The following is a 144,179-nucleotide window of genomic DNA, read 5'->3' as shown; positions in this document are numbered from 1 at the left end:
CGAGTTCAATTATGGTTTTGAAAGCTTAATTGAAAACTTACTTTCTTACTTTCGCGCTGTTAGTTTTATTGTCTCCTGTGCCTGTTTGATGCATTCTCTTCCCTTTCTTACTGTTTTATTATGATTTTATTAGAATGTAAGCCTATGTGGCAGGGTCTTGCTGCTTTATTCTTTTACTATGTACAGCACCATGGACACCGATGGTGATAAATAAATAAATATAATAATAAAGGTGGCTTACAAAATCATTTAAACTAGATAAAAACAATAAAACACATGGAAATACAATAACTCCCTTGGCCCTTTGGAAAGTCAGCAAAACCTACGTGGACTTACGTCGCTTCAATAACCACACCGACACCAGCAGGCTGCAAGGCTTCTGTAATGGCAACTGCTATTTGTTTTGTGAGACGTTCCTGAACTATAACAAGAAGTTGCAGGGAGGGGAGAATGAGGACAGGTTAACGACTAACATGGGACATCTGTAAAGTATCATCATCATCATCATCATCATTAAATGTATAAACTGCACCACATCAAGAGATATCAGAGAAAGCGTACAAGAAACTAAAATGCAAAACTGGAAAAAAATACAACAAAAGCAGAAATCTCACAAGATCTCGGCTGGGAAGTCTCACGGGAAACCGGAAGTCTCACCGGAAGTCTCGCAAGACTTCCAATTTCCTGGGGGAGAAGGCCGGGCCGACGGGGAAAAGAAGGCCTAACACAACTGCAGGGCTGCGAGCCCCCATTTCAAGGCCCAGCTAAAGGATGGGAGCCAACACACTCAAGGCCCAGCTAAAGGGTGGGAGCCAACACACTCAAGGCCCAGCTAAAGGGTGGGAGCCAACACACTCAAGGCCCAGCTAAAGGGTGGGAGCCAACACACTCAAGGCCCAGCTAAAGGGTGGGAGCCAACACACTCAAGGCCCAGCTAAAGGGTGGGAGCCAACACACTCAAGGCCCAGCTAAAGGGTGGGAGCCAACACACTCAAGGCCCAGCTAAAGGGTGGGAGCCAACACACTCAAGGCCCAGCTAAAGGGTGGGAGCCAACACACTCAAGGCCCAGCTAAAGGGTGGGAGCCAACACACTCAAGGCCCAGCTAAAGGGTGGGAGCCAACACACTCAAGGCCCAGCTAAAGGGTGGGAGCCAACACACTCAAGGCCCGGTCCTGCATATTTCTAAGTAGACATGCAGAAGCCTTGCCCAGCTTATTTCTGAGCAGGCTTTAAATGGTAGTGAATCCATCCAGCCTCACCCACGCTGCCTTTGGCCCCACTCTCAGATGGAACGGGGGCCCGGAGACCTTGGCCATTTCGCAATTTGGCCCTTCAGTTGAAAAAGATTCTGCAGCCCTGTTCTAAAGAAACACAGAAGAAGTTTAAGCAGTTTAAAAAACTGCTTAAACTACCTGCGTATTAAACCCTACAAGCTGTTACAGAGCAGACTGAGAATGTTCTGAATCTCAAAATGGGGGGGGGGGACAACCATATTTAGGGAGGTGCCTATTGAATCATGAAGGAGGAGGAGTTGTTGCAGCCAGCTGCTAAGGCATAAGAACATGGGAAGAGCCCTGCTGGATCCGACCACGGGTCCATCTAGTCCAGCATTCTGTTCACACAGTGGCCGACCAGCTGTCCTAATGGGAAGCTCACAAGCAGGACATGAGTGCAACAGCCCCCTCCCTCCCATGTTCCCCAGCAGCTGGTGCACATAGGCATATTGCATGTGGTACTGGATGCAGCACATAGCCATCAGGACTAGTAGCCACTGATAGTCTTCTCCTCTAGGAATGTATCCAACCCCCTTTTAAAGCCATCCAAATGGGTGGCCATCACCACATCCTGTGGCAGTGAGTTCCATAGTTTGACTATGCGCTGTGTGAAGAAGTCCTTCCTTTTATCTGTCCTGAATCTCCCACCCATCAGCTTCATGGGATTGACACCTTTGGGTTCTAGTATGATGAGAGAAGGAGAAAAATGTCTCCCTAACCACATTCTCCACATCATGCATAATTTTGTACGCCTTCTAAAGTATACAAACTCCAAGGCGGAGTTTGGATTTCAAAATGGAATTTGAGGGTCTCGGACCAATCAGGCCAGCCTGTTCACTCAACCAACACACATAACATTGTGTACTCCTGAATACAAAAACAATATATTTCCATGCAGTTAACCTGAAAATGAGGGAGAAGACGAAGCTAGAACCCATTGCCTGACATGCTAGTTTTCTATGAGGGGGGAGTTTTTTTGTATGGAGGGGGATTCCATCCCGTGAGTCCCACCTGTAGTCTGAAAGCAGTACAGGTCTCACAGAGGCTTACCACCTCAGTAAGAACTAGGCCTCAAATTCTTGGAGGAAGAGCGGGGTACAAACAATAATTGTGTTCAGCATAATAATATCCTACACCAAATTCTACTAGTGTGGTAAAATTATATTTCACTCACTAGGTAGAGCACAAAGAAGATTACCTACCCTGTAATCTTCTGCTGTATATTTCCACAATCCTAGAAGAAGAAGAAGAAGAAGAAGAAGAAGAAGAAGAAGAAGAAGAAGAAGAAGAAGAAGAAGATTTGGTTATTTATATATTTCATTTCATATTCAGCCCAATAGTTGAAGCTCTCTGGGCGATCCACAGACATCACTTTCTGGGGTTAAATTTTAAGCATTTTCACCAAGTGAAAGCAAAGTTTAATTTTACAAACATACCCAAAAAAGCCAGTTGCAAATAAATGAAAACTCATCCTGGCAGGATAAAATGAGACGCAATAACGGAGCAGGCCGGAAAAACCCAAGGACCTATTTGTGAAGACGGGCAAGCTGGCAGACAAGCATTGTTTCTTGAAAGACGGCAGAGGATAACAGGACTAAGAGATGGATTGATTCAGCCAGGGGAGTGGGTATAATAAAAAAAATGTCAGCCCAGATAATTAGCTGGGAGGTATTGGGCACTCTTAAAGGATCTAGGGGGGATAAAATAGCTTTGCTTATCACAAGGACTTTAAAAGTTCTTCATGTGGATTTGAATGTGCCTTATGCTCATGCCATGTCAGTCAACAAAGACACATCACCAACTTGGTCATCTTGAAGAAGGGGTTCTGCAAAGTGGCAGATGCTTCATCAGATAGGGTGACCATATGAAAAGGAGGGCAGGGCTCCTGCATCTTTAACCATTCAGATGAAAAGGAATGTCAGCAGGTGTCATTTGTATGCATGCAGCACCTGGTGAAATTCCCTCATCACAACAGTTAAAGCTGCAGAAGCCCTGCCCTCTTGACCAGATATAAAAGAAGGCAGGGCTCCTGCAGTTTTCACTGCTGTGATGAAAAGGAAATTTCACCAGGTGCTGCATGCACACAAATGACACCTGCTGAAAATCCCTTTTCATCATAACTGTTAAAGCTGCAGAAGCCCTGTCCTCCTTTCCATATGGTCACCCTACATAAGAAGAGCTCACTGATTAGCAGGGTCAAAAAGTTACTGGAGCAATCTTTTCTAGCCTGCTAGAGAAAGGCAGGACTCACAAGACACATTTCCACTTCACCTCTTAAAATGTTCCTTATTTAGACGGTGGTCCACCTGCCATATCACTTTTGGAGGGGAAAATCTGCAACTTTTTGTTTTAGACTGAATCATTTGGCACCACAACACTGCAACCTGCGTTTGGTCACTCTGTGGAGAGATACGCCCCCATTGGATGGCCACCTGTCAGGGATGCTTTAGGGTGGATTCCTGCATGGAGCAGGGGGTTGGACTAGATGGCCTTAGAGGCCCCTTCTAACTCTACAATTCTATGATTCTATGATACATTTCTTTTCCTATTGCAAATTTGTCACAGGTATTGCTTTAGTATGGAGAAGAGGAATACCAGACGACGCATTGGATTCAATTATAGCTCTGAAGCTTACCCACATGAAAATCCAGAGACAAAAAGTGTTTACTCTGCCGGGGTCATGCCTCCAGTATACAAACCCCAACACATTAGAGAAATCCTATTAGAAGAGATTATTGTTCCAACAGCTTGACAAACCTGGATCTGAGCCTCAGGTAGCTCTAAGTAAAATAGGACAAAGAAAATGTGTCCCTTTTGGCAAATTTATCTGGCCTGTCTCATCAGATATATCTGTGTCTGAAGTGAAAGCTGTATTTGGATAATCAGTTATAGCACTTACAAGTGAAATAAGAAATTAAAGCCCAGAATTTGCATGAGTTTGCAGAAGGAAAAGTGGCTTTTCAAATCTGCCCACCACCATAATCAAATAAACTCAAGTCAAAATGCAGGAAACAACCTTTGAAACATCCATAGTGACTGTGAGAGCTCAGTGTATTGAAATAAAACAGCTTTCGGTCATTGGCTCAGTGGTTGAGACATTATGGAATGTTCAGGAATATTCCAATTTCTGAGGAAAGAAGATAAAAAGGACTGTCTAACACATTAGGCTGGAGTTCAGATGATTCGGTTGGTAGAATGAAATGCACAGCAGGAAGGAAAAACATTTAGATGCGTGTGCAATGAATGATACAGTGATGGGGGTGTCTGAGAGAGTGATGGGAAATGAGTACAGCAGGCTCCATTCACCATAACACAGCTAGGCCTCTGGACTACTCTGTTACATTATAGCCTCGCAGAGGTTACACAAAGTAGTTAAACATTACAAAACAGACAAACAGGTGAAAATGCAGTATTTCATAGAATCATAGAATCATAGAATAGCACAGTTGGAAGGGGCCTACAAGGCCATCGAGTCCAACCCCCTGCTCAATGCAGGAATCCACCCTAAAGCATCCCTGACAGATGGTTGTCCAGCTGCCTCTTGAATGACTCTAGTGTGGGAGAGCCCACAACCTCCCTAGGGAACTGATTCCATTGTCGTACTGCTCTAACAGTCAGGAGGTTTTTCCTGATGTCCAGCCGGAATCTGGCTTCCTGTCACTTGAGCCCGTTATTCCGTGTCCTGCACTCTGAGAGGATCGAGAAGAGATCCTGGCCCTCCTCTGTGGGACAACTTTTTAAGTATTTGAAGAGTACTATCATGTCTCCTCTCCAACTTTTCTTCTCCAGGCTAAACATGCCAAGTTCTTTCAGTCTCTCTTCATAGGGCTTTGTTTCCAGACCCCTGTTCATCCTGGTTGCCCTCACACATTTCTGTTCTTTTTTGATGACAGGGAAGTACCAGCCATTCAAGGAGGCTCAGCTGGTCAACATCCTGTATCACTTAAGCTAAGCGATTTATCGACTGGCAAGAAACGGAAAGAAAATGACATGTTTCTAGGGCCATTATTAGCAGACACAAAGAGTGTCATCAGAGGCGTGGGACAATTCTAGTCCTTTCTGCATCTCCACAATTTAAAGATAATTGTGGGCAAGCGTAGCGATGGAAACCCATTGATCGCCTCTGTCAAGGCGACCCAGTGCAATAGGGTGGTCATGGATCTCAAGCGTCACCCTCTGAGCATGGAAAAACACCACAAGGCAGGCAACAATATTTTCAACATTGGCTCACAGAGACATGGACAAAACCTAGCAATTACAAGAGAAGCCCTCGGTGCCTCTGCGTCTGGAAATCCAGCCATCAAGGTGAGTGAATCATCAAATGCTACAATTCCAGAAGGACCTCACTGATGTAAAGGTAGGGTGACCCTATGGAAAGGAGGACTGGGCTCCTGTATCTTTAACAGTCGAATAGAAAAGGGAATTTCAGCAGGTGTCATTTGTAGGCCTGCAGCACCTGGTGAAATTCCTTCTTCATCACAGCAGTTGAAGCTGCAGGAGCCCTGCCTAGTGTGGCCGGATACAAAAGAGGGCAGGGCTCCTGCAGCTTTAACTGTTGTGAGGAAGAGGAAATTTCACCAGGTGCTGCAGGCATACAAATGACACCTACTGAAATTCCCCTTTCAATACCACTGTTAAAGATACAGGAGCCCTGTCCTCCTTTCCATAGGGTCACAATATGAAAAGGGCAACGGGGGGGGAGGTGTTTAAAAAAATCCAACGTCTTCCGTCCCCAACCTGGTGCCCTCCAGGTGTGTTGGATTACAACTCCCAGTTTCCCCAAGACAGCAGTTGTAGCCCAACATTTCTGGCGGGGTCCAGGATGACGTAGGCTGGTCAAGACAAATAAGAGGCAGAACACCACAAGCTCTGCTTGAACAGAGACTGAGATGCTGCTTTCCTCACTCCTATCTTCAGCCCAGCTTCTCTGAATCCAAGAAGCATGGGAGATTCTACCCCCACCCACCCTGGATCAGCTGGCGTTCGGATCAAGCTTAGCTTTGAATCTGCTGGCCTAAGCAAAGGTAGGGTGACCATATGAAAAGGAGGACAGGACTCCTGTATCTTTAACAGTTGCATAGAAAATCACGTGAGGTACTGGTTCCTCTCTATTCGGCCCTGGTTAGGCCTCATCTAGAGTATTGCGTCCAGTTCTGGGCTCCACAATTCAAGAAGGACGCAGACAAGCTGGAGCATGTTCAGAGGAGGGCAACCAGGATGATCAGGGGGCTGGAAACAAAGCCCTTTGAGAAGAGACTGAAAGAACTGGGCATGTTTAGTCTGGAGAAGAGAAGATTGAGGGGAGACATGACAGCACTCTTCAAATACTTAAAAGGTTGTCACACTGAGGAGGGCCAGGATCTCTTCTCGATCCTCCCAGAGTGCAGGGCACGGAATAACGGGCTCAAGTGAGAGGAAGCCAGATTCCAGCTGCACATCAGGAAAAACTTCCTGACTGTTAGAGCAGCACGACAATGGAATCAGTTACCTAGGGAGGTTGTGGGCTCTCCCACACTAGAGTCATTCAAGAGGCAGCTGGACAACCCTCTGTCAGGGATGCTTTAGGGTGGATTCCTGCATTGAGCAGGGGGTTGGACTCGATGGCCTTGTAGGCCCCTTCCAACTCTGCGATTCTATGATTCTATGAAAAGGGAATTTCAGCAGGTGTAATTTCTATATATGGAAAACCTGGTGAAATTCCCTCTTCAGCACAACAGTTAGAGGTGCAGGAGCTATACTAGAGTGGTCAGATTTAAAGGAGGGCAGGGCTCCTGCAGCTTTAACTGGTGTCATGAAGAGGACATTTCACCAGGTTCTCCATATATATAAATGACACCTGCTGAAATTCCCTTTTCAATACAACTGTTAAAGATACAGGAGCCCTGTCCTCCTTTTCATATGGTCACCCCTAAGCAAAGGTCCTGGTGGCTTAATGAAATGCAAAGTAGTGAGCTTTAACATCAGCTTATGGTAGACTGATCAACGAAAGCCAATTTAGTAGCCCTACAAGTTGTATTTCACTGAATTGCCCTCAAGGTCTTTCCCTTTTAAAGTAATTTCCCACTACACAATGAGGACTAGCAACTTGTTTTTCAGTTGGCAAAAGGCTTCACAATGGCATGTTTAAAGATTGGATTCCATCAAGGTGGAACTTATCATTTTTACAACTACATATAACTACATAATCTAAAGACAAAGTGGGGGGGTGGGTTTTGGAGTCAACAAGCCTCTACCCTCCAAGCGAAATGGTATTTCTCAGACACACACAAAAACAACGTTTTCATGGAGTGAATCATAATTGCTTTGAATTCGTCTGTGACGCTCATACATAGGGCTTGATCCCTGCAGGTTACAAAGGGACATGGAAAGACAGATTTAATTGAGATGCCAACTAAACAAAAGGTCATTGGGGACTCAAGATGAGAACAGACCATTTCAGCCGGAATTCTGAGTACAGGGTTATGTCTATATGATGCCACTTTGCCTCTGGATTTCTCCCCACAAATCCTGCAGCAGCGATAGAAATACACGCAGGAGCAAGCACGGTCTAGCCAGCCCAGGAAAAACCATAATGCCAGGGGCAATCTGGCTTGTCAAACCCACTCCCTAGCCTCTGCCCTGCGTTCTTGCGCTGCGCTTGAATCCGCCCCTAGCAATGGCCACTGGCTTAACCCGAACCAAGGCCACCACCAACAGATGAAGAAACAACACGGTGACCTCGGAGGAACTGAAAAAGTCACGGTAAAACAACACTGCGAAAAAACCCGATGTAGCTGTGAGTTGGAGGTTGCATCATAAAAGCATTGCGCCACGATGCAGCAACAATGAACATAAGAACAGGAGAGGAGCCCTGCTGGATCAGACCCAGGGTCATAGAATCATAGAATAGCAGAGTTGGAAGGGGCCTACAAGGCCATCGAGTCCAACCCCCTGCTCGGTGCAGGAATCCATCTAGTCCAGCACTCTGTTCATACAGCGGCCAACCAGCTCTCAACCAGGGACCCACAAGCAGGACGTGGGTGCAACAGCACCCTCCCGCCCATGTTCCCCAGCAACTGGTGCACACAGGCTTACTGCCTTGAATACTGGAGATAGCACACAACTATCAGGGCTAGTAGCCATCGATAGCCTTCACTTACAGGAATTTACCCAACCCCCTTTTAAAGCCATCCAAATTGGTGGCCATCACAACATCCTGTGGTAGTGAGTTCCATAATTTAACTATGTTACTGTGTGAAGAATACCCTTCCTCTTATTTGTCCTGGATCTCCCACCAATCAGCTTCATGGGATGACCCCGGGTTCTAGTATTTAGAGAGAGGGAGAAAAATGTCTCCTTGGGGACAAGCCCCAGGATTTAATATTTCAGAAGTGGCGTTTTTGTTGCCGTATCAGCCAGTTGCCAAAGAAAAATGTTCCTTTGTTCTGCCTCAAGGGTGTAAACTTTAGAGGGGCTGCAGGGTTCATGCCTTCTTCTCTAAATTTCATCATAGGGGCTCAGCTCCCCACCCTGTGATTGCAATGCCAGGCAACCTTGGCAGGCTCATATGATGAGACCAGTCAACATTATCTTGTCTAGGACTTCATCTGCTGTACCCTGGTATTGTTAAAACCTGTTGTAGAGTAAAAATCCTGGCCTTCCCCAAAGACCATGGGCTAACGTGTGCCAAGAACCATGTACCTATGTTTTGATGGCTCAGAGTGCCTTCTGGTTTGGACTCCTAGTGAATATTAAGATTGTTGTTTTGCCTTGATGCCGGATTTCCAATGCAGACTCTGGGGATGGATTTCATCTCTGCTCATGTGCATGTATTTCTAGCCTTTCTAAGTTTCAAGCCTACCTCCAGAACCAAGATCTGCAAAGGGCCTTTTTCAGGATAAGTTCTTGGGACCCTACTGCTCCAGAACTCCTTCTTCATAGATAGAAGGGTTGATACGCAGGAGCAGGGCGGGGAAGAGAGAGAGGCGAATGAATAACCACGAAACAGAGTCCTCCCCCTCCTCCTCCTCCTTCACTGTTTTTATATCAAGCTTGTAAATAGCTCCTCACAAATAATAAGTAAGAAATCATCTCCAGGTGACCAAACAGGGAATATATATTTATGCGAAGGTGTTGATGGTGCTCCCTGCCTCCTCTTTCTTTATGTGTTGGAAGTCAGGGTAGTGAATTCTTATTTACATAGGATCATAGAATAGTAGAGTTGGAAGGGGCCTACAAGGCCATCGAGTCCAACCCCCTGCTCAATGCAGGAATCCGCCTTAAAGCATCCCTGACAGATGGTTGTCCAGCTGCCTCTTGAAGGCCTCTAGGGCGGGAGAGCCCACAACCTCCCTAGGTCACGGGTTCCATTGTTGTACAGCTCTAATGGTCAGGATGTTTTTCCTGTCTAGTCCATGCCTGAATTCCTAGGTCAAGTTTGACATGGCACCCTGCCACGTGAAATCCTGAATTGTGGAACGCCTCCCAACAGGCCAGGATTTTGCCTTGTCACAACTTAGTTCTTGTAACCTTGAACCCAAGTTCAGCCTAGTTTGTTCTCAAACCCCTGCACGTAGTTCAGCTGGGACCCTTCCCAAGTAGCAATCATGTTAAAAGGGGCTACCCCAAGAGCAAGGACTCTGCCTAGCTACAACTATTCCTAACCCTGAACCCAAGTCAGCTTGGACTCCTGAGCTTGGAGATCTAATGGTTGGGAACTGTCTCCATTTTTGCCTGGGACATTTTTGCCTCCTCCTAAATTGTGACCCAAAGCCTGTTTTTGAATCATGTATCATGAACTTGAATCTCTGAGTGTAATGACAACCCAGAGTATGGGTTAAGTATGGGTTGTCATTGAATCATGGGTTGTTGTTACTTGTGAACCCTGCATTGTGGTTTAACTATGGACTGTTAACCACTAACATCCCGAGAAGAGAAACCAGGGTTTGCTGTTGAGTTGTGAACGCTGAGTGGTTCACGGTTAACAACTCATCGTTAAACTATAGTAAAGAGCTTGTATGTAACAACAATCCACAATTCAACAACAACCCATTATTATTATTATTGTTGTTATTATTTACATTTATATACCGCCCAATAGCCGAAGCTCTCTAGGCGGTTTACGAAAATTAAAACAGTGAACATTAAAAACAAATATACAAAATTTTAAACCTTAAAAAGCATAAAAACAGACAATATCCCTTTAAAACAACTATTCTGGGTCAGTTAAAAAACTCAGCATTTGCTGTTAAATGCCTGGGAGAAGAGAAAAGTCTTGACCTCGCGCTGAAAAGATAGCAATGTTGGCGCCAGGTGAGCCTCATTGGGGAGATCATTCCATAATTGGGGGGCCACCACTGAAAAGGCCCTCTCCCTTGTTGCCATCCTCTGAGCTTCCTTCAGAGTAGGCACCCAGAGGAGGATTCAACAACCCATACTCAACCTGAGCTGCCGTTACGTGAAAACCAGGTCATTGTCTAATTGGAAGCAGCTTAAGCACAGGTTTGTCTTGTCCAAAATCCGAAAGGCTTACCGATAATAATGCAGATCGCTGGAATTTAGAGAAGGGTCAGCTTATGCACCTTAATATACTTCATACAGGATAATCTGTTTTACTCATCTGCATTACTTTAATTACCTGTGGACCTTACCTTGCAAGTTTGCTGAGTCCTAGCACTTGCTTGTTAGGGAGATACCCGATGTGCACCTGGAGCAGAGGGAGAAAAGGCTATGAAACACATCACAAAATGCTATTTGACAAGACCAGAGGTTCATGCGTGTGCATCCATGCTGTATCATCCATGACCCGGAAATGTGCTTTTTAACATGTGGAAGGAGCAAACGGGCATGCAGTTGGGCAACGGCAAGCAGAAACTCAACATGCTTTGATGAACTCACTTCCCATTTTTCTTTCCTTCCTGTAAATAATGGAAGAAGTAATGCAAGATCTTGAGATGTTTAAAGTTTATTAAGCTTATTTCAAAGACTAACAATGGCTACACAAATCCATGTAGAATTTAACACCACATCATCATCATCATCATCATCATCATCATCATCATCATTATTATTATTATTATTATTATTATTATCCCGCCTTTTGCCCAATGTTGGGCCTCAAGGTGGCATCAAAAAATTTAAACATATACATTCAAAACCTATAAAGAAGGATATACAAAAGTTAAAAGTATATTAAATATATTCCAATATTAAAACATTTAAACATTTAAAATGACAATTTTTAAAAAATCCTTGACACAGACAGAGGTCTAGTTCATTCACCAAAGGCCAGATGGAACAGAAAAGTCTTTGAACTTAAGAACATAAGAAGTTCCCTGCTGGATCAGACCAAGGGTCATAGAATCATAGACTAGCAGAGTTGGAAGGGGCCTACAAGGCCATCGAGTCCAACCCCCTGCTCAATGCAGGAATCCACCCTAAAGCGTCCCTGACAGATGGTTGTCCAGCTGCCTCTTGAAGGCCTCTAGTGTGGGAGAGCCCACAACTTCACCAGGCAACTGATTCCATTGTCGTACTGCTCTAACAGTCAGGAAGTTTTTCCTGATGTCCAGCTGGAATCTGGCTTCCTTTAACTTGAGCCCGTTATTCCGTGTCCTGCACTCTGGGAGGATTGAGAAGAGGTCCTGGCCCTCCTCTGTGTGACAATCTTTAAGTATTTGAAGAGTGTTATCATGTCTCCCCTCAATCTTCTCTTCTCCAGGCTAAACAGGCCCAGTTCTTTCAGTCTCTCTTCATAGGGCTTAGTTTCCAGACCCCTGATCATCCTGGTTGCCCTCCTCTGAACACGCTCCAGCTTGTCTGCGTCCTTCTTGAATCGTGAAGCCCAGAACTGGACACAATACCCTAGATGAGGCCTAACCAGGGCCGAATAGAGAGGAACCAGTACCTCACGTGATTTGGAAGCTATACTTCTATTAATGCAGCCCAAAATAACATTTACCTTTCTTGCAGCCATATCGCACTGTTGGCTCCTATTCAGCTTGCGATCTACAACAATTCCAAGATCCTTCTCGTTTGTAGTATTGTTGAGCCAAGTATCCCCCATCTTGTAACTGTGCATTTGGTTTCTATTTCCTAAATGTAGAACTTGGCATTTATCCCTATTCAATTTCATTCTGTTGTTTTCAGCCCAGTACTCCACCCTATCAAGGTCACTTTGAAGTTTGTTTCTGTCTTCCAGGGTATTAGCTATCCCACCCAATTTTGTGTCATCTGCAAATTAGGGACCAACAAAGCAGGACATGGTACAACAGCACCCTCCTACCCATGTTCCCCAGCAATTGGTGCACAGTCTTACTGCCTCCGATACTGAAGATAGCAGCCTTGATTTGAAAGTTTGTTTACAGGTTTGTTGTATTTTTATTGTTAGATCATTTTTGTGTTACTGATTTTTGATATTGTTTGATACCATTGTATTTGTTTCTGTTTGCTGTTGTTAGCTGCCTTGGACTCCTTTTGGGAGGAAAAAGTAGGTTGCAAGTAAACGGTGACGTCGACAGTGCAAATGCACCCCACAACCTGTTGTGTTTCTAAACCCTCTAAGGAAGATGTGATACAATAGAGGTGTGCCATGAAATCTATAGAGATATAAATATACATCTTTTCACGCCTGATGGGAGTGTGAATGCTAGGAGCTATCCTCTAAGTTTAATTAGCCTAATAAAGCAAGGCAGTTGCCTATCAATTAAATAGACAGTTTGCCACAGTGCCCAACAGGCTTTTACGGAACCCCTCCTTCAGGGAGGGTCTTCAAATTGAAACCTCTGGTGAGCAGCTAACCTAGCAGACTGTCTCCCTCTTCCTCTCAATTTCATACGCTCGATCCTGTGGCAGAGTCTGGGATCTGTCAACTCGGATGTTTCCTTCCCTATGACAAAGACTGAGTTCCCAGGATGATCTCTGAGCCTGGGCATCCTGTCCGGTAAGCTCCTGGGAAGATTCCACCTTGACTCCTGGAGAGTCTTGGGGCTTTGCTAGACCTGCCGGGATAAGCTGGCAGGGAGGCGGGGCGACGGCGCGCTGATGTTAGCGCACGCTGCCCAGGCTTCCAGACGCGGGACGCGCAGGGACATCGGGATCCCTGCAGCGTCCGCCATTTTTTTTTTAAGTTTAAAGGGGCCACGTGCGGCCCGAAGACTGCGGAGAAGGTAAGGGGTTTTTTTTAGTTAACACCCCCAGCCGCTCCTGATCTCTTCCTGATCTTTCTCTCCCTCCGTGTCCCGTGTGTTGTCTCTCCTCCTTCTCCCTCCATGTGTGTGTGTGTGTGTGTTCTGTGTTGTCTCTCCTCCTTCTCCCTCCATGTGTGTGTGTGTGTTCTGTGTCGTCTGTGCTTCTTCTCCCTCCGTGTGTGTGTGTGTGTGTGTGTGTGTGTGTTCTGTGTCGTCTGTGCTCCCTTCTCCCCCCCCAGGGATCTCCCCTCCCCCCCCCCCCCGGCCGATGGGCACAGTGCTCAGCGTTGTGCCCAGTCTGCGGCTTTTTGCGGCTACTCGCGAGTAAGCGAGTAGCCGCAAAAAGCCACGGAAGTCTCTAGACGGAGGCCGGAGCTGCGGAAAAGGCGCGCCATAACCGACTTCGCTTATGGCGCATTAGAGGAGGTTTCAGTGCGGCCTGGAGCCGGATTCCCCTGTGCGTCATGTGGACGCACAGCAGGGAAACCGGCTCTCAAGGCGCGCTAAGGCCTTGTCTAGGAACGCCCTTGGAGAATTTCCTTCCACGCTTCCTATCTTTGCTGGTCTATTTCTTCAGCCTCCAAAACCCAGTCCAACACATTAGGGAGAACAAGCCTGATGCTGACACCACCCCTGTGACATTCCAGAGGATTCTGGAGTTCACTTGATTCGCACGGAGTGCTGGCCATGTCCAATACCTTCGGCTATTGGGCAGTATATAAATGAAATAAATAAAAATATTAATTAATAAAGATACATGAGAACCTGGACTCATGCATTCCTATGGGCATGATACATATTCCAGGATTGCCCTAAGCAGCTGCTGAGCCCAGATCATATGGTTGCACTGGCCCTGACTAGGCATTAATAACTTGCTCTAACCCATTGTCACGCATTCTGGGAAGGTACAAACAAGTTCACTTCCCCTGTTTTAAAAGAGGCATTTCTGATGGCACGTGCTTCTGAGTTACGCTTTCTGTTTGGGGCACTCTTCCATTCTACCTGATGATGGAACTCTCTACCACAAGATGCAGTGATGGCCACCAAGCTGGATGGCTTTAAAAGGGGGGTTGGCTAGATTCCTGGAGGCAAAGGCTATCCATGGCTACTAGCCTGATGGTTGTGTGCTATCTCCAGTATTCGAGGCAGTAAGCCTGTGTGCACCAGTTGCTGGGGAAAATGGGTGGGAGGGTGCTGTTGCACCATGTCCTACTTGTTCATCCCTGGCCGATGGCTGGTTGGCCACTGTGTGAACAGAGTGCTGGACTAGATGGACCCTTGGGCCGTAGCTAGACCTAAGGTTTATCCCAGGATCATCCCGGGTTCACCCCTGCCTGAGCGCTGGATGCCCTGTGTGGCACTTAGATGAACAGGTTTGACCCCAGGACAATCCTGGGATAAACCTTAGGTCTAGCTACGGCCTTGGTCTGATCCAGCATGGCACTTATGTTCTTATGAGTTCGTGTAAAGCTCAAAAAACTGCAGGCTCCCATCAAGAAGGGCGCGTGATTAAAGAAAACACAACAGCTTTTTTACCTATTCTGCATTTCATTGAGACCTACCCTGGAAGAGTAAAACTAGAACCCTGATCCCATTAATTAACAAATGCAACGTCCAAGTCTTCTCTCTGAATGGGTGTGTGTGTGTGTGTGTGTGTGTGTGTGTGTGTGTGTGTGTGTGTATATATATATATATATATATATATATATATATATATGATCAAAGGACTGATTGGAGCTTAGCAGAACATGGAAAGTGATTCCTTCAGTGCAGTAAGAAGGGACACGTTGTGCCACCTCACATGAGCTGAAACTACTTAGCAAGAAAAACAAAACAAAACAGAAATACTTCGAAAAGCCACAGAATGTGCTGTCTCCGGAGAGAAGAATCTTATGGGCGTCACAATGTCGTAGGCTTATGAGGGAGGGTCAGCACAGAGAGTCAACTCCATAGGGCAGCTTTGGGGGGGTCATCCAGTTGGAAGAACATAAGGAGAATACACCAGCTCTTCTTCCGTAGGTTCCGGGGAAGGCGTCGGCCACTGTCAAGTCTCAGAGGACCAAAAACATGGACTCTAGGCTGCAGCTGAAATTCTCCCAGAATATGGCCTCAGTGGCAAGATGCTTCCTCCTCAAGCCCCAAGTCTAATGGCACACTTAACAGACGGGAGGAGGTGGTGGTGGTGGTGGTGGGATGTTTACTCACACACTGTGCGCTGAGCTTCATGGACCCTCGTAAAAACTGGGAGTGTAGGATCAACCAGGATCATCAGGGGTCTGGAAACAAAGCCCTATGAAGAGAGACTGAAAGAACTGGGCAGGTTTAGCCTGGAGAAGAGAAGATGGAGGGGAGACATGATTGCTCTCTTCAAATACTTAAAAGGTTGTCACACAGAGGAGGGCCAGGATCTCTTCTTGATCCTTTCAGAGTGCAGGACACGGAATAAGGGGCTCAAGTTACAGGAAGCCAAATTCCAGCTGGACATCAGGAAAAACTTCCTGACTGTTAGAGCAGTACGACAATGGAACCAGTTACCTAGGGAGGTTGTGGGCTCTCCCACACTAGAGGCCTTCAAGAGGCAGCTGGACAACCCTCTGTCAGGGATGCTTTAGGGTGGATTCCTGCATTGAGCAGGGCTTTGGACTCGATGGCCTTGAAGGCCCCTTCCAACTCTGCTATTCTATGATTCTATGATCTCAGACCTGTTTGCAGTCCAAATCTGACCTGCCTGCAGTCCCCAGGTGACTACACTCACCCCCTTTCCTCCCAACGCCAATTGTTGGGTTTCCCAGATTTGGTGGGATGGGGTGGGGTTTCCCAATCCAGTAGGCTGAAATGCTAGAAAATGTGGTATTTTTGGAATTTTGACCCTGCCCACTACTGGAATCCAGCCCCTGAGAGAACTGGATTTCAGCCCATGGAATGAAAGAGACTCAACTCCTCTAATATACAGGAGAGATCTGGAGCAGGCAACCCAGTTGCCATACCTATCTGCAATTCAGTTTAAGGACGTGTAACTGAAACAAGTGCCTATTACTTCCCTGTCGCTCATGGCTTCCATTTTCCTTTTCTTCCTTTGTTTCTCCCCACAAGGAAGTGAGGCAGGGGGCTACCAGGAGGAGCAGGGCCTTCTCTGCTGTGGCACCCCGGCTGTGGAATGAGCTCCCTAAGGAGGTTCGCTTGGCACCTACATGATATGCTTTTAGACGCCAGGTGAAGACCTTTTTACTCTCCCAGTATTTTAAGTCTATAAATTAATTTTAACTTTGCTGTTTTAAATTTGTATTTTAAATTGGTATTTTTGCATTGCTGCTGTTTTTATCTTTGTTGTGCTTTTATGTTGTGTTTTATATTATGGTTTTATACTGTGGTTTTATACTTTCAATTGTCTTAATTTTGTAAACCACCCAGAGCTTCGGCTATTGGGCGGTATAGAAATGCAATCAATCAATCAAAATAAATTTTAAATTGTCCTCCTCTACTCTAATGAACCCTGAAGATGCTATGGGCCCATTCAGTAGACACCTTAAACCATGGCTTTAACCACAGTGGTTAAGCCAGAAAGCCAGGCTGTGTTCAGAAGACACCTTAAACCACAGCTTTAACCGCAGTGAATAAGGTTTTTTGCTTTATTCACCATGGTTAAAGCTGTGGTTTAAGGTGTCTTCTGAACACAGCCCAACTTTCTGGCTTAACCACCATGATTAAAGCCATGGTTTAAGGTGTCTTCTGAACGGGGCCTATATAAATAAAATAAATACAGCATAATAACAAATCAAATCAAACTGAACATGCAAGAACTTATGGAGATTTGTGGCACTATGCTGATTCTTTGCCCATCTTTGCTTCACCTATGGGTGCTGGGGGAGAGAAAAAGAGGGGCACTGTGCCCCTAGTGTGTTGGAGAACCTGGAAGGAAAGGGTGTTTGCTCTCCCAGTTTCTTTCTCCTCTCGCAAGGCACAACAGGCATCGACGACCGAAAAGACACATCTCTGGTCTTTCATAGAATAGCAGAGTTAGAAGGGGCCTACAAGGCCATCGAGTCCAACCCCCTGCTCAATGCAGGAATCCACCCTAAAGCATCCCTGACAGGTGGTTGTCCAGCTGCTACTTGAAGGCCTCTAGGGTGGGAGAGCCCACAACCTCACCAGGCAACTGATTCCATTGTTGTACTGCTCTAACAGTCAGGAAGTTTTTTCTGATGTCCAGCTGGAATCTGACTTCCTTTAACTTGTGCCCATAATTCCGTGTCCTGCACTCTGGGAGGATCAAGAAGAGATCCTGGCCCTCCTCTGTGTGACAACCTTTTAAGTATTTGAAGAGTGCTATCATGTCTCCCCTCAATCTTCTCTTCTCCAGGCTAAACATGCCCAGTTCTTTCAGTGTCGTTCAGTTCTTTCAGTCTCTCTTCATAGGGTTCAGGTTCAGAACTGTCATCAAAGTAGAAAGCCTGTTTCTGCACATCTTCTATTTCAAAATGAGAAAGACTAGGCACGGGGGTCATGGAAGCAAAAGGTGAGCTTGACAGAGAATCGTTCACAGAAGGTCCTGTGCTGCGCAGAGGGGCTTTTCAAACGGGCCGCGTGACCTGGAAGAGATCAAAGCGTATGTCCAGGGCGATCAGATTTAATGCGCAGACGCCTTCCCGCAAGGCAGGCCACCGGGGCCCCTGCACGGAGGGCTTTGAAATGAAATGTCAGAACCTATTACCGCCGAGGCAAAGCCGACGCAGCGAGAGCAGAGCGGCGTTTCAAGAAGGAAGCCGGCAGAAGACTTTTGCTACAGAAAGGTCTTTGGAAATCGCATCTGGAAGATTCACTGGCAGACGCCGGAGAGCCGTTCTCCCTGCTGCGCCCCCGTCACTCTGAAAAACCGCATCAAACGAGCAAGACTTTCCGTCCTAAGAGGCAGCGATGTGAATCCTCCCGTCTCATTTTTCGTCACCCTGCTCTTTGCCACCCATGAAATTCCAGTGCTTTGCTAGCCATGGAATCTCTGAAACACAATTAAAAACAAGACGCTCAAAGCAGATGCATTTATTCTAGTAAATGGAGTTGGATTCCCTTGCCTCCTAGTTTTAATTTTATTTTATTTTTGCAGGAGCAGGGGGGGAAATGGAAAAAGTTTGCTACCAATACTAGCATATTTGAATCCCCTACCTAGTTTGGGAAACCTGTTGAAAAACGTGGGGAATAGTGCTTCTACTTTTTTTCTGTATTATTTAAAACAACAACAACACACATCACAGCTACTGATGAGGGCAGAAGCCGAAACATTTAGCTCTAAATATATTTTGAAATTACTCTGTTGTTAGTCTATATATCTTTCTTATATATTTTAACTTAAGAACCTCCTCATTGCTTTGCTGTTGTGCTATTTTACACTCTCTCTCTCTCTCTCTCTATATATATATATATATATGTAATAAATATATAATTTATTACATTACGAAGCTCTCTAAGTGGTTTAAAAAGATTAAAAACCATTAACACATTATACATAGCATAACAAACCATTTACATACAAACATATAAACAGGCAGCATACACACAGACACACATATATCTAAACAATTTTATGCATTTAAGGTCCCTTCCCTCTTTGCCATAATTTGTGGTTGGTGGTCCAGAAATAGTAGGGTGACCCTATGAAAAGGAGGACCGGGCTCCTGTATCTTTAACAGTTGTATTGAAAAGGGAATTTCAGCCGGTGTCATTTGTATATATGGAAAACCTGGTGAAATTCCCTCTTCATCACAACAGTCAAAGCTGCAGGTGCCCTGCCCTCTTTTAAATCTGGTCACTCTAGTATAGCTCCTGCAGCTTTAACTGTGGTGATGAAGAGGGAATTTCATCAGGTTCTCCATATATACAAATGACACCTGCTGAAATTTCCTTTTCTAAGCAACTGTTAAAGATACAGGAGCCCTGTTCTCCTTTTCATAGGGTCACTCTAGAAATAGTATAGGAAAAAAAGAGTATGGTCCTTAACAAAACAGGCTAATAGCCAAAGACAAGAGTTAAGGGAAATGGTTGTATTTACAAAATATAATCACCAAGCATTGGTGATTATACTTTGTAAATACAACCATTTTCCTTAACTCTTGTCTTTGGATATCACCCTAGAAATAGCCCAGCCTGCTCTGGTCTTGGGTCTTTAACAGGTATACAGAAATCAGCAAGTGACATTTTCCTTGGCATAGCTGATCGTGGCCTCCTTCAGTATAGAACCCTGCCTTACAGACTATCCCTCCAACGAGCGTAGAACCATCTTCTCTGACTGGCAGCTGTTCTCCATCCAAGCTGTCAGATAGGGAAAGGCCGCTCACGTCATTTGCTCCCAGACCCCTTTTTTAAACTGGACATGGTGGGGTTTGAACCGGTGATCTTCTGCATACAAAGCAGCCGCTCTGCGACTGAGCTATGGCCGCTTCCCTAATTTGCTACAGATCAAGGTGCCGTTAAGAGGGACTGCTAGAGAAGCCCGTTCAAATGGTGACAACCCAATATGCCAGGGTCATAGAATCGTAGAATAGCAGAGTTGGAAGGGGCCTACAAGGCCATGGAGTCCAATCCCCTGCTCAATGCAGGAATCCACCCTAAAGCATCCCTGACAGGTGGTTGTCCAGCTGCCTCTTGAAGGCCTCTAGTGTGGGAGAGCCCACCACCTCCCTGGGTCACTGATTCCATTGTCGTACTGCTCTAACAGTCAGGGAGTTTTTCCTGATGTCCAGCTGGAATCTGGCTTCCTGTCACTTGAGCCCGTTATTCCGTGTCCTGCACTCTGGTGTCAGGTGTTAAGAGCCGCCACACTGATGGCAACTCATGCCCTTTTATTTAAAAACGCAGAACGTTCACTGGAAATAATAATGATTTTCTCACCTTTCCAAATTATTACTAAGCTGCTTTTTGTGTTCCTTCTCAGATTTTTCATTACTTTTGAGTGTGGCCATGAAGGATGGAAGGAAGGAAGGGTATGTGTATGTGTATCATGTAATTGAGCTTGGAGGACAGGGGATAGCAAAGAGGCACAAAAACGAGACAAACCTCCTATCTCTTGGTTCCAAACACCCTAGACATCACCACCCACCACCCATGTGTGTTCATCCATGAGGACTAGTAATTTGTCCAAAAACAAGAGAATAACCTGAAAAACCTGGCCTGCCAATTCCTTGCATGGACCATAGAACTGGAGAGATGTAGAATATCAACGGTCATAATAAATAAGAGCTCCATCAGATGAGCGTTTTATTTCACACTCGTTGCTGGGCACTCACAGATTTTCGCGGGTCCCTCTCACGATGTCGCCTTCTAGCCTTCTTTGCGTGACAAATAAACACCCCAGTACGTCCGACTTATTTTTAAAGGCGGAAGTTGCCGCTATCTCCTGCTGTGTGCAGGAAAAGCAGCGGGACCCAAACGGCCCACGGGCACGTTGTTTACTTCCTCTTTCAAAAGAGGAAGTAATGAGGGACAAACACACGGGCGGAGAAGCGACGGTAAGGAAACGCGGTTTCCCCCTGTGTGATGACGCTCATAATGGGACTATAGAAGTATTGATACGAGATGACAGCTTCGCTCGTTTAAAGATCCAACTGTGAGAGGTGGGGTAAAGAAGGAGTCAATATAAAACATAATTGAACAGGACATGAGGGCAGGCGTAAGAGAAGATAGAGAATAACAGACCTGGATTATGTGAAAGGAGAGACCATACCTATTGCCGCTGAGTAGTGATGTACAAAATGATCATTCCAGAAAAGAAAAGGGGCAGAATCTCATTTTTTTAACCGATCCACTTTCCCTGTAGTCACATTTACTACTACTCCCTCTTCCTTGATTCACAATATTTTTTGTAAACTGCCCAGAAAGCATCGGCTATGGGGCGGTATATAAACGTAATTAAATTAATTAAATAAATAAATATTTTACTTATTTACATATTTAGTACATTTATATACCACCCAACTGGTAAATGCCCTTGGAGTGGTTTACTATCATACAAACCAACAATAAAACATTGTCCCACCACACAAATAATAAATACAACAATGAAAGTAGGGTGACCATATGGAAAGGAGGACTGGGCTCCTGTATCTTTAACAGTTGAATAGAAAAGAGAATTTCAGGTGTCATTTGTAGACATGCAGCACCTGGGGAAATTCTTTCTTCATCACAGCAGTTAAAGCTGCAGGAGCCCTGCCTAGTGTGGCTGGATACAAAAGAGGGCAGGGCTCCTGCAGCTTTAACTGTTGTGATGAATTTCAACAGGTGCTGCATGCCTACAAATGACACCTGCTAAAATTCCCATTTCAACACCACTGTTAAAGATAAAGGAGCCCTGTCCTTCTTTCCATATGGTCACCCTAAATGAAAGTATCAAAATAATAAAATATTAAAACACCAAAAACCCTACAAATATCAAGAATATTTAACAGCCAGCAGTAAAGTTAATAATCAAAGCAGCCGATTAAAGACGAAATGCCTATTAAAAGAGGAAGGTCTTAACCTGACCTCTGAATGTATACAATGAAGAGGCCAGGCGGATCTTCCTTGGAATGACGTTCCACAGACAGGGGGCCGCTACAGTGAAGGCTCTTTCTCTGTTAGCCACCCGTCGTACCACTGTAGGTGGCAGTAATCAGAGAGGAGCCTCTAATGATGATCTTCCCAAACGGGCAGGAACACACGGAAGGTGTACATATAATGATCCCCACACATAATGCACAAACTACACTAGTCCCACAACAACTTACAAGTACATAAAGGGCAAGCAGGTGGCCAGCCCAGGAAAGAGGTTCACATCCACTCTCTGGAAATGAGCTTAGTTGGAGGCACATTCAACTCGTCGTGGAGGTTGCCACATGGACAAACCATAAGACACCCCACTAATAATAATAATAATAAAAATAATCCGCCTCTCCCTCTGGATCGAGGTGGAGAACAACATGGAATACAAAATATTATAAAATACATAAAACTGATTAAAACATATAAAAACTAATACATTATTAAAATAACAGCCAGAGGTCTTAAAAAGCTCCACAAAGTGTTTTATATCTTACTTTGATAGCCTTACTTCCTGGCATAGTTACTACCTCCCCAATGACATACTGGCCGTAGCTAGACCTAAGGTTTATCCTAGGATCATCCCGGGTTCGTCCCTTCCTGAGCGCTGGATGCCCTGTGTGACACTTAGATGAACAGGTTTGACCCCAGGACAATCCTGGGATAAACCTTAGGTCTAGCTACGGCCACTGTCTCCACTTCTGGTAACTCGCTGATTAATCCCAAATAGCTTTTGTGAACCAAACATTTCGAATCACCGGCGTATTCATAAAGGGGAAGAGGGTTGGAGTTAGTTAAAATTACCTTGCCGACAAATGGAACCAGGTGATGTTCGCACATTGAGAACATGTCTATGTCCTTCACAATCACCATCTCATCGTGGTCTTCATCAAATATGGCGTCATTTAGTACATCTGAAATCAAGCCAGTCGTATTAGCAGCAGTTGCAAAACACAACAAATGAGCAATTGTGGTCTATGCCGGCTTCTTCCCAACCCCACTCCCAGTTTATTTACTTGAAGAATATATAGATGGCACCTTTATTCAAAAATGGCACTCAGGGTGCTCACATTGTTGTCAATGAAGTTTACTCCTGAGAATGTCCACATGTTGCATTTGGGATGACTTTTTTTGTGTGTAAAACTCCACACGCATCATGGCACCTGCAAAGCTTAACGAATGTGCCCCCCACACACCAAAAAAGGAAGGACGCTAGTTAATGTCCCCAGATGGTGAGAAATTATTAACCTAAGTGCTGTTTATACGGTGGCAGGTTGCCACTGAAATGAGCTCAAACCCCGCCCTTTTGTTGCTGCGGGGCGGCGAATCCCAATGCCACAGGGAAAGAGGGTGACCATATGAAAAGGAGGACCGGGCTCCTGTATCTTTAACAGTTGTATTGAAAAGGGAATTTCAGCAGGTGTCATTTGTATATATGGAGAACCTGGTGAAATTTCCTCTTCATCACAACAGTTAAAGCTGCAGGTGCCCTGCCCTCTTTTAAATCTGGTCACTCTAGTATATTTATTTATTTTATTTATTTATTTATTACATTTTTATACCGCCCAATAGCCGAAGCTCTCTGGGCGGTTCACAAAAAGTTCCTGCACTTTAACTGTTGTGATGAAGAGGAAGTTTCACCAGGTGCTGCATGCATACAAATGGCACCTGCTGAAATTCCCTTTTCAATACAACTGTTAAAGATACAGGAGCCCTGTCCTCCTTTTCATATGGTCACCCTAAAGGGCAAGTGCAGGGTTTCCAGCACCAGGCCTACACCCCTGTCCTCTGCCCGGGCAGACGGACACCAATCAGGGGTTGTCATTTGCCCAGCCATGCCTCTGCTGCGACTCTGGAGCAAGGCTAGATGGCAGGTGTGCCATACTTGCCTCGCTCTAGGGAAAAAAGTCAAGGCTCCTTTGGCATTTCAAGGGAAAGCCCTGCGGTGGCTGTGAAACTGCAGCTGCATCATATAACTGATGCAGCCCAGATTGACAGCCACCACAGGGCTTTGGGTGCGTATATAGGGCGACCATATGAAAAGGAGGACAGGGCTCTTGCATATTTAACAGTTACATAGAAAAGGGAATTTCTGCAGGTGTCATTTGTACGCATGCAGCACCTGGTGAAATCCCCTCTTCATCTCAACAGTGAAAGCTGCAGGTGCCCTGCCCTCTTTTGCATCTGGTCAATAGGATAGGGTTCCTGCAGCTTGAACTGTGGTGATGAAGAGAGAATTTCACCAGGTGCTTCATGCAAACAAATGACACCTGCTGAAATCCCCCTTTCTATGCAGCTGTTAAAGATACAGGAGCCCAGTCCTCCTTTCCATACGGTCACCCTATGCATATAGAAGGCCCCCCATTCCTGCAATGCTGATTCCTCTCCTCCCTCTTTTGAAATAAATAAAAGTTTGGAACGTCTTTTCTTTTCAAGCATTCCCAATTCTCCCCTTTGTCCTTTTTATGTCTTTGCCTCAAGGAACAACTAGTTGAATAGGCGTCGATACACATGTCTCCTAAGAAGTAAGTCTACGTGTCTCCTCAGAAGCAAGTAATAACAGCCTGCCTCACATGCCTAATGGGAGGACAAGGAAACAGACTGGGAAGCAACTGGGAAAATTAGTTAACAAGTAGCACCAACGTAATACGTTTCCAGTCTTGGTTATCTGCCTCAATCCCTCGGGATAAAAAACACGGACGAAAGAAAGTCTATAAATAAAGTCGTAGTGTGACCTCATTGCTACATGGTTCCTGGACACCTTAAAAAGAGCCAGTCTGAATAAGAACAAAGGGTTTGAGGGCATCAAAAGCTTTGTTCTTGTCTCCAAGTGACTAAAAAGCTAATATAAAATCCCAACAGCTGTGCCAGCCGCCTTTTCTTTTACAGCTTCCTCTGACACACACAGACGCATCTCTCCCGCCCTCACAGACGCAGGCATATGTACCTACGAGCTGCCATTTGGAGCCGATAGCGATATGCTATCACGGGTGGTTTTAATTTCCTGTGCGCTGCCAGGCTGATGCAGGTAACCCTGGCGACCATGGCTGGAGGCACGCCGCGGTTTCGTTGCGTCGTGTCCGTCCCCAGGCCGGGTGTCTCGAGGAGGCAGCGGCGGGGGAGAGGAGAGACCGCGCAAACAACCAGTGCTCAGAAGGGCACCCATGACTGAGGCCTTAGTTAGATCTACCTTTATCCCGGGGCAAACCCGGGATCGTCCCTGTGCGTCCAGATGTTGCACAGGGGATCCCGGGATCATCAACTCTCCCTGGCCCTGGGATACAGCCCTACACTTTGGGCCTGCTTTTTCCGCAGTCCCGGGCTGAGCCCAGGGCCGCGGAAAGTGTGGCCCGTTGCCGCAGTTTGAGACGGCTCCACGCAATTACTCGCGTGGAGCCAGGGCTGCACCCACTGGGGGTAGGATGGGGGGAGCGAGGAAATTATAATTTTAAAAAAACCCCTACCTCTGCGCACAAGCGTTCGTGCGCACCTCTTCATTTAAAAATTAAAAATTAAAAAAATGGCGGGTGCAGCACCTCTCTTCCTGACGTGTAAACGAGGGTGAGATCTCACGTTAATTCCAACACGAGGTCTCCCCTCCTCATCCCCGGAACAAAAGCTAGGTCTAGCTAAGGCCCCAGATGGTCTTTCAATACTTCTCTTCCAATAAGCCAAACTTCATTTACCGCCCAACAAAAAAACCTCTTCCCTAAACCCATCTGCAAGCGGCCAAAATCATTCCCCAATACAGCCCTCAAGAGTCCAAGTCCCATCCAGGCCGTGGGGTGTAAGAACATCGCTGTGTGAGGGATGATACAGAACAGTAACAGTGCTGGCTTCTTTTGGAAGGCCCTTGGGCTGTCTATTCGCTATCGGTCCAGGTTTAAGGTTTTGCTGATAGTGTATAAAGCCCTAAACAACTTGTGACCAGGATACCAGAGAGAGTGCCTTCTCCCTTACCAACCTCCCCGGTCACTGAGGTCATCAGACAGCATACTCTTAGAGGTTCTGCATTAACCGACAGCCCAACTGGAGTCCCACCAGAGTAGAGCCTTCAGTGTGGTGGCCCCCTTTCTATGGAATTCCCTGCCACTGGAGGCTAGGCAGGCAGCAACATTGTGTGTTTTTTGGTGCCTGCTGAAGACATCTGTATTTCAAGAGGGCTTCTTCAATTGACCGGCCAGGTTTTTTTATTGATATTCTGTTTTGTTTTGATTTTAAGACAGTAAAGCAGCAGTTTCTGCAGCTGAAACTCTCCCCACGGCCTGAGTTCGATCCCAGCGGAAGCTGGTTTCAGGCAGCCGGCTAGGGTCGACTCAGCCTTCCATCCTCCCGAGGTCGGTAAAATGAGTACCCAGCTAGCTGGGGGAAGGTAATAATGGCCGGGGAAGGCAACGGCAAACCACCCCGCTATAAGGCCTGCCAAGAAAACGTCAATGAAATGACTCAGTGCTTGCACAAGAGGTTCCTTTCCTTTCCTTTATTCTTTTTATCTGCTATTTTTCACCACTCTGGAACCTGTTTAGATGTGGAGCAGTATATAAATGTTGCAAATAAATAAATAAGAACATAAGAACATCAGAAGTGCCCTGCTGGATCAGACCAAGGGTCCATCTAGTCCAGCGTTCCGACCACACAGTGAACATGCATAGTCCAGCATTCTGTTTCCATGGGCAGTGACCCACCACATGGGAAACCCACCATCTTACCCTTCATGGGGCTCTACACACCATGAGTCTACCTTCTCACCACCATTGTCACCAGCTCTTCTTGCTCTCTCTCTCTTCATGGCTACTACTTGCTTGCTTCTCAGGCACAGGGCCAGAGAACAAGGAGGCCGCGACATCTCTTGCTCTCCTAGGAGATTCAGGACGCATAAAAGGACTTCTTCACACTGCGCATGGTTAAACTATGGAACTCACTACCACAAGATGTAGTGATGGCCCCCCATTTGAATGGCTTTAAAAGGGGGGTGGATAAATTCCTGGAGGTGAAGGGTATCGATGGCTACTAGCCCTGATGGTTGTGTGTTACCTCCAGCGTCCGAGGCAGTAAGCCTGTGTGCACCAGTTGCTGGGGAACATGGGTGGGAGGGTGCTGTTGCACCATGTCCTGCTTTGTTGGTCTTTGGCCGATGGCTGCTTGGCCACTGTGTGAACAGAGTGCTGAACTAGATGGACCCTTGGTCTGATCTAGCAGGGCTTTTCTGGTGTTCTTATGTTCTGCTTGCTGGAGCCAGAGGAAGGCAAACAAACAGGTTCCCTTGGTGAAGAGGAAGAGCTACGCCAGGGTTTTTTTGACAGGCCCTCCCTACTGGAATCTGGGCCATCCATGTCTACCCTTGATGCTGACCCTATTCCACTAGGTACTGTTATATTTACTCTGTGGTAAATCTGCTCTTCTCCACCAGCAATCTGTTGGCTTCCGCCAGCCACTTCAGAGGTAAATCACCATTTTAAATCAGGCAGTCGTACGCAAACTAAACTTTCCTGGCCCAAACTGAAACAGTCCTGTTTTCTTTACAGGACCTGACACGCTTTTTTCCTGGGGGACAAAATGTGAATGAGCACGCCTACCCAGGGGTTGGTGAAGATTTGGAGCACAGAATTCTGGCCTCTAATCGGCGCTCAGTTATGCACATCCTGGCCGGCCTTGAGAAGGTTCATTCTCTCGGCCTCAGTTCCTCCTCTTGTCAAAATGGGGCTACGAACAGCCTACCTCGCACGGCTGTCGTGAGAGTAAATGAAACAGCGAGAATGAGTTAGTTATTTCTGTAACAGGATTATTATTATTATTATTATTATTATTTATTTATATAGCACCATCGATGTACATGGTGCTGTACAGATAACACAGTAAATAGCAAGACCCTGCCGCATAGGCTTACAATCTAATAAAGTTGTAGTAAACAATAAGGAGGGAAAGAGAATGCAAACAGGCACAGGGAAGTGTAAACAGGCACCGGGAAGGGTGAAGCTAACAGTATAGAGTCAGAACAAGCTCAAAGTTTAAAAGCTATAGGGAAAAGAAAAGTTTTTAGCTGTGTTTTGAAAGCTGTGATTGAGTTGGTAGTTCTCAAGTGTTCTGGAAGAGCATTCCAGGCATGAGGGGCAGCAGAGGAAAATGGACGAAGCCGAGCAAGGGAAGTAGAGGCCCTTGGGCAGGCAAGAAGCATGGCATCAGAGGAGCGAAGAGCACGAGCGGGCAATAGTGTGAGATGAGAGAGGAGAGATAGGCAGGAGCTAGACCGTGAAAAGCTTTGAAGGTCAACAGGAGAAGTTTATATTGGATTCTGGAGTGAATTGGGAGCCAATGAAGAGATTTCAGAAGCGGAGTGACATGGTCAGAGCGGCGGGCCAGGAAGATGATCTTAGCGGCAGAGTGGTGGACAGAGACCAGCGGACTGATGTGAGATGAGGGGAGGCCAGAGAGGAGGAGGTTGCAGTAGTCCAACCGAGAGATAACCAGTGCGTGAACGAGAGTCTTGGCAGAAGAGACAGACAAAAATGGTCGAATCCTGGCAATATTATACAGGAAGAAACGACAAGATTTAGCTACTGCCTCGATATGAGGAATAAAGGAGAGCGAGGAATCAAATATAAAGCCGAGGCTACGAGTTTCCTTGACCGGAGTAAGTCATGAACTACGCTGCCAACACCGTATTAGCTATGGCAAAACGCACAATGTTTTTGTTTTTATTTTAAACAGAAGTTTTAGGAAACAGAGTTAATGAGAGTAGGAAAGGAAAGTTCCAGCCAAACTTAAGTCCAGCTGAAGTTAAATACAACATATTTACGGGCCGAACTACAGAACTACTACTCACAACTACTTAGCAGTTAAGTCCCATTGAGTTCAATGCCCACTCCAAATGCACAGTTGGTATTCTATACAAGAGAATAAAGGGATAATTTTATATTGCTGCTCTTGTTGCAATTTAATGTGTATTTTTTATCATTATTATTGTAAAACACCTAGAGACATTTATTTTATGATGTGCTAAATTAATAAATACAAATAAATACAAATCAGACATAAAAATTGCAATATTCAGAAATGAGTGAAAACATTTCAAATCTCCCAGGGCGTCATGTTACTGATCTGAATACTCTATTTCTTCGATTCTAAGACTCACTTTTTTCCCCATATAAACATCTCTAAAAACGGGGTGCGTCTTAGAATCGTGGGTGTGTCTTAGGGGTTTTTTTTCTGTTGGTGGTACTGAAATTAGTGTGCGTCTTACAATCGATGGCATCTTACAATCGAAGAAATACGGTATCACCAATTCTTCAAACAATGTAAATTCAAAGAAAGACGCCTACATGAAATTGCTGGACTAGAATTAATTAATTTCATTCTGTTTGTTTAGGTCTCAATAGAGACAAATATTCTCTTCTGCTACAGGTATTACATTAGTACAGCAAAACAAAGATGGCTGTTATTGTCTATTGCTACTGTCATAAATGTTCATCTTGTACACACATTTAAGCTTGATGGAATTACGGCAGACTGTACTGGTTTTATGCCGTAACTAATCTGCTAGTCTTTAGGATGGTAAAAGCGCCTGGTTGACACTCCCACCGAAGCTAGTGGGATTTAAATGCACATAACTTTGGTTCGATCATCCCTTCATCTTTTCTTGCAGAGGCAAAGGTCTCTTTCGACCCATAATTAAATGACTGAGGAACTGTCACATGCACCGAACGCCACGGGCACTGCCCTGTGAGATGAACGGTTAAGAACGTGCAAAATCGCAAATCAACAGAAGTGGTGCTGCGTGAAAGCAAGGAGCACAGAGAGAAAGAGAGAGAGAAAGTGGAAAAGATAAAACCCCTGAATATGAGGAGGAAGAAAAGACGGACACCAATGAATTTCAGACATGGCGTCAGTGGTAAGAGATCCTGTTGCTATAGAGACTATTTGCATGGCTTTAATGTCACTCCGGCAACTTCTGACAACCACAGTCATCTTGACAACTAGGAGGGCAGGTCAACAGAATGCATGAGGCGAGGTCTGCAAGGGTCTCTGAGCATCTGAGGGTTTCCATCCTCCAACCGGGGAGTTTATTAAGTTCCGACAACATTGATGTTTCCGCTCTAGCCATGGATGGTCCTACAGACTGCAAAAACCCACATGCCACTGAGGGGCTTGCATCAGAGGCGTCTCCTCTAGGTTTTGGCCACAACCCCCTCCCACCCCCTTCATTTCCTCCAAACTAATAAAAAGACCACACAACACACATAAAAGCAGTGTAGTGTAGTGGTCAGACTGAGGGCCTTGCTAGACCTACCTGTTAATCCGTTGGGGAGTAGGGGCGAGGGCTAGCGCGGGCCGTCGCCCCAGTCTACACGTGATACAAATGTTTTAACAAGTAAATAAATAAATATTGCATATAAAGGATATACCCAAGGCAGCCTAAAGATTATTTTAAATAAATCATAGAACAGTAGAGTTGGAAGGGGCCTACAAGGCCATCGAGTCCAACCCCCTGCTCAATGCAGGAATCCACCCTAAAGCATCCCTGACAGAGGGTTGTCCAGCTGCCTCTTGAAGGCCTAGGTTGTGGGCTTTCCCACACTAGAGGATACTATCATGTGTGGATAGTATCCCCTAGATAAACAACTGTTGAGTTAATTATTACCCCACTATTGACTATCGTGTTGTCCGAACACAGCATCAGAGAAACAAATTGTTTGGGTTGCTATTATTATCATGATGTATTATTGCAGTCAATGTATTGATACGCATTCTTGGTTTTAGTGTTGCTCTTCTTCTGCTGTGAGCCGCTTTGGTTACGTTGCGTGGAAAAGTGACATGCAAATTAAAGTGATGCTGATGATAATGAAGCAATGTATGTATCTGTGGCCTTAGCTAGACCTAAGGATTATCCCAGGCAAATGGAAGGGTCGCCCCTGCCTGCTCCCGGGATCCCCTGTGTATCATTCGGATGCACAGGGACGATCCTGGGATATAGGCCTGGTCTAGCCATGGCCTTCGAAAGAAACAAAGGACAAACCTGAAATTTGAGAGAGCGAGGTGTGGAACCACACAGAGAGGTGGCTCTGAGCTGTGTAACTCCAACTCCTAGCCAGCTGGGGGATGCTGGGGGTGGTAGGACTTCTTTCTGTCTAAACATGCATAGGATAGCACGGATGCAGACGTTTTCCAACCCCCTGTCACTGTGTAAGATTTATACGTATGTATACACCTCTCCAGTGTTTGCACCACATGGTCGCTGAGCAGCCAATTCATGCGGGAATGTGTGTCTTTCTAATTCATTTTAGATTAAGCAAACTTTCCCCATGCACTTCCTGCCGGTGTAGGGGAGGGAAAGCTCCCTTACCTGACAGAAACCAAAGAACTCAGCACCTCACAAAACAATAGTTCTTAGGATTCCTTCTCTGCTGGGGAGCTGTGACTTTTAAAGTGGTGTAAAACCAAGATCGGCGTACCCTTTTGGCTCCTCTGCCATGGCTGATGGGGAAACGGAAAGGCACTGTGGCCAGGTGCATCACCTGCATGCCTGCTCCGTCATGCCTCTTATTATTATTATTATTATTATTATTTATTTATATAGCACCATCGATGTACATGGTGCTGTACAGATAACACAGTAAATAGCAAAACCCTGCCGCATAGGCTTACAATCTAATAAAGTTGTAGTAAACAATAAGGAGGGAAAGAGAATGCAAACAGGCACAGGGAAGTGTAAACAGGCACCGGGAAGGGTGAAGCTAACAGTATAGAGTCAGAACAAGCTCAAAGTTTAAAAGCTATAGGGAAAAGAAAAGTTTTTAGCTGTGTTTTGAAAGCTGTGATTGAGTTGGTAGTTCTCAGGTGTTCTGGAAGAGCATTCCAGGCATGAGGGGCAGCAGAGGAAAATGGACGAAGCCGAGCAAGGGAAGTAGAGACCCTTGGGCAGGCAAGAAGCATGGCATCAGAGGAGCGAAGAGCACGAGCGGGGCAATAGTGTGAGATGAGAGAGGAGAGATAGGCAGGAGCTAGACCGTGAAAAGCTTTGAAGGTCAACAGGAGAAGTTTATATTGGATTCTGGAGTGAATTGGGAGCCAATGAAGAGATTTCAGAAGCGGAGTGACATGGTCAGAGCGGCGGGCCAGGAAGATGATCTTAGCGGCAGAGTGGTGGACAGAGACCAGCGGACTGATGTGAGATGAGGGGAGGCCAGAGAGGAGGAGGTTGCAGTAGTCCAACCGAGAGATAACCAGTGCGTGAACGAGAGTCTTGGCAGCATCTCATAAGAAGAGCTGAGCTGGATCAGACCAAGGGTCCATCTAGTCCAGCATTCTGTTCACACAGTGGCAGACGAACCACTCATAGGAAACCCACAAGCAGAGCATGAACATTCTCCCATCCATGTTCCCCAGCAACTGGTGCACACAGGCTTACTGCCTCTGATATTGGATGTAGCACAGAGCCATCAGGTCTAGTATTTATTTATTTAATTATTACATTTTTATACCGCCCAATGGCCAAAGCTCTCTGGGCGGTTCACAGAAGCCTTCTCCTCCATGAAATGTGTCCAGTCCCTTTTTGTAGGGTGACCCTATGAAAAGGAGGACCAGGCTCCTGCATCTTTAAAAGTTGCATAGAAAAAGGAATTTCAGCAGGTGTCATTTGTATATATATGGAGAACCTGGTGAAATTCCCTCCTCATCACCACAGTTAGAGCTGCAGGAGCTATACAAGAGTGACCAGATTTAAAAGAGGGCTGCAGCTTTAACTGTTGTGATGAAGAGGGAATTTCACCGGGTTCCCCATATATACAAATGACACCTGCTGAAATTTCCTTTTCAATACAACTGTTAAAGATACAGGAGCCCTGTCCTCCTTTTCATAAGGTCACCCTACCTTTTGAAGCCATCCAAATCAGTGACCATTCCTTATCATGACTCCATTATTATTATTATTATTATTATTATTATTATTATTATTATTATTTATATAGCACCATCAATGTACATGGTGCTGTACAGAGTAAAACAGTAAATAGCAAGACCCTGCCGCATAGGCTTACATTCTAATAAAATCATAATAAAACAATAAGGAGGGGAAGAGAATGCACCAAACAGGCACAGGGTAGGGTAAAACTAACAGTATAAAGTCAGAGCAAAATCAAGTTTTAAAAGCTTTAGGAAAAAGAAAGGTTTTTAGCTGAGCTTTAAAAGCTGTGATTGAACTTGTAGTTCTCAAATGTTCTGGAAGAGCGTTCCAGGCGTAAGGGGCAGCCGAAGAAAATGGACGAAGCCGAGCAAGGGAAGTAGAGACCCTTGGGCAGGTGAGAAACATGGCATCAGAGGAGCGAAGAGCACGAGCGGGGCAATAGTGTGAGATGAGAGAGGAGAGATAGGACAGTCTTGGACAGGACGGTCCTTCAAATAGAGGCCATCTTCTAATAGTGGTTCCACGTGGACGCTACCACAAGGTGCCATTTGAATGCAGACTCTGCATCTGTAGCCAACATCAAGTGGAAGACATTGTTCACTACATGTTAATTTGCCCTCTGTATAGGGACCCAAGAGAGTCCCTATACAGTCCTAACACACGGATATAGGAATGCCCTGGCAGAAACGGTTCTTTTTCTTCTGAGTGATACCAACAGTTATGTGACACATGAAGTGCCTTTGTTTGCACTGGCAGCAAAAAAGATCAGGAAGAGAGAACTAGACAAAATTGCCCTAAACTACTATGGAGATTCAGACTGCTGAGTGAAAGCTGAGTTTTAGTTAAGGTAAATTTCAAGTTATCTGTGTAATTTCGAGGTATTTGTATTACTGTATATATGTATGGATACTTTCTTTTGTTGTATTTGTCATGGCCTTTGGCTAGTACAATAAACTTTGGATTGATTGATTAATAGTGGTTCCACATGGACCTCTGGCCCAATTGGAGTCCACCTGGAGTAGATCCTTCAATGTGCTGGAGATATATTCCTTTATGGCAAAAAAAAAAAATGTTTTCGGTGACTATTAACCTTACAAATGAATCATAGAATCATAGAATAGCAGAGTTGGAAGGGACCCACAAGGCCATCGAGTCCAACCCCCTGCTCAGTGCAGGAATCCACCCTAAAGCATCCCTGACAGATGGTTGTCCAGCTGCCTCTTGAAGGCCTCTAGTGTGGGAGAGCCCACAACCTCCCTAGGTAACTGATTCCATTGTCGTACTGCTCTAACAGTCAGGAAGTTTTTCCTGATGTCCAGCTGGAATCTGGCTTCCTTTAACTTGAGCCCGTTATTCCGTGTCCTGCACTCTGGGAGGATCGAGAAGAGATCCTGGCCCTCCTCTGTGTGACAACCTTTTAAGTATTTGAAGAGTGATATCATGTCTCCCCTCCATCTTCTCTTCTCCAGGCTAAACATGCCCAGTTCTTTCAGTCTCTCTTCATAGGGCTTTGTTTCCAGACCCCTGATCATCCTGGTTGCCCTCCTCTGAAGGACCTACTGTTCCCGTGAACACACCATGTGTCCACCATATTGTCAGAATTTCTAAATGCTATCATTTTGAATAAAAAATAATCATAGAATCATAGAATAGTAGAGTTGGAAGGGGCCTAAAAGGCCATTGAGTCCAACCTCCTGCTCTATTCAGGAATCCACCCTAAAGCATCCCTGACAGATGGTTGTCCAGCTGCCTGTTGAAGGCCTCTAGGGTGGGAGAGCCCACAACCTCCCTAGGTAACTGGTTTCATTGTCGTACTGCTCCACTTCCCCACATTTTTCCTCCCAAGATAAGGGAAACCTGTTGAACTTCTGCCCCTCAACAGCTGTTAGCAGCATAGGATCCTTGCCAAAACGTCTCTGGCGAGGCCACCAGTGTGGGAGGAAGCAACAGCCAGGCACCTCTCCACCGTGCCTGGGTCCAGCTCCAGCTGAGAGCACCCCTCCCTCCTGCTGTCACCTGTAACTGCTGAACTTTCCAACTAAGATTGTAGTGCCTGAATTTGCTTTCCTTTTCCCCCTCCTCCTCCTCCCTCCCAATCCCCTTTCCTTTTGTGTCATGTCTTTTAGATTGTAAGCCTGTGGGCAGGGACTGTCAAGAAATACTTTTGTAAGCCACCATGAGAGCCTTTTTTGGCTGAATGGCGGCATAAAGATCCTTAAATAAATAAATAAAACGTGAAAAAGTGATCAATCTGTCTTTTGCACATTATGTACCTCATTAAACATGTCCACAGGGACGTCTTATGGTTACAAATATAGATCAAGCACCAGAAACCTGCTTTCAAAAAAGTACAAAGGAAAACAAGAAGTATGTACCATTCCCAACAAGGGGCAGGATAGAGTGTAATGGTATCAAAACAACTTGTACAATTCTTCCCAATCCCATTTGAGAGGGAGCCAAGACCAAAATTAAATTGTATCCGTGGGACCCAACATAAAGCACTTTCCTTGAAGTACTAACAGATGAAGCAAGGTGGGGAAAAAATGGCAGGATATACAGAGAAGCAAAAAGAAAAGGGGGGAAAGGTTCTAAGGGACACCTGCAACTAACTGCAGCCTTCTCCACTTTGTTTCCCTGCCAGAACAGTATTTACATGAAAGGTGACGTACAAGAGCCGACAAGGTTTGGTTCTGTCATCACTGTCTCTAATGAGGTCTGGAATCATGTGCACCATCGCAAATGTATTCGAACGTTTGGAAAGCATCTGCTAGTTCCTCCATCAACAGCAGAGGAGAAAAAAGGGTATAATTTAATCTTCATTATGGGGTATTGGAAAGGGATGCTGAGCTATATTCTGCCACTTTCAAGATGGATTCACACACAACAGCTTTTCTATTTTACACAAAGCTTTTGGTATGAGCCCTGCTCCTGTGCTACACTTGCAGCCCAACAGCCATGCATGTGGCTGTCAGGTGCTCGACAAACCCTTGCTGTTCAAATCCTGAGCAGGGTAGTAAATAAACCCCCAAAACACAGGAGAGTCAACCAAGCCCTGCATGGAATGCTCAATTGTCACGGATCAGGACCCCAAACCCTCATCCTTGGAGGATCTCAACCTCTTGTCCTCTGAAGAAGACAAGGTGTCAGGATTAGAGAGGCATCATGAGGATTTCACTTCCACAAGACCCAATTCATCCTAAAATCCTAGGGATCAGCTCCCCTGTACTCAGAGGACTCTTGCCACGAGGACACTTGCATGCCTCAGCCACTCCCATATTATCACAGCTTGAAGCTCCTAAAACAGGTTAGGACCCTTTAAGAGACAAAGCCCCAATTAGTGTGAAGGTGGAGCCAACCAGCCTAAATCCAACCAAACTCTTTTTTAAGGCTGTCTTGTGTTGCTCCTTGTTGGAGCAACATATAGAAGAGTTTGTCTCATTTCCAGCCTCATGTGGAGCTTTCCATGGTGCTGATCTCTTACCATCTTGCGTCCCTGTGAAAACTAACCCGACGCCTGCTGAAGATCTGATCGATAGCAGAACCCTGCAATCCGGGCTGCAATGCAAAGCACTGATAGAAGCTACTGTCTGAAATGGTACGCAGACATGATTGGTGAGGAAGCTGAGATTACGGAGTTCCGTTCAGTATATCAAGGCTTCAGGATTCAGAACAGGACCCATTGAAAACACGAGACTGAGAGAAATTGAAACAAATAAAAAATGAGCAAGTATTCCCTGATGACTGCTCTAGGTTTAAAGATTTTAAAAGGGCGGGAGGAAAGGCAGAGAAAACAACAGCAGTGGCAACGCCATCACCCTCCATATGCAGGCAAAGGTAAACAAAAAAGTTAGAAGATGTTCAGAGCTGTACCTAATATAGACCACATACATGACTAATTTAATAGAAACATTATTATTATTATTTATTATTATTTATTTATATAGCACCATCCTCATATACAATTACTTCATAAAATCAAGTATTGTCAAAACCAATTCCATATCTGATTGTAAGTGTACAATGCATCCTCAGATAAGAGCTTCATATATTGTTCAGTCAGGCATGCATGGAACCCAGTCTTCAGGATTCTTCCTATTTATCCCAGGCAGTTAAGATTTAAGCATGGAGAATGTGGATAGGGAGACATTTTCTCCCTTTCTAATAATACTACAACCCAATGGAGTCGTCCCATGAAGCTGATTGGTGGGAGATTCAGGATAGATAAAAGGACTTCTTCAGACAGCACATAGTTGAACTATGGAACTCACTACCACAAGATGTAGTGATGGCCACCAATTTGGATGGCTTTAAAAGGGGGTTGGATACATTCCTAGAGGAGAAGACTATCAGTGGCTACTAGTCCTGATGGCAAAGTGCAACCTCCAGTATCACAGGGAGTAAGCCTATCTACACCAGTTGCTGGGGAACATGGGTGGGAGGGTGGTGTTGCAACATGTCCTGCTTGTGGGTCCCTGGTCGAAAGCTCGTTGGCCACTGTATGAACAGAGTGCTGGACCAGATGTACCTTCGGTCTGATCCAGCATGGCTCTTCTTGTATTGTTTAGCCATCAAAATATCCCTTAAGTGACACAGTTCCTTCACCTTATTAATTTTTACCTGGACAAAATATCCAGGGCTCAATTAATTGCACTCCAATTCAGCTGGACGCCTTTAATGTTGGAGGACACCCTCAGTTACCTGAGTCTAAGAACATATTGGCTCACATTCCCTCCTTACAAATTAAAGCAAGGTTAAGCTCAACACACTACTATGATAGTGGTGTGTTGGACAACCAACACACCACTGTGTTGATAGTGGCAGCTGGACAACCGTCTGTCAGGGATGCTTTAGGGTGGATTCCTGCATTGAGCAGGGGGTTGGACTCGATGGCCTTGTAGGCCCCTTCCAACTCTGCTATTCTATGATTCTATGATTTTGGAACCTCTCTCCCCTTATATAACCAGCATATCCAAAACAAAATCTTTTGCTGCGCTATTCTTACAGATTTGATCTAGCCTTTTCAATATTCTGTAACGACCGCTTCTGTCGTTGGCTCTAAATTTCACTTTGTTGACCATTTTATTTTATTTTAAACATCAACACGGGGGGAACTACCAGCTCTACAACTCTATCATGGGGCGAGGGAGGTGGAGAGATGGTGTATTGGTCTCCCCAAGGTGCTCAAGCAATCTGTAGGTGAGCAACAGCACCTTGAACTGGGCTTAGAAACAAATCGGAAGTCAATGTCCGTCAAAGAGATAGGAAGGCCTCCAGATTATTGAGAGTAGTGAAGATGGACAAGCAAAGGCCACAGGCAGAGATGTCGCAGGATACAATAGTGGGAAGGGAAGGGAAGAAAAGGAATTTTTTTTAATTTAAACTGATTTTTTAAATTATTGATTTTTTAATAAATTTAAAACAGATTCCAGTGTTGCCAGTAGAGTCCTAACCATGCCAACGCCAGTTCATGTGTTCTGTGCCCCTTCCTAAACCTAGAGGTACGATGGTTTTCCAAAGCAAGGGCATTTCAATTTATAATAATGAGAAGTCGCCCAGGGAACAATCGACCAATATGAGAAGAAGTTACAATGGCTGCTACTCCCTGCAGCTAGCTGATCCATGAGTCTAGAGTGTTTCTGTACACCCTGATAAAGCCGAGGGTAACATCAGTTGCCCTAAACCAGTGGTTCCCAAAGTGGGCGGTATCACCCCCTTGGGGGCAGTGGGATTGCATAGGGGGGGGGTTAAGAGGCAAGGGGGCAGCAGGGGGGCGCTCGAGGTGGTCTTTTCCGAGAAGTGCTTCTCCAGAAGGTCTTAAAACCCAGGGACATTTTTATGGGAGAAGGTAGTTTGGTCCCAAGCCATAGAGGGGAAGAATCCACACATGTATTAATGCCGTTTAAGAAGAGCCCTTTTAACGGTGAATTGAATGTTTCAAAAGCACCAAAACACTAATGAAAAAACATACCCCTGCTTGGTGTACCCTGCCACGCCAACTGCAAAACAGATCACTAAACGTGGTGATTTAAGTCTCATGTTAAGTGACTTTAAACTAGACATTGAGAAACTGATATCACTTCATCAAGCCCATCCATCACATTAAGAATTTACACAATAGTGAGGTACTCTACTATTCTACTAAATAGTAGAGAGAGAGCTTTGGCTATGGGGTGGTATATAAATGCAATAAATCAAATCAAATCAAATCTACCCTAGTTACTAAATGTGATATCTAATATTACTTGCTAAATGACTATCAGACTTTGAAACAATGATATCACTGGATCAAGTTCATCAGTTATGTTTAATTGAATAAACTAAAAAGATGTAATTGGATTTTGAATAAATATTCAATTCATTGTTACTGTTTTGAATTTTAGTGTTATTATCTTCCTTAGTGGGTCGTTGAAAACCGCTGTTCTGAATAATGATTTTTATAGGGTAGGGTAGGGGGCGCTGGGCATGCGTTTGTGGAACCAAGGGGGCGGTGACCTGAAAAAGTTTGGGAACCACTGCCCTAAACTATGAAAAGAAAGTCTGTTTTTGTAGGTTCCTTCCCACCCAATGTGTCTTTTACTAATCCAGAACCAAATTTCTAACTGATAACTGAAAACAAGGGAAAAGGCCAAGCAGGAAAGTTTAGGGGAGTCAGTGACTCCAAAACCAACTGCCCCCTTTGAGATGGATTTTCTTCACTTCTTTCGTTTTCCTTTTTTGGGAAGCAGTAGTTTTTGCTAACATAGTTTTGCTAGCTTCAGTACCTTTGGGGCTGTTGCTTGAACATTTCCGAGAGAGAAAACAAGGGACTTCTTACTTTGACCATGTCACTTCTTCAGGCTGCAGCTAGCCATTGTTTCTAAAATAGCTTTTGGGGGCTTGATGCTTAGCTCCAGGGGAATTTTAGGCCTATCCAGGGGAATTTTAGGATGTTTTTAGGATGTTTTTAGGATGTTTTAACAATGTATATTATGTTCTTAATTCAGATTTATGTATTTTATATTTACTGCTGTTCCCCACTTCGATCAGAATGGAGAGACAGGTAAGAAATTATTATTATTATTATTATTATTATTATTATTATTATTATTAGCTCATGAGCAGCTTGATTCAGTTTTTTCACACTATTTTATTTTACTCACTGGTGAGGCTCAAGCTGCACTGACTTTTTCATTCTTAAAACATTTTCTTCACTTCTAGATTAATTTTCCCATTTGGACTTGGCTGAGTGCTACATCTTGGACCCTGAGAGAGGTCTTCACCAATCCTTCTTTGGGTCCACAGGGACTTGTTCTTCAGATCTCTGCTTGAGACAAGTAACTGTAATTTCCCTTTTCCCTTTTCCCTACTAAAGTTTGAACTCCACGGTTAAATTGCATTTAACTTGTTTGGACTGGTGGGAGTTTTAGAGTTTAATTAAAACCGCTTGTTTGGCCTGCTGTAACTTTTGCATGCCACAACTATTTCCTTTGATGCTCTCATAAAGTTCTCCAAGATTATGGCAACCAGCTTGATTGATAACTGGCAAATAGAGGGAGAAAATGTGGAGGCAGTGACAGACTTTGTATTTCTGGGCGCAAAGATTACAGCAGACGCTGACTGCAGCCAGGAAATCAGAAGACGTTTACTTCTTGGGAGGAGAGCAATGACAAATCTTGATAAAATAGTTAAGAGCAGAGACACCACACTGACAACAAAGGTCCGCATAGTTAAAGCAATGGTATTCCCCGTAGTAACCTATGGCTGCGAGAGCTGGAGCATAAGGAAAGCTGAGCGATGGAAGATAGATGCTTTTGAACTGTGGTGTTGGAGGAAAATTCTGAGAGTGCCTTGGACTGCAAGAAGATCAAACCAGTCCAGACTCCAGGAAATAAAGCCAGACTGCTCACTTGAGGGAATGGGATTAAAGGCAAAACTGAAGTACTTTGGCCACATAATGAGAAGACAGGATACCCTGGAGAAGAGGCTGATGCTAGGAAAAGTGGAAGGTAAAAGAAAGAGGGGCCGACCAAGGGCAAGATGGAGGGATGATATTCTGGAGGTGGCAGACTTGACCTTGGGGGAGCTGGGGGTGGCAACGGCCGACAGAAAGCTCTGGCGTGGGCTGGTCCATGAAGTCACGAAGAGTCGGAAACGACTGAACGAATAAACAACAAAAATAAGCCCCTGCAAAATTTAAACTGCAGTTTACTTTGCACGGTGTAATCTATGCACATAACAGCCACACAGATTTGTCGCTGATGGGTACAAATGTATTTTCTTTGTAATCATTACGTGTTTCACATTTTACTTCAAGGTCTCATTTCCCTATATATCTCACTTCTTTCTGTATCATGCTAGCCTAGCCGCTTCTGCAGACAACTGCACTAACGTTATAAAGCCATGAGGATTTACGCAACCGCGTTCAAAATGCGTAGGCACCTGGCACTTTAATAAACCTTTTACTAATAATATTATTGTAGAAGATTACTTGGTTCTGCCCTTGCCTTTGGCTATTTTTTACTCACATTTTACTTCTGCATGTGACGCTCCTTGCATTTGCTTTCCCCCCCTACAAATCAGGGTGGATAAAAATCAATGATTTTTTTAAAAAATAATTTTAAAAAATCAGATTTTTTTAAATTTAAATCGGATTTTTTTTAAAAAAAATGCTTTTTGAGGAAAAAATCTATCTAAAGATAGTTTTCTATTTAAGATACATTATAGTCCAAAGGTTATTCATCATGAAATAAGGATTAGTTTTTAATTATGTACCATGAGGCTGGATATTCATGCAATGTTTAAATTTTGGGGTAAATTAATTCCATTAATCCATTCACAATGTCATGCTCTTCCAGAGGTTTCTAGAAGATTATTGGGCAATTTTTCTATCTAGAAGATATTATCACAGCTGCTTGGTTTCACAGTTCTCAAAACTGTGAATTTGTGTCTGCAGAGATCACAATCGCATTGTGCCTTTGCAAATCTATGTACACAGACTCAACCCCTTACCTCTGAAGTGCTAAGTTTCAAAACATTCAATGAATAGAGCGCACTTTTTGGGGGGGGGAAGTCACATGATTAAATTGAGTCTTTCTGAGTAGTGATTTAAATGATGATTTAAATCAAATCCACCCTGCTACAAATCATTCATATCTTTATACATCTTGTGTGGCATGCTTTCACTTGGTTAGTAAGCTGAAGGGCATTCACTGTTTTCCTTGCTTGAGTTTTTTTTTTTTTAAAAAAAAAAATCAAATATACTGAACTTTTAGTCTTACGTCTGCTCTGGCTACACTCTCTCATCCACGATTTTTCAGTGCAGAGGCTGCAACAGGGAGGAAAGAGGTATAAAGTACAGCAGCTCTGCAATGTAAGCTAGCATTATTACCTCCCACATTGCAAACTGAGGCTGAGAAAGCGGGGTGGGTATTTGCCCAAGAGAATTCATAGCAAAGGCAAGAGTCAAATCCATCTCAGCCACTACACTAGAATCATAGAATAGCAGAGTTGGAAGGGGCCTACAAGGCCATCGAGTCCAACCCCCTGCTCAATTCAGGAATCCACCCTAAAGCACCCCTGACAGATGGTTGTCCAGCTGCCTCTTGAAGGCCTCTAGTGTGGGAGAGCCCACGACCTCCCTAGGTCACTGATTCCATTGTCGTACTGCTCTAACAGTCAGGAAGTATTTCCTGATGTCCAGCCGGAATCTGGCTTCCTTTAACTTGAGCCTGTTATTCCATGTCCTGCACTCTGGGAGGATCGAGAAGAGATCCTGACCCTCCTCTGTTTGACAACCTTTCAAGTATTTGAAGAGTGCTATCATGTCTTCCCTCAATCTTCTCTTCTCCAGGCTAAACATGCCCAGTTCTTTCAGTCTCTCTTCATAGGGCTTTGTTTCCAGACCCCTGATCATCCTGGTTGCCCTCCTCTGAACACAGACCAGCTCTGAACAAGGGCCATCTTAACAGCTCTATAGGCCCCCGGGCAAAGCAGTGCACTGGGCCCTGCCTACACAACCACTCACAGGAATAAAAATGTAAATTATCGATAAAATAAACTTATATTTATTGGCACCTCCAACTAAATCAATGTTTGGACATTTAAAAAAACATGCTGTACAGCAAAGATTAATCAATACAAACGTTTGGACAATATAACATGAGCCTTGAACTTGAAAAACAAGTTTCATTTCTGCAAATGTTAAAATTAGTGTTAAATTCTGGTCTGTGCAAAGATTAGCATGGGGCCCCTATGCTCGTGGGGCCACTAGGCAACTGCCCAGTATGCCCATGTGTTAAGATGGCACTGCTCTGAACACTATACCAGTTTTCTCAAATGTACCTGAGTCAGAGGTGAGCAGACAGGGTCATGTTTATGGAGGACGCCCACGGGATGGAGAAAATCCAAGCAGACTCGGCCAAAGAGCTCCTAAAATAGGGTGACCCTATGAAAAGGAGGACAGGGCTCCTGTATCTTTAACAGTTGCATAGAAAAGGGAATTTCAGCAGGTGTCATTTGTATGCATGTCGCACCTGGTGAAATTTCCTCTTCATCACAACAGTTAAAGCTGCAGGAGCTATACTAGAGTGACCAGATTTAAAAGAGGGCAGGGCACCTGCAGCTTTTTAGGGTGACCCTATGAAAAGGAGGACAGGGCTCCTGTATCTTTAACAGTTGCTTAGAAAAGGGAATTTCAGCAGGTGTCATTTGTATGCATGTCGCACCTGGTGAAATTTCCTCTTCATCACAACAGTTAAAGCTGCAGGAGCTATACTGCAGTTATAAGTGTGACCAGATTTAAAAGAGGGCATGGCACCTGCAGCTTTAACTGTTGTGATGAAGAGGAAATTTCACCAGGTTCTCCATATATACAAATGACACCTGCTGAAATTTCCTTGTCAATGCAACTGTTAAAGATACAGGAGCCCCTGTCCTCCTTTCATAGGGTCACCCTACCTAAAAGATCTCTCCAAACTGGGTTGAATATGTAATAAAATGACCAATGGATGGAGCCTACATGTGGGAAACAGTGCTTGGATTCAGTCCAGAGCTCTGAAACACAGGCAGTGTACAACTCAAGGAAGAGTGGAGAAGGCCACATGAGGTTGTGCCTTCTGACTTGTTAATTTCACTTGCTTTAAGGAAAACACAGTATGCAACAGCACATTAGTAATGCCGTGCTGACAGGGAGGAATTCTGGAGCCCGGCAGAAAGACGACACTACGTAGCATCAATCAGGTAATCAAGACTTGCAAAAATGCGCAGAAAAATTCAGCAATATCTTGGACTAACAGAATAGTCCTCCCTTATCACTACAGAAGTCCCATTTGCGGGGAGATCTTAAGGTGTGCAACACGTTTGCATATAGAAGTTGCATTCAGCACCCAAGAGTTGGTATGAACAGACTTTCCCCACCCTCGAGATGGGTTGGACTGCAATTCCGGTTATCCCCAGCCAGCACCATCGGGGGACAATTGGAATGGTAGTCCAACTCGTCCAGAAGCTGGGGAAGGCTCTTTGTTGATTTGGCTCGGCCACTTAAGCTAGGGTGACCCTATGAAAAGGAGGACCGGGCTCCTGTATCTTTAACAGTTGTTTTGGAAAGGGAATTTCAGCAGGTGTCATTTGTATATGTGGAGAACCTGGTGAAATTCCCTCTTCTTCATAACAGTTAAAGCTATAGGAGCCTTGCCCTCTTTTGTAGCTGGACACCCAGGGCAGGGCTCCTGCAGCTTTACCCATTGTGATGAAGAGGGAATTTCAGCAGGTGTCCTTTGTATATTATTATTATTATTATTATTTATATAGCACCATCAATGTACATGGTGCTGTACAGAGTAAAACAGTAAATAGCAAGACCCTGCCGCATAGGCTTACATTCTAATAAAACCATAATAAAACAATAAGGAGGGGAAGAGAAAGCAAACAGGCACAGGGTAGGGTAAACAGGCACTGGGTAGGGTAAAACTAACAGTATAAAGTCAGAACAAAATCAAGTTTTAAAAGCTTTAGGAAAAAGAAAAGTTTTTAGCTGAGCTTTAAAAGCTGCGGTTGAACTTGTAGTTCTCAAATGTTCTGGTAGAGCGTTCCAGGCATAAGGGGCAGCAGAAGAAAATGGACGAAGCCGAGCAAGGGAAGTAGAGACCCTTGGGCAGGCGAGAAACATGGCATCAGAGGAGCGAAGAGCACGAGCGGGGCAATAGTGTGAGATGAGAGAGGAGAGATAGGAAGGAGCTAGATAGGAAGGAGCTAGATAGTGAAAAGCTTTGTAGGTCAACAGGAGAAGTTTATATTGGATTCTGAAGTGAACTGGAAGCCAATGAAGAGATTTCAGAAGTGGAGTTACATGGTCAGAGTGGCGAGCCAAGAATATGGAAAATCTGGTGAAATTTCCTCTTCATCACCACAGTTAAAGCTGCAGGTGCCCTGCCCTCTTTTAAATCTGGTCACTCTAGTATAGCTCCTGGAGCTTTAACTGCAGTGATGAAGAGGGAATTTCACCAGGTTCTCCATCTATACAAATGACACCTGCTGAAATTCCCTTTTCTGTGCAACTGTTAAAGATACAGGAGCCCTGTCCTCCTTTTCATAGGGTCACCCTACTTAAACAGCCGTATTAACAGAGAAAACACCGCCATAGCCTCACACACACCCCGCCCCAAGTCTAGAAACAGTGCAAAGTCCCAACAATACACCGTTTTGATTTCGGCAGCATCAGCTCAGAACATAAAGGGAAGGAAAAGGAACGAAGTGCTCTATTTCGTGCCTGTAGGCACTGAGTTAGGGTGACCCTATGAAAAGGAGGACAGGGCTCCTGTGTCTTTAACAGTTGCATAGAAAAGGGAATTTCAGCAGGTGTCATTTGTATGCATGGAGAACCTGGTGAAATTCCCTCTTCATCACAACAGTTAAAGGTGCAGGAGCTATACTAGAGTGACCAGATTTAAAAGGGGGCAGGGCACTTGCAGCTTGAACTGTGGTGATGAAGAGGGAATTTCACCAGGTGCTGCATGCATACAAATGTCACCTGCTGAAATTCCCTTTTCAATACAACTGTTAAAGATACAGGAGTCCTGTCCTCCTTTCCATAGGGGTCACCCTAACTGAGTGGCAGCACTGAGTGGCAACACCAGACCATTAGACAAATTCTTCGCCCCGGGGACGGGATCCAATCAGCCCCTAAGCACGACTCCGCACTTCAGTGACAGAGGGTTCAAAAGCGCTTTTATTGATTATTAATCAAGGTCTGGTGGAGTCATTCTTAGGGGATCCCCTTAGGGGATCCCGTCCCTGGGGTAAAGAACTTGTCTAACAAGACCATGATACAACTTTTAAGGTGCCAGAGGGGGCAAAACAGTTATGCGCTGATCAGAGAACAGAAGATCTATAATAATAAAGATAATAATAAAAAATAAAAGATAATAATCTATCCAATCTATGGCTTAGACCAGCCTTCCTCAACCCGGGGCGCTCCAGATGTGTTGGACTGCACCTCCCAGAATGCCCCAGCCAGCTGGCTGGGGCATTCTGGGAGTTGTAGTCCAACTCATCTGGAGCGCCCCACGTTGAGGCAGGCTGGCTTAGACAAATAGACGCTTAGACCTATGCATGTTTATGACCCCTTGATTTCTATGAATAAGGATACACTGACACTGCCTCAGCCGCCCAAAAAAAGGCGAGCCTGCCTACCTCACAGGGTTGTTGTAAACGTGAACTTTTTTAAAAAATACCTGCCCCCGCCAGGCACCCACCTGTGATGGTCTCCTGGTAGCCTTTGGTGAAGAACTGCATGGCGGTGGCGGCGCGCCAGGGCGTCTTGAGCAGCCCCTGGCGCTGGGGGTCCTCGCCCAGGGCGCGCAGGATGGTGGTGTAGGCGGCGGCCAAGCCGGGCAAGTTCATCTCGTTGTCCTCCTCGCTGCGGGTGCGCTCCTCTTTCCAGTTCTCCAAGGGGTGCCCGCTGGCGCCGGCCTTCGCGCACCGGGAGGGCTCCCCGGGGCGGCTGGGCGCCGGCGGCGGAGGCAACGGCTTCTTCTCCGCCAGAGCGTAGCCGTTGTAGCTGGCGCCTCGCAGGGGCGGCTTCATGTTCTCCATCTCCCCGAGCGCTCGCGCCCCCGAACCGGGCAGCCCGTGCGCGCAGCCCCGCGGGCTCCGGTGCCAACGGGTGGGGAGGACGGGGGTGGAACGCCGGAGCTTGGATCGGGGACCCCAGGAGCCGCCAAGTTCAGAGGCCCGGCGAGGGCTTGGTGCGTAAAAGGAACTTTCCCAACCTTGGAGAGGCTGGCCAGGCGCGCAGAGCCGGGCGCGCCTTGCCCGCCGAGGACTGTCCCCTTCGGAGCAGGACACCGCACGGAGAACCGGGCCCCCCACCCACCAAAAAACGGGCTAGGGGACGATCGCCTGCGGAACGGGGAACGGAGACCATGCGCCCTGGAGCGCCTGCCTTGCGCCCGGCAAAGGATGACGCCTCGACGGGAGGCGGAGAGGAACCGGGTGGCTCTCGCCGGTCCACTCCTAGGCTCCCCGGTCTCACTTTTTCCTCCTGCTGCTTCCAGCCCCCACTTTATACCGCGCCTGGCTTCGTCCATGGCCTCGGCGCCGCTCTCATTGGGCCCCCTGCCCGTGCGTCACGCGGCCCCGCAGCCTGTAAGAGGATCAGGCCGGCGGTCGGCGAGATCAACAGGCGGAAGCGCCGGGCAGGCAGGCAGGCAGGCAAGCAAGCGGTGAGCGGCTCTTGGGGGGGCGGAAGACGAAGACCGGCCGCTGCCACACCTCCGGCGGGAGCCGGTCTAGGGTCGGCAGGCGGGGACGCGCCCTTCCCTCCCGGCGCGGGGAAGTCGGCGGGGCCGCGCTGGAGACTTGATGGCACACAGGTGGCCCCTGCCCCTTCCAAGCACTGAGAGGAGCCGTGCTGCATCAGACCACGGAGCCATCCCGTCCAGCATTTCGTTCACACGGTGGCCAACCAGATGCCCCCCCTTTGGAATCCCATAAGCAGGACAAGAGGGCAGCAGCACCCATGTTCCCCAGCAACTAGTGCACATAGGCATATTGCCTCTGAAGGTAGCACATAGCCATCAGGACTAGTAGCCACTGGAAGCCTTTTCCAGGAATATATTATTATTATTATTATTATTATTATTTATTTATTTATTTATTTATTTATATAGCACCATCAATGTACAATATATCCAACCCCCTTTTAAAGCCATCCAAATTGGTGGCCATCGCTTCATCTTGTTGTGAATTCCATAGTTTACCTATGCGCTGTGTGAAGAAGTCCTTCCTTTTATCTGTCCTGAATTTCCCACCAATCAGCTTCATGGGAAGACCCCCTTAGTTTGAGAGAGGGAGAAAAATGTCTCCCGATCCACATTCTCCACACCATGCATGACTTTGTACAGGTCTCCCCTTTCCCTCCTTTTTCCAAGCTAAACAATCCCAGCTACTGTAACCTTTCCTCCTAGGGGAGATGCTCCAGCCCCTTCACCATTTCCTTCAACAAAGTTAGACCTTCGGTCTGTCTTACCTGGTAGTATGGGCCTAGTCAAGACCAGCCGCAGCTTTAAAGAAAGAGAAGTTTCCTTTCCCTGCCACACCCCACCCATAACATCATAGAGTTAGAAGGGATCTATTCTATGATTCTAAGTGGCTACCAGCAGTAAATATAAAACCAAACAAAAGCAGCTTTTAAAAGCAGCTGAGAATTGTCACTATTATGTCTGGGGAGAACTGTAAAACAAGCATAACCTTAAAAGCTTGTGGGAACAGGATGAATTTCACCACTATACATTGTTTATGAAGAGTTATGGGTGGGAGAAGTATTAATAATTTGTGGAGCAGTTATTGATTTTCAAAATTCTTTACTGTGTCAACCCAAAGTGAGGCTGGAAGGGAGGGATGGAGCACCATATTTCCAGTAAAAAAAGAATTAAAGTGATTTAGGCTGCAGTCTACTTCTTACTTCTAAGTTGACATGCGTGAGATTGCAGTTTTAATACACTGCAAAAAAAAAAGGGGACAACTCAAATTTTTAGGAAAACGGATTATCATATGTAGAACAAAACGGTTAAAACCAACAGACTTTTTAACATGGGGGAAAGATGATTGAGAACGGATGTGAAAGGTTAATATAAAATATAAAGATGGAATATTTTTGCTCCCAGGGAGAGGCGCATGTGGAATTTTCTTTTTCAAATGGAGGGGTGGGGCGGGGTGTGTGTGCACCGCTTGCTATTCTGGCCCTGGCTGTGATGATCTTATGTGGTTGCAGCTCTTTGTCTTAGCTGGGTTTCTGTGAGGTGACGTTGCTTCAAGCCCTCCTCTGAACACGGAGCTGCTGCGTTGTGGCTGTTTTCTCTTGTTTTTAATGTCATTAGTGTCCAAGGGGGCGTGGAGGAAATGAGTCACTAATGTGTATTTGTGACATGTTTCCCTTTCCCCTGCCTTCTCAGCAGCCTACAATTTCCTCTCTTCCATGTGGGAGACGGTAATACTGACCACGGAGCTGATGGACGGGCAAAGAAGGTTTTCTCGGTCAAAGCCTAAAACCTTATGGCAGCTGTAAACCGCAGGGAACTTCTGTGAAGAAGTTCACAGGATGGGTGTGCATTGAAATAAGGATTCTCTATGACAAGCTGCAGGACTGTGATATTCTGATATCTGTAAAAGTAAATATTTTAAAATGAATGAGAGGGTATCGTAAGAGCCACATGGCTTGATCAGACCAAAGGCCTCTTTAGTCCACCGTCTTGTTTACAACAGCTCCTAACCAGAAGCCTCCAGGAAGGCCACAAATCGGACAGGAGCACATTCACATTCTCCTGCTTGTGTTAAGGACATCAGAAGAGCACTGCTGGATCAGACTGAGGGTCCATCTAGTCCAGCACTCTGTTCACACAGTGGCCAACCAGCCATCGGCCAGGGATGAACAAGCAGGACATGGTGCAACAGCACCCTCCCGCCCATGTTCCCCAGCAACTGGTGCACACAGGCTTATTGCCTTGGACACTGGAGGTAACACACAACCATCAGGGCTAGTAGCCATCGATACCCTTCAACTCCAGGAATTTATCCACCCCCCTTTTAAAGCCATCCAAATTGGTGGCCATCACTACATCTTGTGGTAGTGAGTTCCATAACTAGTATTCAGGGGCTGAATGGATGGCATAGTAGGTCATGGCATAGGTCATGGCTTAGTAGCAGAGGGCAGGTGCTGCATCAATGCACCCCAAGGCTCAGTTCCCTGGCAAATCCAATCAAACATTTCCAGGAAGCATTTAGCAAAACCAGCTAGTAAAATGTGGGCTAGACAATGCCCTGGAATACGCCCACCCTCCCCCAGCTAAAGCCCTCCTTAAGAGCTATCACCCTGCCAAGTTTGATCTCTTTATATTCAAAACTTATGCAGATGTAAGCATTTTGGTGACCTTGGAGCAAAGGAGGGGACCTGACCAACTTTACAAAAGAAATTAGTTAAAATAGCTTTTCATCTGCCCACCCTTTGAAACGAGCAAAACAAACCTTCGCTCCTCCTCTCCATTAAACCTTTCCCAAGACAAGGGTCAGCAACAGTCTCGGCCCATGCGCTCTCTCCTGCTTCCTACAAACGGCCTCCTTTCCTTCAGGTTTGTTTAATATGATTTTAGGGGAAAGTATAGGGTGTTGTTTTACCATAATTGTGCAGTTTCAGGCTACTGTACAATTGTATATTAGGCAGAAATAAAGAAAAGTTTTTTTTAAAAATAAATAAACAACTACAGGGAAAACAGGAACATAGGGGGAGGGGAGGGAGATTTTGCCACATAGTAGCACTCCAGGTGATAAGATACATGAGCTGAAAGAGCCCAACAATGCACAGATGTGAAAGTGCCCAGCGCTTGACTCGCTAAGGAAACGGAGGTGGAAACCGCGGATGAAAACTGGATAAAAAATGAATTGGAAGGGGCCTATATGGCCATCGAGTCCAACCCTCTGCTCAATGTAGGAATCCACCCTAAAGCATCCCCGACGGTTGTCCAGCTGCCTCTTGAAGGCCTCTAGTGTGGGAGAGTCCACAACCTCCCTGGGTAACTGATTCCATTGTCGTACTGCTCTAACTGTCAGGAAGTTTTTCCTGATGTCAATCCGGAATCTGGCTTCCTTTAACTTAAGCCCGTTATTCCGTGACCCGCACTCTGGGAGGATGGAGAAGAGATCTTGGCCCTCCTCTGTGGGACAACCTTTCAAGTATTTGAAGAGTGCTCTCATGTCTCCCCTCAATCTTCTCTTCTCCAAGCTAAACATGCGCAATTCTTTCAACCTGTCTTCATAGGGCTTTGTTTCCAGACCCCTGAAAACAAACTACTTTGAGGCTTCAGTAGTGCAGTGGGATACACAATTAGAAATAAATATGTTAACATTTGTTCAAGCTCTTCCTTCTGGCTTAGTGTGGTTTCCCATCCATCTGACTGGTTACTTTTTTGCCTGCTTCAGTAAAACTGCAGCATCTGCTGTTCCTAGGCCATTCACTGGGACTTGTATTTATTCAGAATATTACCGTAGAGGAAAAGTAGGTAATACTGCTTGATGTAAGTGCCAGAATTCTTTGTATCTCACCTTTCTTCGGTGTATGGAATACATCTGTCTGCCTTTGTATTTCTTTATCGACCTATGTCAAAGATGGCATGTTGTAACAGATAAACTTTGAACCTCGCTTTCAGAAAAAGGCTACTCTAAGGTCAAATATTATTTAATCTTGTTTAATCAATAGACAGAAGAGCTCCTGTTTCTAAAATGTCAAAACTTCTCAAAAACCAAACACTGAGGTTTCCTTTATTCTTAGGTTCCTCTTACACAAAAGGTCAAAGTTAATCAAAGTCTCCTGTTTGCAGGTCCAGCACATTTTAATTATTGATAGAGGTGTACAAAATGATGCATGGGGTGGAGAATGTGGACAGGGAGACATTTTTCTCCCTCTTTCAAAATACTAGAACCCAATGGGGTCATCCCATGAAACTGATTGGTGGGAGATCCAGGACAGATAAAAAGTATTTCTTCACACAGTGCATAGCTAAACTATGGAATTCACTACTATAAGATGTAGTGATCGCCATCAATTTGGATGGCTTTAAAAGAGGGTTGGATCATTCCTGGAGGAGAAGGCCATCCATGACTACTAGCCCTGATGGAGGCAGCTGGACAACCCTCTGTCAGGGATGCTTTAGGGTGGATTCCTGCATTGAGCAGGGGGTTGGACTCGATGGCCTTGCAGGCTCTTTCCAACTCTGCTATTCTGTGATTCTATGATGGTTCTGTGCTACCTCCGGGGTCTGAGGCAGCAAGCCTGTGTGCACCAGTTGCTGGGGAACATGGGCAGGAGGGTGCTGTTGCACCATGTCCTGCTTTGTTGGTCCCTGGTCGACAGCTGGTTGGCCACTGTGTGAACAGAGTACTAGACTAGTTGGACCCTCGGTCTGATCCAGCAGGGCTCTTCTTATGTTCCTGAAGAAATTGCCAGTGTCAGTTTCTGTTCTCTCTCTCTCTCTCTCTCTCACACACACACACACAGAACTATTTTGCTCTAAAATAAAATGAAAGTAAAGGGTGGGAAATTTAATTAATTCCTCCTTTCACCACCTGTGGAAATAGAAACTGACATTGGGACAATTGGGAGAGGCTATACAAGGGGAACTCATCATTGATCCCCAGCTGTGATCGACAGGAAGAAATAAAATAGGATGACCTTTTAAACAGGAAGTGATGAATTAACATCACAGGAGCTCACAAAAGCCTCAGTAGCACTTTGCTGTTGATATTTGGGCTTGATATTTATTGTGAGGAAGAAAAAAAAGCCCTGAAAACACAAAAAGACCAACCCTGGCCCAGTTTGGATGTCATGAACAACCCATGGATTCCTTAACCCATGGGTTGTCAGGGCTGCACAGGAGTGAGGAAGCGTGCTCCTTTCCACCTGTTCGTCACTTTCCCTTTGTTTCTAGATTACAAAACAACCCAGGAATGTCCCATTCCTGGGTTGCACGTGTGACTGTGACAGGAGAACCTAGAACTCTGGGTTGTTGTGGAAGAAACATGCAAACCAGGTCATTGGAAAGTTGAGTATCATTATCATAGTCATGAAGACCCTTTCCCTGTCTTTTTTTTTAATTAGAGAAAAGATTTCCTTCAGAAAATGGGAAATCAGCTATCTCCAACCATGGCCCCTCAGATGCTGTCTAGGGCAATGGGATTGCTCCTTCCATGAGGTTAACAGCAATATTTACCGCATATCTCCTTAAGAATGTTCACATAACTTCAGTAACCTTTATGGTAGCTCTGAAGAGCAGGCCAATATTATATTCCAAGTTGAGTGGCAGAGACTGGAGAGGTGGCGGCCACACGCAAGCCACATGCGTGAGCTTTGAATGTGTGAGATTTGAGCTGGATATTTCTAGCTCACACTAAAGTAGCAAACTACTCTTTGCTTTTTAAAATGGCAATCTTCTCAAAACCCCTCCGAACGAACAAGCAAAGTGGCTCAGGTTTTGATTTGTGGTCCACAACAGCTATGAACAGCTGTGCTCCTGCATCCTTTTGCTAATTTACCTTGAGACGTCTTTACCCTGGGATCAATGATGCAATTTGTTCTTAAACACAGTAGCCTTGCAATAAACATCTTGAATTTCTTTAGTCCAACAAAACCTACCATTGAGTGGCAATTATAACCCTGTTGAATCATAGCCACTTAGGTGCCGGTTGGGTAAAAGTGGCGTCGTTTTATAGATTTGTAGCCCTTTATTTCCGGAACTCAAAAGCACCGTCAAATGAGCTGACATGAGAGAAAAAAAGAAAACAATGGCATTTCCTTTATAATCATCAAGTTAGAAGGGGTGAAAAAGACCCACCCAGAACTATCCTTTCAGGACGCAACCACATGCCAGCAACCAGACACCAACTTCTCTGCAGTAGTGTGCGCGCCCCTCAGAGAGCAGATGTACCATGTAACAGTAATATTTCACATGTATCTTCCACTTCTTTTTTGTACGCTCAGTGGTTCACATGCATTTCTCCTGATGTAATGACAAGTCTGTGCAGTCAGTCAAAGGACAGAAAATCCCATAGCCACTCCTTAAAGCAGCCTTCCTCAACCTGGGGCGCTCCAGATGTGTTGGACTGCACCTCCCAGAATGCCCCAGCCAGCCGAGCTGGCTGGGGCATTCTGGGAGTTGTAGTCCAACACATCTGGAGCGCCCCAGGTTGAGGAAGGCTGCCTTAAAGGACTATGCAACGCCTTTTATCATTTGACTTTTCAGACTATATTGCGCCCTAGGCAGGTGCGTTCTGAACCCGCCACCACCCCGCTCGCTCACTCACTCACCGCCCCCTCACTCGCCTGCCCACCCACCCGCTCGCTCACTCACTGCTCCCCACCGCCTGCCGCCCCCCGCCCGCTCGCTGCTCTGGCTCCCCCCATCGCTCGCCCGCCCCCCCGCTCGCTCACCGCTATGGCTCCCCCTTTGCTCGCCCACTTACTGCCTGCTCCCTCCAGCTCCCGGCTTTGAAGCCAGGATGCTGGGGTTGGGGGGCGGGGCAGAGACTTTGAAGCGGCACGCCTGGAAGTGGCTTCCTGGCGCCCCGTACTGAAGCCTCCGCCTCCAACCCCAGCATCCTGGCTTCGAAGGAGCCAGGATGCTGGGGTTGGGCGGAGGCTTTGGAACAGCACACCCGGAAGCCGCTCTAGGAGAGCAGCTTCTGGGTACGCTGTTCGGCGCCCTCGTTTGCTTGGCACTCTAGGCGGCCGCCTGAGTTGCCTCTATGGCAGCACCGGGCCTGATCAGGATGTTGGTCCATCCAGCTTAACAGTGTGAACGTTGACTAGCAGCGACGGCTCTCCGGGATTTCAGATGACAGCCTCTCCCAGCCCTACCTGGAGATGCCAGAAATTGAACCTCAGACACTGCAGATGGAAGGCAGAAGTTCCACCACTGAGCCCTCGCTTTTGCGGTCGACTCTGTGCTGCAGCTCCACTTGGTCCAATTCTGCCTCTTCCCATTTAATTTGGAAGCACAGTCAGAAATGTAGACTGGAGTATTCTCCCCTGTGTGAGATCACATGATCACCACAGCCTACCATGGCTTATGTAAGCCACGGGGGCTGCAGTGCCCACAGACACCGATTTGAGCCTCCATCATGGTGTCTTGTGTCGCCCAAACCCAATGCAGGTGGCTTCCAAACCACCACGCAAGACTACAACAGCCCATGGGGTTTGTTAACCACCCCAACAAGCCACCCTTGCTGAGTTCAGACAACATGAGACGCAGTGCCTGGCGAGGGTAATTATGTAAATTGGGCCGGCCCATGCAGCTTGGTGAACAAGCCACAGTGGCTTATTAATGGTCATGCAAACCAGCCCACTGAGCTAAAGTCACAAGGAAGATTCTCAGGACTTTTTGGCTGGTGGAGAAGAGGAAACCGCTCAGAGAGCTTCAGCTATGGGGTGGTATAGAAATGCAATAAACAAATAAATAAATAAATAAATGGCAACTCATTCAAGAGAGGCTGCCAATGGATTGCGTCTTTCCACATATTGGACAGGAATGTTTGGTTAAACCAAACTGGTTTCTCTGGAAAAATAATAATAGCTGGAGCGTGTTCAGAGGAGGGCAACCAGGATGATCAGGGGTCTGGAAACAAAGCCCTCTGAAGAGTGACTGAAAGAAGTGGGCATGTTTAGCCTGGAGAAGAGAAGATGGAGGGGAGACATGAGAGCACTCTTCAAATACTTGAAAGGTTGTCCCACAGAGGAGGGCCAGGATCTCTTCTCGATGCTCCCAGAGACACGGAATAATGGGCTCAAGTTACAGGAAGCCAGATTCCGGCTGGACATCAGGAAAAACTTCCTGACTGTTCGAGCAGTACGACAATGGAACCAGTTACCTAGGGAGGTTGTGGGCTCTCCCACAGTAGAGGCCTTCAAGAGGCAGCTGGACAACCATCTGTCAGGGATGCTTTAGGGTGGATTCCTGCATTGAGCAGGGGGTTGGACTCGATGGCCTTATAGGCCCCTTCCAACTCTATGATGCTGTGATTCTAAGTTACAGGAAGCCAGATTCCAGCTGGACATCAGGAAAAACTTCCTGACTGTTCGAGCAGTACGACAATGGAACCAGTTACCTAGGGAGGTTGTGGGCTCTCCCACACTAGAGGCCTTCAAGAGGCAGCTGGACAACCATCTGTCCGGGATACTTTAAGGTGGATTCCTGCATTGAGCAGGGGGTTGGACTCGATGGCCTTGTAGGCCCCTTCCAACTCTACTATTCTATGATTCTGATTCTACGTTCCTGATTTTCAAAGGCTCAGCAAACAAAGGTTACTTGTGTGTAAAGCATCTGGAGGGGCGACAGCATAAGGTGCCGACAATGAAATAGTGTAAAAACAGCCAAGTTCCAAAAAGACCATTGTTTTATTTAGTAATACCAAGAACATAAAAACTATAGTATTCTAAGATTCTTTTCCTGGACGATGTAGGTTGTGTGAATCCTGTTCAGCTTGGCCATTTGGCAAAGGGATTACAAGATGGCTCCATTTTGGATGAAAAGTGAACCAAGCAAGTCACAGTGCCTGACAAAGGCTTTGCTACACTGCATAACTTTTTAAAAAATGTAAGGAACACCTAGAACAGCAACTCAGTGTTAACCTGGAGCACAGGTCATCTCCTGGACTGCGAAAGCTACCGTTTCTCCTTCGTCACGCCTGCCTTTGCCTGCTGTGGGACACTGTCCAAAAGGCAACACACTATTAGAAGAACAAACCTGATTCGTGGAAAACTTGGTCCTGGCTCCACTAAGGAGACCTAATGAGACCAACTCCCGAGAAGCACCGCGTAAAAAGGCAATACCTCAATGCCTACAGTGGTAAACTCGATTTACAACTACCCTACACAACACAGATAAACATTAAGCTACATGCAACAGGTGTGCAGCAATATTTCCAGGAAGAGGTTCTCTGCCTCGAAGCTCAGCACGACCGCACTTCCTTTGGAGGGCAGGCAGGTTGCTTCGTACAACAGTCTAAAGTTAATCGACACGTGGCCTTAGGAAGGCACCAGTGAGTCTAGCACCGCTTGTAGGCAAATGCTGATAGCTTCGTGATGGCAGACTGCTCAAAGGACTTGGGCTTTTTGGCTGAGCTTGTATCCTCTCCTGATGTTTGTACTCCGCTTTCTTGCCCGTCGCCGTCAACAGCTTCCAGGCGCTTCCGCTTTTTCCCTTCAGCTGGACCACCGACTTCTCTTCCTTTGGCTTTCTCAGTCCAAGCCTTAAGTGAACAGAGACAACAACAAACAATGAGCTCTACTGTAATTGGGGCCGTAGGATTTGTCAATCCTTCACATACAGGAGAATATAGGAGCAAAATGTCAGAGTGGTATCCAATGCTGGCCATCATAGAATCATAGAGTTGGAAGGGGCCTACAAGGCCATCGAGTCCAACCCCCTGCTCAATGCAGGAATCCACCCTAAAGCATCCCTGACAGATGGTTGTCCAGCTGCCTCTTGAATGCCTCAAGTGTGGGAGAGCCCACAACCTCCCTAGGTAACTGGTTCCACTGTCGTACTGCTCTAACAGTCAGGAAGTTTTTCCTGATGTCCAGCTGGAATCTGGCTTCCTGTAACTTAGAATCACAGCATCATAGAGTTGGAAGGGGCCTCTAAGGCCATCGAGTCCGACCCCCTGCTCAATGCAGGAATCCACCCTAAAGCATCCCTGACAGATGGCTGTCCAGCTGCCTCTTGAAGGCCTCTAGTGTGGGAGAGACCACAACCTCCCAAGGTCACTAATTCCACTGTCGTACTGCTCTAACAGTCAGGAAGTTTTTCCTGATGTCCAGCTGGAATCTGACTTCCTGTAACTTAGAATCACAGCATCATAGAGTTGGAAGGGTCCTATAAGGCCATCGAGTCCAACCCCCTACTCAATGCAGGAATCCACCATAAAGCATCCCTCTCCTGCTGGCTCTTGAATGGGGAGAGCCCACCACCTCCCTGGGTCATTGGTTCCATTGCCAGTGCTAAACACACTGCCCAAGTGGGAATGCCTGCTAGTGCAACAGGCAGCTAGTTTCCCTTCTGCGAGCTCTACTGACATGTCACATTCTGGAAGCATCAGTTTCCGCAAGTTTCCTGGGTTGTGGCAGCTTCCTGTTCTGCTTGCTAGTGCAGCAGCAGAAGCACTGGATACTGGCCTGTCAAGTGCAGAAAGCGACATGCTCTTTTTTCAACTAGGATGCTCTCATTCAACGAGGAAAATGATGGATGGGATAGTCCTGCAGCAATATCGCTCCTGGCTTCTCCCACGCAGCACTATCAGTGTCCCACACTTCAACTGCAGTACAGTTGGCTTTGGGCACATGGTGCAGTGCAGATAGAACTAAAGTATTAATAAGTCTCAAACTAAGATTGGAGACCCAGGTTCAAATCTCAACTCAGCCGTGAAGCTCACTGGGTGGTTTGGGGGCAGTCACCAATAGTCAGCCTAACCTATTCATAGAATAGCAAGAATTGGAAGGGGCCTACAAGGCCATCGAGTCCAACCCCCTGCTCAATGCAGGAATCCACCCCTGCTTTAGGAATCCACCTAAAGCATCCCTGACAGAGGGTTGTCCAGCTGCCTCTTGAAGGCCTCTAGTGTGGGAGAGCCCACAACCTCCCTTGGTAACTGATTCTATTGTCGTACTGCTCTAACAGTCAGGAAGTTTTTCCTGATGTCCAGCTGGAATCTGGCTTCCTTTAACTTGAGCCCGTTATTCCGTGTCCTGCACTCTGGGAGGATCGAGACGAGATCCTGACCCTCCTCTGTGTGACAACCTTTTAAGTCTTTGAAGAGTGCTATCATGTCTCCCCTCCATCTTCTCTTCTCCAGGCTAAACATGCCCAGTTCTTTCAGTCTCTCTTCATAGGGCTTTGTTTCCAGAGCCCTGATCATCCTGGTTGCCCTCCTCTGAACCCGCTCCAGCTTGTCTGCGTCCTTCTTGAATTGTGGTGCCCAGAACTGGACGCAATACTCTAGATGAGGCCTAACTAGAGATGTAAAATTTCCGGAAATTTTGAAGCCATGGAAAACCCCCCGGTTTTTCTCAGTTTTTTTCGGAAAAAAACCAGAAATATTTGGAAAGATTGAAATAATGCAATATTAGCACTTTTTACAGATTGAAAGTCACTTTGTTACTTTAGGAACATAAAATGTAATTATGTCCAAGTTGGTTTGGCATAAAATTATTACATTTGGTATATTAAAGTAGTGTATTCAAACAATTATTACAAATTAAATTTACTTTTTTTTACCTTTTTTTGGTAACAAATGGAGCTCCAAGCTCCTGAACTGTTAGAAACACCTGAACTGTAAGGAACCTTTTTGGTTCTGCCAGTTTATAAGGAGCAGGCAAAAAACCATTTTAAAAAACAACAACAGAAGAACCCACCAACATTAGTAATAAAGAAAATTATTTATGTCTCCGCTAGTCCTGCAGTGTCAAGACATAAAGCGCCCATTCCCATAAAAAGAACTGAGAAAAATGGGGGGGGGGGGGGGGGGGGGAGAACCAAGATTCAATGAATATGAATGAAATTTAACCAGACTCATTTTCTGACCTATAGCCATCACTATCAGTTTCAGTCTCTGCTTCAGTGGCAGTGCTGCCCCCTAGAGGCAGAAATGCATCTTGCTCTTGCATTTGAGAGTTGTAGTCTCAGTTTGCAACCTAGGACTTGCTTGTCCTTGGTGCACAGACATTGTAATAATCTGATCCTGTACAGTTTTTAGAAATCATTTGGAGAAGTAAATATCTGAACACCTTGTCTTAAACATTTTATTCATCATGCTAAAATAAAACATCCCGTAATCCATTTTTTCTTCATTTTTTCCAATTTTTCGGAAAAAAACAGGAAAAACCCTTTTTTCCCCGAATTTTTCCGGTTTTTTTCTGGGCCTTCACAGCTCTAGGCCTAACCAGGGCCGAATAGAGAGGAACCAATATCTCACACAATTTGGAAGCTATACTTCTATTAATGCAGCCCAAAATAGCATTTGCCTTTCTTGCAGCCATTTTGGGGAGGTAAAAGGGGCTGGGAGGAAGCCCCTATGCCCCAAGTTCATAGAATCATAGAAGAGTAGAGTTGGAAGGGGCCTATAAGGCCATCGAGTCCAAGCCCACCCCCCAGCTCAATGCAGGAATCCACCCTAAAGCATCCCTGACAGATGGTTGTCCAGCTGCCTCTTGAAGGCCTCTAGTGTGGGAGAGCACACAACCTCCCTAGGTAACTGGTTCCATTGTCGTACCACTCTAACAGTCAGGAAGTTTTTCCTGATGTCCAGCTGTCCTGCACTCTGGGATGACCAAGAAGAGATCCTGGCCCTCCTCTGTGTGACAACCTTTCAAATCGTGCTATCTTGCCTCCCCTCAACCTTCTCTTCTCAGAACTAAACATGCCCAGTTCTTTTAGCCTCTCCTTATGGGGCTTTGCTTCCAGACCCCCTTGGCGGAAGAGTGGGATAAAAATGTAACAAACCCAAATAGATGTAGATCCCAACAGTTGCCAGGGTTGTGCCCAGACTAGGATCTTTTTCACACAATGCTGCAAAGAGCAGCTGTCCGTTGTTTGCGTTCCGCTTCCTGCTCTTTCATGTTAATTCCTGTACTTCATTAAAAACAGAACAAAACCTGCTTTTGAGCAACGTGTCTAGACAGAATGCTTGCGCTGTCTTTCTAGGTCAGGGGTGGGGGGCCTCCGCTCCCCATATGTGGTTGGACTGCTATTCCCAACAGCCCCAGCCAACATAGCCAATGGTCAGGGATTATGGGAGTTGTAGTTCATCCTCATTTGGAAGGCCACAGGTTTCCTACCCATGTTCAAGGTAATTTTCCTGACCCTTCTCCATTACTGGAGCCCTTTTCCAGGGTAAATGTTAACCATTACACTTGCATGCCTTTCTAAGTCTATCTCCTAAGTTTTGGTTCTGGCAGATAGGTTGGTAGATTAGTGTTATATGATGCATATAACACTAAAATGCAGGCCGTATTGTGCTCAGGGATTGTACAGACTTTGTTAAAGCCCTTCCGTCTGTGTCTTGCATTGACTGAACAGGATTTATTTTTTTAGGGATGTGCGAGGATTTAGTTCCAGTTGCGCAAATGTGCATTTGTGTAAGTCCCCCTCCCCAAAGTAAAAATTCCATCCGTAAGTTCACGGAATCCACGTGACTTGGAAAAAAGCCGATCCACAAGCCTGCAGAATCCTCAGGCCAGATTCACAGAAAAGCGAACCCATTTGAATCCGTTGTGGATTTCTCCGACACCCCTAATTGTTCCACAAACACGAGACCAACGTTCTCCAGCACGGCGCCCTCCAGATTTGTTGAACTAAAGCCCCCAGGATGCCCTGCCAGCTGCGCCCCTTCCTAGAGTTAGAAGACCTAACGTTAGAAGACTGCGCTGGTAACTTCGAGGCTCGACTTCTGCAATGCGCTCTACATAGGGCTACCTTTGTGCCTAGTCCGGAAACTTCAACTAGTTCAAAACAGGACAGCCAGGCTGGTCACCGGTACACCTAGGGGGGAACCACATTATGCCAGTTTTAAAATCTCTTCACTGGCTGCCAATTAGTTTCCGAGCGAAGTATACAGAACATTCTAGGGCAGAGTGAAAAAAATTAGGGTTTCTAACAGGACCAACAAATAAATAAAAGACAAAAGCCTTCACAAGGGGATTCCGTTACCATCCTTTCTTCAGCGGAAAGCGCTCTGAACCGACTCATGCCTTCTTTTATTATCTCCGTTTCTTCAAAGTGAGGATTATCTGTCAGAACAGAGCTTCTGTTCTCTTCTAGCCACATCTGGAATCCAGTCTTTGGCCTAAAAGGAACGTAGGAGGACTTCAGTTCAGGAAAATATTCTCAAATGAAGCGTTGGCACTGCCCAGGAATGTGTCGATTCCCACACCTGGATTTGCCAGGGAGGAGGAGGAGGAGGCCGCCCCACAATGGCGCACTGACCTTTTACTGTCGCTGTCTTCAGTCGAAGTTTGGGATGGAGGCGGTACGGCTTCAGCTTTTCCTCCTCTCTCTTCTGGGGCTTTCTTTTCACCACGGGGTTGGAAAAATGCAGCTGCTGCAGCCTATAGAAAGAAAATGCATTTTACTAAAATTCACAATAAATGCATTTGAGACTTTAAGGTCTTCAGGGCAGGGAGCACTCATGTTAACATGCCCCTCTATAACTTTTTAACCCTGGCTGATAGTTTTAAATGCACCATTCATTCGTTACGAGGGAAGGAGATTGTGAGATTAAAGGAATTCATTTGGCTGTACGGTGTCTTCTCTGGCATGCATGGCATCTAGGTGTATCTCTGAGCGTTTTCTCTGCACCCTTTTACATCCAGGGACGGGACTTGGACCCTCTCAAGGCCTCTGTTCTTGGACATAGGAACCGCAGCTCATTACAGCAGAGTGTTGAGGATGTTCTATCCCTCCAACTAACAGTTCCCAGCGTCTTTTGTTTCCAAGGCTGACATTGCTACGTCTAAGCAGCAAAGAATGCTGAGCAAGGCAGAGAGGAGGAAGAGGACTTGCACGTCACAGAGAGCTATCGCTCTCTGTGACGTGCAAGTCCTCTTCCTCCTCTCTGCCTTGCTCAGCATTCTTTGCTGCTTAGAAAGCAAAGGCCGCCCCACCCTACGCATCACACACCTTGGCTTTTGTACCACCGCCCTTATCCAGTTCACTTGGACTTAAATCGTACCCACTGCCACGGGCGGGGAGGCAAATCGTATCACCCTTGGACTCGCCACACAAAAGATTTATGAATGACACACCGAAAACGGAACCTTAACCCTCAATGAGCTAGGAAAAAGTTTACTGAAGTCCACCCAAGGCATTTCAAATATAAAACCCTTCTTCAGCAGGAACAGGCAGTAATTCAGACGCAAACACTTCAAAATTTGTACCATTAAATTAAAACAGAACAATGTGCTCGAACCTATCTGCATAGCCCAGTAATACAGATTAGATCATGAATTGCTCATGCACTGCCTCCAAATCATCTTAAAATTCACCTCAGGAGCACTTGCAGAAGAGCCTTTATTTATTATTTAATTTAATTTAAAACATTTCTTGTCCGCCTTTCAGGACGGAAGCCCTCCCAGGGTGGCTTTACAATAATACACAAAAACAGTTTAAAACATTAAAAGCAATAAATACACAGTAAAATAGCAATGAAAACAATAAAAGCTAGCAATAAAATCATCAAGGACAGCAAGGGTAATAGCAGCAATAACAATACTCATCATGGGAAGGCCACGGTGAAATAAAATGTTTTTAAGGCCTTCATTGGCTGCCAGTCCAGGTCCGGGCCTGATTCAAAGTGCTGGTATTAACATTTAAAGCCCTAAACGGCCTGGGGCCAGGCTATCCGAAGGAACGCCTCCTCCCGTATGTATCTGCTCGGACCCTAAGGTCATCCTCAGGGGTCCTTCTCCATGAGCCCCTGCCAAAGGAAGTGAGGTAGGTGGCTACCAGGAGGAGCAGGGCCTTCTCTGCTGTGGCACCCCGCCTGTGGAATGAGCTCCCTAAGGAGGTTTGCCTGGCGCCTACACTATATTAATAGAGACACCAGGTGAAGACCTTTTTATTCTCTCAGTATTTTAAGTTTATAAATTTAATTTTTAACTTTGCTGTTTTAAATTTGTATTTTAAATTTGTATTTCTGCAAATTTTATCCTGGTTGTGCTTTTATATTGTATTTTATATCATGGATGATATAAAACACAAATGCTACTGTTTTAACTCTGTATTTTAACCTTATATCAATTGTGCTGCGTGGTTTTATCCTGGTTGTGCTTTTTATATTGTACTTTGTATTTGTATTTTTAACTTGTTGGTTGTTTTATGATGGTTTTAATTTTTGTGAACCGCCCAGAGAGCTTCGGCTATTGGGCGGTATAAAAATGTAATAAATAAATAAATAAAAAGAGAAATCAACTCTGGTGCTTCATAAACATATTAAAAACTATTTTATTCTGGGGGGGCGGAGCTTGGCAGCCTGAGCGATGGCGGGTTTCTTCTGAGGCTCTGAACGGCGCTTGCCGGAAAAGGCAATTATCTCTCTTTTAATGGGCATGAATCTTTGAGCAACTGACAGAAAATGATTATAAAACCAACAGGAGCCGGGAAAGTGGAGAGATTTGGAGAAGGGAGGTGAGATGAACTATGATTAATGCAATGTCTGTCTAAACGGCAACTCTATGAAAAGTGAAAGTAAACGCTGACTGACGCAGTTTAAAAAGAAGGAATTTATGTTTGCTGGACATTGATCTGTGATATAACCTCTCATCTTTATCTCACATGGGAACGATTGGAATGCTGGCTTTCTAAGGTTAAAGTGGTTGACTGGATTTATTGGCGTGGCGAGAAGGGGGGTGAAGGGGTGAAAAAAGCTGCATTTGGCATTCGGTGAGGGAGATGTGGGATGTGAGAGACTTTGAGTGATTAAATCTGATCCCCTCTAGTGAATGCTGTTGTGAACTGGATTTTTCCCCCCTCCTCGTGAAGAAGGAGCTGTGAGTGCTATATAATAGAGAAGCCAGCATAAGTTGCTAAGGAAGAGAGTTGGACTCTAAGATTTATGCCCTACCCAGAAGGGACCCATGCCCAACGTTAAAAAAAAGATCAAAAGTTGGGAAAAGCTTAATAAACAAAAAAAGAAACCTTCAAATCATAATTTGGCTTACCTCTCCTTCCTGGGAAGTACAGCCCCTGGACTTGAACAGGAAGAGGAAGATATAGACCCAGTCTCTTTGGATACAATACCAAATAAAGAAGGAAACATGGCAGAAGGGGGGAAAGAAAGTGGTAGTAACCCTCCCTCTTTAATGGAAATCAAGGCTATTATAGCAGAAAATAACATGATTATTTTTAAAAAAATGGATCAGCAAATGAGTGAATTCAGAAAACAAATGCGTACTATTATGGATAAAACGATGGAAAATTCGGATAAGATCAAAAAGATAGAGGCTAAAGTGGATCTGGACCAGAAGAAACAAGAGGCTTTCGAAAAATCAACTAATATACAATTTAAAGAATGGGAATTGCGTTTGATCGCCTTGGAAGATCAATCTCGTAGATCTTCGCTTCGAATAAAGCAGCTGAAGGAGACGCAAGGAGAAGATCTTAGAGAAATTATCGTGAACTGGTTCAAGGAGCTGACGCCTGACATTCCAATAGATGGATCGGATCTGGACCGAGTCCACCGTGTGGGGGGGGAAAACTACAAAGGGACTAGAGACATATTGGTGAAATTTGGCAACTATTACAAAAAAGAGCAAATTATGAAAGAATTGAGATCTAAGGTTCAGATACAGTGTAAAGGCAAACCAGTGCAAATTTACAATGATCTTTCTCAACGCACATTAAATTGGAGACGTAGTCTTAAACCAATAACGGAAACATTAATGAAGAATAAAATTCCTTATGCATGGGGTTACCCGGTTTTCTTAAGATTTACATATGGGAGGAGGGAATACAGAGTAACCTCATTGGATCAAGGTAAAGATTTGCTGAAGAGGCTGGGTCTGGATGGGGAAGCAGATGGGGCTGGAGTGGGTGGGGGAGGGAATGAGGCTGGGACATCTGGAGAGTAAGAGAATTGTTAATTATGTTGGAGATAATTGCAAATAAAAATGCTAGTATAGAGACCTGCCGGCCAGGCACAGCACTGCCTCCCCCCTCCCCCTTTAAAGTAGATGGCTGGAGTATTAGACTCACGGGGATATGGGGGGGGGATTAGAGTGGGGGGGTGGGGAGGGGGGGAAGGTAGGGGAGGAGGGATCGGGGTAGGAGGGTGTGGGTTTTATGTATGGAGTTTGTGTTTTTATGTAAGCAAGTTTGAATTGCTGAGCACAAGGGATCGGAAGAGATTTCAAAAGGGTGATTATGGATAAAAAGATAAAGGTATCAACACTCAATGTTAAAGGTTTAGGGGCAGTCGTGAAAAGGAAGAGAATAGAACAAATGCTAAATAAAGAGGGATCAGATATTATAATGATCCAAGAGACACACCAAGGCTCCGAGAATTCGAATATGATAAAATTAAAGTGGTTAGCCTATTATGAAAAATCATTAGGGACATCAAAAAAAAATGGAGTGGCCACTTTGATTTCAAAAAAAAGTGGGTTTATATTAGAAGAGGTAAAAAAGGATGATAAGGGTAGATATCTTATGTTAAAAGGTAAAATTGAGGGAAAGGTTTATACTTTGATTAATGTTTATGCCCCAAATGAGAGGCATAGAGAATTTTTTATAAAGCTGTTCAAAGAAATAGAAGAATTTAAGGAGGGGTATGCATTATTAGCTGGGGATTTTAATATGGTTATGGATAATAAAAGGGACAGGTCAAATCCCACTAATGCTGAAAAGAGGAACAATATGACTATATTGAATAAATTAGTAAAAGAAAATGATTATTTAGATTCGTGGCGCTTACTTTACGGGAATAGGCCTGGATTTTCATACTTTTCCCCAGTTCATCATACATACTCCAGGATAGATTATATATTTGTTTCAAAAGACTTTGCAACGAGGATTTGTAAAATGGAAATGGGGGTAATAAAAGTAACCGATCATGCCTTGTTAAGTTTAGAATTTATAGTTAAGAAAGATTATAAAGAGGCATATAGATGGAAGTTGAACACAAAGATATTGAAATACAATAAAATAGTAGATAAAATTCGGAAGGAACTGTCGGAGGCATGGGAAATTAATGAAAAAGGAGGAACAGCTGGGTCAGTCATTTGGGACACCATGAAGGCTGTAGCAAGAGGAATCTGTATTAGAGAAACATGTAGTTTAAAAAGACAACAACGTGCAGAACAGGAAAAGTTAGAGATAGAAATTAAAAACTTGGAGGAAAGATATTGGCGAAGTAAAGATAAATATAAATTAGTGGAAATACAAGCTAAGAAGAAACAATTAGAAAACTTAAATATAGAAGAGATTCAAAAGAATTTAATGTATATGAAAAGGGAATATTTTGAAAACAGTGATAAGAACTCGAGGTTGCTTGCCAAGCTCACACAAAAAGAAAAAGGGAGGAATGGGATAGAAACGTTGAAAGATAGTCGAGGGAATTATTGTCATGCAATGAAAGCTAAAATAAAAAATTTTCAGGAATTTTATCAGGAATTGTACAAGGGTAAAGAAATTCAACAAGAAAAGGTGGAGGAGTATATTGGAAGGTTTATAAAGAAGGAAATAAAATCAGAATATAAGGAGTTAATGGAGTCAGTAATAACTCAAAGAGAAGTTGAAGAAGTTATTGATAAGTTAAAAGTGGGTAAATCACCAGGAGCAGATGGTTTGGGTCCAGAATATTATAAGGTCTTCAAAGATTGTTTAGTTCCAAAATTAATGGAACTTTATAATAGGATATTATCAGGAGAGAAGATACCTGAATCATGGGAACATTCAGTGATAATTCTGATCCCAAAACCAGATAAAGATTTGACTAATCCTGATTCTTATAGACCTATTTCTTTAATAAATCAGGATGCTAAAATTTTTACATCTATTATGGCCAAACGATTAAATAAATTTTTGGCAGAATATATAGGAGCAGATCAATGTGGGTTTGTGGTAGGAAGACATATGCATAATTTAGTGGGTAGAGTTTTAAATGTAATAAATGTAATAAAAAAAGCAAATATTAAGGCAGGTATTATGGCATTAGATATTTTTAAAGCTTTTGATTGTGTGAGCTGGCAGGCACTAAAGAGTATTATAGATAAATTGGGATTTGGAAATAAATTTAAAAATGTAATAGAACAGTTATATTCCCAAAATACGGCGGTAGTGGTGGTAAATGACGGACTTACTGAAAAGATACGACTAGCCAGAGGAACAAGACAAGGATGTCCGCTCTCGCCGGTCCTTTTTGTAATGGTTATGGAAGTTTTGGCGAAGGCACTAAGGGAGGATAAAGAATTAGAAGGAATTGGAGAGGTAAGGGAGATAAAGCTAAACATGTTTGCGGATGATACTTTATTGACCATTAAGAATCCATTAAGAAAATTAGAAAGAATTAAATATCAGTTGAGGGAATTTGAGGAAATTACAGGGTTAAAAATAAATTGGTCTAAATCAGAGATGATGTTGTTTAACTATACTAAGAAGGAAGAAAAGGATTGGGAATTTAAGGGGATGGAATTGAAAGTTAAGAATGAGATTAAATACTTGGGAATTAAAATTACAAAAAATCTAGAGAATTTAGAAAGGGAAAATTTAACGAGGTTAAAGAAGGAGGTATTAGAGAAATTGGAGAAATATAAAAGATTAAATTTATCTTGGTTTGGGAGAATAGCTTTGATAAAAATGAAGATACTAGCTAAAATTAATTTCGTATTTAGGATGCTACCTATAAAAATATCAGAAACCGAGATAAAAAGTTGGCAAAATATTATTAATAAATATTGTAATGGAGAAAAGAGAGCAAGAGTGAATAAAAATAATTGGTACCTAAGCCAAAAAAAGGGGGGAATGGGTCTCCCAAACATAAAATTATACTACGTAGCAAATAGATTAAGACATGTTGTAGAAGCAATTATGGGAGTAGGAGATTTATACTGGATGGAAGAAAAAATCATAAGTAAGGTAGAGATGAATCTGGAGAATGTTTTTTTTAAAGATGGAGGAAGAAAATGGGTTGGAAGTATAGATAATCCACTCCTGAGGACTCAATGGGAAATTTGGAGCAAATTTAAAGGGAAGCTGCTTCCGAGCAACTCTCCCTTAGCACCGATAATAATGTTAAAGAATTTCCCAGAGGATCTAAAGGGTAGATTATGTAAAATATTAAAAGAGAAAAATAAAATAAAATTAAAGGATTGGGTAAGAGATATTAAAACAAGAGAAGATATGGAAAATTTGTTAAAGGAGAAGAAGCTATCTTGGCTAGAATATGGTCAATTAGAACAATGGAATAAAAAGTGGATTAAAGATAATAGAATGTGCAGAAAGATGACGAGGTTTGAAGAATTAGTAGTAAGTAAGGAGAAAGGAAAAGGAGGTAGTATAGTTTCAAAAGGATTAATGAGTGAAATATATAAAATATTGTTAGAGAAGGAGTTTAGAGAGAATACAGAGAAAGTGATTTGGGAATCAGATTTGAAGATACAAATAGGGCGACAGAGCTGGGAGGGACTATGGAAACAAAGAGTGTTGAGAAGTTTATCAGTAAGAATAAAGGAGAATTATTTTAAAATTTTATGGAGGTGGTACCTAACCCCGGTTAGATTGAACAAGATAAGTGATCAACATTCAGCAAATTGTTGGAGAGGATGTGGGGAAAAAGGAACGTATTTACATATGTGGTGGCAATGCAAATATGTACAAAGATTATGGAAGATGGTGTTCTCAGAAATTGAAGAAATAGTGGGAATGAAAATAGAACAAACACCAAAAATAGCATTGCTGTCACTATTTGAAGATATAAAGTGTGGAAAAGGAACTATAGAGCTGATATCGAGTTTGTTGGTTGCAGCACGATTGATGATAGCTAGGAACTGGAAGATCCAAGGGGAATATTCTATTGAGGAGTGGTATAAAGTAGTATGGGATATAGCCATTAATGATAAACTGACATGTAATATTAAGTGGAGAAAAGGCGTAACTAAAATAAATGAGTTCGAAGGAATTTGGAAACAGTTCCTAGTGTTCGTGTTTACTAAGGGAAATGGGAAACCACCATCAGAAGAAACGATTAGATTTTGGACTCAAGAATGATCCCGAGGTGGGGGGTGCACTTTTATGTTAAGAATGAAAATGTTGTAGTGTGATAAGGCATATGTAATAGTTTTTGATATTTGTACTCAACAATTATTCAATATGTATGAAGCAGATATTTGATGTATTTCTTTTTCTTATTGTGTTTGTTTCAATTATATTTTGGAAATGTTCATTTATGTTTATATAGTGTTGAAAATGAATAAAAATTATTAAAAAAAAAAAAAAAAAAAAACTATTTTATTCTTAAAATCCAAAAATGCTCTGCTCAACATTTTGGATGTATCGTCCTTCGTCAGGAGCTGGAAACAGTTGCTGCGCTAGCAGGAGCTACTGTGTCTCACTGGTTTTCTCACCCGCAGCTGTCCCACAGAGGAGGGCCAGGATCTCTTCTCGATCCTCCCAGAGTGCAGGACACGGAATAACGGGCTCAAGTTAAAGGAAGCCAGATTCCAGCTGGACATCAGGAAAAACTTTGTATTTTAATCTTATATCAATTTTGCTGCGTGGTTTTTATCCTGGTTGTGCTTTTTATACTGTATTTTTTGTATTTGTGCTTTTAACCTGGTTGTTTTATTATGGTTTTAATTTTTGTGAAACGCCCAGAAAGCTTCGGCTATTGGGTGGTATAAAAATGTAATAAATAAATAAATAAACAAACACTTCCTGACTGTTAGAGCAGTACAACAATGGAACCAATTACCTAGGGAGGTTGTGGGCTCTCCCACACTAGAGGCCTTCAAGAGGCAGCTGGACAACCACCTGTCAGGGATGCTTTAGGGTGGATTCCTGCATTGAGCAGGGGGTTGGACTCGATGGCCTTAAAGGCCCCTTCCAACTCTACAATTCTATGATTCTATGTTTTTATACTGTTTGTTTTATACTTTGTGAGCCGCCCAGAGAGCTTTGGCTATTGGGTGGTATAAAAATGGAATAAATAAATTCTTAAAAGCCTTCAAGGATGGTGCATGGCGGACCTCCAATGGGAGTTCGCTCCACAGGTGTAGGGCCACTGCAGAGAAGGCCCTCTCCCGTGTGGACACCCGCCTAATGTCCCTCACTGGTGGGCAGATGAGAAGGGCCTCTCTTCCTGATCTCAAAGTGTGGGCAGGCTGATATGGGTGAAGGCGGTCCTTCAAGGGACTTGGCCCCAAACCATTTAGGGCCTTTAAAGGTCAAAACCAGCACTATGAACTGGACTTGGAAAAACACAGGTAACCAGTGTAGCAGGCACAGTGTGGGCATAATGTGGTCACATCGCATCGCCTCCAGCAATACTCGGGTGGCTGCATTCTGCGCCAGCTAAAGTTTCCGAACCGTCTTCGGGGCAGCCCCACGTGCAGCCCATTACAGTAGTCCAGCCTTCTGCAGTACTCATTCTCTGGAACACTTTTACCTACTGAGATTAGACAGGCCACCACAGGTCTGACATTTGAGCATTTTCTTAAAACTCATCTGTTTACACCAGCTTTCCCTGAAGCATGTTCCAGCCAGCTACGGCTTGTAGCACACAGTAGCGTGTGCGGTTTTATTGCTGATTAATTTGTGTTGTGTTGTTTTTATTGTTATATTCATTGTTGTTTTTCTGCCATTATATTTTATGTTCCCTGCTTTGATGTCTTTGTGGAAAGCGATACATATATTTGAATAAAATGAAGATTATATTTATTTTATTTATTTATTTATTTATTTATACATTTTATTTACAACATTTCTAAACTGCTCCACATCTGAGACAGATTCCAGAGCGGTGAACGTAAGCGTAAAGCATTAAAACAATAAAAAGATTAAAACAACATATTAAAATTGTTCTTTTCAAAAAAAAAGTATCAATAAAAGACCAATTGAAAACTGGCTTGTCATTTAAGGAAGGCTTCCTGGAATAGGATGGATCTCAGGAGGTGCCAGAAGGAAAACAGTGTTGGTGCCTGACCAGCCTCCAGGGGCAGGGAGTTCCAAGGAAAAGAAGGCTCTTCTCCGGGTAGACTCCGTTCCGTCCATAGGTCCACATGGAACCACCATTATTAACGTAATAAAAAAGCCATCACATAATAATGCATTGTATTCATTTATTCGATTTGGTTCATAGTGGTAATCCCCCTGGTACAGGGTCTATGTTGCTTCTGTCTAGCATCTAGCACACTGTCAGTACAATGCAAACCAGCCTTGACAATAAGTTACTAGCCTAAAAAAAGCAAAACAACTGGGCATGTTTAGCCTGGTGAAGAGAAGATTGAGGGGAGGCATGAGAGCACTCTTCAAATACTTAAAAGGTTGTCACACAGAGGAGGGCCAAGATCTCTTCTCGATCAGTCCAGAGTGCAGAACTCGGAACAACGGGCTCAAGTTACAGGAAGCCAGATTCTGGCTGGACATCAGGAAAAACTTCCTGACTGTTAGAGCAGTATGACGATGCAATCAGTTACCTAGGGAGGTCGTGGGCTCTCCCACGCTAGAGGCCTTCAAGAGGCAGCTGGACAACCACCTGTCAGGGATGCTTTAGGGTGGATTCCTGCACTGAGCAGGGGGTTGGACTCGATGGCCTTGTAGGCCCCTTCCAACTCTACTATTCTATGATCCTATGTAAATAAGAATTCACTACCCTGACTTCCAACACATAAAGAAAGAGGAGGCAGGGAGCACCATCAACACCTTCGCATAAATATATATTCCCTGTTTGGTCACCTGGAGATGATTTCTTACTTATTATTTGTGAGGACAAGCTATTTACAAGCTTGATATAAAAACAGCGAAGGAGGAGGAGGAGGGGGAGGACTCTGTTTCGTGGTTGTTCATTCGCCTCTCTCTCTTCCCCGCCCTGCTTCCGCGTATCAACCCCCACGCTTGGCCCTACAAACACATTTAGGTTGCGACATTCCCTGCAGCCAATCATTCATTTGCCAAGCTCAGTTTGCCTTGGAAAACCAACATTAAGCTCAAGGTCATCATCACCTGCTTTGACTTGGGTTTGGGAATCAACGGCTTGATAACGGGACCCTTCTCCCTGGTTGGAGGCGCTCGGCCATTCGGCACGGGGCTCTTCTTGGGCAGTTTGGTCATGTTGTCTAAAATATTAGTAGAGTGGACCAGTGGATCCTTCTGGCTACCGGATACCTACAGAAGCAAAAGATTTGGAGAGAGAGAAGAAAACACCGTCAGGATTTCCAATGTATTTCGTATATTTTACTTAAAATCAAGGTCAATTAAATCATAAAATTCTCACCTTAAAAGGATTGACGCGGCCTTGGTTGCTGGGTGTAATTATAGCTTTGGTTACCAAAGATAGAGAGGGGGGGGGACAAGAACAACAGAGAAAATCGTAAGAAAACGTCCTGTGTTTCTTTCGAAAAGAGGCACTGAATAATTTTAATTCACAACAGCAACCTGTACGTATGGTTGTGTATATCCCCCATACCCTTTCATCCCTAAGACACAGGCAAAATCTGGCAACTGATCTGATAATGTGTTATTCTGAGAATCCCGGTTTAAGAACAAAAATCTGCAGATAAAATCTTAACAGTCTGATTCTTTCAGTTCCTGCAGAATTTCTGCTTCTGGCATTGCTCTGTTGAGGCTGCTTGGGTCAGGGCCAGGGTTTATTTTGTACTTGCCAATTGCTGAAGCTCTCTGGGCAGTTCACAACAATTAAAACCATACAATACAACGTATTTTAGCATGCAGCACTCACGTTGAAAAGTTAATACCCAATTGTTGGGTGGTTTCGGTGTCACGCTATTGCTAGTCTGAAAGATGCGAGCAGGATTGTGCTCAGCGCCATCAGTCTACCATTCCACCGCCCACATGTGACACATGTCAGGCCTCTCATGGTGCGGCTGAATGGCAGCACCAGCACAAAGTCACTGAGTCGGTGCAACATCTTGGATTCAGTGCACTGAACCGGATTAACAATCCTTGCGCAGAATGCTCTTTGTCTTGTACAACCAACTACTCAGTTGTGGCACTTGTAGTACAGGGGTAGCATCTAAGACTTCAATCGAGCTTCGGCTATGAGGTGGTATAGAAATAATAATAATAATAATAATAATAATAATAATAATAATAATAATAATAATATACACCACTAGCCATGGAAGTCAAAGAACTATGGCAACAGGAAAAGGTCGCAATTATTCCATTAGGCACATCAGTCACCGGCATCACATCAAAAAAAGTATACAGAAAACCTTCAGAAACTGGGCCTACCAAAATACATCCACACCAACATCCAGAAAGCAGCCATACTCAAAACATGCTCAATTGGCAGGAAATTCCTGAATCTGTAAAAGGCAGCATGACTTGGCAAAGCCCGTCATGTCCGTCTAGAAAGACTGCCACAAGCGAGAAAGAGATGATGATGATAATCATCATCATTACCATCATCATATATATAAAACGCTTAGGTATGTTTCCGTAAAGGCTTCAGCTGATACAGGTTGCTAAGCAACAGTAACAACATGTACATCAGCTGATACAGGTTGCTAAGCCCCTCGCCCGACTCCTCCGGGCTTTCCAAGGTAATCCTACCCCCCTTTCTGCCTCTTCGCTCCCCCCCCCCCCCGTCCACGAAGGGGGCAGCACCACGGTCTGGATCATGAGGGAGGCACGGCCGGGGTCCTCGGTGGCCAGGTGGGAGGCCACTCACCTGCTGCAAGCCGAGGCCCCGGCCTAATCTCATGCGAGCTGGCCGGCCGGCCCAAGGCTGACAGGAACCCCAGAGAGAGGGGGACACCTGCCCCCCTCCCTCTGACCTCCCTGCCCCCCAGGTCTACCAGACGGCGCTGTATCGGCGGCCTCCAAGCAGCCCCCGCCCCCGCGAAGATATTTAATTAATAAACTTTAAGATATGCTACAATGGCGTATGTTACGCCCGGTACAGCTAGTAATAATAATAATTCAGGTAGCAAGATTTCAGTGAAAGGATAATTATCCAATTTGTATTGTACAATTTATTCTGAGTGGAGAATTTATTTCCACAACATGGAATTTGAAGCAGGGGCAACCAGGACGCTCTGTAACAGGTGTGTTTTCAATTTATTTAATCGGCCTGAAGGCTCTTCATGGGATACACTCAGGGAAGAAATACACCCGGGGTCGCTGGTGTCAAACGTTTGGATGAACAGGCCCAACAATTAAGCGTTTTTCCTTGCCCAGAATAAATTCAGTTTGACTCACCAGATTTGGGAGTAGATGCACCTCCACTGAGTATGGGAGATCCTTCTGATGAATAAAAGCAATGGTGAGTATTTAAGTGCAAACATTTAAAGGGCAGTGAAATTCTATGCTTTTCCCAGGTTAGTTATGAATAAGTGGCAAATTTATATTATGGACCCTATTTTGATACAGACAGAATCCCAGCGAAGTAGAAGGGGTGGGCCCAGAAGCTAGATATGCACTAAAAATGCGTACTGCTTAAAAATGCATACTGCTTAAGGAGTAAAGGGAGTAAGAACATAAGAAGTGCCCTGATGCTGGATCAGACCAAGGGTCCGTCTAGTCCAGCACTCTGTTCACACAGTGGCCAACCAGCCGTCGGCCAGAGTTGAACAAGCAGGACATGGTGCAACAGCACCCTCCCACCCATGTTCCCCTGGTGCAACTGGTGCACATAAGCATATTGCCTCTGATACTGGAGGTAGCACATAGCCATCAAGGCTAGTAGCCATTGATGGCCTTCTCCTCCAGGAATTTATCCAACCCCCTTTTAAAGCCATCCAAATTGGTGGCCATCACTACATCTTGTGTAGTGAGTAGCCAACTTTCCCTCTCTAGTAAGGAAACTGATTCCAAAAAATCCCCAGTTCTTCCTTGGCTGAGCTTGTCAGTCATTGCTTATCTCTCACTTAGGGGAGGGGTCTTCCCAATCAAGGCAACGTCCTTTCTTCAGGGTCTAAGAAATATATAACTATGCAGCCTTCTGCCATGAGTATTTGTGTGCATCCGTCTTACTAGGTTTTGAGACTTCAGACGTGTCCTCTCCCTCATCCTCAGCCTCCTCATAGGTCTCCATACTGTGTTGCCGTTGGAGGTTTCTGACCCGGGGCTGACTCCATTCTGTGGGGGCGTTGCTGTAACTAAAGCAGAGAGATGCATTCAGCAAGTGGTTTCTATCCTTTGCTAAAAAGGAAAGGAAAGGAAAGCAAAGGAGGAAGAAAGGAAAAGGAAAAGGAAAGCAGATGCCACCAATAGTCAAGGGCATTGATAATATTCTCAACCTTTTTGGGACACTGGGCACACTTGGAATTTTGAGGGAGTGCCATGAGGGCTCTCACACATTGGTTGCCATGGGGTGGGGTGGGGGTCAGCAATTCATAAAATGTCTGCCATTGTGGGCATGGCTGGTCGAAAGCATTCCTGGCTGTTAGAGCCGTACGACAATGGAACCAGTGACCTAGGGAGGTTGTGGGCTCTATTCCCACACTAGAGGTCTTCAAGAGGCAGCTGGACAACCCTCTGTCGGGGATGCTTTAGGGTGGATTCCTGCATTGAGCAGGGGGTTGGACTCGATGGCCTTATAGGCCCCTTCCAACTCTGCTATTCTATGATTCTATGTCAAGTGGCAAGACTAAAACAAAAATAAGTCGCATAAGAACCTAAGTACCAGGCAGAGGTAGAATCTTTGTACCCCAAATAAATATGGTGCCCGTGGTGATGACACTTCAGTTTACCAGCCTCCCAGTTAATTTTTTTAATCAAAAATTCTGAAGGAATAACATTATAATCAGGAGGTAGAGGTTGCCTAGCAAGCACCAAGAGAGGTGAATGTGGGCACATTGGTGCCCGTGGGCCCCACGTTGAAGGTCTGAGGGATACACAAAACAACAGATTAAGTTCAAAACCCTAATCATAGTTACTATGGGACTGAATTCCATTAGATTAACTTTTATTTTATTAAAATGTTTTTATTTATTTATTTATTGCATTTTTATACCGCCCAATAGCTGAAGCTCTCTGGGCAGTTCACAAAAATTAAAACCATAAAAAGCATAATAAAAGAACCAACAGTCTAAAAATACAAAATACAATATAAAAAGCACAACCAGGATAAAACCACACAGTAGAAGTTGATATAGGTTAACACATGGAATTAAAACAGCAAAATTTAAATTTAAGTTAAATTAGGTGTTAAAAGTACTGAGAAAATAAAATGGTCTTCAGCTGGCAACAGAAGGAGTACAGTGTAGGCGCCAGGCGAACCTCTCTGGGGAACACGTTCCACAGCCGGGGTGCCACAGCAGAGAAGGCCCTGCTCCTAGTAGCCACCTGCCTCACTTCCTTTGGCAGGGGCTCACAGAGAAGGACCCATCTTTTGACCAAATGCCTCAAAGGTAGCAAACAAAACATAGGAAGACAACGCAAAGTCATCTATCATGTAACAACACACCAAATGTTACTACAAGAACATTCTATTGGTACTGATTAGCAGCTTCATTGATCATAGCAGCAAAAACAAGCAAGGAAGTGAAGCAGCATTCTGAGAGCTCTCCATACTTTGGCCTGTGTCTAACAGCTAGGAAGAAAATGAGTGAGGTGAACTCCCCTACAGATGGGGTTCCGCAGCTTTGGTGCCACCCCAGAGAAAGCCCTGTCCTGTATCACTAACCACAGTACTTCAGACTGTAGGGACACATAAAACAGGCTTCCAAGGAAGCTCTCAGCACACGGGGAGGTTTGAGGAAACACAGACTGTAATGTTTCAACAGGTTTTGTAAATGGAGCACTTGAGGTTTGCTTTTTGCTTATCCTCATTTAGGGATGCATCATCAAGATTACAGAAAGGAGGGGATGGACTGCTTCCTCCCCAACATCCTACAGCCACTCTTTCGTCTGCTCAAAACTAAATCTGACACACAGTACCTTCAGGACTGTCACTCTTTTGGGGTGATTACAGAGTTTATCATGATCATCGTTCAGCCTTAGTGGTAATAAAAACTGCCGTAGATTCCCCAAAGCATGTTTGACTCAGAGGCTCAAGTGGGCTGCAAAGACTGAACATGAGTAAGCCTGTGTGCACCAGTTGCTGGGGAACATGGGTGGGAGGGTGCTGTTATACCACGTCCTGCTGTGTTGGTCCCTGGCCGATGGCTGGTTGGCCACTGGGTGAACAGAGTGCTGGACTAGATGGACCCTTGGTCTGATCCAGCAGGGCACTTCTGATGTTCTTATGAATAGTCCTTAATACTTCAATACTCAGAAATGCTAAGTCCAGCATACAATCATAGAATCATAGAATAGCAGAGTTGGAAGGGGCCTACAAGGCCATCGAGTCCAACCCCCTACTCAATGCAGGAATCCACCCTAAAGCATCCCTGACAGATGGTTGTCCAGCTGCCTCTTGAAGACCTCTAGTGTGGGAGAGCCCACAACCTTCCTAGGTAACTGGTTCCATTGTCATACTGCTCTAACAGTCAGGAAGTTTTTCCTGATGTCTAGCTGGAATCTGGCTTCCTTTAAGTTGAGCTCGTTATTCCGTGTCCTGCACTCTGGGAGGACCGAGAAGAGATCCTGGCCCTCCTCTGTGTGACAACCTTTTAAGTATTTATTTATTTTTATTTTTTTATTTATTACATTTTTATACCGCCCAATAGCCGAAGCTCTCTGGGCGGTTCACAAAGAGTGCTATATATTTGAAGAGTGCTATCATGTCTCCCCTCATACTTCTCTTCTCCAGGCTAAACATGCCCAGTTCTTTCAGTCTCTCTTCATAGGGCTTTGTTTCCAGACCCCAGATCATCCTGGCTGCCCTCCTCTGAACACGCTCCAGCTTGTCTGCATCCTTCTTGAATTGTGGAGCCCAGAACTGGACGCAATACTCTAGATGAGGCCTAACCAGGGCCGAATAGAGAGGAACCAGTACCTCACGTGATTTGGAAGCTATACTTCTATTAATGCAGCCCAAAATAGCATTTGCCTTTCTTGCAGCCATATCGCACTGTTGGCTCATATTCAGCTTGCGATCTACAACAATTCCAAGATCCTTCTAGTTTGTAGTATTGCTGAGCCAAGTATCCCCCATCTTGCATATTGGGAAATGGATGCTTTCTTCGACCCTGATAGAGCCTGCATGAAGACTGTGTGCTTTGTTAGGATGTTGATAGCAAGAGATGGTGACGGGAGAAACCCTGCTGCCCTTGGATTAGTAACAGAGCCTGATGCAGTCTGTAATCCGCAGCTACTTCTAGAGAACAACTGCTAGACAGAACAAGCGTTCCAGCATTAATCCTCAGCTAAGCTAAGAGCACAGAACACAAAACCACCAGCATTATAACTCCCCTCTAGCCTCCCTAACTCAACTAAACACTGGAAAAGGAGGCCAGATGAGGTGATGATAAACTCTTCTAGAGTTAGCATTTATGAATGCTTTGAACAGGTCGAAGCACCCACACATGCAGCACAGACTTAAACTCCGGTCTTATTTCCTTTAATGCACTTTCAGGCAAGTTACTCCAAACATATGTGCTGGTATTAACATTAACAGCCCTAAACGGCTTGGGGCCAGGCTATCTGAAGGAACGCCTCCTCCCATATGTACCTGCCCGGATAAGGTCATCCTCAGGGGCCCTTCTCCACAAGCCCCTGCCAAAGGAAGTGAGGCAGGTGGCTACCAGGAGGAGGGCCTTCTCTGCTGTGGCCCCCCGGCTGTGGAATGAGCTCCCTAAGGAGGTTCGCTTGGCACCTACACTGTACACTGCTTTTAGACGCCAGGTGAAGACCTTTTTATTCTCCCAGCATTTTAACAGTCTATAAATAAATTTTAACTTGGTGTTTTAAATTTTGTATTTTAAAATCTGTATTAATTTCCGCGTTGCTGCTTGATTTTATCCCGGCTGTGTTCTTACACCGCATTTTTATATTACGCTTCTATACTGCTTGTTTTATGTTTCGAATGGTTTCTACGGCTTTAATTTTTGTAAACCGCCCAGAGAGCTTCGACTATTGGGCGGTATAAAAATGCAATAAATCCATCAATCAAAAAATAAACAAATATGTTGGTATGGGAGAACAGGATACCCTTCTGGATACTTGTGTTTATTATTTATTTTATTGTTATTAGTGGTGATTTATTATTATTATTATTTTCAAATTTATATACTGCTTTCCACAAAGGTATCAAAGTGGAGAACTTAAAATGCAATGCCCCAGTGTAAGGCCTCAAGAATCCCCATTATCTAAGATGTGAGTCCAACCCCCCACTCAATGCAGGAATCCACCTGAAAGCATGAACGTGCGCTCATTGCTGCAATTCCCCTTTTACCCGGCATTCAGATGGTTTCTGAAATCCTCCTGGTGCTGCTGCGGCTCCTCTTCCTCCGGCTTGCCGTGTTCTTCTGCAGCTGCCACCGCTGCGGCTCTCTCTGCCGCCAGTTCACTGAGCCGCTGGGCGAGCATCAGCCTCCGAGAGCGGGAGGCGTACTTGATCGCTAAGCTCATGGCGTTTTGAGTCATGAGCTCAGCAAGCTCCATACAGCGGAACTCACGTTCCAGGGTGCAGGAAAGCTGTTTTTAAAAAAAAAAGAAAAAGAGAAAAGGGAGTGTCTAGCAGGGGAGGATTCTCTTGAAAAATCCAAAAAGAACACAAAGATGTCATCTCCTCTTCCTTCCCCTAATGGAGAATCATAGAATCGTAGAACAGTAGAGTTGGAAGGGGCCTCTAAGGCCATCGAGTCCAATCCCCTGCTCAATGCAGGAATCCACCCTGAAGCATCCCTGACAGATGGTTGTCCAGCTGCCTCTTGAAGGCCTCGAGTGTGGGAGAGCCCACCACCTCCCTAGGTAACTGATTCCATTGCCGTACTGCTCTAACTGTCAGGAAGTTTTTCCTGATGTACAGCTGGAATCTGGCTTCCTTTAACTTAAGCCCGTTATTCTGTGTCCTGCACTCTGGGAGGATCGAGAAGAGATCCTGGCCCTCCTCTGTGTGACAACCTTTCAAATATTTGAAGAGTGCTATCATGTCTCCCCTCCATCTTCTCTTCTCCAGGCTAAACAGGCCCAGTTCTTTCCGTCTCTCTTCATAGGGCTTTGTTTCCAGACGCCTGATCATCCTGGTTGCCCTCCTCTGAACATGCTCCAGCTTGTCTGCGTCCTTCTTGAATTGTGGTGCCCAGAACTGGACGCAATACTCTAGATGAGGCCTAACCAGGGCCGAGTAGAGAGGAACCAGTACCTCACGTGATTTGGAAGCTATACTTCTATTAATGCAGCCCAAAACAGCATTTGCCTTTCTTGCAGCCATATCGCACTGTTTGCTCCTATTCAGGACATGTGTCCACCCTTCAATTCACGTTCTTTCATTAACTTGGCTCACTGATTCCTGGGTGCGCTACCAGAGCTAGTCCCAGCCACCTTGCAACAAAGAGCCAACTCACGACGACTGAAAATAACTGTGCTGTTATGCTCTGAGGTGGATTCCTGCCTTCAGCTGGGGGTTGGACTCGATGGCCTTAAAGGCCCCTTCCAGCTCTACTATTCTGATTCTATGACCCTGCAATTAAAGCAAGCAACTCGCACACACTGACGCCAGAAGGAAAAAGACATCTATATTTGCATTTAAAAGAGCCAAAAGGGGGGGGGAGGAGAGAGAGAGACTTCAGGCTGGTGGGATCCACTTTGTGTATGGTTTACTAGAACCCCAGCATCTGCCAAACCTGGAGGCCCAGCTCACACCGAGGCTGGGCTTCATTTTAGTGCCAAGTTAAGACCTGGCTGTTTGGATCCAAGTGTTTGGATACTAGCGACCATAGCTTGGTTCTAACTTGGTTGTTTAGTTTATATTGTACTGTGGAGTTTGTCCTGCGGTTTTACGATTTCATGTCAAATGGTTTTTACTGACCCTATCCAGCCCTGAGATCATGGGATATAGTGCGAGTTGGAAATATTGCAATAAATAAAACAAATATTTACATATTAGAACAACAGCGCGTTAATAACATCCAGACAATTAACTTCCTGATGCGGTTGGCCTTAAGGGGACTGAGCTGTGAAAAAGGAAATGGCAGGTTGTGGGGTTTTAAAATACCTATTATCAGATCGGAACCCCCTGATTACACACAATGAAGCACGATTCTGTGCATCTGCTATCACCTGCAGGAAAATTATGATAAATCAAGGATAATAAGCCTTTATAGTGGTACCATTACTATTACGTTTATGACATCTTGTGTTTCAGATACATGACTCTTGTTCCCGCCTTTAACTGGATTGCTTTCATAATAGTTGTAATTATAGTTGATGTTGTGCAGACTTCTACTGTTACTTTCTACTGTTAGTTTTTCCCTACCCAGTGCCTGCTTACCCTACCCTGTACCTGTTTGCATTCTCTTCCCCTCCTTATTGTTTTACTATGATTTTATTAGATTGTAAGCCTATGCGGCAGGGTCTTGCTATTTACTGTTTTACTCTGTACAGCACCATGTACATTGATGGTGCTATATAAATAAATAATAATAATAATAATAATAGTTATTTTAACCTGCCGGTTAGCGACTCTTCTCTACCTGTTCTTAATTTGGCTTGCTTTTATAATGACTGTATCTTGCTTTAATAACTACTGTACTTCTAGCTATTTTTAATCTGCTGGTCTATGACCATAATAAATTTGATTGATTCATTGATGATTAGGCAGACATGTAGTTATCTTCCAGGAAATCTACCTATGCTTAGACTCGACATTATGGTCTGGTGTTGCCAAACTAGACCTTGTCGTAGCAAATGTTTAAACCTAAACGTCCCTTTTCCTATTTCATGGGTTAGCAGGGGCTAATCACCAACCATATAAAGTGAATACCTGCATGGAAGAGTCAAACTCTGCAAGGAAAAAATGGCCAAAATAAAGAACATTCTGTACTTAAAATGAAAGCAACGTAAGCCTAAAAAGCCCAAAGAGCTTTGATTATTTTTGAATTTAAAATGCCCACTTACAGCAAACATTTTCATCAAGAGATTCTGCTGTTCTTGTGTTGCCTGCCCTTTCACATTTTCATCGTGTTCATATCCATTTTGGGATAAGTAGTCCAGGTAGTTGTGAAACAAGACAGAACGCCAGAATTGCTCCTAAGGTGTGTAGACATAAGAAAGAAAGAAAGAAAGAAAGAAAGAAAGAAAGAAAGAACAGATTAAGATGTTGCCATTTAATCAGCGCTGTTTATATGCCATGACTCTATGAGAATACAGTAGTAATGGTACAAAATGTGGTAGTGGACAAAAGGGAAATAAATAAATATCAGCACTCACAGTCAGAAACATCTTTGAAAATATGGTGGCAAAAATATCAAAAGTTTGTAAACAAGGAAATGAATAAAAGACTACACGGATGGCAAAAATATCAAATAGTAAACAAGGAAATGAATAAAAGATGACATGGATGGCAAAAATATCAAATAGTTGTAAACAAGGAAATGAATAAAAGACGACATGGATGGCAAAAATATCAAATAGTTGTAAACAAGGAAATGAATAAAAGACTACATTGATTATATTTTCAATCTTAGGTGAATTCTGAGTTTACAAGTAAAGAAAATTTAAAATCAGAATAACGCAGAGCTACGTATGGATTTCTCCAACAAGAAATGTGCTTCGGCATTCATGTCTAAAAACCCTGTCCTTGGCCTCTAGAAATCATTTTCATTTCCCAGATTGCCGCCCATGCACTTACAAGCATATCTTTAGAGTCATAAGGACAAGTAACTAGTTTTTTTTTAACCTAATCAAAGCTGAGATTCTTGGGAAACTTTTATTTTTGTTGTTGTGTTTTGGGTTCTACTGAAAGTGCAAGAGGCAGGAATTTTAAAAAGGCTCTGAAACGCACAAACATGCCTAGGTTCCCCATGGGGTGGAGAGAGACAAATAAAAAGTCAAGGGAATGGTTCTATACATATGCCTGATGTTGGGTTATTGTGCCAGAACTTTTCTCTCTCTGGAACTCTGTTTGTGCTCAGAAACAAACACACATCACGCAGGTCTTACACAGCAGAGCTGGTTTATTTCCTTCAGGCTTCTGTGCAGTCCAATTCAGATCAGTTCAGATCAGCACACTGAGGCATACACAGAGAGCAGTGATCAGAGAGCAGTGATCAGTTCCATTTTACACAAGTGAGAAACTATATACACATCTTACACAATTCTTATCTACATTACATACAGCTGTGATGAGGCTAACTTAGAATCTTGGCAAGGTTCCCAGAACAGCCTCTATCTCAAGGTAATTACCCACAGATAGTCTTTCTCTGTTTAACCCTGAGATAGCCATACACACACAATTTTAATGACTAAGCAAGTATTTCTTTTCATATACTTAACACCTGATACATGCAATTTATAAAGAATAATACAAATGATCCTGACTTTCAACTCTGTAGGGGATAGAACAGGTTCTACACTGTCTTTCTTCACAGCAAAGATCATTTGCATCCGAGGAATTTTATATTGTTTTTAACAAGAATGCCAGATAAAAAAAAATACCACGCAAGAGACTCACATGTTCTATTTCCATGCAATACAGACAAAGTAAAAAGAATGTAAAATGAGTGTGAGGAGTGAAAGCAAACTGCAACCCCCTTACATTACATCCTTTTCCCCATGGTGGATCTAGGGACCCAATGAGAAGTTCTGATTACTTATAGATTGCTAGAATAGCTTTAAATATCTGGACACACGTCAACAGGGCACTGATAAAAAAAACAGTTAACAAACAGGGTAGATATTGACTTTTACTTACCTCCATCTGGCCCTTATCTGTTGCAGTCTGACAAAAAGGAAGCTTAAATGACAGCACAGCTACTGCAGGGCGGGGCAGCGTGGGGGGGAAACGGGCTCCTTTACAAGGAATACATCTGCATGGGACAAAGACAGAATCAAGAGATACACCTAGTGGAAGTGCCTCCCCCCAACACACAACGCTCTTTCGCACAGCAGTTTATAAGCTGCTCCTGCTTTTTAATACTTCAGACTGCAGGTCAGGCAAGGATGGTTTGCATATTCAAGGTGTGTTGTTTTTTTTTAAAAAAAAGTCTCAATATGTGGAATAGCAGAATATTAGGAGGAAAGCTGAATTCTAAACCCAGACATGAAAATTTTGATTGTGCAGATATTTTTTAAAAAATGTATTCAAGCACGATGCCACAAAACACTGTGTAGAGTTCTGGTCATCACACCTAAAAAAGGATATTATGGAGCTGGAAAAAGTACAGAAAGGGGCAACTAAAATGATTAAGGGGCTGGAGCATGTCCCCTAGGAGGGAAGGTCACAACAGCTGGGATTGTTTAGCTTGGAAAAAAGGAGGCTAAGGGGAGACATGATAGAGGTGTACAAAATGATGCATGATATGGAGAATGTAGATAGGGAGACAATTCTTTCTCCCTCTCTCAAAATACTAGAACCCGGGGTCATCCCATGAAACTGATTGGTGAGAGATCCAGGACAAATAAAAGGAAGTAATTCTTCACACAGCGTATAGTTAAATTATGGAACTCACTACCACAAGATGTAATGATGGCCACCAATTTGGATGGCTTCAAAAGGGGGTTGGATAAATTCCTGGAGGTAAAGGCTATCAATGGCTACTAGCCCTGATAGTTGTGTGCTATTTCCAGTATCCAAGGCAGTAAGCCTGTGTGCACCAGTTGCTGGGGAACATGGGCGGGAGGGTGCTGTTGCACCATGCCCTGCTTGTCATCCCTGGCTGATGGCTGGTTGACCACTGTGCGAATAGTGCTGGACTAGATGGACCCTTGGTCTGATCCAGCATCAGGGCACTTCTGATGTTCTTATAACAGCAGTCTGGGAAAAGCTTTGACATGTAAAACTGCTCTTTGGTTACTATATTCACACCCAACACAGGATGGCATGCTACTATGTTCTTGACAGTTTTATTCAGCAGTTTTATTCAAGGAGTAGAAGACAAGGAAAGATGACTCAAGTACCAGGAGTAATATTGGCTCAGTTCAGACAACACGTTTCTCTGCGGTAGTTTTAGAACTCCACAGTGGGGGTTTTATACCACCGTTGAGAAATGTGTTTGGCTGGAAAACTCCACCCCTACGGTGGGGTTTTTTGGGAAAACACTCCACGCTGAATATCCACGCTGTGCAGAGGAGAGTTCCTGCACAACTGTTGTGTTGCATGTTGTGTGGAGGGCTCTGTGAAGTTTTCCGCTGCATTGACTTTTCCCACTGGCTACAGAGTTCCCTGGCAAGAGCGACGAAAGGAGCGAGTGCTGCACTAGGAGAGCCACTGGGATTTTTTTTTTTAGCAATGGCTGATGGGATACCATTGGGAAGACCAGGGGAGGAGAGAGGGTGGAGGAACTGTCAAATCAAACGTCACAATGAATTTTACTCAACTCCATGGTAGCCCCCAGTCACACAGTGGTGTAGTTTGAACATTTAGTTTGGGGAATACCCCCTAAAAACTCAACCATTGAGTTTTCACACTGCGCAGAGAAACATGTCGTCTGAACTCAGCCACTGTCTTATTCAGCTCATCTTCACCCTGGCAAAATAGGACACTCTGTTCAATTCCTACTGTAGGTGCGGAAAAAGAAGGAAAGCCCCGTGAGGCAGTGCAAAACAAGCCAAAGGCGTGGGCGCAACCAAGGATATCTTCTGCAAAATATTATTTGTAAAAAAGTTTAATGAAAGTGGCAAGTGCCAAATAATGTTTGGCACTACAAATAATATTTTGCAGAAGATATCCTTGGTTCCGCCCCCACCTTTGGCTTGTTTTTCAATTCCTATTGCAGACATGAAAGACTGGAATAACGATTCTAGAATCATAGAAGCATAGAATAGCAGAGTTGGAAGGGGCCTACAAGGCCATCAAGTCCAACCCCCTGCTCAATGCAGGAATCCACCCTAAAGCATCCCTGACAGATGGTTGTCCAGCTGCCTTTTGAAAGACTCTAGTGTGGGAGAGCCCACAACCTCCCTAGGGAACTGGTTCCATTGTCGTACTGCTCTAACAGTCAGGAAGTTTCTCCTACCTGAGCTGCTGAGGGTTTTCATGAACGCCAACAACCCAGTAGTGATCTGACTTCCCTTTACAGTGCTCCCTCGTGTCACAAACTGGAGTCCAAGTATTGCCCAGCCCTCTGTTCAGCATGCGGACGACGCCCTCTGAATCCACGTAACAAGGGGTGCCTATTCATCAGAAGATACACACACACCCTGAGTTGGTTCCTTTTGAAGCAATTGTATCGAACTCACGAACTGACACGGCGTTAAGTGCAAATGTGCCACAGTGTTTGCAGAATTAAAAAGTACAAAACGTTCTGAAGAGAGTCAATTCACATCGCTAACTTTGGAAACGACACCACCCTCTGGTAGCCTGGAGTAACCAAACTGTTGAAATTCAGTTGGCGCAGTCCAACATACCTTTCCTAGGAGATAATCTTTCCTAGGTTCCCCTGACATCGTCAAGAGCAACCATGGGTGCCTACCTACTACAGTCACCACTTCCAGAAACTGACCAGGCCTAGACCTGCTTAGCTTCATCAAGGTTGCAGCCTCCCATGCCATTACACCAGATTTCTTACCTTCTGCTGAAAATCCTGCCCATGTTAGATAGGATTTTCTGGAAAGGGGAAGCGGGTCACCGTGTAAAACCTGTCTTTTCTTTCTTCCAAGCTCTATCAGCTGTACACCAAGACACTGATCCCCTTCAAAGCCAGTACCTAAGGAAGGGGGGAAATACAGGGACTATTAATTTTACCCAGAAGCAAGCTGCACAGTGAAGCTTCTGCTCACGGATAGGGAGAACTGAAAGCCTCACCCTTTGGGCACAAGACTTCCCTTTGTGCGCTCAAAGGATCTTGCTGGATCTTCATTCCCCGGCTAATTTTAAGCATCTTTAAAATATATGAGTATTAGAACTTGAGACTTCGGAATTATTTTTGAAAAATAAAGTTATGCCCATAATGTGAAGTATAATGTCTCCAACCAGGACTTCACGCTAGCTGTAATAATAAAAAACCCTTCTACGGTTAACGCAGCCGTTAATTGTAAGATTTAGAAAATACTTTACATGCCTGTCAGAATCCTTAACTTTAGGAACTACTGCTGTTGTAGCTGTATACTTTTTAACTGCTGTAAACCGCCCAGAGAGCTTCGGCTATGGGGGATGTATAATAAATGTAATAAATAAATAAATAAGTTCTGGTTTTTTAAAAAAAATATCAATAAAAGCAAGTGGAAGAAAGGGAAGACAGAAGCAGCTGTACTCCAGTGTTAGAGCACGTCCTTGGCATAAAGTCTTTTTTAAAAAGACTACCCCATGTTCGGAACTCAGCATCTCTGCTTAAAAGGAAGTGGCAGGACTGGGAAAAACTCCATCACCAACACCAATGACACCTTGAATAGCTGCTACTATTCGGGTCCGATAAAGATCGGGTCCGTAGTTTGGGGGTGCTCTTCGATCCAGAACTGTCACTTGAGGCACAGGTGAACTCAGTGGCAAAGAGCACCTTTTACCAGCTTAGGTTGATATACGAACTACGCCTTTATCTGAATAAGATAGCCTAGCTACAGTTATCCATGCTCTGATAACCTCTCGTTCAGATTACTGCAATGCGTTATACGTGGGGCTGCCTTTGAAAACGGTCCGGAAACTTCAGCTGGTACAAAACAGGGCAGCCCGTTTACTAACAGGGACTGGCCGGCGAGATCACATTACGCCAGTCCTTTTACAACTTCATTGGCTGCCAGTCCAGGTCCGGACCAGATTCAAAGTGCTGGTATTGACATTTAAAGCCCTAAACGGTTTGGGGCCAGGTTATTTGAAGGAACGCCTCCTCCCATATGTACCTGCCCAGACCTTAAGATCATCTACAGGGGCCCTTCTTCGTGAGCCCCTGCCAAAGGAAGTGAGGCAGGTGGCTACTAGGAGGAGGGCTTTCTCCGCTGTGGCACCCCGGTTGTGGAATGAGCTCCCCAGAGAGGTCCGCCTGGCGCCTACACTGTACTCCTTTCGTCGCCAGCTGAAGACCTTTTTATTCTCTCAGAATTTTAAAACTTAATTTTAACTTAAATTTAAATTTCACTGTTTTAACTCTGTATTTTAATCTTATATCAATTTCTGCTGCGTGGTTTTATCCTGGTTGTGCTTTTTATACTGTATTTTGTATTTGTGTTTTAACCTGTTGGTTGTTTTATGATGGTTTTAATTTTTGTGAACCGCCCAGAGAGCTTTGGCTATTGGGCGGTATAAAAATGTAATAAATAAATAAATAAATAAATACCAGCCATTATAGACAGCACTGGGCTAGATGGACCGATGGTTTGACTCGGTTTAAGGCAGCTCCATAGCTAGAGATTTTCTGAATGATGGGGAGAAGGTCTACTAGAACGAAAACTAGAACCCAATGGGGTCAGTCCCATGCAGCTGATTGGTGGGAGATTCAGGGCAGACAAAAGGAGGGAAATCTTCACACGGCACATAGGTAAACTATGGAATTTGCTTCCACAAGATGTAGCAACGACCGTCGATGTGGACGGCTTTAAAAAGAGATGACACAAATTTGTGGAGGAGGGAGGCTATCAATGGCTACTAGTCCTGATGGCTATGCTACCTTCAGTGGATGTATGCCTATGTATACCAGTTGCTCATAGAATCATAGAATAGCAGAGCCGGAAGGGGCCTACAAGGCCATCAAGTCCAACCCCCTGCTCAATGCAGGAATCCACCTCAAAGCATCACTGACAGATGGTTGTCCAGCTGCCTCTTGAAGGCCTCGAGTGTGGGAGAGCCCACAACCTCCCTAGGTCACTGGTTCCATTGTCGTTCTGCTCTAACAGTCAGGAAGTTGTGTACTTTCTCACTTGTGGACTTTCCCATAGGCAGCTGGTTTGCCACTGTATAAACAGAATGCTGAGCTAGATAAGACCTTTGATCTGATCCAGCACGGTTCTTCTTATGTTCTTATGAGAATGCTGTAGCTGGAAAGATGTGGCAGGCACAGTTTGGAGCGAAGGGCGGTGGAAAGTCAGTAATGTAGCAATCAAAAGTGATAACAAGTTGTTAGGCACTTGCAGATAACTTATTTTAGTTATAAGGATAAGAACATCAGAAGAGCCCTGATGCTGTATCAGACCGAGGGTCCATCTAGTCCAGCACTCTGTTCACAGTGGCCAAGCAGCTGTTGACGAGGGACCCACAAGCAGCACATGGTGCAACAACATCCTCCTACCCATGATCCCCAGCAACTGGAATACATAGCTTTACTGCCTCTGATAGTGGACGTAGTACAGAACCATTAGGACTAATAGCCATTAATTAGGGAGACCATATGAAAAGGAGGACAGGGCTCCTGTACCTTTAACAGTTGCATAGAAAAGGGAATTTCAGCAGGTGTCATTGGTATATATGGGGAACTTGGTGAAATTCCCTCTTCACCACCACAGTTAAAGTGCAGGAGCTATACTAAAGTGTCCAGGTTTAAAAGAGGGCAGGGCACCTGAAGCTTTAACTGGTGTGATGAAGAGGGAATTTCACCAGGTTCTCCATATATACAAATGACACCTGCTGAAATTCCCTTTCTATGCAACTGTTAAAGATACAGCAACCCTGTCCTCCTTTTCATATGATCACCCTACATTAATAGCCTTCTCTTCCAGGAATTTATCCAACTTCCATTTAAAGCCATCCAAACTGGTGGCCATCATAGAATCATAGAATAGCAGAGTTGGAAGGGGCCTACAAGGCCATCGAGTCCAACCCCCTGTTCAATGCAGGAATCCACCCTAAAGCATCCCTGACAGATGGTTGTCCAGCTGCCTCTTGAAGGCCTCTAGGGTGGGAGAGCCCACCACCTCCCTAGGTAACTGGTTCCATTTTCGTACTGCTCTAACAGTCAGGAAGTTTTTCCTGATGTCCAGCCAGAATCTGGCTTCCTCTAACTTGAGCCTGTTATTCCGTGTCCTGCACTCTGGGAGGATCGAGAAGAGATCCTGGCCCTCCTCTGTGTTACAACCTTTTAAGTATTTGAAAAGTGCTATCCTGTCTCCCCTCAATCTTCTCTTCTCCAGGCTAAACAGGCCCAGTTCTTTCAGTCTCTCTTCATAGGGCTTTGTTTCCAGACTCCTGATCATCCTGGTTGCCCTCCTCTGTGAGACATGAGCAACTGGTATACATAGGCATACATCCTCTGACACTGAAGGTAGCATAGCTATCAGGACTAGTAGCCATTGATAGCCTTCTCCTCCACAAATTCACTACAACTTGTGGTAGCGAATCCCATAATTTAACTATGCGGATAAAGGGACATAATTTAACTATGCGGACAACATTTCAACAACTAACCATAGTCCACACTGAAACAGTGAAGTGGGGGTAGGGAAAATCACCTTTGTGTAATATCACCAGCAGCTGTTCTCCATGTCCCGACATTGACACCACGGGACCAGGCAGGCTGAAAATATCTTTCTGAATTCCCCCAATGGTGAACACACGAAGCAGAAGGCTGCCAGTGGCACAGGCGGCCCAGCCCTGACCCAAGCAAATGGCTTCAACTTCTTCATCCTGCCGCATGTCTACCGTCCATTCTTTGTTGGAATCCCAGGAGTTAAAATGGATGCAGTGAAGCTTGCTAAAAATAGAAGGGGGAGAAATGGTGATATGCAAAACAATATGAATTAAGGGATATTCAGACCACAGCCTTTCCGCGGCAGCGTTTGGGGGGTTCTGCCTGAAAGCAGCAGCTGGCTAGGGACTGAATAAAGCCAGAGTGCTGGTTTATAGCATTTTGTTTTTGATGAGATGTTAAGTAGCTTCCTCTTAAGAATGCATTTGTGTTCAAAACGCACTAGGAAATCTGATAACCAATTCATTAATAAGCCTTCTTTCATTTATTAATTTCAACTTATTATTCTGCTGTCCCTTTGAGGTTTTGCAAGAAAACAGTAGCTCGAGAGAGAGATTATTATAAGCGTAACAGCAGCTCTGGGATGTCTTAATTCCATCCTGACCACCACCACCCTTTGCAAGTAAGACCACAAAATGCCAAAGATAGCTTTTACAAACTGTGCTCCATGCAGAAGCGTTGAAGTGCTTTACCTTGCTAGCTCCTCTGTGCTCCTGCAGGCTAATAAAATAGCTTCTCTGGAAAGGTCTGCCATTGTGTGATTCAATGGATTTGGCAAGTGCATTGCATGATGCATGGAAGTGTCATGGAATTCAACGTCAATAGCATTGTCTTGCTCATCATTATAGCAGCGAATAATGCCAATAGAGTTCCATGCCTGCAAGTGGAATGTCAAGATTTGATGAGGAAAGGCAGGGTATAAACTTTTTCATTATGATGATTATTTATTTTAACATTTTTTAAATTTTTTCTTTAGTTCTGGTTACAAAGGTCAAATAATACAACATATATATACATTCAGGGTCCGTACAAATATAAATACACGTTCCAGTCTGGGTTTGAGGTTATTTAACATTAATTTAATTTAATTTTTTTAAAAAACAAAAACAAAATTAGTCACTTTACCCATCCATTTATGCTTGCCATTACTCTATATATGCCGACAGGGGTATTCTCCCATATTCTTCTTTACTCACATAGTCAATAAATTTCTTCCATACCCATCCAAATTTATCTTGAATGGGTATGGAGTACAGAATGGGTATGGAGTACAGAATGGGTATGGAGTATGGAATGGGTATGGAGTACGGAATGGGTATGGAGTACGGAATGGGTATGGAGTATGGAATGGGTATGGAGTACGGAATGGGTATGGAGTACGGAATGGGTATGGAGTACGGAATGGGTATGGAGTATGGAATGGGTATGGAGTATGGAATGGGTATGGAGTATGGAATGGGTATGGAGTATGGAATGGGTATGGAGTATGGAATGGGTATACAGTACGGAATGGGTATGGAGTATGGAATGGGTATGGAGTATGGAATGGGTATGGAGTACGGAATGGGTATGGAGTACGGAATGGGTATGGAGTACAGAATGGGTATGGAGTACGGAATGGGTATGGAGTATGGAATGGGTATGGAGTTGTCCTCGTGCTTTCCTCAATTTTTGCATCAACTTCCCTAGGAGGGCCATCTGCCGCACCCTTTGGTACCAATCATCAATATGGAGTCCTTTGCCATTTTTCCAATGCTTAGCTATCAATCACCTAGCTGCCAATAGTAGATGGCTTATTAATTCCTTATTTAAAAGCTTGGTATCTAATCCCCCCTACATAAATTTAACAAAGCTAAATGAGAAGATGGGTGAAGCCACTGTCTGGTTATCAGACTGACTTCCTGGAACACATTTTTCCAATATATATTCGCCTTAGCCCATGACCACCACATATGTACCGTATTTCTTCGATTCTAAGACGCCATCGATTGTAAGGCGCACACTAATTTCAGTACCACCAACAGAAAAAAAAGGTTTGACTCTAAGAAATAATAAACGCACCCGCGATTCTAAGACGCACCCCATTTTTAAAGATGTTTATATGGGGAAAAATGTGTGTCTTAGAATCGAAGAAATAGGGTATGTATGTCCCTACTCCGGAACATCCCCTCTAACACTCTGGGGATGACCCTGGGCTCATCAATGATATTCTTCTAGGCGTCAAATACCATCTATAGGTCAATTTCAACATTAATTCCAGGGTATAAACATTTCAAAGAAATAAATGATGTCTGAGGGAATTCATGAAACCTGCTCTTATTCAAGTAGAGGCCCATGCAGAGTTTATATCTGCACCAGATGACAGGCACAAGACTGGTGCTACAGCATTGCATCTCACCCACATACTTCCAATTTGTGGATGGAGTTGGTGCCAGTACAGCATCCTTATAATAAACTTCTCCTTAACCAGATGGAGGCATTTAGCTCATATGATTTATGTTAAAGAAAAAAAATTAAAATGCAGAAGGGAGGGAGAGCGGAAAACAACACTACACACACAACACAGCACCCTGAAAGTCTCTGTGAAATTATCTAAAAGAGCCAGACAATATTGTACTAAGGAGAAGAGCATTCAGGCTGCAGTGCGAACTTGCCCTAACGTGAGCTATTTTCCAAGAGGGCTGTAGGAAATTAGAATACGCGAGACAGGAGCGATGCTAAGATGAGGATAAGTTGCTTGCTTCTGTCGCACATCTCTATTCTTTTCTTTTCTATACCCAGAGAGGGAAGCAATGCCTTGAAAACCTCCAGGATGGACTATTACAATGTGTTCAAACTTCCCTCGCCTCTGAAGGCTATTTGAAAAATTCAGTTCGTAATAACCTTACTTTCAAAAATAAATACATCAGGCAATGAAACAATGAAAATTGGAAACTTACCATGAAGCGGTGAGTGAGGTGTACAGGGGTGGAAGCAGCCTGGAATGGCTTTTGGCGAGGGGTTGGTACTGGCCCATCATAGAAAGGCCTCTGGGTTGATGACAGTGTCTGAACTGGAACAAGGCCTTCCTGGTCGTCCTCTTCTTCCTCGTTATCAAGGGCAGAGCTACCTTTCAGCAATCCAGTTTCTACGAAAGGCAGAAAGACAGATCAGCGTACCAGCAGTGGTTTATGAAGCCAAGTTTCTTTACAACCTCCGTAAGGATGCTGGTAGCCAAACCGACAGCATCACCATAAGGTTATCTGCCTGCAGTTACCCCAATGTTCACCCTCTCCCTCACCAACTCCTCAGCAATACTACAAATGAGAAGGATCTTGGAATTGTTGTAGATCGCAAGCTGAATATGAGCCAACAGTGCGATAGGGCTGCAAGAAAGGCAAATGCTATTTTGGGCTGCATTAATAGAAGTATAGCTTCCAAATCACATGAGGTACTGGTTCCTCTCTGTTCGGCCCTGGTTAGGCCTCATCTAGAGTATTGCGTCCAGTTCTGGGCTCCACGATTCAAGAAGGACGCAGACAAGCTGGAGCGTGTTCAGAGGAGAGCAACCAGGATGATCAGGGGTCTGGAAACAAAGCCCTATGAAGAGAGACTGAAAGAACTGGGCATGTTTAGCCTGGAGAAGAGAAGATTGAGGGGAGACATGAGAGCACTCTTCAAATACTTAAAAGGTTGTCTCACAGAGGAGGGCCAGGATCTCTTCTCGATCCTCTCAGAGTGCAGGACACGGAATAACGGGGTCAAGTTAAAGGAAGCCAGGTTCCAGCTGGACATCAGGAAAAACTTCCTGACTGTTAGAGCAGTACGACAATGGAACCAGTTACCCAGGGAGGTGGTGGGCTCTCCCATACTAGAGGCCTTCAAGAGGCAGCTGGACAACCATCTGTCAGGGATGCTTTTGGGTGGATTCCTGCATTAAGCAGGGGGTTGGACTCGATGGCCTTGTAGGCCCCTTCCAACTCTGCTATTCTACGATTCTATGATCCTCTGCACATCCCACTTCGAGAAATCCTAACCTAGGGAGTTCTCATCATCCTCGATTATCGCTCCTCGGTTTCTGGGACGTCCCGATGCCACTGTAAGGTCATCTTCATCTTCATCATTCGTTACTGCCTTTGTACCCCAGTCATCTCCCACCATGTCTCTGTTAAGGAAGTCCTCATTGTCGTCCTCATCAAAAAGGTCATCATAGCTTTTGGTAGTAGGAGTCGGTGCCTGGAGCTGAGATTTAGCAGATAAGGATCTCAAAGGCACGTCAAGAAAACTGTGAAATTTATTCTCTGCAAAACTCCAGATTTACATGACTGGATAAAGATGACTGAAGAGGATACTGGAAAAAGCCAAGGAAGATTTCAGTTTGTATTACCTTGGGGTCTGATTTCTTCCCAACTACAGCACAAACGTTCTCGAGAAGTCCCAGATTGCCTTCCATGTCCGTATAGGCGATCTGGCCTCCTTTGGGGTGCCATGCCAGACCACAGATGGTGTAACCTTTTTCATGTTTCACCCTAAAAAAAGAAAGGCAGCAAAACCCCTCAGATTTAAAAACACACTCCAAGAAGACCTTTGCTACAGGAATGGAAAATTTCTTAGGCCCACAGAACTAGGGTCGGCTAAAGAGTGGTGTGAAATGGGAGCATTGCCGCATTTGGAGAAACTTGGACAACATTAGGAGAGACTATAAGGAGAGACTGAAACAACTGGGAATGTTTAGCCTGGAGAAGAGAAGATTGAGGGGAGACATGAGAGCACTCTTCAAAGACTTCAAAGGTTGTCACACAGAGGAGGGCCAGGATCTCTTCTCCATCGTCCCAGAGTGCAGGACACGGAATCATGGGCTCAAGTGACAGGAAGTCAGATTCCGGCTGGACATCAGGAAAAACCTCCTGACTGTTAGAGCAGTATGACAATGGAACCAATGACCTAGGGAGGTTGTGGGCTCTCCCACACTAGAGGCCTTCAAGAGGTAGCTGGCCAACCATCTGTCTGGGATGCTTTAGGGTGGATTCCTGCATTGAGGAGGGGATTGGACTCGATGGCCTTACAGGCCCCTTCCAACTCTACCATTCTATGATTCTATGAAGCAAGGTTGTCATAGAGGGGGGAAAGGAGGTATCTGCCTACATCCTAGGTTGTATGCTAGAGAAATACAAAGGAAGTTGTCATCTACCCATACTTCAAGGAGCCCAGGGAAACAGACAGAGAGTCATTATTTAGTATTTATATCGTGCCGTCTATGTACATGGTGCTTTACAAAGAACAGGTCTCTAAGCCAAGGAGCTTACCATATGAAACAGATACAGGGGAGTAACAGAGGGAGGGACGGAAGTAAGCAGAAGAATAGGAGTTTATTTAATTTATACTTGCTTTATGCTACTTTATCCTGACAATGCCCTACGGGATAGGTTAGGGCAAGAGATAGCAACCGGGTTCGCACAACCATAGTGGGTGAAATAAGCCACGATGGCTGTTGTTGGGTTACTTGAGGGCTGCTGCCCACTCCCAACCAGCCATGCTGGCCAGACAGGCACAACATGGCAACCCACAATGGTAATGGAACAAACTGTGATGTCATGTGACCAACATGCGCAGCTTGGGTGGAGGAGGGACAAACCGCCGTGGCTTATTTCCCCCTCCATGATCATGTGAACAGGGCGCAATGACTGGGCACCCAGTGAGCTTTACGCCCCAGTGGGGATTTCAACACAGCCCTCTTTGGGTTCCACCACTCTATCCACAACACCACGCGAGCACAGTAAATGTAAGCCAGGAACCCGACAAAGGCTCACTGAGCTCAGCTGAAGATATTGTCCAGATCTCACTTCAGGAGTGCCTCTTATCTTATCGTTGGATGACTAGTGCAATACAAAGAGGTGGGGTCTGTTAAGATTCTGTGCTGATAGCTGTGATTTCATGACAGAGATGACACAAGTCCGCCCTATCAGCAAAAAAATAAATAAAGGGGATATCTTGTCATAAGCAGAGGCCATCAGTGGGGGAGGGAACAGCAGCCAGGCACCTCTCCATCGTGCCTGTGTCCAGCTCCAGCTGAGAGCCCCCTCCCTCCTGCTACCAACTGTCTCTGCAGAGGCCACCATGAGGGAGGAAGCAGCAGCCGGGCACCTCTCCATCGTGCCTGTGTCCAGCTCCAGCTGAGAGCCCCCTCCCTCCTGCTACCAACTGTCTCTGCAGAGGCCACCATGAGGGAGGAAGCAGCAGCCGGGCACCTCTCCATCGTGCCTGTGTCCAGCTCCAGCTGAGAGCCCCCTCCCTCCTGCTACCAACTGTCTCTGGAGAGGCCACCATGAGGGAGGAAGCAGCAGCCAGGCACCTCTCCATCGTGCCTGTGTCCAGCTCCAGCTGAGAGCCCCCTCCCTCCTGCTACCAACTGTCTCTGGAGAGGCCACCATGAGGGAGGAAGCAGCAGCCAGGCACCTCTCCACCGTGCCTGGGTCCAGCTCCAGCTCAGAGCCCCCTCCCTCCTGCTACCAACTGTCTCTGGAGAGGCCACCATGAGGGAGGAAGCAGCAGCCAGGCACCTCTCCATCGTGCCTGTGTCCAGCTCCAGCTGGGAGCCCCCTCCCTCCTGCTACCAACTGTCTCTGCAGAGGCCACCATGAGGGAGGAAGCAGCAGCCGGGCACCTCTCCATCGTGCCTGTGTCCAGCTCCAGCTGAGAGCCCCCTCCCTCCTGCTACCAACTGTCTCTGCAGAGGCCACCATGAGGGAGGAAGCAGCAGCCAGGCACCTCTCCATCGTGCCTGTGTCCAGCTCCAGCTGGGAGCCCCCTCCCTCCTGCTACCAACTGTCTCTGCAGAGGCCACCATGAGGGAGGAAGCAGCAGCCGGGCACCTCTCCATCGTGCCTGTGTCCAGCTCCAGCTCAGAGCCCCCTCCCTCCTGCTACCAACTGTCTCTGGAGAGGCCACCATGAGGGAGGAAGCAGCAGCCAGGCACCTCTCCATCGTGCCTGTGTCCAGCTCCAGCTCAGAGCCCCCTCCCTCCTGCTACCAACTGTCTCTGGAGAGGCCACCATGAGGGAGGAAGCAGCAGCCAGGCACCTCTCCACCGTGCCTGGGTCCAGCTCCAGCTCAGAGCCCCCTCCCTCCTGCTACCAACTGTCTCTGGAGAGGCCACCAGTGAGGGAGGAAGCAGCAGCCAGGCACCTCTCCACCGTGCCTGGGTCCAGCTCCAGCTCAGAGCCCCCTCCCTCCTGCTACCAACTGTCTCTGGAGAGGCCACCAGTGAGGGAGGAAGCAGCAGCCGGGCACCTCTCCATCGTGCCTGTGTCCAGCTCCAGCTCAGAGCCCCCTCCCTCCTGCTACCAACTGTCTCTGGAGAGGCCACCAGTGAGGGAGGAAGCAGCAGCCAGGCACCTCTCCACCGTGCCTGGGTCCAGCTCCAGCTGAGAGCCACCTCCCTCCTGCTACCAACTGTCTCTGTAGAGGCCACCAGTGAGGGAGGAAGCAGCAGCCAGGCACCTCTCCATTGTGCCTGGGTCCAGCTCCAACTGAGAGCCCCCCTCCCTCCTGCTGCCAACTGTCACTGCTGAAGTAAGAACCTAGTGTCTGAATCAGCTTTTCTTTTTTCCCCCCTCCTCCCTCCCAATTCCCTTTCCTTTTGCGTCATGTATTTTAAATCGTAGGCCTGTGGGCAGGGACTGTCTTAAGAAATATTTTTGTAAGCTGCCTTGAGAGCCTTTTTGGCTAAAGGGCGGGATAAAAATGCTAAAATAAATAAATAAATAAGCAGGTTCATCTCTAGACTAAGCCAATTGGGCAGGATTTAATACCGCCAACGTGCTAGTGGGAATGACTGCTAGCGCAATGGGAAAGTAGCATTTCTGAAGTGGAGCAAGTCCATGGAGGTCACAGAAGGGAGCTCAGCAGATTTGTCTCACTCCAGAAATGAAAACTTCGTGGGTTGCGCTAGTTATTCCCACTTAGCGCAGCACGTTTAGAGCTAGCAGATTGCCAGCATTGGATACTGAGCATTGAATGCAAAAGCTGTTACGAGAGCCAAATGTTCATTTTTCCCCTGCCATGCAGCGTGATAGTTATTCTATTTGGTGGAAGCGCTTCTTTACAAGAGGCATTATGAAAACAAACTGGCACCTCTCCAGGCACTCCTGGGTGTCCACGTTCCAAATGACTATACAGCCACCGATGCTTCCAGCTGCCACATACTGTCCACATGGAGACCAGGCTACAACATTGAGGGTCTGGGAAGGGAGGGAGGGAAAGGACACACTGTTAGTTGTGGAACATGTTGAACAATCTCACTTTTATGTTTGGCATCAAAACTACCATGCTGATTATGAATCCTATGTGGAAAGTAAAACCATTTGCACTGGGATTTTAGAGGGGGCCTGAAAGAAAATATAGATGCAGGAAAATGTTGGGCTCTTCTGTTTCCTTTCATTTACGCAAGGTGAACTTTGCATTTTAAAATTTGTTACTTATCTAAATATGACAGTAGAGAAATTATTTCTATTCGCCACAGGCATGGGCCAGTTCTTTAAAATTCAGGAGTTTGAAAGAATATTAATATCCCATAGGTAACAGATTCCATTATACGGTTATGAGCTTCCTGCTAACCTGAGTAGTGTGGCATCTGCACACTGTACTACTGGATTTAGTTTGCTTTGGATGAGAGACAGCGCACTTGAAATATATGGTATCTTTGTTACTAATCCTGCACCTAAAAAAGTGCATTGAAGAATTGGAAAAAGTGCAGAAAAGGGCAACTAAAATGTTCAAGTGCTGCAGCAACTCCTCTATGAATCATATAATAGCAGAGTTGGAAGGGGCCTACAAGGCCATCGAGTCCAACCCCCTGCTCAATGCAGGAATCCACCCTAAAGCATCCCTGACAGGTGGTTGTCCAGCTGCCTCTTGAATGACTCTAGTGTGGGAGAGCCCACAACCTCCCTAGGTAACTGGTTCCATTGTCGTACTGCTCTAACAGTCAGGAAGCTTTTCCTGATGTCCAGCTGGAATCTGGCTTCCTTTAACTTGAGCCCGTTATTCCGTGTCCTGCACTCTGGGAGGATCGAGAAGAGATCCTGGCCCTCCTCTGTGGGACAACCTTTTAAGTATTTGAAGACTGCTATCATGTCTCCAACATCTGGGTCTACTTAACTTAGGGAAAAGGCAAGTGAAGGAAACATGATAGAGCTGCATTATGCATGATGTGGAGAAACTAGATAGGGAGACATTTCTTTTCCTCTCTCATAATACTAGAACTCAATGGTGTCATCCCATGAAGCTGATTGATAGGAAATCCAGATCAAATAAAAGGAAGGACTTCTTTAGATAGTTAAAGCATGGAATTTGCTTCCACATAGTGATGGTCACCAACTTGGATGGCTTTAAAAAGGTATTACGCAAATTCAGGGAGAATACAGCTATTTATGGCTATTAATCCTGATGGCTAAATGCTACCTCTAGTATGAGAGGCAGAATGCCTACGTATACCAGTTGATGGGGAACATGTACTTGTGGGTTTCCCACAGGCAGCTGGTTGGCCACTGTGTGAACAGAACGCTGGACTGGATGGCAACATAACCCCTGATTCTGCATCAGACACCCACAGACAGCAGTGCTTACCTTCTAACTGCTACTACTAATCACAGCTCCCTGCATTCAAACTCTCTCTCATATACACACATACACACCATTTCCTGCACGCAGGTAGACATCTGCTAACCATTAAAGTATCTGTTAATCATTAACTAGCATAATAAAAGTAGATAGAAGGCTGTGGTTGAATTAACTAAGCACAATAAGGGTGATAACACTCAACCACAAAGATTCACTTAGAGATATAAAATAGATGCAATATATTAGAGATATAGGTGATATATACAACATATATATACAGTTTGTAATCAATCTGCAGAACAATTTCTCCTAGCTGGTACATGTTCTTAAACCCCTTTAAACAAATCCAACAGTGTCCCAGCACTGAAGCTCGCAGTAATTAATAAAGAAAAACAGAAAGAAATAATGTCTAATGTCCCAGCACTGAAGTTCACAGTAGCATTTTACGTTTTTACAAAACGGCCTAAGAACAAAACTTTTAGATAATAATAGTTCAGAAATATATCACTCCACACATTCACAATGTCAGGCATCTAAATGACATTAGATGCCACACATTCACAATGTCAGGCATCTAAATGACATTCATAAGGCGTCTATTAAACATTCATAATAAGGCATCTAATAAAACAGTTGTCCGGTACATATCATTTTCACGTTTCAGACCGCCAGATAATGCTCTCAACTAGTTATGGTGACAATGTTGGAGGGTTCCACCCTAAATGTACAGCCACGGCTCACTTTATGAACAAGTTGCATCCAACTGATGAAGATATTTCGAAACAGGATATGTACCGGACAACTGTTTTATTAGACGCCTTATTATGAATGTTTATGAATGTCATTTAGACGCCTAACATTGTGAATATGTGGAGTGATATATTTCTGAACTATTATTATCTAAAAGTTTTGTTCTTTGGCAGTTTTGTAAAAACGTAAAATGCTACTGTGAACTTCAGTGCTGGGACATTGGACATTATTTCTGTTTTTCTTTATTAATTTTTATTGTGGAGGTTTTGCACTGTTGGATTTGTTTAAAGGGGTTTAAGAACATGTAACAGCTAGGAGAAATTGTTCTGTAGACTGATTACAAACTGTATATATATGTTGTATATATCACCTATATCACTAATATATTGAGTCTATTTTATATCTTTAATCATTAACTAGCAATCAGCTTAATAATGATCAGGCAGCTCTTCCTTGACATCATCAGGACAGCTCTCGCCCTACAACACAGACAGATTAAATAGCAGCCGTCTAAAGGATACCAACCTGTGTAATAAAATGATCTGACAGGTCCAATTGATGATCCCAGGTTTCCCTTCTGTATAGTTTAATGGCTTTCTCTACTGGAATGGCTAGCAACTATTCAGAGGGGGAGAAACATTTTGTTAGTAAATGTCTGATTTTTTAAAATGCTTTCAAAATTAGTTCTGGTTTTGTTCTGCGTCGTGATAGATTCACATTGATGCTTCATTTTATTCAAGTAAGAACTCATAAGAGACAGAGAACTGTACATGATACATGGGGTGCATTATGTGGGTTCTGTCAAAGTCGGTGAGGTGCTGAACAAGGCCTCAGAGAGACTGGCCAGTGTCAACAGGAAACAAGTATTCAAGAGGCAGCTGGACAGCCATCTGTCAGGGATGCTTTAGGGTGGATTCCTGCATTGAGCGGGGGGTTGGACTCGATGGCCTTATAGGCCCCTTCCAACTCTACTATTCTATGATTCTATGAAGTATCAAGGCAACTAAGGCTATGGGCTTGTCTATACAGCTTGTCTACCCCGACGTAGCTGCGCATATTCTCATTTTAGGACACACGAGTCAGCCCTCCGTTCACAGTAACATCGCATTTTAAATGTGATAATGCACATATTTGCATCGGCGTTCTACCACAACTTTTCGTTCATGTCCGAGTTTGCTCCGCGTTATGATTGTGTGTCGTTGGGGGAGTTAACTTGAATTTTGACAGGTGGGCGAAGCTTTGGTTTTTTGCGCCTTTTTAGATTGAACGATCTGATCCTACGGAGCTCCGCATAAACAAAGAAGCAGAAATGCGCTGCCATCCTCCTCTGCAGCCTCGTTCCTTCCCCCACCCCCCTCCAGTTTAGCTACAGAGCTCCACATGAAAACTATCTCATTTCACTTGCCTCCGTAGAATCGTATATCTCATAATGCGACACTGCGCACGTGCACATTTATAACTGCACTACAAAAAAAAATACAGGAGATAAATCGCTGTCGCTGCTGCAGTGTGACGCTCTTTACCTAGATTCGAATCAACAAAAAATTGGGTTTATATTTAATGAGGAGCAATCCTGCTGTCGTATAGACGAGGGCTTTGTCAGTCTGGGTCAGAATAAAGCAGGACAGGGAGCACCTAGAACAGTTCCTGTTGCAATACATGTTGCTCCAACAATCATCTGAGTTCAGAAAAGCTGCACACAGTGCAGCAGCCTTATAGAATCATAGAACAGCAGAGTTGGAAGGGGCCTACAAGGCCATCGAGTCCAACCCCGTGCTCAATGCAGGAATCCACCCTAAAGCATCCCTGACACATGGTTGTCCAGCGGCCTCTTGAAGACCTCTAGTGTGGGAGAGCCCACAACCTCCCTAGGGGACTGGTTCCATTGTCGTACTGCTCTAACAGTCAGGAAGTTTTTCCTGATGTCCTGCCGGAATCTGGCTTCCTTTAACTTGAGCTCGTTATTCCATGTCCTGCACTCTGGGAGGATCGAGAAGAGATCCTGGCCCTCCTCTGTGTGACAACCTTTTAAGTATTTGAAGAGTGCTCTCATGTCTCCCCTCCATCTTCTCTTCTCCAGTCATTCCACCTTCTTCAATCATTCCACCTGCAACACTCAGCATAACTGAGTGTGGCGCTGCCCTCTGGCAAGCGGCCAGCCTTCTTCCTAACTCTGAAGGTGCAGAGATGGGAGGAGATTGTCTTAGCATTTATGCAGCAATCCCCATCACTGCTTGAACTCCAACGTGGGTAGGTTGTTTGGCAATTGTATGGCTAAGGTGTTCGGAGAGTCTTGGCCGTGCATGGCCAAAACGGCAATCGAACAACAACACCCCACTAGCAGGAAAAGTGTATGCTGGGACAGGCAAGGACAGTGTTCAGCACCTTCAGGGAGTGGCACCCAACTGGCCGCTCTGCCCACTGGCCCTTCCCTCAAGGTGTCTTCAAACTCCACAACTTGGCATTCTCCCCACCAGCCCTGCCCTCGAGGAAGGGAGCTGGGAATGACAGTGTTTGGCTGGGCCAGCAAAAGGACCAGCATTCTAGCTGCACATCCCTGCACGTTCTTTGCCAGGAGCTTAAAGGGGAGGGAGGATCTTTGGCAGCTGAAAAGGCAGTGACGCTGTAGGTTCTGGCTCCTCATTTAAGGAGTCTGGAACCACAGCCTCAGGGGAACGATCGGGTGAGTCCTCATCATCTGAGTGGCCTACAAAGTGCTCTTCCTCAGAGTCCTGCAGCCCCACCTCCACAGAGGGCTCTTCAACAGAAGGTTCATTGTCAAGGGCACTAGGAGTTTGGGAAAAGATAGGAAAGAGTCCTGAGTAAAAGGATGGCAGGCTACAGGGAGAGCTTGCCCCAGGTCGCTTGCTCCTTCATACGTTGCCTGTTCCCCAAACCTGCATCACTTATAGAGACAAATGACCAACAACCCCTCCTGTTGTTGACAACCCAGGGCAAGATTCTGCCATTGTTCCACTCAGGTCAGCAGTACACCCCAGCCAACTCATATTTCCATCTACCCAGCTGCAAGTGGCACCAGGAGGGGTCGATTTGAGAGGAAGAGCAGTGTGGAAAACAGGAGGAGCTCTTAACCCTTTCCTCATCTACTGCTTTTCCAAATCTGTTTGTTCACACACACACGGGAGAGAGGATAAAACATAAATGTAAAGATAATTTGTTACCTTTCCCCTTTTCGGTTGCCAGGAGAGTCTGCATATTGATTTTGCATTCACTACATCATTACACTTCGGAAGCAGCTGCCAGCTTGTCTCACAAGTCTGGAACCAAAACATGTTAATAGTGTCACTTAGCTTGATACAAACCCGTCTGAAATAGGGGCAAGAAGTGGCTGCAGCGAAACCCTCCCTGGTCAAGTATATGAATATTTTAGCATGAAAGCATGAGGTAGATGTAGAACAGTCACTACGCTCAATATCTAAGGTCCTCCTCCGGGTGCCTACCCTGAGGGAAGCTCAGAGAATGGCAACAAGGGAGAGGGCCTTTTCAGTGGTGGCCCCTCAATTATGGAATGATCTCCCCGAGGAGGCTCGCCTGGCGCCAACATTGTTGTCGAGACTCTTCTCTTCTCCCAGGCATTTAACAGAATATGCTGAGTTTTTTAACTGACCCCAGAATAGTTGTTTTTAAATGGATATTGTCCGTTTTTGTTTGTATTTTATGCTTTTTATGGTTTTAAATTTTGTATATTTCTTTTTAATGTTCACTGTTTTTAACTTTTGTAAACAGCCCAGAGAGCTTCGGCTATGGGGCAATATATAAATGTAAATAATAATAATAATAATAATAATAATAATAATGCTCACAAGCCTGAGCAGCCCAGACACTCAATGAAGCCTACTTGACAGTCCACCTGCAGGTAGTGGTGAGAAAAAGTTTGCGAGCCCTAACAATAATTACAGAATAATTACATCGTTTTACCACGACAATCTTCATGAATCAAAAGCAGGCTTTTTCTAAATACTCAGTAAGGTTTATATCAACCAATTCTGTGTCTTGTGAGATAAAAAATTTAAATTGAGCAAGCAATGAGTACTTAAGGGTCAGGGTATGTGCAAAAGTAAGTCAACTCGTGGTTGCAAAGCAAGCTTTGGTACAGAAACATAATAAATAAATGATACATGCATTCAAAATAGATATATAAGGAAAGCTGAGCGAAGGAAGATAGATGCTTTTGAACTGTGGTGTTGGAGGAAAATTCTGAGAGTGCCTTGGACTGCAAGAAGATCAAACCAGTCCATACTCCAGGAAAAAAAGCCAGACTGCTCACCTGAGGGAATAGTATTAAAGGCAAAACTGAAGTACTTTGGCCACATAATGAGAAGACAGGATACCCTGGAGAAGAGGCTGATGCTAGGGAAAGTGGAAGGCAAAAGGAAGAGGGGCCGACCAAGGGCAAGATGGATGGATGATATTCTGGAGGTGACGGACGTGACCTTGGGAGAGCTAGGGGTGGCCGACAGAAAGCTCTGGCGTGGGCTGGTCCATGAAGTCATGAAGAGTCGGAAACGACTGAACGAATAAACAACAAAATAAGTATCTGGTCATCCGCTTCTTGGCTCTCCTGAGATTTTTTCAGCTTCAGTTCCCAGGCTGCAAAACGGGAGTTCTGTGAATGACCTCGCAGGGCTGTCATGACGGTTTAAAGGGCATTTTTAAACGACTGAACGAATAAACAACAACATATGGTATTTAAAGAGCACAAAAATGATAATATTTCAACATGGACAAAGCAAGCTGGTGTGCAAGTTAGTATGAAGTCGGTGCTGAAATGAGAGATTAAAGGCTCTTGCAGTAAATTCTATGCTTAATTAACTCCAAATTGTGACATTTTACCTGCTCTGAAATTTTCCAGACTCTGACAGACCCATCACAGCTTGCTGATGCCTGCATAAAGGAACAATTTTAAAGAGTCATTAAGACATGCCCAGCAAACTCCTATTGAAATAAGATTTACATTTAAAACAGCATAGGTATCATAAGTACTTTATACTTGTAAAGTGGACATACTGGCCCAAAAATGTTACGTTTTATTAATATTTTGATTTACAAACCGCCCTGATTTTATTTTTATTTTTTTTACTGAGGAATTGCATTTAAAATGCAATTTAAAGAATGTTGCCCTCATATAAGAAACATGAGATTAAGCAACCAAACTTAAGTTAACAGGTTGGAATGTAGTAGCATGTCCGAAATGAAACACCATGCTGGTCTTACAGGCAAGCATGGTAAAAGGTTAAGCGTTTAGAATCATGGCACAAACTAGTAAGAGAGCAATGAAGAAAGGCTGGAGGAAAGTATGTTACCAGGAAAACGTCCTTTGGATCAAAGGACACACTTAAAACAGGTGCGTCATGTCCTCGAAATGTCTTTTGCAGGCTGCTGTCAGTTACCTCCACAATTTTCACCACAAAGTCACTAGAGGTAATGATAACGATACTGTTAGAAATTGTACTATACAATGAAAAGCTGAAAGAGTCATTCTTTTTATGAAAGTAAATGAACATTGTATTTCCTCCATTTTAAAATTCTTTTAACTACAATTCTTTAGCAGTCAGCTTGGTCACACCTATACAACCATATGCAATTATCTGACTAAAAAACCCCAACAGCCATTAAGTTGAAAGGGGCATAGAAGTTCATCTGTACTGAATCTGCGCAACTCACAGATTTATTTACATTACCTACATTTTGGGCAAATAATTTAAATATGCATTTTAACTGTTGATCGAAATGAACTATTAACCATTTACAATTTGATTTTATGCATGGGTGCTCAAAATGATTTACAATGAACTGCTCTAAAAGTTCTTTATTAACACTCCGAACCACCTCCATAAATATCAGTTACAACTACCTATAAAAAAGCAACTGTTAAAAGAATAGCAGTAAAAGCGTGCTGGAGACACAGGCCACAGCTAGACCTAAGGTTTATCCTGGGATCATCCAGGGTTCGCCCCTGCCTGAGCATTGGATCCCCTGTGTGTCACCTAGAAGAACAGGTTTGACCCCTGGACGATCCAGGGATAAACTTTAGGTCCAGCTTCGAGATGGCTTGCTGAAACTCAGTGAAGTATTAGCTTATATTGTACATACTCGTCTATTGCCCATTTGAAACTTTGTACAGCCAGATTCACCTCTACACATTTGGGGGAATTGCAAATCAGTGCAAGAGTGTAAAAACAGCTTCCTATGGGCAAGGCAGCTTTGTACACCCCACTTTTGCATATTACATGTAGGGAGAGCGAGTGCGTTCCAACAATACACCCAATGCTTAGTCAGTGTATCAATCAGCAGTTTACCTAACAGGATGTTTTTGCTATGCTTAAAGGAATGTTTTCTATCCAGTTGCTATGGATCCAAAATCCATAGTCTGTGCATCTTTCTCGGATACTTCCGGATCAAATTACCTGGCTCCAGCAGCTACTTTGCTCCCATCAGCATTGAAAACCACATGGTTTGCATTCATGGTGAAGCGTGTCAGGATACCATCTGGGGTGCCCTCTGGGAATGTATGGCTCTGGACAGTGTTGTTAGATACTGCAGTAATCAATCTTCCATTCTACAAATAAAGCAATACTAGGATTAGGTGATTTAAAGCTCACCCATTGACCCAAGGGGGAAAAAGTCCGTTCTAATCTTTCATGCAGCAATTTGACATATTAGAGATGCAAAAAGGATCTTGGGGGAAAAATATGTTTCCTCAATTATCTTTTGAAATACTAATAAAGATTATATGCTACAAGATAAACATCAGGTATCTAAGAGGAGTGGGTGTTAATTGGCAGGCAGAAGAGGATTGTGTAACTGTTCCCCTACCCCACAATTTCCCCCTGCAAATATCTCCCATAGATTTTAGCCAAATCCATTCCCAGTTGGGGTCCAAAACTGGTTGGAGGAGAAACAGCCTGCGGGGGAGGAAATATGCAGCTATGGGGAAGATTAATCATCCTCTTTTCCCACCTGATCATCCTATTATTGTTATTATTATTATTATTACATTTATATCCCACCTTTTTTCCTCCAAGGAACCCAAGGTGGCATACATAATCCTCCTCCTCTCCATTTATCCTCACAACAACCCTGTGAGGTAGGTTGGGCTGAGAATCTGTGACCAGCCCAAAGTCACCCAGTGAGCTTCCATGGCTGAGTGAGGATTAGAACCCAGATTTCCCAACTTCCAGTCCAACACTCTAGCCACTACACCACACTGGCTCCTTCTCAATTCTTGTTACCTTGGCAATGGGTTTGGGAATGCCCTTGGATTATTTATTTATTTATTTAGAATATTTATATACTACTCCTCATTGAAAAATTTCGGAGTGGTGTACAAAGTAAAATGAAAATAAAAACAGAATTAAACAGTTAAAACAAAATTTAAAAGAAGCAAAAACAGAAATCCAAGGCTGCACGTTAAAGAAAGGCTTCTTGGAATAAAGATGTTTTCAGGAGGCGCCGAAAGGAGTACAAGGTCGGCGCCTGCCTGACCTTCAGAGCAGGGAATTCCACAGGAGGGGCGCCACCACGCTGAAGGCTCTTCCCCTGGTGGATTCCAATTGGAGGATGAATCTAGGTGGAACCACCAGGAGCATGCCCTCGGATGACCTCAGTGACCGGGCAGGTTGGTAAGGGAGAAGGCGCTCTCTCAGGTATCCTGGTCCCAAGTTGTTTAGGGCTTTGTACACAGCCCTTACCAAGATCACCAATGATCTTCTTACTGCCAAGTCTAAAGGCCATTATTCTGTTCTTATTCTCCTTGATCTAACTGCAGCCTTTGACACGGTTGATCACGATCTTCTCTTAGATTCCCTCCATGACCTTGGACTCTGTGGCTCTGTCTACAACTGGTTCGCCTCCTATCTAGAGGGTCGCTTTTTCAGCGTGTCGGCTAACGGCAGCTCGTCCTCCTCTTTTCCCCTTTCAGTAGGGGTTCCGCAAGGCTCGGTGCTTGGCCCGTTGTTGTTTTCTTTATACATGCTGCCCTTGGGTAAGCTTATTCAATCTCATGGCCTCCAATATCACCTGTATGCCGATGATACACAATTATATCTCTCATCTCCGGAACTTTCTCCTGATGTTCACGATCGTATCTCGGCATGTCTTTCAGATATCTCAGCCTGGCTGCTTCATCGTCGTTTGAAACTTAATATGGCAAAAACTGAATTGCTTGTTTTTCCTCCTAAACCTTCTCCTCACCTCTCATTCTCTCTTACTGTCAACGATGTCACGCTTACTCCGGTCAAGGAAGCTCGTAGTCTTGGCTTTATATTTGATTCCTCGCTCTCCTTTATTCCTCATATTGAGGCAGTAGCTAAATCCTGTCGTTTCTTCCTGTATAATATTGCCAGGATTCGACCATTTTTGCCTGTCTCTTCTGCCAAGACTCTTGCTCACGCACTGGTTATCTCTCGGTTGGACTACTGCAACCTTCTTCTCTCTGGCCTTCCTTCGTCTCACATCAGTCCGCTGGTCTCTGTCCACCACTCTGCCACCAAGATCATCTTCTTGGCCCGCCGCTCTGACCATGTCACTCCACTTCTGAAATCTCTTCATTGGCTTCCAGTTCACTCCAGAATCCAATATAAACTTCTCCTGTTGACCTTCAAAGCTTTTCACGGTCTAGCTCCTGCCTATCTCTCCTCTCTCATCTCACACTATTGCCCCGCTCGTGCTCTCCACTCCTCTGATGCCATGCTTCTCGCCTGCCCAAGGGCCTCTACTTCCCTTACTCGGCTTCGTCCTTTTTCTTCTGCTGCCCCTTACGCCTGGAACGCTCTTCCAGAACACTTGAGAACTACAAACTCAACCACAGCTTTTAAAACTCAGCTAAAAACTTTTCTTTTCCCTATAGCTTTTAAATATTGAGTTTGTTCTGACCCTATACTGTCAGCTTCACCCTACCCGGTGCCTGTTTACACTTCCCTGTGCCTGTTTGCATTCTCTTTCCCTCCTTATTGTTTACTACAACTTTATTAGATTGTAAGCCTATGCGGCAGGGTCTTGCTATTTACTGTGTAATCTGTACAGCACCATGTACATTGATGGTGCTATATAAATAAATAATAATAATAAATAATAATAAACCTGGCCCGGTAGTGAATAGGCAGCCAGTGCAGTTCCCTCAGCAGAGGAGTTATATGCTGGAAAGGGGCAGCTCCGGACAACAGCCGAGCTGCAGCATTCTGCACTAGCTCCAGCTTCCGGAGCAGCTTCAAGGGCAGCCCCACATAGAGCGCACATAGATTGACATTTCAAAATAAGATCAATAAGAAGTGCTATGCTGGATCTATCTAGTTGCAACTTACAAATGAAACCTATTTCCATAGAAATCCATTAGCAGCTTTATATTTATATGCACACACAAGTTACAACCATTGAGCAATTACCTCTTGAAAATACTTTCCACGTAAGAATAGCATATGAGAGACAGCTATACACTACAGCTGTATCCAGCAAAAATTCAGTAAGTCCGGAGAGGACAGAAAATGCAAAACATAAACTCAAGAGATGCAGTGTGAACACTCATCAGCCTGAATAAATGTAGTGTAAAATATGCATGGATTGAAAATGTTAAAATGTTTCCAGGTAAACTCACAAGCACAGTATAACACAAGAGCCTTTAGTAAAAGATAAGATACTAGTAAATTTGTGGGATGATCTTCTTATAGAAAGCACTGAATGGAATTGCATTAACTTGCCATAATCACAAGGGGGCAGACTTGGTCTAGGCTTCCACAAATAAAATGCCATTATAGAGAGCTCCAGTTTGAGCATTAAACTTAAGAAAAGGTAAGCTTGCAATGGAGTAAGTCTTGATAAGCTTTAAAGCAAGAGTCCAACTTAAATGAGTGGGAAACATTGTATTGTAGTATAAATATTTGCCCTGTTCAGACAACACGCTAAACCGTGATAATTAAGTGTTCTGAGCTAAACATTATGACTTAGCGGGTCATAAGAACCATGACTTAATGGGTCGTGTGAACCATTTCTAACCATGGGGGCTACATAACCATGGTTTAAACTCGCTCATTAACCACTTGCTGAAAAAGTGTTAGCAACCTAACCATGGCTTAGTGTGTTGTCTGAACAGGCCCTTTGTTTCAAGAAAGAGCTGCTCAATGCCTAATGTGAAATTGCAATGTTAGTATTGTATTTGTTCTATTTGTATTCCATTTTTGCATTTAGGCAGGAAGCTCAAAGTGGATAAATGATACTTGTATTAAAATAAAAGTTCTGCTCAAATTCAGACATATCTACCATTTCTTAATGACATAACTAAAGATAAGACGACACAAATTAAAAAGGCAAATTGCTTTCGGTTAACAAAAATATCAGTTCTGTGGACCAGACTTGAAAATAAACCCACCCAAAATGTTACTATTCCAAATGTTTTAGTATCCCAACTGCCCACATATCCATGGTAACCACTTGTGGCACAGACAGCCTGAAAGAGAGGCAAGGGGAAAACAGCCTTTTCCTTTTCCAAACTTAAAAGATTGTTGTGCATCGACTTGATGGCTATTTAGCAAATAAGGCAGCATGTAAACATTTTGTGCCCCGGTCAGAATTCTGTGATCAGGTGAGTGTCTCAAGCCTAATAACCTGTATAGCATGAGCATTCAGTTGTTCAAAATACCTTGAGAGCAAATGAGTAGGCCTTTTCTCCTACATTAATTGACTTGGGATCATCATCATCCAGGCTTTCCCAAATCCTGACATCTCCATCACTGCCACAAGTTACAATGCAGCTATTAAAAAAAAAAAGGCAAGTGTTACACAAATATATATGAAACCATGCCAAAATTGCTGATTCTAAACATACATATTCGCAGAGTTTTATAAACAGTGACAGAGGACTCAAAGGTAATATTGTATTGGTCACAATAGCCAGAAGGGGTGGCACTTCATCATAGAATCATAGAATAGCAGAGTTGGAAGGAGCCTACAAGGCCATCGAGTCCAGCCCCCTGCTCAATGCAGGAATCCACCCTAAAGCATCCTTGACATATGGTTGTCCAGCTGCCTCTTGAAGGCCTCTAGTGTGGGAGAGCCCACCACCTCCCTGGGTAATTGGTTCCATTGTCGTACTGCTCTAACAGTCAGGAAGTTTTTCCTGATGTCCAGCTGGAATCTGCTTCCTTTAACTTGAGCCCGTTATTCCGTGTCCTGCACTCTGGGAGGATCAAGAAGAGATCCTGGCCCTCCTCTGTGTGACAACCTTTTAAGTATTTGAAGAGTGCTATCATGTCTCCCCTCAATCTTCTCTTCTCCAGGCTAAACATGCCCAGTTTAGCTTTTACAAGGTCTATACCGGCATTTGGGTGATTACCTCAATCACAGACTGATAGATTATGGAGAGCAGAACTGTAGCACAGATACTTCACACATAAGATGAAGGAAGTCCCATGAATTCCTTGTTATAATTTTCACAGGAGATAAACCCTGTGGGAAACGACCACCAAATTCCTACCAGGAAGATTAAGTACATGCAAGATTCACACAACTTTTAAAATATATCTGTAGATACATCTACCATTTCAAGACTTTACCTTGGATGAACAGGTCTTTACAGCACAACCTACACACGTCTACTCAGAAGTATGTCCCACTGACTTTGGTGAGACTTGCTCCCAGGTAAGTGCGAAGCCTCAGTCCCTTACCTTCCAGTGTCATCAAAGCAGACATCTGTGAGGCCTTCTGTGTGCCCGTATCTCATTGGTTTTTGTGATGGAGGCATTTTCTTGATCTATGCAACAAAGTTGAAAAGGGGGTTAGCAGTTCAAGTAATTTGATGAATAGAGTCAAAATCAAAGTTAATTTATTATTTAAGGAGTTATACTCCATCCTTTAATATTTCCAAGGTAGCTAAATGCAAAATTAATACTTGCATCATAAAAGAAGAACAAAATGTATCTGTTTCCTATTAAATTTTAGCAAGAAAGGTAGAAGAACAAAGAGAAAACTGAGATATTAGAGATTTGCAACAATAATGTAGAACCATGATGTTGTATCAAAAATAGAGTGGTCTGGAGCTGCAATCCTATACATGCACTTACCTGGGAAGAAGCCCCACTGAACATAATGGGACTTACTTCTGAGTAAGCAAGCCTAGCATTGTGCTGTAGAACACTATTAAAACTGCTAACCAACACCAAAGATATCTGCTTGCCCTAGTTCTGAAATACTTTATTCATTCTAATAATTAACCATTACATTAAAAATACCTGATTTATATAGCACCATCAATCTACATGGCATTTTACAGAATAACACAGGTGGAAGACAGACTCCCTGCCCAGAGGAATGTACAAAAAAAATTAGGAGAAGGTGTTGTGGGAAGAGAATGGAGACATAAGGAAGGATAATACATTTTTATTTATTATATTTCTACACTGCCCAGTAGCCAAAGCTTTCTGGGTGACATATAATCAAAAGCAACACATTAATCAAAAAGCCATTTTCATTTTTGAGAATAGAGTTTAGACTACCATATCATTAAATAGAAAATCAGTTAATATAATACGGACTATTAGTCTTGATGATTTTAATGCAATAAACACAATTACTTTTAAATATGAAAAAGCCGATAACTTTTTTTTTATGTTATGATGACCTGGGCTGTTATGGGCTGGTTGTTTCAATGCCATATTCCCTTTTTGTCTTGTGCTAATGTTTTCTTCATTGGCAGATGACCCTCACAGAAATCCACCAAATGGGAGTTATAATCGGCACCAGTGGTGTCAGGTACAAAGCTGGAGGAGAGTAACTTTAAGCTACATTCCTTACCCCAGAGTAAAAGGCAAGAATCTTGTAAATACAGGGTGGGCAACTTGTGGCCTTCCAGATTTTTTGGACTCCAACTCCCATCAGCCTCTGTGGCCCTCCAGATGTTATTAGACTCCAATGGCCAATCAACAGGGATGATGGGGCTTGTGGTGCAACAACATCTAGAAGGCCATAGGTACCGCCACCCCCTTCAACTTTAAAAATTGCACTTTTAGATCTTTGCACTGCTGTTGGCTTTTATCTTGATTGCTACTTTGTTATTGTTTAAAACTTATGGTTTTATACTATGTTATTGCATTTTATGGTATTAAGTTGTATCTTGTAAATCTTGTAAACTGCCTGGACATCCTTGGCTAATGGGCAGCATGGAAACGTAATGAATCAATAAAAAATAAATAAAATTTAGCATAATGGACGAACAGAGCCAGTGTGGTGTAGCGGCTAAAGTGTTGGACTGGGAGTCGGGAGATCCGGGTTCTAGTCTCCACTTGGCCATGGAAACCCACTGGGTAACTTTGGGCCAGTCACAGACTCTCAGCCCAACCTACCTCACAGGGTTGTTGTTGTGAGGATTAAATGGAGAGGAGGAGGATTACGTACGCCGTCTTGGGTTCCTTGGAAGAAAAAAGGCAGGATATAAACGTAATAAATAAATAAATATGGGCTTACAAACACATACCCCTGCAAGTAGGCCCATCCCCTGCTATGTGATGTGTGAAACAAGCAGACTCAAATGCTGCAACCCCTGTAAATTATACAAAAAAGTGGTGGGTGTGGGTGTTTAAAAATACAAGAAATAGCCTTGCATATTTTCCCACAACTTTCCAAGTTTTTACCAGCTCCTTTGGGTGGGCAGAAGGGTGCTGTTTGATAGCAGAACTGGGAGCTTTTGTATGGGTGGCACAGGCCAGTTCATTCCACCACCACCCCATGGAGAGGAGAAGAGCGTCCTAGCTGTGGATGATGAGTGTTGTAGTCCAACACTCCTGAGAGTGCTGTACTCCGACACACCTGACGGTTGGGGCATACCGCCTGGGGGGCAACGGGACTGTAGTCAAACACACCGGGACGGTGCCAGGTTGGGGGTGATGGGGGTTGTAGTCCAACACGCCAGGAAGGCGACAGGGTCGGGAAGGCCGGGCTGAGGGATAAAATGCCTCATTTATTCACCAAACCACGAGGAGGGGGGGGCGGCGGCCTTTATTACAAATCCACCCACCCCGACTCTGCCGGGCCTGAGGAGGAGAGTGCCGCTGAGGGGACGTAAAGCCCCCCAACCTCGCTCGCCTCCCTCCCCCGTCAGCCACACAGACATCCCCGCTGCCCGGAATCTCACCGGCTCGACGACAACGACGACAAGGCCTCGCTCGCTCCTCCTTCCCTTCCCTTTCCCGGCTTCGAGGCTTCCCGCGCTCTCGGTTTGAGGCGGAGCCGAATGGCGGCGGCGGCGGCGTCAGAGGCCGGGGCCGGCCTTCCCTCGTCGGCCTCCTCCTCCTCCTCCTCCTCCTCCTCACCCCGCGCCTCAGTCCCTCCTTCCCGGGCCGGCTGGATCCTGTCACCGGCGGCGATGGGGGCCAAGCGATGGCGGCGCCTGAGGTGACTCGGGCCGCCTGGGAGAAGGAGCGAAGGCGGCGCCGGAGCCCAGCGAGCGAGAAGGGAAAACCCCGCCGGGCCTGATCCGGCTCCTTGGAAGCCCTCGAAGCCTTGGCTCCTTCCTTCCCCACCGCCATTCCCGTCCCCCCTCACCCTCTCCTTCTCCTCTCCATCCTCCTCCTCCTCCTCAGCCCCCTCCATCCTCCACTCCCCCCCCTCCATCATCTTAATACTTCTTTCTCCGCCTCGTCCTTTCCACACGACAACTCCCTTCACAATCCTCTCCCCTCCTTTCCCCCCATTAATATTTCCCCCCTTCTTCTGCACCCCCGCCTTCCTTCCTCATCTTCTTTAAACTCTCCCTTTCCCTCTCGATTACTTTTACTTTTAACCCCCTTTCCTTTTGCACCCTGACCCTAAACACGTTTCTCCAGAAAGAACTTCCCTTGAGCTCAATGGGATTTTCCAGGATTTAGGATTATTATTTATTTATTTATATAGCACCATCAGTGGGCAGCCAGGACCTCCTATTCCCATTATTTATTTCCATCCATCTTCGGTCCCTTCTTCCTTGAAAAGCCTTCCCACCCACGCGCCCCCCATCCCTGCTGCCTTCGCCTTCCTCCTTTTTGATGCCTCTCTGGTCCCCTCTTCCTCCTTCTCTTCCCCCCCCCTCTCCTAAAATCCCCTCCTTCCCCCATTGGAAAAGCCTTCCCACCCACGCGCCCCCCATCCCTGCTGCCTTCGCCTTCCTCCTTTTTGATGCCTCTCTGGTCTCCTCTTCCTCCTTCTCTTCCCCCCCTCTCCTAAAATCCCCTCCTTCCCCCATTGGAAAAGCCTTCCCACCCACGCGCCCCCCATCCCTGCTGCCTTCGCCTTCCTCCTTTTTGATGCCTCTCTGGTCTCCTCTTCCTCCTTCTCTTCCCCCCCTCTCCTAAAATCCCCTCCTTCCCCCATTGACCCCCTTCCTTTCTCAACTTCCCTTTCTCCTTCTCCATCCCCTCCTCTGACATCTCTTGATGCTCCAGCCCAGCCCATCTTCCCTCCCCCTCCAGCTGTGCAGTTGATCCAGTCTGCCTTTGTGTCTGATGGGAAGCAGATGTGCCTGCATGGGATGCAGTCTTGGGATGATGGGATGAAGCCTCTCTTCAATCCTCCTTTCCCCCCCCCACTCCCACGTTTTTGGAAGTGCCCCCCAAAATGTCTCTTCTGGTGATCAGCAGGTGAGCTCTGTGCATTGGGGTGAGCAGGAGGATGGCATAGTTTCATTATGACAACTTATTTTTTTTCCCCCTGTCGAAAGGATCCAACTTTTATCAGTTCACATCTTTGTGGTGTATTTTCTTTGTTTGTTTGTTTTAATTCTGGGAAAGCTGGAGGTTGGGTTTCCCAGTGTGGATTTGAATACCTGTCACTTGTATTAATTTGGGGAAGGAAAAATGCTTCTGGGGTGTGTGAAATGCTCCAGTTTCATAGCTGTTATTCTTTGCACTATAACTTTTTTAAAACTGCTGAAGGCAAAGCTTTTACATGGGTTGGTATTTTGAACGTTGGGATGGGTGCTCTAAAAGAATGCTTCCTTCAGGAAACTCGCGCTTCTAATTTAGATAGCTGTTCTAGAGATGTATATTACAAAATGCATAGAGTACATGGCGAAATAAATATTTCGGATCCTTGACTATATAGTTGAAGGTTGTGAGTGCAAGTTTTAGTTGACAGCATCCACAAGTGATTAGCCCAATATTTGACTGTGTTGCTGATCACTTCAATCGCTTATAGAATCATAGAATAGCAGAGTTGGAAGGGGCCTACAAGGCCACCGAGTCCAACCCCCTGCTCAATGCAGGAATCCACCCTAAAGCATCCCTGACAGATGGTTGTCCAGCTGCCTCTTGAAGGCCTCTAGTGTGGGAGAGCCCACAGCCTCCCTAGGTAACTGATTCCATTGTCATACTGCTTTAACAGTCAGGAAGTTTTTCCTGATGTCCAGCTGGAATCTGGCTTCCTTTAACTTGAGCCCATTATTCCATGTCCTGCACTCTGGGAGGATCGAGAAGAGATCCTGGCCGTCCTCTGTGTGACAACTTTTTAAGTATTTGAAGAGTGCTATCATGTCTCCCTTCAATCTTCTCTTCTCCAGGCTAAACATGCCCAGTTCTTTCAGTCTCTCTTCATAGGGCTTTGTTTCCAGACCCCTGATCATCCTGGTTGCCCTCCTTATCTTCCTTAATGTTGGCAGGCCTTCCTACCTACCTTTAAAAGATTGCCTTTCATCACAGAACATCCAAGCTCCAAAGCAAGCGCTGCCCTCATTATTTTTTTAATCTTTTGATCAGTCCACCCTACTTTAGAAGCACTTTCACTTTTAAAAATTAAAAAAAACTTCCTTCTCTCCCAATGACATTTCCAAGTATATCTGTTCCTAGCACTGCTATAGCACGCACACATTTTAAGCCTCATGCCCTAAAAGTTCAATGGAAAGTCACTTAAGAATGGTTGAAATGCATGTCTATTTTACTGCCACAGTGTGCATTAGGAAATACTCGAAAAGTCATTTATTCAAACTTAGGTTTTAAGGTATGTGTCTATTTAGAATAAAAAAAATTGGAAAAATCAGAGGTAGCAACAAAGGTTGTTCTCATTGCCTTATTATGCTAGTTTAGTTGCTATTGAGATCCAAGATGACAAAATACATAAAATAGTTGTGGATGGTTTTTTTGGCCATGTTTACAATACATAAGAAAATATGTCAGGTCTCATGTTTACTTATGTGGGGTATGTGTATGTTTTGTTTTGTTTTACTGTGGCAAAAGGTTTCAGGATACATTGATATACTTTAAAAAAAATAACAACACGTTGGTGCCTTCTTCTGTTTCTAGCAATACAGCAGCTTTATTGCCCTGTTTTGAGCTAGAGAATAATTAGTAACTTGTAGATTATTTCTGGTGTGAATTCACAACTAGAAATTCACTTGGTTTTATTTAAGAAAATGTTTTGAACAGAACTCTTTTTATTTAAGCACCTTTGGGGGAAGTTACTAGAACTCTTCTACTTCCTTTTCAATGGAATTGCGATAAATGCCTATCACGGATCTTAATCCTGATTGAATTACAGCACAGTAAGGAAGCTAAAGATATTTCTGTAGAGAGGAACAAATTGGAAGGATCTTGGGGCAGTGAAAGTGGCCAGAGTCTCATTGCACACTTCCCTTCCCCCCCTTATTTTTATTTGTCCCAGTTTGAGGATATTGTTGTTAGTGCTTGAATTTCCAAACGTCAGTTGACATGGTGTCTGTCTGTTTGCAACATCTGTCTTTACATTCATCCCTGTTGCCTTTGGTTTTTCAGGATCAAATATTTGCGAGTTTACTGACCTAGTGCCATGGATGGATTTTGGTTACCATTAAGGGCAGCAGGGCGAGAGATGGAAATCTGATCCATATGACACAATGCACTGGAAAGCTCTCCCTGTAGAGGCCCTTGTGAAATAAATGGAAGCTGTTTGAGACTGATGCTCTTGATCAGCTCCAATTCATTTGATCATCTTGATCAGCTCCTTATCAATTAGCACAGCCTTCTCCCTCCAGGTGTGTTGGACCACAAGCCCAAACATGTCTCAGCCAGCCTGGCTGCCTAGGCATGCTGAAGGTTGTAGACCAACACATCTGGAGGGCACCAGGTTGGGGAAGGCTGAATTAGTATACCATTTGGATTTTCTGCTTCTGGGACCAAATTGACTTTGGTACAGTTCGGTACATTTCACTCTTCTTATACCTGCACGCTAATGAATGACATAAAGCAACTTTTTGCATGATGTGATCTTTTTCCGCATCAGAGGAAAAGCTAGATCCATTTGCAAACAGGATGAGAGAATGCCTCATACATTCCCTAGTGAGCCCTAGAGTCCAATTTCCATGTATCCAAGTCACATGAACAAGGGTCCCGAAAGCTCCTTTGCTGAAGCAGTTTAGCTAGATTTTGCTGTCCCACATTAATAGCTCACTTAGTCTCCAAATCTGAAAATGCAACATTAACACATTCCTGTCCAGTTCTATTGGAGAGGTTTTGGTCTATTAGTTTCTCTTTGCTGTGTTGTTCTTATGTAAGAGATTTACTGTATTTAAATGCATGCAAATCTCTGCAGAACTGGGATGACCACTTAAAAATGATAATAGACAAGTATACTTTAGTGTGTACCTACTTTAAAATACAAGCAACCTTTGAAATTGTATTGGATATGTATTCGTAATTAGGAATTAGGAATGCAAAATATCTGAACTCAAAAGAGAGCTTCCTCTTATAATTCATGCAAATGACGCTAGTTTTTAATTTTATTAGTCAAAAATTGCTCCCACGCAGAAGCCTTTAAAAACAACATTGCAACTCCTTTTCACAACGTTCTTGCGTATAGCTTACAGTGCCTTTTTGTAGAATTTGTCTCTGAGTGCTGTAACAGATTTCTTTTGATGCTTGTTTGTGTATTTGTGACTTAATGTAAGAGAAATCCCTAACTTGGTTGTGGAGGGAGGTGTGTGCCAAAAGAAGAGTGCTTTGAGCAGCACTTTTTGGCAACAGTTCTTAGTCTAAACCAGTCTGGGACAGCAAATATAATTTACTTGTAGCTCCCATTTGTGTGGTTACAATGTATTCATTACTCCTATGATGTATTACTGAGGATAGAATTTCTCTCTTCAGGAAAATGGAGGCTTACCAATTGCCTGGTCTTAACTATCAGTTATATAGGGCACAATCCCATGCAAGTTTAGACAGAAAAAAATCATAAGCCAGTGTGGTGTAGTGGGTAAAGTGTTGGACTGAGAGTCGGGAGATCCGGGTTCTAGTCCCTACTCAGCCATGGAAACCCACTGGGTGACTTTGGGCCAGTCACAGACTCTCAGCCCAGCCCACCTCACAGGGTTGTTGTTGTGAGGATAAAATGGAGAAGAGGAGGGGAACTATGTACCCCGCCTTGGGTTCCTTGGAGTAAAAAAGGTGGGATATAAATGTAATAAATAGAAATAAATAAGAACACAAGAAGAGCCATGCTGGATCAGATCGAGGGCCCATCTAGTCCAGCACTCTGTTCACCCAGTGGCCAACCAGCCATCGGCCAGGGATGAACAAGCAGGACATAGTGCAACAGCACCCTCCCACCCATGTTCCCCAGCAACTGGTGCACACAGGCTTACTTCCTCTGATAGTGAAGGTAGCACACAACCATCAGGGCTAGTAGCCATGGATCACCTTCTTCTCCAGGAATTTATCCAACCCCCTTTTAAAGCCACCCAAATTGGTGGCCATTACCACATCTTGTGGTCATGAATTCCACAATTTAACTCTGTGCTGTGTGAAGAAGTCCTTCCTTTTATGTGTCCTGAATCTCCCACCAATCAGCTTCATGGGATGACCCCTTTGGGTTCTAGTATTATGAGAGAGAGAGAGAGAGAAATGTCTCCCTGTCCACATTCTCCACACTATCATGTCTCCCCTTAGCGTCCTTTTTTCCTGGCTGGGGTATGCTGGCAGTTGTAGGACTTTTTCTATCTAAACATGAATAGGATAGCGCTCTTAGTCTTAGGGGAATAGTTTTGGCCTGGAATCTTTACCTCTGTTCAGACGTCAAATAGGGCCCAAAATAACTGGTTTCGCCCTTCACCGGTGTTCTGCCTTCCTGGGTTTGGTGTCAGGAAGGATCAGTCAAATCTCTCCTGCAGACTTTCTCCCATAGGAGAAACTACAGAGTCACCAGCTTTCAGTGGAGGGAAAGGGAGCAATGTAGATTTCCTTGCTCTGCCTAAGATAAGAGTTCAGTGATATTGCAGCCAGCAGAAGAGGCAGCCCCGTGTGAAGGAACAATGGGCCAAACTCCTCCACGGTATTTTTCATGCTTTGATGACTTCCCTCGTGGCAAAATCATATGGCCCAAAAGGAACCCTTCATTCCATTGTCTGTGTGGGAGCGAGCTGCACATTTAAGTGTCCTGTCAAGTGCAAAGTGCTTTTAAAATGCTTTCAGCGTGTCCACTAATTTGTGCATGGAAGACGTGGGTATACGCCTGTGTCACATCTGCTCAGTTTTTGTGAAAATAAAGAGCCCACAGAGCAAATGCTCGTAACTTTGCTTACCAAATGGCTCACTCCATTAACATTGCCCTCTGGGTGAAAATATACTTAATATCTATGCTACTTTTCGTTTTTATCTGTATTGCGGGCATTAGTGGATATAAAGCTATGTACATTTATTTAGTTAAAACATCCTTGGGTTATGTAGTTAAAGCCTGGTTGGGTAGTGGGATGGAGCTAGCTGGGGAGGAGTACAAGCTAAGACATGGTATTAGGCAAGGCTGTGCCGCTGGCATGAATCCAATTTATGTGAATGTTCCTCTAAACCAAGCAGGATCAGGGATTTTCTGTCATCGAACTGCGTTGTTAAAAGACAAATGGCCTTACTTGTAAGTTGCTGAGGTTTCACTGGCGATGTTGTACTTGTAGTATTTTCTTCTTGCGTAAGATTATTCTGAACCATGGGCTTGTTTTCCTCCCCTTTCTTTTCATGTAGGATTAAGTTCCTCTAGCCTTGGAAATGGCGTTGGCTAAATGTAACATTTAATATATAGCCTTTTTCTCTTGCTTGTTCACTCACTGATAAAGAGAAGGGAAATCAGTATACGTACCCTCGGGGGAATAGGACAGAGAGTTTCTCAGTAGCAGTATTATGGTGGGTGAATGTAATGCGAGAATAGATTAATTAAACGGAAAGAAGAACCCAGAGTTTTGTTCTTTGATCATCTCAGTCACTTTAATGAGGGAGAAAGTGGGGCTCGGGAAGGAAGGAATGTACAGTTTTGATAAGAACATAAGAGGAGCCATGCTGGATCATGCAAAGGGTCCATCTGGTCCAGCACTCTGTTCACACAGTGGCCAACCATCACCAGAGCTTTGCTCTCCACTTCTTTTTCCTCAACCAGGGACCAACAAAGCAGGACATGGTGCAACATCACCCTCCCACCCATGTTCCCCACCCATGTTCCCCAGCCAGTGGTGCATATAGACTTACTGACTCAGATACTGGAGGTAGCAGATAACCATCAGGGCTAGTAGCCATTGATAACCTTCCCCTCCAGGGGCCAATCTACACCAAGCAGGATATAACACTTTTAAAACAGTATAAGTAATGTGTCCTGGGCCTGAACAGTTATCATAACCCTTATAAACCGTTATAAGCAGTTGTGTAGATCCTGCCTAGGATGCTAAATCATTGCTCAGGTCAGATGGAAAGATGGGTTTGGTGGAAACCCTAGCCAGTCTAAAGTACAGACAAGCTTCTTCCTCTTTATCTGGAAGAAAACACATTTATTAATATTTATTTATTTATTTAGCAATCTACCTTTCTACCAGAAATGGCATTCTAGGTGGCTAATTTCAATTTCTGATTTCAGTTATACATTTGGAGAATTATTTGGGTCTTCTTAGATTTCTCTGAAGACTATAATATAAGTAAGATAATGTATCCTTATAATCTATCCTATCCCTAAATATCAAGGTGGAAAATAAGGTGTTTGTTTAAACAAACATTTATGAGCAGTAGCATGGGCACTATGATTAATACAGCAAAGTTGGATACAGCCTCAGACCAGCACTTTGTGGGGGCTGGATGTCAACAAGTAGCCAGTGTAGTTTAGCACAGGAGCAGATAGCACAGGAATGCATCCTGTAGCAGCTGAAGAGTTCAAATACTCCTGGGAACCCCACCCACCCTGGTCTGGGGGGCATCAGATCTGTGTCTCAATCTTCCACCAGTCTAGAGAGAAACAAGCAGAATTTTCTGTGGTATTCTCTTTTTCTTGACCTCTTGGTGGCTTTTGAGATACCTTTTTTATTTTCATTTTTATAAAATTGTAGCCTTCTTCCCCCAAAAAATGGCATTCAAAGCACTTTACACCAATCTTAAGAAGGACCACCATAAAAATCACTTATTTATTTATTGCATTTCTATACCACCCAATAGTTAAAGCTCTCTGGGCAGTTCACAAAAATCAAAACCATAAGTACAATTTAAAGTATATAACTAAACCACAATGTAAAAATACAATATAAAAGTACAAGCAGAATAAAACTGAGCATCAATACAAAGATTTAAAATACAGATTTAAAACAGAAAAGTTAAAAGACTAAGATGATAAAAAGTTAAAATACTGGGAAAATAAAAAGGGTTTCACCTGGCGTCGAAAAGAGTATAATGTAGGTGCCAGGCAAACCTCTCTGGGGAGCTCATTCCAGTGCCGGGGTGCCACAGCAGAGAAGGCCCTCCTCCACTTCCCTTACTCGGCTCCGTCCTTTTTCTTCTGCTGCCCCTTACGCCTGGAACGCTCTTCCAGAACACTTGAGAACTACAAACTCAATCACTGCTTTTAAAACTCAGCTAAAAACTTTTCTTTTCCCTATAGCCTTCAAATATTGAGTTTGTTCTGACTCTATACTGTTAGCTTCACCCTACCCGGTGCCTGTTTACACTTCCCTGTGCCTGTTTGCATTCTCCTTCCCTCTTTATTGTTTACTACAACTTATTAGATTGTAAGCCTATGCGGCAGGGTCTTGCTATTTACTGTGTATAATCTGTACAGCACCATGTACATTGATGGTGCTATATAAATAAATAAATTAATAATAATAATAATAATAATAATAATAATAATAATAATGGTAGCCACCTGCCTCATTTTCTTTGGCAGGGGCTCACGGAGAAGGACCCCTAAAGATGATCTCATGGTCTGGGTAGGTATGTATGGGAGGAGGAGTTCCTTCAGATAACCTGGCCCCAAACTGTTTAGGACTTTAAATGCTAATAGTAGCACTTTGAATCGGGCCTGGAACTGGACTGGCAGCCAGTGAAGCTGGCAAAGGCCTGGCGTAATGTGGTGTCATTGGCCAGTCTCTGTTAACAATCTTGCTGCCCTGTTTTGTACCAGCTGAATTTTTCAGGCAGTTTTCAAAAGCAGCCCCATCATAGCATAAAATATAATAAATCACAGATTCAAGCAGTTTAAAACCAAGAGAAATCAAAACACTAAACACGCAGCTTCAAGTAGCTAACAAAGCAATAACAACAACACTCAAAAGCAGCAATAAAAACACTCACCGCCATCAGAACACTATTACCACCACACAAGGCTTGGGTAAACAGGGCAGATTTTGTCGGTCACCTAGAAGGCGAACATCCATCAGGAGGAGTTTCTGTAGGACTTTCTCTCCACCTCCAGTAGCTTCCCACCAAATTTCAGAATATGGAGGTCCTTGAAGAAGGACCTCCAATGACTATCTCTGCTTTCAGCCACGTTCCTACAGGTGAAGGCAGTCCTTAATACTTTTGCCCCAGACCGTTTAAAGCTTTATATATCAAAAACAGAACTTTGTCTGCGATCTGATACATGCTTAAACCCTATTGAAAAGGGTAGGACGTAATTCTGAGTAAACATGCAAAAAGCCTGCGCTGTTTGAATTGTGTCCAGAAATAACACTAAGATCCGAAGAACATCTTTTAGCATCAGTGAAATCTCCCCACTGTTGTCTGGTCATATCCCAGACAACAATCTAGTCACTGTTTCCTCAACCTCTTGAAATTTCTGAGAACTTTTCAAAGGACGCCCCGTGCAAAACACATTACAGTAGTGATGATATCCTTTGGGCCCCCTATGAGAATTAATTGGAGTTAGCAGGACAGTTTGGGGGTTTACTCCTCTGTAGACCTCTGGGTGTTTTCCTGTGAAGTTCCATCCTTTCCCTCCTATTTTATATATCTCTATATATATCCACTGGGCAGTTTGACATGTAGAGTATAATGCAGAAGACGGCCTGCTCCATTTTTCATTTAAAAGACAAGCAGAATAGAAATAAGCCAACAAGGACGAAAGTCAGCAACTTTAGTTTTGTGTGTGGAGGCCATGATTCAGTGCGTACACAAGATGGAGCTGGTGCTGATTTGGGCTTCTAAATTGTTCCTGGAGTCAAATTCCTTCTAATGATCAGCAGCATTTCCTCTTTGGTGAACCAAATTCACAGTCTGGTTGTGCTTCTGGATCTTGGATTTACTGCTGGAAGCACAAGTGGCAGCCGTGGTTAGGATGAACAGTCACCCATTCTTCTTTAGTAACTTCTAGGCTTGCCTCTCTGGTGTATTCTAAAAGATGGGGTGGGTGGGTGCTCCAGTACTGTTTGAACTACACTGGCTACTTGTTGACTTCCAGACCCCACAAAGTGCTGGTCTGAGGCTGTGTCTAACTTTGTTTGGTCACCAGTAGAACATATACCACCTGCAGAACAGATTGCCCCTCCTCCCACATTCCCAAATTACTCTGGAGGGTTGGGGGGGTCCATTCAAACCCAATTTGGAGGGGCACCGGGTGCAGGAAGGAGGAGAGTCCCCTTGCATGAGCAGATGGAACCCTTTGGCTGCATTCACACTAAGCCATGGTTTATGTTAAGCATGGTTTGTTGCTTCAGCAATGAATTGTCCTATAGATGAGCAAACCATGGATTATTTACCCTATTTCCAGTTTCCCTCTTCCTACCATTTTCCAACCTTGAGACCTGTTTAATTTTCAGCTGAGCACCTTTGTTTCAGGGAGGACAGCAGTGCAAACACACCAGGGATAAAATTCAATTCTGGGTCCAGATATCACAACAAGCTATGATTACAACAAGACAAACTTCATAAGCCAACAACAACCCATGGGTTCTATTTGTGGTTTATAGCTGGTTAAAAAAACCATGGTTTGTTTGCGAGGATGGGTTCAGACACAACAGCCTGGTTTGCATGTGACAAGAACCCAGAGTATGTCCCGGTTCACACCGCATGAGCTGTAGTGCATGCGGCTGCCAAATTTGTAATTTTGCATTGCTGCTGTTTTTATCTGGTTGAGCTTTTTTATTGTATTTTATATTATGGTTTTATACTGTTGTTTTATATTATGAATGGTTTTAATTTTTGTGAACCGACCAGAGAGCTCTGGCTATTGGGCGGTATAGAAATGTAATAAATAAATAAATAAAATAAAAATTATGAATATGCAGCCCTTAATAGGGTTGTGGCATGCTGTCCAAACCTAGCCACTGTGGTTATATGAGGATTAGACACCCTCGCAAAACCCAAGGTTTAAATAACCCATGGTGAAACTATTGAGTATTAGTATGGGTTGTTGTTGAATTGTGCGTTGCCGTTACATGTGAACGCTGCACTATGGTTTAACTATGGGTTGTTAACCACAATCAACCCAGGAAGAAAACCAGTTGATTGTGAGCTCACAACCCAACACCAACCCATGGGTTGTTTGTGGTTAACGACCCATAGTTAAACCATACGGGTTTCATGCATAAGGACAACTCACTATTCAGCACCTCACCACTGACAACCCATATTCCATACTCTGGACTGTTGTTACATGTGAACCAGGTCAAAAACACACCAGTTCTTAACAAACCACTTGAGGCACAGGTGAACTCAGTGGCAAAGAGCACCTTTTATCAGCTTAAGTTGATATACCAACTACGCCCTTATCTGGACAGAGATAGCCTAGCTACAGTTATCCATGCTCTGATAACCTCTCGCTTGGATCACTGCAATGCGTTATACGTGGGGCTGCCTTTGAAAACGGTCCGGAAGCTTCAGCTGGTACAAAACAGGGCAGCCCGTTTACTAACAGGGACTGGCCGGCGAGACCACATCACACCAGTCCTTTTCCAGCTTCATTGGCTGCCAGTCCAGGTCCGGGCCCAATTCAAAGTGCTGGTATTAACATTTAAAGCCCTAAACGGTTTGGGGCCAGGTTATTTGAAGGAACGCCTCCTCCCATATGTACCTGCCCGGACCTTAAGATCATCTACAGGAGCCCTTCTCCGTGAGCCCCTGCCAAAGGAAGTGAGGCAGGTGGCTACTAGGAGGAGGGCCTTCTCCGCTGTGGCACCCCGGTTGTGGAATGAGCTCCCCAGAGAGGTCCGCCTGGCTCCTACACTGTACTGCTTTCGTCGCCAGCTGAAGACCTTTTTATTCTCTCAATATTTTAACACTTAATTTTAACTTAAATTTAAATCTTACTGTTTTAACTCTGTATTTTAATCTTATATCAATTTTGCTGTGTGGTTTTATCCTGGTTGTGCTTTTATACTGTATTTTGCAATTGTGCTTTTAACCTGTTGGTTGTTTTATTGTGGTTTTAATTTTTGTGAACCGCCCAGAGAGCTTCGGCTATCGGGCGGTATAAAAATGTAATAAATAAATAAATAATAAATAAATAAAAACCATAGCATGGCTTAGCAGCTTACACAGCTGCCGTATCTCTTGAGATCTGAGGAAGACGCCACAATCCGTATCTTCATAGGAGGAGCATACCCTTTTCCATCGTAATTCTCCCTAACCAGTTGCTGTTAAACCCAATCCTACTGTCTTTTGAGATAGGATTTTAAAATCCTTCCAGTTTTTCAGCGTTCTGCCTGATCACAAGTTTAAGGGGTGCCGCCCACCCCCATTTGTAGAGGAGCTGAACTGTTTCATGATGTTTGATACTAGGATTTATTTTTGTGTGAACTAGCTTGAGTTAAGGCTTGCCGTAAATGTGGCTTATACATAATGGAATAATAAATAATATAAAAATACTTGTTTAAAAATGCCTCAATGTTTCAGAAACCTTTGCCGCACAGTATAAAAAATTTACAGTCCCAGTTGGCTATCTTTTTTTATTCGATGGGACCGCCATGGCAACAGTTTTGAATAAAGATTTACTCTCTAAGGCTCACAGAGGCACTACCAAGCATGAGTTAAATCTTGAGGAAGGCTTAATTTCTATAATACCCTTTCTTTTCTCCTGCAGTACCTAAAAAGCATTTCTATCCATCATGGTCTTTTAAAATTGCTTTCAGCAAAGGAACTGGATTTTATATAATCCTCTTCAATATGTAAAGCCTAGCTAGTTCAAGTGCCTTGCAGGCATCCTTAGAAAAAAAGAAAAGAAAAACAACTTTCATTTTAAAAAGCAAGTGACAAGAAGCAGCAAGAGATTCCTAGTCTGTGACTTATGTATTTTTAATTAATTTCTGTCTTGAGAGTGACCTGAAAGTGTCAGGATGGAATAGCATCTCTTAACATCATGCTTATGTGAACCAATATTGAAAAGCCTAACATGAATTTTTGAGTATGTTATACTTCTTGACCTACTTTGTCTCTCTTCTGGGGTTTTTGCTCTTGAATAGTTCACTGGCACGAATACAGCATTTGTCCAAAGGACAGGCAAAGCACACACACAAAAAGGGGGTGGGTGGGGAAATCTGCCCCCACCCCCCGGAATGATGTTAAACCCAGTCTGTGGTTCGTTTGTCTTAACATGTCATAGAGGAAGCTCTTGAAGTCTAATTAAGTTAAAACTGCGTCGTGTGTGATTCAGAGCATCATTACCCAAAGATCCATTTATCGGAAAGCACTAATAGATGGGGTTTTAACAATGTCTTATTTAAAAAGAAAGAGAGAGAGAGAGAGAACTAGTGGCAATGAGAATTACAGTGTGCAGCTTATAAAAACAGCTTATAAAAACAGCTCTACTGGAAATAGGATCCTTCATGACTGTGCTGATTGTTTGAGCCAGTCATCATTTCCATGGGGACAAGTTTTGGGAATAGTCCCCGTCCCGTCCCCCTGTTGTTGTTTGGGATGCTTCCAGACAAGGCTTTCATGGTGTCGTTGCCCTGCCTCATTCATGGAATTTTAGACGGTCCAGATAAAGATGTCTTCTGCTTGGAGCCCTCTCATCACATCTTCCATTTTCTCGCCCACCGTGTGTTCTGTGACTTCCCCCTGTATCGTCCATCTTTTTCCTTTATTGCGGAAAAGAAAATTATTATTATTATTATTATTACCTTATTTCTTCGATTCTAAGACACACTTTTTTCCCCATAGAAACATCTCTAAAAACGGGGTGCGTCTTAGAATCGTGGGTGTGTCTTAGGGTGTTTTTTTTCCTGTTGGTGGTACTGAAATTAGTGTGCATCATACAATCGATGGCGTCTTACAATCGAAGAAATACGGTACTCTTTTCTCACTCGTGGCATTTTTTCTAGACATACATGACAAGCTTTTCCAAGTCATGCTGTCTTATACTGATTTCAGAAATTTCTCGACTATTGAACATGTTTGAGTGTGACTGCTTTCTGGATGTTGGTGTGGGTGTATTTTGGTAGACCCAGTTTCTGAAGGTTTTCTGTATATATTTTTTTATCATAGAATCATAGAATAGTAGAGTTGGAAGGGGCCTATAAGGCCATTGAGTCCAACCCCCTGCTCAATACAGGAATCCACCTTTAAGCATACCTGACAGATGGCTGTCCAGCTGCCTCTTGAAGGCCTCTAGTGTGGGAGAGCCCACCATCTCCCTAGAGAACTGGTTCCATTGTCGTACTGCTCTAACAGTCAGGAAGTTTTTTCTGATGTCCAACCGGAATCTGGCTTCCTGTAACTTGAGCCCATTATTCTGTGTCCTGATATGATTCCCGTGACTGATGTGACTAACGGAATAATGGAGACCTTTTCCTGTTGCCATCATTCTTTAACTTCCATAGCCAGTGATGTATATTTTTCCTCTTCTTATTAGTAATATTATTTATATGTATGTGTCACCTCCCACTGCCAAAAGCAATCTCAAAGTGACTTCCCCACACAGATATAAAGATCCACAAGGAATATAACACAAAAATTCCAGAATCAATATAGACCAAAATCAGCACAAGAATACATATGAAAATTTATATTATGAAACAATACATTATGAAAAGAGTTCATCCCTCCACCCCCTCAAAGCCTAGAATAAACACCGCCAAAGCAGCCCACTACAATTGGGCCATAATTAATGTCCAAATGCCTAGGAAAATAAGTACATCTTTGCCTGGCAACAAAAAAATGACAGTGTGGTATCAGGCAAAAAAACCCAGAATAGTTGCACAATGGCTTCTGAGTAGTAACACTAGGACTCCTGCATCTAGAAGCACCCTTGTAGCATAAAAACACAAAAACACCCTTAGCTCCAAGACCATGCATGCTCTTCCCCCCCCCCCCGCAAAGATGAACATTGGTGTTGCAGCTGAGTCTTTACTAAGATCTTCACAACATTCTAAAATTCCAGTGCTAAAATCCTATGTATGTTTTACTTCTGAGTAAGTCCCACTGAACACAGTCTTGGAGCGTCATCAGATGAGCATTTTATCGCACGCTCACTACTGCCCGCTCATGGTTTCCCGCACAACCTTTAGATGACACCGTCCGCCTCCCGCTCCTTCTCGTCTTTTTTCGTCACAAAATGGACCCCTTTTAATCCGACTTTTTTTTTAAAAAAACGGAATGTGCCGCCATTTCCTGCTGTGTGCAGGAAAAGTGGCGCGATAAAAACGCCCCCTGAATGGGCCACGTGGTCTTTGTTTACTTCGTCTTTCTTCTCCGGGAAGAAAGAGGAAGTATTGTGGGACAGGAGCAAGGGCAGAGAAGCGACGATTTCCCCCCCATCTGATGACGCTCTTCGTTCTAAGTAAACATGCATAGGATTGGGCTGCAAGTATACTTTCAACACAAGTAGTCTCTCGTAGGGCTCTTTAATTATTTGCTGTATGAGCCAGGGCATTTCGAAGGAGCCACAGTAGGTAGTGGTGTAACTTTGAAGTAAATGGTTTTAGGGATGAATTTGAGAACTGCCTTATATATTTGATAACAGTGTATATATTGATCTTAGTGGGACTACGGGCATGTCTAGACGAGGAGGGTGGAGGGGTATGATCTCGCGATTTTATGATTGCAAGATCGTCCCCCCTGTCTTCATGAGGTGAAGCGCCCAGAGAGCTCCGGCTATTGGGCGGTATAGAAATGTAATAAATAAATAAATGAGGTGCGTGACATCCCAGGAGGAAGAGGATGTCGTGGCCGCCATTTTTTTTTTAAAGCAACAGGAGGGCCAGGCCAGCCTTTCTCGGGCTATTGCCAGGCAGGAAGCATCACAGCTGGGCGGGGGGTTCATAGTTCATAGTCTTCCCTCGCCTTCCCTAAGCATATCTGGTAGCTTGTCATCCCCCAGACTTGTAACTACTATCAGCAAAAGCAGGAATGGAGATAGGATAGGATAAACTGCTGGATGTTCTTGGGGAAAGATCTGAAAGGCACCTTGGAGCAAACAGACTGTGCCAGCAATACAGTGGTGGCCCTGTTGGTAAGGAAAAAGCTATATCGGGGTTTCCTCACAACGATCCTTTCAAAAGGTTTCCATTAGGGTGCAGCAATGATCACTTGATGATAAGGGGCATGTCTAGACGGGGTGATATCCTGGGGATCGGCCCAGGATCATCCCTGTGCGTCCACATGACGCACAGGGGATCCTGGGAGCAGGGAGTGATGATTCCTCCCTTTCTCCGGGATGTGGCCCTACCGTTCCATCCCAGTTTTTCCCACGGCCTCGGGATGATCCCAAGACCGCGGGACGTGTGGCCTGCCGTCACAGTTTCCATAGAATCATAGAATAGAAGAGTTGAAAGGGGCCTACAAGGCCATCGAGTCCAACCCCCTGCTCAATGCAGGAATCCACCCTAAAGCATCCCTGACAGATGGTTGTCCAGCTGCCTCTTGAAGGCCTCTAGGGTGGGAGAGCCCACAACCTCCCTAGGTAACTGGTTCCATTGTCGTACTGCTCTAACAGTCAGGAAGTTTTTCCTGATGTCCATCCGGAATCTGGCTTCCTTTAACTTGAGCCCGTTATTCCGTGTCCTGTACCCTGGGAGGATCGAGAAGAGATCCTGGCCCTCCTCTGTGTGACAACCTTTTAAGTATTTGAAGAGTGCTATCATGTTTTGTCCTGGTTCCTCGTGAGTAAACGCTAGGCCCCGGGCACAGAGCTCTGCAAGCGCTCTGTGCCCATCGGTGGGGGGGGGGGAGCGGGGGGGGGCTTTTTTGAAACAACAACTAACCTTTGTGCTGGAGCGCACCAGGACTGCATGCTTGTCTTCTTCTCCATGTTCTCATGATATACGTTGAATGTTGTGTTTTCTGTTTTCATAGACACATCCAAGAAGTACCTGATGGGTGCTCTCTGTAATAGAAACTGGGAGGCAAGGATTTGGCAACATTAGTCTTGGAACTTCTGTGAAGCCCGTCACATCAAAGCATGGCAGAAAATAAAGAAAGGAATCCTAAAAACACAGACGTGAGGCCTAAAACCAGCCGGAGTAGAAGTGCAGACAGAAAAGACGGATACGTATGGAGTGGAAAGAAGCTTTCTTGGTCCAAAAGGAGCGAGAACGGTTCCGATGCAGAGGCGGCAAGCACCTCTGGAAAATCTGCGCTGAGTCTAAAGACCCAGGAGAGGAAACACAGCTGTTCCTCCACTGAGCTGGACTTGGAACGTTCATGTGGCCACAGGTTCCTGGGGCGTTCCCTTAAACAGAAGCTGCAGGACGCCGTGGGGCAGTGTTTCCCCATAAAGAATTGCGGCAGTCGGCATTCTTCGGTGCTCCCATCAAAGAGGAAAATACATATCAGCGAGCTTATGTTGGACGAGTGCCCTTTTCCACCCCGATCTGAGCTAGCCTTCCGGTGGCATTTAATCAAACGGCACACTGCCCCCGTCAAGCAAAGATCCGAAAGTTGGCTGAGTACGGAGTCTTCCCAGGGCGAAGGGAAAGATGGAGACCTGAGGGAGGTTGAGAGTGTGGATGGAGGAGGGTCAGCTGTTTTGCAGGCATGTAGCATGAGTGACAGCGCTTCCTGTAGGTGCGACCCTCGGGGCGAATCCGCCACGGGCAAGCAGCTAAGGAACGGCAGAGAGGACAGCGACATGGACTCCGACGATGAAGTGGTGACGCTTTGTACTAGCTCTAGGAAGAGGAACAAGCCACGATGGGAAACAGACGATGAGCTGTTGCAACTGGAAACGCCTCCTAAATATCACACCCAGATTGACTATGTCCATTGCCTCGTCCCGGACCTCCTGCAGATCAATAATAACCCATGCTACTGGGGAGTGATGGATAAATACGCTGCAGAAGCTCTTCTGGACGGAAAGCCAGAGGGGACTTTTTTGTTACGAGACTCTGCCCAGGAAGACTACTTGTTCTCCGTTAGTTTTCGGCGTTACAGCCGTTCCCTTCACGCCAGGATTGAGCAGTGGAATCACAACTTCAGCTTCGATGCTCATGACCCCTGTGTCTTCCATTCCCCTGACATTACTGGACTCTTAGAACATTACAAAGATCCCAGCTCTTGTATGTTCTTTGAGCCGCTTCTTTCTACCCCCTTAAACAGGACTTTCCCCTTTTCTCTCCAACATATATGCAGGACAGTTATTTGTAACTGTACAACTTACGACGGCATAGATGCCCTTCCTATTCCTCCATCTGTGAAATTATATTTGAAAGAATATCATTATAAGTCTAAAGTTAGAGTCCTCAGGATTGATGTACCAGACCTACAAGCCTAGAAGACATTTTCAAAGGCGTTTTTGGTTATTTGTTAAAGCTCTGGGAAGACCTCTTTTTTCTCTCTCTGATTTCCCCCCCCCCTGCAAAATTATTTATAATCCAAACTGAATTCTGCCTGAGCCTTAGGATCCAAATAGATTTTTATTCCCTTGACCCAATGGGTAGACTTTTTTGGGGGAAGACACGATATCTGTGGTTTTATTGGTAGTAATATTCTGTAAGGTTTTATGGACTTTCAAATAAGTTTTAAAGTTTTCACTCACACCTAACCTTTTTAGATTTGAATATTAAGTCAAAATGGAATTTGACTTGCCTTTTATAAACTGTGAATTATATGCGGTACAGGCATGTTTTAAACACTGTATGCAGTGGTTCCTCAAGAGTGACTAATTTGTATTTTATACCTTTCTTTGAAAATTAGTACTTTGTCCTCTCTCTCTATAAAAAAGGTGAAATTAATAAGTTTATTTATGATGTTGCTGCTACTGTGTGGGTTCTTAATATCTTTTCAGTGTGAGTGAGGTTGCTGCCTTTTGAGATTCCATGTGACAGCAATCTGGTATTTGGAACTGCAATTTAGTTTATTATTATTCTTAATTGTGTGCCTAGGCCTAGTTTGGGGATAGCTACTGAGAATCCTGAAATGATCCTTCACTGTACCAAGGATTATTGGCGAGAAGTTAGTACCTGTTTTACAAGGAAGACAAGGCACAATCCTGTCTATTGTGCCCTGGGTTATTGGACTCCCCTGAACTTGGAGGATTCTGATTGTCCAATGCAGGGCAGGAGGAGTGACAAAAGCGATCTTTGCCTCCCACCCTGCACTTTTCACTAGAAGAGTTTTACAGACCACCCAACAACGGTGCTTCTGAGGGGGAGGACGCGGGTTTTCTAGCGGCCATGCAGCTCGCCGGCCCACCTCCTGTGTTCTGCTCGGGCTTCCAGACACAAATCAGGGGTCACCTTCCACCCAGGAACACCTCCACATTGATGCTGGATGAAGGTTAGATGGCAGAAGAGCTGCGTTCAGTTTGCTCCAGCCTAAAAAGTCGGGGTAAGTCCCCAACTTTTTAAATGCAGAGCTTCGCAGGAAAGACCCAAGGTGGCTTCGAGGTGGCTGCTGCATTGTATAACCGACGCAGCGCCACCATGAACCCGCCACAGGGCTTTGGGAGCATATACACAGCACCCTTGGCCTCTCCTGTCTCGTCTCGTCCCCACCCACAGAAATGCCCCCCTCTCCTCTCTAAGGTCACTTTTCCGAGCTTGGAGGCCAGCTGGCGTGGTTCTTTCCTTGCAGGCTGTGAGGGAGCAGGAGAATCTCTGACTCCACTTCTGAGGTCGAAGCACTGCTTCCCACCACGGAGGGGGGAATCCCCAGTATCCTTGGCTCCTTAGACGATGTCTAGGAGGCATAAGTCTTGGAGCACTAGTCAGGATGAGACCTTGGTTTGGATGCAGGCTGCACAAGCCACACATGCTATGACAAATACATTTAACATAATCATTGCTCCATATCCATTCCTGCCACAGATTCTTTACTCACTGTGTTACCTTAAGAACATCAGAGGAGCCCTACTGGATCAGACCAAGGGTCCATCTAGTCCAGCACTCTGTTCACACAGTGGCCAACCAGCTGTCGACCAGGGACCAACAAAGCAGGACAAAGTGCAACAGCACCCTCCCACCCATGTTCCACAGCACCTGGGGCACACAGGCTTACTGTCTCAGATACTGGAGGTATCAGATAACCATCAGGGCTAGTCTCCCCACGGCCTGAGTTTGATCCCAGCGGAAGCTGGTTTCAGGCAGCCGGCTCAGGTCAACTCAGCCTTCCATCCTCCCGAGGTCGGTAAAATGAGTACCCAGTTAGCTGGGGGGAAGGTAATAATGGCCGGGGAAGGCAACGGCAAACCACCCCACTATAAGGCCTGCCAAGAAAATGTCAGCGAAAGCTGGCGTCCCTCCAAGAGTCAGTAATGACTCAGTGCTTGCACGAGAGGTTCCTTTCCTTCCTTTCTTTTAAAGCCATCCAAATTTACTCTTCCTGTAATCTTCCCTCAGGATAATTGCTAGGCACTTGAAAGATTAGAGGTCCATAGGTTTAATTACCATATGGGAGGATGGGGGGGGGAGCATGCACCCAATGATGGAAGGGTTAACCCTTTCCTCCCCAACTGTGATCCCCAAGGAAATCCCCTGACTGACAATTTAGTTTAGGGGAGAAACTCCCATGGAAGCACCCTCCTCTACATTTATTTATTATTACCCTGTATATACCACACCTTATCTGCTAAAAAGCCATCAAGGTGGTGTACAACAATTTAAAACAATGTACCAATAAAAACAGTAAAAACTACACATTTTAAAAGGCAAGCATTGAAAATATGCACTTTTAAACCCTTTCTAAAGGTCTAGAGAATACGGGGCAATCATCGTTCTCAAGGGAGCACGTTCCGTAGTTTGAAGGGAACACAGGAGAAAGTCCTTTTACACAGGCCCAACAGAATGGCTTCTGGGTAATGGCGTCCCCAAAAGGGCCTCTGTTACTTTATCACTCCCTTCACATTACTCCACCCGCAACACTTCCCAGATCTACCATTTTTGAGGTTATCATAGAATCGTAGAACAGCAGAGTTGGAAGGGGCCTACAAGGCCATCGAGTCCAACCCCCTGCTCAATGCAGGAATCCACCTTAAAGCATCCCTGACAGATGGCTGCTCAGCTGCCTTTTGAATACCTGCAGTTATGATTGCAGTAACCTCCTGTTTCCCCCCAAAAGTATGGACAGTCCCTGGTTTGGCAAATTTCCAAAGCCACAATCCTTCACGCCTGTGATATATGTATTTGGTAGAGTATTCCCATTGCAGACAATGGAGATGAGTACTGAGAAGAATGTGTCTTTAAAATCAAGGTGGTAAGAAAAACACCTTCCTCTTTCAGGCATGAGTCTTTTGAACAAAAACTATAAATTGAACTGTTCCTGCATTTTGCCCTCCATCTCAAGGACAGCGCTATGCTCCCTCGGGACTAAGAAGTAGATTATTAGGCTTTTTCTTCTATTTTAAAATTGCTTTAGAACTCCAGAGGTCAACCTGATTAAACTGGTAGGGGCATTGATCCTTGTACTCCATAAATCAGTCACTGCTATCCGTGTGTAGAAATGTCTGAAAGAAATTTTATGAAACTTGATGTCCATTCTTAATGTACACTTTTTAGCATTGCTTCCCCATCAATCAATCCCTTCCATTTCAACCACTGTATTTTATTGATAAAACTACCTATTTTTATTCGTAGCTATTTAACAACAGCAATAAGAATGATCTTTTTTAAAATCCAGCATTCTCCCTTCCCCCACTCCACACTTAACTTTTTTGACTTCAGAATAATTGTTAAAAATGTATTTATTCATCTTTTTTAAAAAAATCACCTTTAAACATGCTCAAGGCAACGTCTATCTAGTCCTATTCTAGTCCTATGTGGTAATCTCCTTTTGCTTTTATTTTATCTAGATGCCACAGTTATTCCTGATCTCTTAATTTCTTTGCATTTACATTTGCGTCTCCTTTACTGCTCTGTGAGCGTCATCAGACGAGCATTTTATTGCACACTCGTTACTCTCCACTTACGGATGTTCATGGTCCTTTTGACGATCACGTCCGCCTCTCATGCGTCTCCCACTCCTTCTTGCCTTCTTTCCGTCACAAAATAGACCCGGTAAATCAGATTATTATTTTTATTTTAAACGGAATGTGCCGTCATTTCCTGCTGAGTGCAGGAAAAGTAGCGTGATAAAAACACCCACTGAATGGGCCACGTGGTCATTGTTTACTTCCTCTTTCTTCCCTGTGTAAAGGAAGAGGAAGTATTGCGGCATAGTAGCAGGGGGAAAGCAATGGTAAGGAAACGCGATTTCCCTCCGTCTGATGACGCTCTGTGTGCCAGAGAGAGCCACCCCTATCTTCCTTTGCAATGAGAAAGGGGATGAGGTCGCTGTTAGCATCTGTCTGTTCAGAAGCACAATAACCCTTACGCTGAATCCCAAAGGGTTCTGTTCATATAAAAAAAATAGTGTCAGCCAGCAATGCATGTTATTTGGAAGTCTCAGCACTGGCTGGACCTCACATTCTCTGACATTGGGAGAGTACGAGCTCGGTGTGAACAAGAAGGATAGCTAGAAAGGCATTCTTAGACTCTTCCTTCTGGGCTCCATCAAAGCTGAGCTTCCCCTGGAGGCAATATAAGGACCATGTGATACACTATGAAAAAGATGTTTGCAGTGTGTCCATAATGAGGACACACAGCGAACATCATAATGGAAGATTTGTGAATGTAATTTATTTATGAAAGGATTTAGATCCTACCTTGCGTTAAAAATAAAGAATACTTGCTGTGTTACCTTAAGAACATCAGAGGAGCCCTGCTGGATCAGACCAAGGGTCCATCTAGTCCAGCACTCTGTTCACACAACTGGCCAACTAATTGTAGACCAGGGACCAACAAAGCAGGACAAAGTGCAACAGCACCCTCTCACCCATGTTCCCCAGCAACTGGTGCACACAGGCTTACTGCCTCAGATGCTGGAGGTATCAGATAACCATTAGGGCTAGAAGCCATTGATAGCCTTCTCCTTCAGGAATTTATCCAGCCCCCTTTTAAAGCCATCCAAATTGGTGGCCATCACCACATCTTGTGGTAGTGAATTTCATAGTTCAACTATGTGCTCTGTGAAGAACTCCTTCCTTTTATCTGTCCTGAAACTCCCACCAATCAGCTTCATGGGATTTCCCCATTGGGTTCTAGTATTATGAGAGAAGGAGAAAGAGTGGTTAGGATCAAGGGGGAATGTCAAGGAAGGGTTAACTCTCCCCTCCCATGTTGCAACACCCATCCCAAGTGTTTCACTGCATTGTAATTAAACTTGGGGGTGGGGGAACCTTTTCCATTGGTCTAGGATGAGCTGGGGTAGGGTGCAAATTAATTGAAGAATTAATTTTATTTGAGATGGTTTGCCTGAGAAGCTAATTAGCTGGTTTTGCCTCCGGTGAAATTAAGATAAATCCTAGCAATTATTTCTACATTTGCATATATAGATATAAATCGATGTATGCAAATTTCATGCAGATTTGTGTCCTAAGGGCCTGGGCCCAGAATCTTTTGCATGCCTAGAAATACTCACAACACATGACACAAATTGTGCAAACCAAGGCCAGTCTGCAGCTTTAAAATGGCAATGACTGGACCAACGCTGTCAAGTGCCTGAACGTCTTAGGGTGGCCAGTTGCACATTTGGGAGGGGGGGGGGGAGAAGAAAAAAAAAGTTGACACACAACTGCAGAAACAGTGGGTAAGCAAATTTATTATTATTATTATTTATTTATTTATTTATTTATTTATTTATTTATTTATTTATATAGCACCATCAGTGTACATGGTGCTGTACAGAGTAAAACAGTAAATAGCAAGACCCTGCCGCATAGGCTTACAATCTAATAAAATCATAGTAAAACAATAAGGAGGGGAAGAGAATGCAAACAGGTACAGGGTAGGGTAAGAAGGCACAGGGTAGGGTAAAACTAACAGTAGAAAGTAACAGTAGAAGTCTGCACAACATCAAGTTTTAAAAGCATTAGGAAAAAGAAAAGTTTTTAGCTGAGCTTTAAAAGCTGTGGTTGAACTTGTAGTTCTCAAATGTTCTGGAAGAGTGTTCCAGGCATAAGGGGCAGCAGAAGAAAATGGACGAAGCCGAGCAAGGGAAGTAGAGACCCTTGGGCAGGCGAGAAACATGGCATCAGAGGAGCGGAGAGCACGAGCGGGGCAATAGTGTGAGATGAGAGAGGGGAGATAGGAAGGAGCTAGACCGTGAAAAGCTTTGAAGGTTAACAGGAGAAGTTTATATTGGATTCTGAAGTGAATTGGAAGCCAATGAAGAGATTTCAGAAGCGGAGTAACATGGTCGGAGCGGCGAGCCAAGAAGATGATCTTTGCGGCAGAGTGGTGAACAGAAACCAACGGACTGATGTGAGAAGAAGGAAGGCCAGAGAGAAGAAGGTTGCAGTAGTCCAACCGTGAAATAACCAGTGCATGAACAAGCATTTTGGCAGAAGAGACAGACAAAAATGATTGAATCCTGGCAATATTATACAGGAAAAATTGACAAGATTTAGCTACTGCCTCAATATGAGGAATAAAGGAGAGCGAGGAGTCGAATATAAAGCCAAGGCTACGAGCTTCCTTGACCGGAGTAAGCGTAACATCATTGACAGTAAGAGAGAATGAGAGATGAGGAGAAGGTTTAGGAGGAATTTATATGCAGAGAGGCGAATTTTGAAATATTTTATATTTATTTATTTATTTATTACATTTCTATACCGCTCAATAGCCGGAGCTCTCTGGGCGGTTCACAAAAATTAAAAACATTCAAAGTATAAAACAACAGTATAAAACCATCATATAAAATACAATATAAAAGCTCAACCAGATAAAAACAGCAGCAATGCAAAATTACAAATTTAAAACACCAAGTTAAAATTTATTTATAGACTGTTAAAATGCTGGGAGAATAAAAAGGTCTTCACCTGGCGTCTAAAAGCATATAATGTAGGCGCCAAGCGAACCTCCTTAGGGAGCTCATTCCACAGCCGGGGTGCCACAGCAGAGAAGGCCCCGCTCCTGGTAGCCACCTGCCTCACTTCCTTTGGCAGGGGCTCGCGGAGAAGGACCCCTGAGGATGACTATCTTAAAGAGAGCGGAAGTGGTTTTAGAAGCAGGATTAACAGCGGTTTTCGTCCTCACTGGGCAGGCTGGTGCTGTAATTCCATTTAGAAAAATAACCGCAAACCAGATACTTAAAAAGAAGGGAGGACAAACCCGGAAAACACTGAGGTGCAGCTACATTATCTGGATTCTCTGTACGAATGTGTGAAGGAAGAATGGGAATTCCAGAGAAAATGGCTACCGTTGTTTTCAACAGCAAGAGCCAAACAGGGTTCTTTTGTTGAAAGCAGAAGGTCAAGGGATAATCTTATGAACTTGCTACAATATTTATGTTTTGGGGTTTGCTGGGTTTTTTTTTTTTTTAACGTAACATTCCTTATTGCAGCATCTGTTTCCACAACAGCAACTGACACCAGCTGCTTCTCACTCACCCTTTACCATCTCAGCAGGCAAAACAGCTCATCAGTTTGGCAATTGTGTGTGTAAAAATGGTGACTCTTCATCCCTTCTGCCCAACCGTGATCACAGCTCCTCTGTTTGAACGGTCGTAAGCTACAGTAAGGGACCTCCCAGACAGGGAGGTTTGCCCTGAGACCAGAGGAAACACCCAAATGGCAAACCGCAAACAGGGTGAGTTGCTGGGATTATATTTAAAATAGGTAACAGCTTGTTCTGTGTCAACAGTTTCAATGCCACTGATGCTTCTTCTCCTGTGCTGCTAACTCATGTGGACTAGTAGCAATCTTTCTGTTCTAGTAGCAGTCCCCAGGTGTGTTTGCAGCTGATGACCACAAACTTGATTTAAGAGTACCTGTCGCCCACAAACAAGGTGGCCACTTATGTACTGCCCAAAAGAAGAAACAGAAGAGGATGCAGATTTGCATGTGCTCATGTATAAAATATAAAAATAAGTACTATAATTTAAATAGAAAAACAATAGAACTCACCATAGTGCAAAAGACAGTGACCAGGGCCGGATCTACACTATTGCTTTAAAGCACTTTATAACAGTTGTATAGCACTTTAAAGCAGTTAAAGCGCTTTATAACTGTTATAAAGCGCTTTAAAGCAGTAGTGTAGATCCGGCTCAGCTAACCTCTGTGCCTGATGCTGTCCAGGTGCTAACTGGGTGAGAAGAGCCCTGCTGGATTGGACCCATGGTCCATCTAGTCCAGTATTCTCTTCACACAGAGCTCACCCAGCTGCCCACAAGAAATCCACAAGCAGGATGTTTATGTGTGCAACAGCACCCTCCTGCCCATGTTCCCCAGCAACTGGTGGACAAATCTGCAACATCAGGGCCCCTTCAGCTCTCTGTCCTTACAGTTCTTGATCTTCAAACTGGAGTTGGACTGGACAGCCCCTTAAAGAGAAGACATCTACAAAGAGAGAACAGTTCTCTATAAAGTAGAACACTTGGCCACCTTAGCTTTGCAGATGGATACACTCTTGAAGCCTCATAATATGTTTTGTTTTTTTAAATAACGTGGCATATTGGGTTTAAAAAAAGGGAAAGGTTTTAACTATTTAATTGCATATCATGCAGGAAAAACAGAGTCGGTGAATGATCATAATCATAGAATCATAGAATAGTAGAATTGGAAGGGGCCTACAAGGCCATCGAGTCCAACCCCCTGCTCAATGCAGGAATCCACCCTAAAGCATGGCTGACAGATGGTTGTCCAGCTGCCTCTTGAATGCCTCCAGGGTGGGAGAGCCCACAACCTCCCTAGGTAACTAGTTCCATTGTCGTACTGCTCTAACAGTCAGGAAGTTTTTCCTGATGTCCAGCCGGAATCTGGCTTCATGTAACTTGAGCCCATTATTCCGTGTCCTGCACTCTGGGAGGATTGAGAAGAGATCCTGGCCCTCCTCTGTGTGAGAGTCTTCATAGGGCTTTGTTTCCAGACCCCTGATCATCCTGGTTGCCCTCCTCTGAACACGCTCTAGCTTGTCTGCGTCCTTCTTGAATTATGGAGCCCAGAACTGAACGCAATACTCTAGATGAGGCTAAACAGGGCCGAATAGACAGGAACCAGTACCTCACGTGATTTGGAAGCTATACTGAAATGAAAAGTCTAGAAGGGAAGTGCTATGAAGAAAGGCCACAAGATCTGAGAAATGGGGACAAGTGAACTCACGTGTAAGCCCAGCTACTAATTCTAGTGATATAATGCAAGTGAGAGCCAGTGTGGTGCAGTGGCTAAAGTGTCGGACTGGGAATCGGGAGATCCGGGTTCTAGTCCCCACTCGGCCAAGGAAACCCACTGGGTGACTTTGGCCCAGTCACAGCCTCTCAGCCCAACCCACCTCACAAGGTTGTTGTTGTGAGGATAACATGGAGAGGAGGAAAATTATGTACACCACCTTGGGTTCCTTGGAGGAAAAAAGGTGGGATATAAATGTAATAAATAAATATACCTCATAGAAAAAGTGAGACAGATGTCCAGTTAGCCTCTGAAAACACCAGCCAGTTCCATAGCTGGGCAGACCAGATCACTCCAGTTCTGTGGGAGGAAAATGAAGGCATTTCACGGAAACAAGGCCACCCTGAACCGGAAGCCAGAGATGCTCAACCGCATAAGAAGCACAGACTGCTTCTAAGAGACAATTTCCCCATAAACAAGTTTGCATGCAAGCCAAGAGCCATGTGCAATACCAGAGAAGAGAAACAGAGCCACAGGGGATTATGTAAACGTGCCCTCTTGTTGCAATTAAGCAAAATGCCAGACACAAAGAAGTAAACGTTTTTAAGCAAAAGGCAGCCCCACCCCCAAAAGGGGGAGAACAGAAATAGCAGGAGAATTTGAAAAACAACAGTGTTCTGTACTGTAAAGTGTTTTTCCATTGCCAAGGCCACTAGGGGATTTTAAGACCCCTGTAAGGTAGAATCATAGAATCATAGAATAGCAGAGTTGGAAGGGGTCTGCAAGGCCATCTAGTCCAACCCCCTGCTCAATGCAGGAATCCACCCTAAAGCATCCCTGACAGATGGTTGTCCGGCTGCCTCTTGAATGTCTTTAGTGTGGGAGAGCCCACAACCTCCCTAGGGAACTGATTCCACCGTCACACTGCTCTAACAGTCAGGAAGTTTTTCCTGATGTCCAGCCGGAATCTGGCTTCCTTTAACTTGAGCCTGTTATTCCGTGTCCTGCACTCTGGGAGGATCGAGAAGAGATCCTGGCCCTCCT

At 44.5% G+C, this 144,179-nt stretch overlaps 3 protein-coding genes and 1 long non-coding RNA gene across 4 annotated transcripts in view; 1 reads left to right on the top strand and 3 right to left on the bottom strand.

Moving 5' to 3' along the window:
* GCH1 (GTP cyclohydrolase 1) overlaps nucleotides 1–47,801 on the bottom strand; it is a 55,035-nt gene extending 7,234 nt beyond the window's left edge. Inside the window, exons 1-6 of the mRNA XM_063118505.1 lie at nucleotides 47,516–47,801; nucleotides 46,639–47,214; nucleotides 22,813–22,922; nucleotides 10,906–10,961; nucleotides 2,479–2,510; nucleotides 337–421 (exon numbers count right to left, since the gene is read on the bottom strand). Coding sequence (XP_062974575.1) covers nucleotides 337–421; nucleotides 2,479–2,510; nucleotides 10,906–10,961; nucleotides 22,813–22,922; nucleotides 46,639–47,214; nucleotides 47,516–47,801 — 1,145 coding nt within the window. The remainder of the gene's footprint in view (nucleotides 1–336; nucleotides 422–2,478; nucleotides 2,511–10,905; nucleotides 10,962–22,812; nucleotides 22,923–46,638; nucleotides 47,215–47,515) is intronic.
* Nucleotides 47,802–48,727: 926 nt separating this feature from the next.
* LOC134393236 (uncharacterized) lies at nucleotides 48,728–51,549 on the bottom strand. The gene is made up of 2 exons (XR_010025086.1): nucleotides 51,482–51,549; nucleotides 48,728–49,546 (listed from the first exon to the last, which is right to left on the bottom strand). It is a non-coding gene; the product is annotated as an uncharacterized LOC134393236 (long non-coding RNA).
* A 4,756-nt stretch (nucleotides 51,550–56,305) lies between these two features.
* On the bottom strand, nucleotides 56,306–115,592 carry WDHD1 (WD repeat and HMG-box DNA binding protein 1). Its single transcript, XM_063118184.1, has 26 exons — nucleotides 115,525–115,592; nucleotides 113,063–113,148; nucleotides 112,039–112,150; nucleotides 107,813–107,964; nucleotides 106,709–106,820; nucleotides 106,239–106,289; nucleotides 104,567–104,662; nucleotides 101,910–102,002; nucleotides 99,147–99,253; nucleotides 95,401–95,542; nucleotides 95,051–95,255; nucleotides 93,974–94,161; nucleotides 91,727–91,911; nucleotides 91,018–91,259; nucleotides 87,213–87,350; nucleotides 86,661–86,817; nucleotides 84,398–84,512; nucleotides 82,603–82,734; nucleotides 79,937–80,178; nucleotides 75,631–75,755; nucleotides 74,857–74,901; nucleotides 72,908–72,951; nucleotides 72,637–72,798; nucleotides 61,909–62,030; nucleotides 61,633–61,768; nucleotides 56,306–57,178 (listed from the first exon to the last, which is right to left on the bottom strand). Exons 2-26 carry the CDS (start codon nucleotides 113,137–113,139, stop codon nucleotides 56,975–56,977), a joined length of 3,384 nt encoding a protein of 1,127 aa, XP_062974254.1. The 5' UTR covers nucleotides 113,140–113,148; nucleotides 115,525–115,592; the 3' UTR covers nucleotides 56,306–56,974.
* Nucleotides 115,593–115,959: 367 nt separating this feature from the next.
* On the top strand, nucleotides 115,960–134,713 carry SOCS4 (suppressor of cytokine signaling 4). The gene is made up of 2 exons (XM_063118166.1): nucleotides 115,960–117,004; nucleotides 132,854–134,713. Exon 2 carries the CDS (start codon nucleotides 132,960–132,962, stop codon nucleotides 134,268–134,270), a length of 1,311 nt encoding a protein of 436 aa, XP_062974236.1. The 5' UTR covers nucleotides 115,960–117,004; nucleotides 132,854–132,959; the 3' UTR covers nucleotides 134,271–134,713.
* The last annotated feature ends 9,466 nt before the right edge of the window (nucleotides 134,714–144,179 follow it).

This window comes from Elgaria multicarinata, chromosome 2 (assembly GCF_023053635.1).
Source record: "Elgaria multicarinata webbii isolate HBS135686 ecotype San Diego chromosome 2, rElgMul1.1.pri, whole genome shotgun sequence".
Classification (NCBI taxonomy): Eukaryota; Metazoa; Chordata; class Lepidosauria; order Squamata; family Anguidae; genus Elgaria; species Elgaria multicarinata.
Note: the sequence above shows the minus strand (reverse complement) of the source record. Positions and strands in the feature narration are given on the sequence as shown.

What these genes read in the sequence shown, in the direction of transcription:
- WDHD1 (XM_063118184.1), bottom strand. Translation starts at nt 113,139, where the DNA reads ATGCCTCCATCACAAAAACCAATGAGATACGGGCACACAGAAGGCCTC. An exon ending in TCTTGATGAAAATGTTTGCT is followed by an intron (nt 80,179 to 82,602) that starts GTAAGTGGGCAT and finishes TTTTAAAAACAG; the next exon opens with CTTTCCTGCACCCTGGAACG. An exon ending in AGAAACCATCTGAATGCCGG is followed by an intron (nt 75,756 to 79,936) that starts GTAAAAGGGGAA and finishes TCTCTGCTTTAG; the next exon opens with TTACAGCAACGCCCCCACAG.
- SOCS4 (XM_063118166.1), top strand. Translation starts at nt 132,960, where the DNA reads ATGGCAGAAAATAAAGAAAGGAATCCTAAAAACACAGACGTGAGGCCT.